Genomic DNA, 105,198 nt, shown 5'->3' on the forward strand with positions numbered 1-105,198 from the left:
ATCTAACTAAATGGTGGTGCATGGCCAGTCATGTAACACCTGACCAAGGGACAGTTCCTGGGACAAGAATGATCTCTAATGCCAAGGGCTAAAGGCTGGCACCAAATTTAAGTTCTAGATGTGCATCACCTGGCAGTCAATCCAGGACTACAAAAAGTCCTCAAAAGAGCACTTTCATTTTGAGTGCCTCCATGGCAAAGCAAGGATCATGGCCCACTAGGACCTTTGGACCAGCCATTGCTACAAAATGTTCATGGCTGTGTTGTGTGAATTCCGCATACCAGAAGAGGCCTCTTTCTTTTTATACACTTTCCTCATTGGGAGTAGATTTTGGATCAAACCTTCACATCATATGATAAAAATAAAATGCAGAAGTTTTCCCCTGAAAACCTGTGATCTGCAAACAGAGAAGTTAACAGGACTTGCAGACTGAAACAGGACAGTAAACATGTAATGAGGTAAGAGGTCGCTTAAACTGACTTCTAGTGCCCCAGAGAGCTAGATTGTTGCATGTCTCTGGACAGGGACTTTCTACAAGGGTGTGCAGTGATAGGAAAACGGGGAATGGCTTTAAACTGACAGAGGGGAGATTGAGGTCAGATACTAGGAAGAAGTTCTTCCCTGTGAGGGTGGTGAGGCGCTGGCACAGGGTGCCCAGAGAAGCTGTGGCTGCCCCATCCCTGGCAGTGTTCAAGGCCAGGTTGGACAGGGCTTGGAGCAAGCTGCTCTAGTGGAAGATGTCCCTGCCTGTGGCAGGGAGTTGGAACTGGATGAGCTTTAGAGTCCCTTCCAACCCAAATCCTTCTGTGATTGTGTCTTCAGAATAAGGTCAAATTTCCCTGTCCAGCTCATGGGGGCTGGAGTAGGTGAGATAATGGAATAATTCTAGTAACATAGGGACCACTGTGGGGATCCACGTGGACTCCATGAGGAACTACACAGAAATATCTGTTTTCTGTTACAGGAGCAGGGTCCCCCCAGCCAAGCACCCAGAGCAGACAGTTCGAGGCTGAATGTCATATGAGCCTGGCTGCGCAAGCTGGAAGCCATGTGGGCACTGGTGGAAGAGTAGCCAGGGATGTGTGGCAATGCCATAGGCACCTCTGTGCCAGAGGGTTGGTCACACCCTGATCAAACCAGGTGCACCAAACTTTCTGGAGTGAGCCCCGATTATTACTTCTCACTGGCTCAACCAGACAGCTCAGTGTTTGTGCAGGACTGATGCAAGGTTCCTGTAACCTCCTTTGCATCTCACACTGGCCTACCTTCTTAGCTCAATCTGCTTCATTGATCATCAGATTGATCATCAGATCAGATGAAATGCATCAGATGATCATGCATCATTGATCATCATTGATCATCAGTGGATCATCAGATCAGATGAAAGCATATTTCATGTACTTTGGGGATAAGGATCACCAGTAAGAAGGGATGCTAGCTGCCAGGTAAGCAAGGTTTATAGCAGGAATGATTAAAAAAAACCCTCATAACAACTCCAGTGAATTTGGCTTCAGGAAAATACCTAAAGGTATAAGTTTCGAAAACATCAAGTACCAGCAAAAAGATTTGGCAAGGCAGTTCTACCCTTTGGTTCTTTGTCCTGCCATTGGTCTTGGCCATGAGTTCTCGTTGTCTCCTGGTAATTCCTAACCACTACCACAACTCCAGCAATATCTGAGCTGCCCTTCTGCAAAGCTGATGTGCTGGTGAGCTGTAACATGTGGGTACACATCTCATCAGCACATGTTTGGCTTTGGGCATCTTGACTTCTGAGCTTAAAAAAATTGGCACTCACATGGGGAAGAGGGAAAATCTGCCTTTTCCCATTCTCTGTCTGGATTTGGTGTGAAGGTTTAATCAAGTTCAGTCCTCTTGTGTTGTTTTCAAAGTCAATGCCAAGTCTAGGCACAGGCTGGCTAAGTAGTTGCTTTTCTGTGTGTTTCGAGCCGTTGTGCAATGGATCTGATGTTTTTCAGCAACAATGGCAGGGAACCTCCTCCTTTCTCAGGGCAAAATAGGCTTTACTAACACATTAGCCAAGATTTTATTGTAAAATCATGGAAGAATGAGCCATGTGATCAGTGCTGTATGAATGAAATTCCATTCTGTAAATACTCGGGCTGCAGACTCCCCACCCTGGTTTACAAGCTTTTCTACACCATGACCCTGATGTTGGCTCGTGCTGGCAAACAGCAAGACTGGGGACACAGTCAGTTTACTACACCAGGTTTTGGTATGCAAACCCTGTTCTTTCCAAAGGGTTTTTACAGCAAGCTTGGTCTTGCCAGGTGCCATACACTCCCAGTTCCCATGAATTTCAGAGGAAGCACTTGGCAGTGTGCGGGGCTTGGCTCATAACATATGAAGGAATGTCTCAGCATCTGTGGCACTTGGATTAGTTGGCTTCATGCTGCCAAGGAGAGCAGAAGCTGATCCTCACATCTTTGATTAGATCAGCCTCAATCTGATTAGCATTGCCTAATAAGAAAATTTCTATCTACGGTCACTGACCTCCAATAAATTCTGTATGATACAATTTTTGTACTGCAAATAAACTACATGCTCTTTGCAGAGCAACGATTTGAGCAAAGTTCCAATTCCTCAAGGCTACTATGCATTTCTCATTATTATATGCTGCTGATGATGTCTTTAGGACATTGATTATTGTAGGAAGAAAACACCCACAAAAAAAAGAAGGGTTCTAATTGCTTGTGTATGTCTATACATATATATATTTGTCATAAAACCATAGGATGTTTTGGGTTGGAAAGGACCTTAAAGCTCATCCAGTTCCAACCCCCCTAACATGGGTAGGGACACCTTCCACTAGACCAGGTTGCTTCAAGCCCCGTCCAACCTGGCCTTGAACACTGCCAGGGATGGGGCAGCCACAGGTTCTCTGGGCAACCTGTGCCAGTGCCTCATCTCCTTTCAATAGCCATTGCAGAGATGAAAGGTACATCTGTAAAGCCTCTGCTTTACAGCAGAGTAAGTCCTGTGTGCGAGTCATTTAAGTGCCAATTTGTTGTAATTAGACATTTACTAAAGCTTCTATATGGATTTCTAAAGGCACTGGCTGTATTATTTCCTGGTGGTGTTTCACAGAAGCTACACAACATGAAAGAACCAGCATTTTGCCAGCAGTGATGGAGGACTGTCTTTCCATGAGTGGTTCTCTCTGTTGGTGGGCAAACCTGGATATGCAAGTGTGGAGATGGGATGGGAAAAAAGCAGCACCTCATCATCACATGATAAGTTTGAAAAGCCTGCTTTTAATGATGCTTGTAAAGAACCACAGGGCGCAAGAAGTTTAAATCTCTGATCACTCCATCACTTCTTTTTGGACAACACTGGGTGCATGGTCACTGCAGAGGGATTCCAAATGCTTAGGATGTTCTTGCTGCAGAAAAACTAGCAAACCTAAGGAAAAAAAAAAAAAACCAACAAAAACAACAACAACAACAAAAAAACCAACACTCCTAAACCAGTTATTTAAACACTTGGCAGCTTTTTATCAATCAGTATTTATCTAACACAGAAATGCAGCCAGCTTAGCTGTTCTTACACATGCCTGAACTTGCCTTTTTTACAGCATGGACACATCTGTGCCTTTTCTGAACTAGTTGAAAGTTCTGTGCAGTATCTCCTCTCTCCCCAACATTAATATTCTCCTCCTGCCAAGAGGGGAGAAGGATGGGTCAGAAGCAGGGCTGCAGGAGACATGAACCTTTTCCCTCAGCCCTTTCTTGTAGTGCTGCTTTCATCACAGTGATTTTTCCACACTCCTTCTTTAAGAGGGGCCATAAAGACAGATGTGTGAGAGGGAATAGCTGTTATTTGAGCAAAGTTCGCACTGCCAGAAGGTTTGGAGAGCAGCTAGGTGTCTTCTGGCCTGGACTGACATCCAGCCTCTGCAAGAGCCCCTTTTGCCCTCCCACAGACCATCCAATCATTCAAAGCCTCACTTTACTCTTGCCAATGTGTTAAAACACTTCCTTTCACTTCATTTTTCAGTTTCTCCTTAGAGCTTGCACATTTTGGAGAGCAAACATAGTTGCACCTCTCTGTTTGGAACCACAACCAGCACTGTGGTGCTCTGTCTTGGGGATGGCCTTTAAAATATTCATAATCATATTTATTACAAGCTCTTAAGGACTCCTGGACATGTTAGATATGTTCCAACTTGACCAGGCGTTTCTGGATCACCAGCTATGCCATTGCCAAAAGGGAAGAAAGCATGATCTGAAAACAATCAGCATCATCATGTGCAAATCAAATTGTGATATGAAAACCATTTCAGATCTCAAAGAACAATTAACCATGGAACACTTCACCTGCCAGGCTGAAATAAACCCAGAAGGAAGCTCGAACTCCCAGATTTTGCTGCCTAGAGCAATCTTTCTACATACAATAGTCTCTGATGGGTTGCTGTGGGATTAAGGAATAAGTATGGACATGCTTGTCATGATCTGTGCTGCTCTACAGCATAAAGAAGTTTGTTTTCATGGTGGCGGCACTTGCTCTTTGCCTTGCCCTGTTCTGCTGTACCCTGTCTCTGAGGACCAGCTTGGTGCCTGCCAGCTCCCAGGGGAGCTCTCCCTCCTCCTGGGCTCCTTCATATCATCTCACAGGAGCAGAGGCAGTGAGAGGGCTGGGTTCTCTGCGTGGCGCAACCCTTCCACCCCCAGTTTCATGCCTCCAGGGCACTGGATAGGGACGGCTGCAAATGGCCCGCTCTGTCTTTTGCAGTGCAGCTGGAGGAAAAGCCTCATCAAAGTCAGGCAAGAGAGGGAGAAAAGACCCCTGTCATCTTCAGGGTGGAGAGGGCAGCTCCTAGAGGTGCCTCAGGTACCAACAGCTGAATAAAATAGATCAAAAAGGGTTGGTCCTGCAGCACATAAAAACTCCTGGAAAGGCTCCTTCTGCCTTGACTGAATCAAACCCTTAGAGAAGATAACTAATGAATTTACATCAAGTACAAGAATCCTTCCACTCAAGCGCTATTGTCTGATTTATAACAGGTACCAGCATCTGGAGGTAAAAACAAGAAGCTTTTCCTGGCTGCTCTGAGCAAAGCATTTTCAAGCTGACCTGATGAAGTGAGCTCACGAAGGGGGTGAGCTTCTTATCATTAAAGAAAATTCCTTGTCCTAGGTTTCCCACAGCAAAGCCTCAGATGTCAGATTCTTAGAAAAATAATTCAATAGTTGAGTGGTACAGGAATGGGAGCAGCTTGATCTGGGTGCCTCCAGGGAGACAACCGGAACACAGAAATTCCTGTTGGTTTATACCCTTGCGTTCTATGCACACAACCATCACACTCTGTACATGGGCCTTGCATGCTCCTCTTGTTCCAATGGTGAATGTTGGTCTGGGGTGTAGTGGTCTATCACTGGGTTCCTTCATGGCCTTGAGGCAGGCCATAAATTAATTCTTATCTCTCTGGTAAGGATGCATCTCCTCTATCTTCCAATTTGCACTGACCTCAAGACTTTTATTTACATACCTAAGCGCAGGTTGTGGCAGCCTAAGCCTGCAGTAACTTCAGGTACTCATGCTAAGCAACTCCTCAGGCTAAGCAATACCACCCAGTCAAAAGAACTCAGCTGAAGGATTCACTTAACTAAGCTTTGTTCACAACATTGTCAGAGGAAGAGAGCACTGCCAAAACTGTGAGCAGCAGCCTATGCCAGTGGGAGCTGAGCTGTGTGTGGGGAGTACTTTGTTCATGCTGAGCACAGACACAGAGACAGGTATTGTTCGCCCACACATCTATAAGCTAAAGCATCTTTAAGCCACATGAAAAAAGCTGGCCTCAAGAGAAAAGGAGGCAGTGCGGTCCTCAAAGTCACAAGGCAGAAGGTTGTTTTTACTAAGCACATTGCTGCCGCTAGCTTAAAAGGAATAAATGAACTTGAACAAACCACAAAATGAGGAACAAGTACCTGGTAAAGGTCTGATTGCCATGATTGCCATGAAGTTGCCAATAAAAGCAGAGGGGTAGCGTGTTTGTCCTACCTGTATTTGCTTGTGTACTTGTACCCAACACTACGGCCATGAGTCCCCTGCTGAGGCAACATTGCTCAGAGCTTTCCTCTATCCTTGACCTAAAAGCACATGGCAAAGGTGCTTAGACTTTTACTAAAGCATGGATGTTTAATGATCAAAGCCACAAGGGAAAAAAACCAATATTTTGATCCAGGTGAAGTGATTGTACGAGACTTAGCCAAATCCTACAAAAATGAGATGATCAGAGTTAGCCTGTGTTGTACACATTTAATGTGCCATGTAGTCTGTAGAGGAGGCTGATGTCTTTGCTTCTGTTCTTGGTCTCACAAACAGAGGCTCTGCGAAAGAAGCCCAGATCCCTGGCTTTACCCAGGCAGTACAAGCAATAGACTCTTTCCTTCTTTCTACAATGATGCATGCAAGATAAAGTAGAGCAAAAAGATGAATAAAAAGATAAATCAGTACTTGATTTCAACTGCCATTTGTGATTTGGCTTCTAGAAAGCAGACACTTGCGCCATTTTATCAGCAGCCCAGAAACTTGACACATTTTTGCTAGCTTTGGCCTCTTTCCTTGGATATTGCTTTTGCAGCATCAGAAGTTGCAACAACAGTTGCAAAATGTGGATTCTTGGCTGGCTCTCCTAGGCTTTAGAAAAGGAAAGAAGGAAAGCATATGCAATTTACAGAGAAAAGAAATAAACCTCGCAATAATAGCAAGAGTGGAAGTTGTACCTCCTATTTTGAGCAGTGTTCAGGTCATAGCAAAGTGCAGCAGAAAGGACAGTCACTTTTTCTGGGCTACTCTTACTGTCTCATATAAAGCAACGAAAGAACCAATACTGGCACATTTATACTTGTTAGGACCCCAAGACTTCATTGATCATAGCGTCATAGAATCACAGAATGGTTTGGGTTGGAAAGGACCTTAAAGATCATTCAGTTCCAACCCCACTGCCATGGGAAGGGACACCTTCCACTAGACCAGGATGCTCAAAGCCCCATCTAGTCTGGCCTTGAACACTGCCAGGATGTGGAAGCCATGAAGATAAAGCCATCCAGATACCTCCCCCCAGAAATATTCTTCTCTCCAATTTTTTAAGGACCTGAAAAGAAAGTGATGGACTCAGAGTTTTACGTGCATGGAGAGGTCTAATTGCAGCATACCCACTGATTGTGCTTTGCCTTCCCAAGTCTTGATCTACAATGCTGACCACCCACTCAGGCAGGAGAGGTGAGAATACCCAATATGGTATTATAATACCCTGATTTTACCACCCCTCCTTCCTCAGGAACTACTGACTAAAAACCACTGTAAAAAGAGAATGAGGCATGGGACATTAACTGAATACAGATGTTGACATCATTAAACCTGTCATTACTTGCACTGCTCAGCAAACCAATTTCAGTGCTGACACCCACTTTGGATAGGTGACTCTGTTACCAGAATCCCCCTTATAAAGTACAAATCCCATGGAATATCCAGCAGATAAAGTCTTGTAGGGAAAACAAACTCAGATCAGGGCGTGAAATCAGACACAGTGAGAGTGACACAAAGTATTTGCTCATCCCTCACCCACCTAAAATGCCATACCTGTACTGAGCCAATTTGGGAGGGCAGGTGCCTGTTTTCCAGTGCAAGTACCTGATGGGGATCAGGGAAATGATCATTAAAGATGTCCTAGTTTTGCAGATCTACCCGTTGCAGCTTGCTTTACCAACATGGTGTACATGACTGTAAGCTTCTCACTCACACAGTTCAGCTGGGGTGAGAGGGCTACAGTGACCTGGGACTTAAATAACCAATAAGCCTTTCCCTAGGAAGGCTTTGGACAGCCAGAGTGCTCTGGAAAGGTCTATGATTCAACCTACTGAAGAAAGGAAAAGATTCGGAAAGGTTTCAGTTACTGCATTTATGCCAGCCCTGGGACAGATCCACAGGTCAGAAGCAGGAGGAATCCAGTCCCCTAAGCAACCTCACAGTGTCCCCATCACCGCTCAGGCAGGAGGTGATTGATAGAAATATTCTTACATATGTCACTATGTGTCATATAAATGGGAAGTCTGGGGACAGTATGTCGATGTAAAGAAAGCAAATTGTTGGGAAGCAAAAGGTATGTTTCACAGTTAGGTAGTCATTTACCTCTGAAAAGAAAACAGTTCTTTATGTGGCCTTTTCAATAGTCTGAGTCCTTGGAAGTTTTCCACCACAGTCAGATTTCCTAGCAGAGTCAGATTTACTACCACGGGAAGATTTTCCACATCAGATGCTTGCTCTTTCTATTTTTTTCTGATCTGCGTGTTCCATGGAAGTACAGACTGTCTCATTTCAGCCCATAAAACAGCAGCAATCTTGGATAATGTGGCTAAATAAGTTTATTTGGAAAGAGCTCACATTTTGAGGCACCTCTCCTGACTTTCCTTGCCAGGACCTTTACTACTTGCTAAAACAGTACTTCCACCATAAATAGAAAGGCAATCACCTGCTTGCATCATTGGCCCGGGCTGTAGGAACAGTTGGCCTTCAGTTTCTCTCAGACTTGCAGAACTACATTTCAATCCATCTGCCAGACACGACATAAAAGAGGAGACCTTTTAACGGTACATTAGCAGAGAAATGAATAAACCTGGCAGTGGAGGCAAAACAAAGTAGCTGGAATATTCAGCAAAGAGCAAAACCGGAGTGTCCCAGGGCCCATGGGAATTGGAGGCTTTTGATGAAAGTGCTTCCACGTAATGAATAAAATGTGGTGTATTTATAGCTGTAATCTGGTCCTAGCTGTCACCTGACCACCAGACAGCTCCAGTCAGATGACAGCGCAAGCGTCTTTGACTGCATGCTACCATAGCAGCATTCCATACCCGTCCTGCACATTTTCATGCAAGCTACCCCCACAGGCAGCAAAGATCCCACTTTACCTACTAAAACACAAGTCATAAGGACATTTCCTTGGGGCAACAGGACAGCATTGGATGATTCAAGGTCACTCACCTACTATCACGTGTCATCAAGATGTGGTGTTTGCACCTCTGCAGATATGTGCAGGCTTATAGGTCTTCACAATCAGACCCTATTTCAGTATGATACTTAAGACAGAACCTGACTTTACATGGGTATATCATTACTCCTCTTGAAGTATGCCCCTTAGTACTTCCATGAAGGGTGCAATGACAAGCATTGTTACTATGCTTTCCTAGAATAGCATGTACTACAAGGGCTAGGTAATATATTTTGCGTCTCTTAAGATTCATCATGCATAACAGTTATCTCAAGTTTGAGCCAGAAATACATCCAGTGAATTGTAATCAGTGATATTAAACGCCTGGGGAGGGAAAGGATGAACCACAGAGAGTGAAATTTTAACCCTGCTGAAATCAATGGTGATACTCACACTGGTCTCTGTAAAGCCAATATTTCACATATGATCACACTGACAGCAACCTCAGAGTCATTTTTAGTGCCAAGTGTTTCCAAGGTCCTGCAACTCCAGCAATGCTTTTGGGTGTTATCATGTGATAAAACATTTGTGTGTAACTGTTCAGGTCTTGTGACTCTGGCACAGAGGGATTTAAAATGTCTTCATTCCCCGTGTGACCCTGCTCTCTAGATGCTTAGCTGTGAACTCTAGCACAGCCCCACACCCCTACAAAACCCTCCTTACCCTGACCCTGTGTACAACAGCCCTCTCCCAAATGAATGAGGGAGTACTTTTTGTTTGTTCCCTTATAATCCCTGTGTGCAAGAGTTTTTGACAACTTGTAACCACCTCTTTTGGCTTTTCAGCCACTCACCAGACAGAGGTTTTCATGCAAGATAAAGGGTTTTTTTCTTTTCCTTGTGGTGCATCCAGCTTGAGTGGTGTGTGTTGCATGCTTTCAGATAGCCAACTGCAAGCTGTGCAGGAGAGATAGTGGTCTCCTCCTCTTTACTTCAGCATCTAGAGAAAGAAATCAGCATTCCATTTTCCCAAAGGTATGTGAAGGTTTTCTCTGGAAAGTCTTTGCGCTTTGCTTTTTGGCTTCGTGGTTGGCACAGTAAGAATACAGAGCCAGGGTTTTCACCCTTGATCTGGTCAAGGCCACAGTCAACACTTACCAGAAGATTACACAACACCCCTTTTCCTGTCCCTCTCCCCCCACTAAAAATTATCTGCGTCAACTTTGTTGTTCTTGGATCACAAAACTCATTTGCCTGCTGTGTGCTCAAGCTCTCAGTATCTCATCAGGAAGAAAATAAAACCCCAAAGCCCCAACAACAAAGCAAACAAACAAACCCGAACAAAAAACTCAAACCCCAACAAACAACATGGGAAAAATATGTTTATTCTCATATTATATTTTAATGCTTTGACTAAATGAAAAGCCTAACTTATTGACTAAAATAGAAAATAGAACTTCACACACTTTCTGCATTGTTACAACCGGTTGAAAACACCAGAAAAACTACCTTTTCCACATTATTTTCATGCATCTGGTCAGCATGTCTAGCAAAGAAATAAAAAAATAGAAACAATGACAGTGATACCTCTAATACTCAGAGCTAATACCCCAATACCTAGAGCCAAGAGACACCTGACAGATTTCTCTTGGAAGAGTATTCTGGAAGGAAGGGACATACTTTAGAGATGAGATGGCATAATTTATACGATAGTGTGTACACAGAGCAGCTGTTGGCATCCTTGGAGATGGACTATGTCAGTGCTCTGTGAGGAAAAGTACCTGGGTTGGAAGAACTGTCTCTGGTGAAGGACATGCATTTGGACTGCAGTCATGTTTGCGGGAGCATGTTGTTATGCACCTCTATCACACACATTTACAGAGGCAGAAAATATTATTTTAGTAAGTGACCTTGCAAATAACTTCATTTAACACTCAGAAGAACATTGAAAGGGTCTTGGCTAGACAACTGAGTGCAGCCCGTCTGTTTGATGTTTTTATACCTTTCACTTCTTTGCCCCCTTCTTTACCAGGGGGACAAGTACAAGGCTGGGACTATTTTTGGAGAAAAAGTGAGCAATAATTCATGTCCAACATCTCTATGCCAATGTTAGTAATAAGACAGACTCACCACCAGAAACTCTTCCCTCAGTTCCACCAACCCCACTATATCTTGTTGAACAAGCTGCCCCATCCTCATTCCCTCCTGCAAGAAGGGAAAAATCCATACCCCTGGAGACTGAGAAGAAATAAAGGGGAGCCACAAGATGTGGTGGCTGAGGGCTGAGCCCACACCAGCAGCACAGCTGTAGTTCAGCCTGTTCTTTGCAAGTGTTTACAGCAATATGCCTGTGCATGGCTTTCTGCAAGTCTCACCAACACCTAGTTGTCCTGGTTTCAGCCTGGATAGTGTTAATTTTCTTCCCAAGAGCTGGTACAGTGCTGTGGTTTGGCTTTAGTCTGAGAATTACATTGATAACACACCAATATTTTAGTTGTTGCTAGGCAGTGTTTATCCTAACCAAAGACTTTTCAGTCTCTCATACTCTGCCAGTGAGGAGGGGCATGGGAAGCTGGGAGGAAGCAGAGACAGGACACCTGACCCAGACTAGCCAAAGGTATATTCCATACCATAGCACATCATGCCCAGTATATAAACTGGGGGGAGTCACCCAGACAGGACTGATCGTTGCTCAGATCGGGCCAGGTATCAGTCAGTGGGTGGTGAGAAATTGTATTGTGCATCACTGTTGTTTACTGGGGGGGGGAGTTTGTTTTCTCTCTCTCTTTTTTGTTATTTCCTTTTCCATTAATAATATTATTACTACTAGTAATAGTAAGTCACACCTTATCTTAATCATTAAACTGTTCTTATCTTAACCCATGGGTTTCACCTCTTTCTGATTCTCCTCCCCATCCCACTGGGGGGAGATGGGGTGAGTGAGCAAGTGGCTGTGTGGTACTGAGATTAAACCACGACGACAGGTGAACACTTAACACTAGGACTTCATCAGATCAAAGTCTGGAAAGTAAATATTTCCGTCAGGGATCATTACTTTGCTTTCTTCCTTTGTTTGCCCTGGAACAATAGTGGGGGTGGAGAGAAAAAGCCAGTATAATTTAACAACGATGCATTAAGTGAGACAGTATCTAGTATCACAGAAATTCCCCTTTCCTTGCCCCATAATTCTTGTCTTTTAGAGCTAGGGGGATATTCTTGTGCTGCTTGCAGCAGGGGTAAAGGAACATGGAGCTGTGGTTTTGGAAGAACATTTCAGATCTAGTGAAATATACTTTTGACCTTGGCACAAGAGCTGTACCAATATCTTGGTGTTCGAGGAGAAGAAAAGCATAAACAGAGAAGCCTCCCATGTCTGACACTAGGATAGAATGCTCTCAAGGGGAATTTTTAACCTAATTGTCCACCATCCCTTCTGAAAGAGCCAGACAGTTACTGTTCCCTGGGCAGAAAACAGCATGCTGTAAGCAAAGATTGATTGGAACCGTGCTTAATTTGATGAATAATATTTTAGTGGAGCCCAGTTACTCTCAGTGTATCCAAATATATTTGGATAGCTGTGAAATTGAAAAAGCAGAAGTGTTTGATAAATATTTCCTGCCTATATCTGGGACAAAGTTGAATGCCATTTCCACATTATGTAATGAAGATGAAACGCTTCCTGTTCAAGCACCTTTGAAAACAACATCAAAGAGCAAAACTAACTTTTTAAAAGCAGCGAGTCTAGAGGACTTGCATGTTGGCATTTTAAAAGCTGGTTCTTCAGAGAACTGTTCTCACATAAGGTGGGAATGCAACAGTTTAGAAACCACCCAGGAGACCATTTCTAAGAAGAAAAACAGTGTTGTGTCAATATTTGAAGAGTGTGACTGAGGTAAGCCTACGTAATTTCAGGCTGGTTAGTCCAACATCGCCCCTCATCTAGGTATGATGAAGGGGTTTGTACCAATTAATAAGGAGGTGGACAGTGGGGACGTAATGAAAGAGTAATCAGCAGTTTTCATGGGAAATGGTTCCTGTCAAAGAACAAAATCCATCTTGTTATTTAATAAAATCATGGGTACAGCTGATAGCAGTAACTGTGCTGAATCAGTGTTGCACAGATCTGAGAAAATAAAAAAATTTACAAAATCACCAGGAGTGCAAAATAAATGATTTAAAAATAGCTATTGCAAATATCTTCAAATGGCTTTGTTATAAAGGATTCATCAGTGAATAAAGACTGTTTTTAATGGACTCTTACAAGCACTTGCACTTGTGCTATTCATTGTATTTTATTTAGGATCTACAAGAAAACAGAAAATAATTGCCTCATTTGTGAACTCTGGTAGTTTTAAAACTTGACTATACTATTTAAAATTGCACTAATAGGAGTAGCTTGTCTTGCAAACAAAGACTGCTGGGATGAGGATAATTAGGAGAACTGGGTAAAATGAGTTTACTTAAAGGAAATCTCAGGACAGGCAAGTGCAAAGTGCACTTAGGAACAAGTACTCAGCACTGCTCAGGATCACACACACAGTATCTCTAAAGGCAGAAGTGCCTCTTAGTCCATATCCTGGAAAGCAGCAGACTGTCCTGTAGAAAACTGCACTTGACATTTGTAGTGAGCTAACTCCAGTGCAATGCTTTGGCCACTGGAGCTAACAACAACCATGGGCTATCCAGATGAGTGGGATAAATAGGAGGCATTGCTGGCATTCATTTATGGTGAAGTTGCTGTAGAAATTCAGAGTCCATTTCTTGTGTGCACATTTTTACTTTTTTTTTTTTTTTAAGTAATTTTAAAAACTGGAGGATATTCAGACATTATTTGCAGTGCATTATCATAGACTCATATAATACCAGGTTGGAAGGGGCCTCAAGGATCATCTTGTCTGACCTTTCTAGGCAAAGCACAGATGTCCCAGCACCCTGTTCACCCTAATCTTAGAAGAGTTCAGTGTTGGGGAATCCACCACTTCCCTGGGGAGATTACTCCAATGGCTGATTGTTCTCACTGTGAAAAATTTTCCTCGTGTCCAGTCGGAATCTCCACAGAAGTAACTCCTGGCCATTATCCTCATCTTTTCCATGGGACTCCTTTGTCAAAAGGCAGTCTCTGTCTTCTTTGTAGCAACCCTTTAAATACTGGAATGTAGTGATCAGGTCTCCCCTGGGCCTTCTTTCCCTAGGCTGAACAAGCCCAGCTCTCTCAGCCTTTCCTCACACATCTTCCTGGTCCTTGGATCATCTTTGCGGTCTTCCTCTGGACCCTCTCCAGCCTGTCCACATCTTTTTTGTATAGTGGGGACAAAAACTGAACACAGTATTCCAGGTGTGTCCTGACAAGAGCTAAGTAGAGTGGGATGATAGCATCCACTGATCTGTTTGCACAGAAATTCACAGTGCTATATAAATGACATTTCAAAATAATGATAATTTTGCTGTTAAACTTCCATATAGACACTTACATTCTTCTACATTTATTCCACTCTAAGGAAACTTTCCTCCTGTGGTGGCAAATGAGGTTTATACAATTGGCCTTCCTTTTCATTCATGTAAGTATGGAACTTGAGTCCTGTGTCATGCCAGAAACTTCCAAGCTATTCCACACCTATGAGCCCAGAGCTGCTAACAGTAAAAAGGGCTCTCATTTGAGCTGAAATGAGAGAGGTCTGGACTCTCAATTTATATCAGCCTACCCCAGCAAAGATCTTCTTCACAAAACTAAAGTAAAAGCTACTGGGACTCTTTCAGGAGGGGACACAGGCTCTGGAGTTCGCTTTGCCTTTAATAAACCGGTTTTCAGGCCATATAGGTCTCCAAGACACCTGTAATGAAGAACATTCACATTGCAACTCTCAGTTGCTCAGCTTAATGATGATGAATCACCAGGGCTGTCTATTGTCTACAGAGACACTGGGCACCAGAATGTAGCATCTGCACTTGAAGAGCAGATATATACTCCCAGAAATGTACATAATAACAAATCAAATAATCTGACAGAATATATGAAAAAGGTAAAGAACATTTAAGTGCCCCTTGTTCATGTGGACAGTCTTTCCTTGATCTCAGACAAGGAACTAAAGGAGGGAGAATTCGGGGAGGATGACATGAAGAAGGGTGAAACACTTGTTGAATGATAAAAGAAGGTGAAATACCCCTGGTGTTGATGGAAGTAGGATAAAAAGTGAGATTCTTAACAATCTTTGTCTTCAAAGATTCTTTGTCTTCTTGCCTACAAGGTAAGTAACATTCCTTTTTGATTCCCCACTGTGGATAAAAATCTGAGATAAAAATGCCCTCTTTCTCCACCTGAAAAGGTAGAACAAGCACGCCTCAAGCTCCTGTGGTAGGGACTCATGAATGCTAGCAAATTCTTGGAGCTTTTAGCATTAAAAAGTGTTGCTGGTGCATTCAAGGATCCATGTGCAGACCGTCAGCATGAGTTTAATGACTCAGGGAAATCACACACCAGCAGTGAATGTTTTTAAAAGCCTCACCTACCTTTCCAGCCTGAACTTAATCTGGCCTCTCTGCATTTTTAACACACTCCATTAGCAGGATTCCCCAGCTGAAAGCAGAGGCAAGAGGTAGGGCGCAAACCTATTTTTGGACACACAGTACTGTGCAATACACAGAAGTCCCCTTGTTGCTGGAAATTGTAGGATGGAGACAAGCAGAATGTGTAGGAGACAGGAAAATCAAGGAGCACAGTTTTTTCCCCACAACTGACAGTGGGGCTGTGAGAGAGACTGATGTAAATCAAGGAGAATGACAGACATTTAGGGGTGGAGGCACACAAAATTGTATGACATTAAACCAATTACTTTTCTTCCTGCATTCTGACTCTATACACACCCAGTAGCTGCCTCTTCTTAGTGAGGTAAAACCCAGTCATCCACCACAGGCCTCCTTCCCCTATTATTACCTTAGGAAAAAGTGTGTGTATGTGTGCATTCATGAAGGTTGGGGTTGGTGATACAGTCTACACACAGCCACATTCCCCCGTCAGGCTGCAGGGTGTATGGCTAAAGGTTTGAGACCAGCGCCCTGACCTGCTATAACGTGGCTATGAGTAAGGCAGCGGGCATGTTGTACACACAGGTGAGCAAAGGTGTGGGTATCAGCTCCCTTGCCCTTCAAGGTGTAACTGAGATAGCAGTATCACTCACATATCCTCTCACCGCCTCATTCCTCCTGGGAATGTTGTGAAATGGGGGGGGGGGGGTGTCTCGTAAACAGGTGACCCCACCCCAGTAAGCCAGGGTGTGTTTCTGGGAGTCTCTCTCTTTCCCACAGACACAACAACCCACAACCCATGAGAAAGGATGGGGGGGGGGGTGAACTGGCATCACAGAAGTGATCCATCACTGCCCCTCACTCAGCTGTGGGTGTGTGTTGGGACGAGGAGTTATCTCACACAGGTGTAAAACCCAGGCACCCTCCCTCACCTTTTTTCCTGCTTCAGGCTGCCAGGTGTTTAATCACACAAATACACACCTCAGCACTCCCTCCTGTTGATTATGGAGGCAATGGAAGCGGCTGTTTCTCGCTCACAAACAAAAACAAGCAACCCAAATCCCTCCAATCTGGGGGGGCATTTGGAGGAGTGAGGCTCTCACACAAAGGTGATGCCAGGTTGCTGATTCCCTGTTGGTCTGCAGAGTGTGGATTTGGGATATGCCTGTCTCACCCCTACACAACTGAGAAATTCTTAGCTGAAGGAAAAAAGGGGTGTCACACCAACAAGTAGAGTTCAAACCTGACCATCTCTTCCTGCTCAGCTACTGGGGTGCTGATCTGAGGCAGGACATCTCACATAGTGTGACACTGTGTGTGACTGTCTGCCTGGAGGGTTTCCTTGGAGTGGAGAGTAGGGTTGCATGCACACAGGAGGGATCCCTGTTGCACTCTGGTAGCTGCAGGGTGTGACACCCCCGGTGCACATGGAGATGAACAAGTTACATTCCTGTTGGGTGTGAGGGTCTGCTTTCCTGCCCGCACCTGAACCCCAGTACTTCCCTGCACGCTGCAGTGTTGGCTAGGGATGTCTCTCTTGCATACATGTGTACCCTACTCGTCCTGCTGAGTTACCAGGAGTGTGTGGGGCCTGACACCCACACTTACAGGGTCAAAACTCAGTTACCCCCTAGCATCCTGTAGGGAGCAGCGCACACGTACCCACAGACCAACACCAACGATCCCATCAGGTAGCAGGAAAAGTGATGGGGGATTCAGATGGCTCACACAAGGCAAGATGAATGAGTGCTAGAGGTGTGACATAGAGATACCAATCCTCCACGGGGCTGCAGGATGTGCGTTCTCTCACACACGCGTACATCAGGGTGCAAGATGTGCTTTAAGATCTTCTGTCACCCATATGGGGCCACAGTTTGTGTCTTGCGAGTGCTGGCCACAGCCACAGAGGGTTGTTTCAGGAGTGCCTGCCATAAACACACCAAGCTGTGATTTGTGTTTTGGGGTGCCCATCACTCACACCCTGGGCTGCAGGCTATGTTTCAGTGTGTCTGAAACAGCTGAGGGACACCTCACACACGCAGACGTGGCTGCAGGCTGTGTCCGAGGGTGCCCCACAGCCGGACACGGTTATGGGATGGACACGGTTATGGGATGTCACCCACCGCGTCCCTCGCACACACACGGACACGACGCTCACGGCGTCTGAGGGCACCCTTCACGCCCCGCCCCTCTCCTCCCTCCCGCGAGCCCGCACGCCTCGGGCCGACGCCCCGCCCCCGGTAGCGGCGCTGCGCGCGTGACGGTGCGGCGCCGCCCCCGGGCGGACGGAGCCGGCGGCGATTGCGGGGCGCCCTGCGGCATGGATTACCCCGATCCCGCCTCGCAGCATGGCGCTTGGGACCTGCCCGGCGAGCCCAGCGCCCACGGCGCCGCTTCCTGCGAACAGCCGGTCGGCAGCGAGGAGGAGGCGGCGCCGAGCTGCGGCTTGCAGCGTCCCCTCACCCGGCGGTCCCGCCGCCCCCAGCAGCTCTCCGCACCGCCGCTCGCCACGTTCTCTACCTCCTCCTCCGAGGGGGAGCTGGATGCGGCGGCCACTCTGCAGCGGGAGCCGAGCCTGAGTGACGAGGCCGGCGGCGGCGGCGGTTTCGATTCGGCCGAGTCCGGCGCCTCGCTGCGCTACTCCACGGGAACGGGCGGCGAGTACAGCGAGGGCGAGGGAGCGGGGCTCGCAAGCAGCGAGAGCGGCGGCAGCGGCTTCTACCTGGCGGCGGCAGCGCTGCCCGAGAGGAGGCGGCCGGGCGGCGGCCGGCCCCGCTATGAGATGGTGCGGGAGCTGAGCGCCGAGGAGGTGCGCTGGTTCTACCGAGAGGACCGGAAGCCCTGGAAGCCCTTCATCGGTTACGACTCGCTGCGGATCGAGCTGGCCTACCGCGCCCTCGGACCCGAGCCGCGGGAGGGCGAGGCGGCGGCAGTGGAGCCGGTGTGCGTGAGGAGCGGGCTCTATGAGGTGGACGTAGCCAACGCGGAGTGCTACCCTGTCTACTGGAACCGTGAGTGCAGCCGTGCCCCCCGCGGGGACCTGGGGATACCGGTGTTCCCGTACCGAGACCGGCGGGGGGGCGGCAAGGCAGCCTCTCTCCTCCCCGACAAGGGACACCGGGCATCCCCCATCCTCACAGAGACCCTGCGCTGGGGTCACCCGATCAACCCTTCATGCCCCTCCAGCACACCCACATGGGTAATGAGGAACCAGCCACCCCTTGCTGCCCGTGTGCACTTCAGGATGAGGGATACGGGCACCCTGTGTGCCCATCTCCAGCACACACCTCAGAGAGAAGGCACTGAGAATTTCCCTTCCAAGTCTCAGGGATCCTTTGTGTTTGGGGGGAATGGTGGCACTGAGCATCCAGCCCTCTCAGGCACACTCATAAGGGAAGTGGCGTGGGCATCCCTCTGTATGTGCTTGAGGGAGGGGGCACTGGGCACCCCACCACACACAGGGAGGACGAGGCACTGGGTACCCCCCACTCCCCCACGTAGGGTCATGGGGGAAGGATGTACTGGGCACCTTTTCAGCCACTTCCAGCTTGCAAAAGGAACTGGGCACCTTTCCTTCTCTTGACCTCTTGTGCACATGCACCTGAAGGAGACAGGGATCTGTGCGCTCACACCTGGCATACAGAGACATGGGAAAGGGCATCTTATTTCTTGACATGTGCAGAAGCAAGTGGGAAGGCACATGACTGAGAAACTTACTGCTTATGCTTCCCTTTTCCTAAACAAAGGGTGAATGAAGCTTGGTACTTGCTTTAAGCATTCCCTCTGCTTCCCTCAAGGGGGAATGGTTAAGGCAAATACACCCTTCCTTCAGAAGCAGCAGGGTAGAAACAGCAGTGTGTCCGCTGCCTCCCCGCCACACACACACTTCTGATCTCTCTTTAGTGAGGAGTGATGGAAGAGGTGGCTGATACCTTGTTTCCCCTCTGCTACCTTTTTCCTCTCTGCTAGGAAAGTGATGATACTTCCGTATCATCAGCAAGTGCTTCATCTTCCCTGCCCCACTGAGAGGGGGCATGAAGTGGAGCTTCCTCTCACCACTGGAGGGGATGCAACAGGTGTCTCGGGTACACACACAGTCCTTACTTCTTACCCTTCCAACAAAAGGAGTTTGCTTCACTCCCTCAACTTCAAAATGAGGTGGTGATGTACCCCCTCTGCCATCCTTCCTCTTGCATTCATGTGTGGGGGAGAGGGGACCTTGAGGAATAGAGATGAAGGAAAAGCAGGCACCTCAACTCTTCTTCCTTTGGAGAGAATGTCTCCCAGGGTCTTGCTGGACAAGTGACATCTACTCTCTTGGAGCAGACAAGCCCTGCTGCTCTTGCTCGCACTCTGTCCTTGAGGACTTGCTTTCCAACTGCATTCCTTCAAGGACAAGGAAAATGTAATGGGGTAGAGTGACAGATGCAGAGTAGCCAAGCAATAGACACTGTCCTGGCATGAACTTGGGAGACAGACAGGCAGCTCTCTCTTGTCTCCTCTGCATATTTCTGAAATGCAGGTGTGAGTCATGAAGGAATACCAAAACTACTTTAGATATTAAACCTGAGGGTTTTGGTTGTTTCCCTTCTTCTTTATCAGTGTCTTTATAGGAGGAATATCCATAAATTACAGTACCATATGGAACAATTCACTTGTGGTGCAACAATTTGTCTTTCAGATCACTGTCCCAGCAGGCAGATGCTGAGCTCAAGGAGCAAGCACAGGTCTTGGTCTACATGTGTTTTGAGCTAGAAGAGGTTACTTCTTGAGCAGAAAGTGGAAGTGGTTATCCCTGTCACCACCTTGGAGCCCCTGTGGTTGGTACTTGATGCATCTGCCACATAGTTACTGGAAAGAGATGGTGCAGGTTTTCCAGGGGATGAGGCAGCTGCTGCCATCCTTCCTGTGATTGTGCTATAGGGAGAGGGGGACAAGTCAGCAGAGCTGTCAGGTGAGGCAGGATTGCTGCCAGTAATGGGAGCAAGAGGCTGTAGTTGTCAGCAGCTTAAAGGTTTAATTTCTTGACCCTGTGCCTTGTCCATTTTGGAAGCTGATTCAGTCTTATTAAGCCTGAGGAGCAGATGTTTCAAATGACAGCCTACACTGTGCAGAGATGATTTCTGATGCTTGGAAGGAGAGATTCCCAGAGGTTAGCACCAGAAGCAGTGCTAGGCAGGGGAGAAATAAACTCATGGTCCTGAGAAGACTAATGACAGGGATGTTTTCTAGTCCTCGAAAGCTGCTTAAGGGGAGTGCTAAAGTCTCTTCTTATTAGCAAGTCTACTCCCTTGCAAGACTAAGATAACTTTTGGTGTTTCAAAGGTCTGTCAGTGTTTTCTGGTTTAAACTCCCTTCATTTGCACATTCCCTTGCTTCTGTTCCCTGTGTACTTTTGTCTTTCTCCCGTTCTTTCCCAACCTCTTTGTTCAGACGTGAGAAAACAGCAAGGTCAGATCCCAAGGCTTCACTCTGATCTGTGCTTTTGAAGGCCTTAGAGTAGCGTTTATTGTAGTCCAAAATTATTTCCACTTGATACTAATGTATAATTTTGGATCCAAAGGGTAGCTGCTGCATTGGTCTGCTGTAGCATGGAAGGGAGCTGGTGGTGGCAAACCAGATCTCACCCTAGCAAAGCCCATGGTAGGGGAGAAAAACCTTGCTCTCCATCCCACAAGCATGAAGGTATAATGAGTGTACCTGACTTAAAATATTCTGAAGTACACATTAAAGAGTACAGAAACTGCTCTCCAGTTCTGATTCACGTTTTCAGTTTGGAGCAAAGGTCAAAAGCTTTTGTCTTTGTTGTTCTTGCCTGTTTTGTTGTTCTTTTTCACATACATGCTGTACTTTAGGGAAGGCTGCTATCTCACTGCTACAATACTGAACATGCTGACAGTTCTTCAGCTATTGTGGCATCTTAATGACAGGCAAATGTTGATTATAGCTTGGCATGTACTGAAATATTTTTTCGCTCCACATCTTCAGACATCTTAAGCACATCGCAGGATTTGTTTGTAACATCAGGAATATCAGACTGAGCTACAATTGGAGCAGATTAATTACTGGGAATTTTATCCTTACCTTGTGACCTTTGGGATTTATTTAATTAGTATTCTAGAGCTAATAGCATGTCACAAAGAATTGAATGTAGCAAAGGCGGCGCAAGAGGACTAAAATTGTTATCATAAGCTTCCAGATAAGTGAGTAAGTTGGAGTTGGGCTCCTTCTCGTCTTCTGTGGATGTAACAACGGGTGATAATTTATACAAGGGTCTTATGTTGGCGTTTTCTTAGATTGCCCAGCTGTTTTCTGCCCTCCCAGTTGAAGAGGGCTGCTTTGCAACCATTTTTCTTACAGAGTTACTCAGCCTAGTTGTCAAAGTCATGAGTAATTCTGTTAAGCCCATAGCCTGTAGACTTCTGGGTGACTCTGTCCTGTTCCTTGGCTTGTGACTTTGTTCCATGCAACTATTGCCCTGTCTGGTATTTGCTTTTTTCCCTTGCGTTTGCATGGTTACATTGTCAAGTTACAGAAGTCTATTAAGTAAAATACCTCTTGTTGCATTACAAAACAAACAAAAAAAACCAATCAGTAGGACTATCCCTGAGTAAAGATGTGAGATCTGATACAACAGATATTTTATTGATCTTAGCATGGAAATACCTCTGAACACAGAGTGGACCACTGCGTCTTCGCTTTAAAATTTGTATGCTCAGGCTGAAATTGGGCAGCTTCTAAAAACTGTTTCAGGTGCCTTTAAGCTGGGACTGAAGTAAATATCCAAGACCTTACATTTTCTTTTGTAAGCTCTCTGTGAGATGCTTTGTAAACTGGAAGAAGAGGCAGTTGTTGGCACCTTGTGAAAAGCTTCTGCAGGTTGAGTGTGTGCAGAATGAGACGAGAATGCCAGGGCACTGTTACCTGCCCTCTGAACTTAGAGTTGGTCAAGATTACTGAGAGGTCTTGGAGTATAGTAGCTGATACGTGGCATCAGATGATTACAATAGGCTATTTTCTCAGTGGCTTTGTTTTATTGTGGGCTTGTTTTGATGTAGGATACAGACATTAACAGTAGGATACTGAGCCTTTTTTTCCTCAGCCACTGGGGTTGGTTCTTTGGGCTGCACTGTCAAGGCTAAAAATAACCATTTTGGACCTGTAAGGTGCTTCTCAGTTGTCTGCCTTGTGCAGGAGAGTTGGGTGCTTGTGCCTTCCCTGGAGGTGACAGCATAAATTTGTATGTTGACACTCTACAGGCTGGCAACCCCAAACCCATCTTGAGGCCCCACTAAAATTCTTGCCTGGCTCTTTTAATCAATGTCTGATATTGCTTCTGAGTCTGTGTTTAGTTTATGGGGTTTGGTTTGTATTCTGCAACAGAAATAGTATTAAAACAGATACATGTGGAAAGTGATAAAGCATGCTTGTAGCCTTGCATTTGTTTGTTCTTAGCAACAGAACACATTCTGAGTGACTTTACATGTGCTTAGAACATTGCTTTTGGTATTGTTGGACAGTCTTTGAAGTTGGCTGGCACAATTTTATGTAAAGGAGCTTTGATTGAAGGCTGAATTCCTGCATACTATTATCTTGCTTTTCTCTCCAGGTATGTTGTTATTTTGCAGATAAAATACTTCTAATTTACTTGGCAAGATGAAGTGTTGCTTTTGCTATTCAAAATATCTCCTGGGTTTTACTTTTTTGCTTCTGTTCTTGCCATATGACCCTTCCAGAAGTATCTTGTAGCTTAGTTTTGGTCAACTCCTTCCTCACCAGAAAGCCTAATGCATATACATGGAAAAACTTTTAGGTTTGCAGTACTCCGTTGTATTAAGTCATAAATTACATTTGTTCATATGTATGTTCTGGTTCTGCTTATGGTCTCTTGTACATTTTCTTTCAGTAGAAAGAACTCGGGACATTTAGGATGCTTTTACTAGACCATGTAGGGGAGGTGTCAGCACTCTGATGTATCTGTGAGGGAGGGTTTCTTCTGTGTCCTCAGCTTTTACGTTTGGTTTACAAGCATTTCTTAAGCAAAATGAATTTGTTGTCTTACTCCTGTAAATGGTACCAGAATTACAGAATCACTCTCCAGTGGATGGTGTCAGCTACAGCAGAGTAGCTAAGGATGGACTTAGCTTAGAAAGCAAGTTGTGCTTGCCCTTCAGTGTGATACAAGACATTTCCTGCTGGATGTGGTCAACACAAAGGCAGAGATGCAGGGAATACTTGGTTTACAAGCTGCAGGTGACAGGATGTTACCCACTGTAACTGAGAAAGCAGAAAAAGTTTGTAGGATGAGAGGGATCGGGATTTCTGTTCTGACTTAATTCATGTTGGTCTGGCAATGTCAAAGAAATAGAATGGGATGTAATTTGGAGGTGACAGCTAGATTGAAGGTAGATGACAGGTGAATTTATGCATGTATGTGTATGAAGGGCAGATGCTGTCTAGGGAAAAATATATGACAGCAAAGAGAGACCTGTGCAAAACTCCTTTTTTCTCTTAGGAGTTAAACAAGATCTGTAAGAGCTGACATTGTGAGTTAGTAAGCAGAAGGACTAAACAAAAGAAAAGTGCAAGAAATTAAAATAAGGATGGTAAGTTCTCTCAGTGGTATCTCTAAGGTTGAAAAAAAGTGAAAATGAAGTAGTAGATTTGAATGTTGGCCAGAGAAAAGGTCACTGGCGTGGTATGAACTGTTTGGGTGGGTTTGCTAGTAGCTGAAGCCATTCTGGAGTGTGCCTTGTGTGGAGCTGGAGAGGAGAAGCTTCAGAGACTGTGTTGTAGATAGCATGTTTAGTAAGTGGTGGGATGAACGGAATATGAGGTGCAACTGGAATCCGAGGCAGTGATATTTAAGATGAAAGAAACTAAAATAATGAATTAAATCTCTTTTCATCTCAGAATGAGGGAAAGCCATATCGGGTAAAAAAACTTGGAACGAAAAAGTGAAATCTGGGAATGAAAGAGTAGGGGAATCAGGAGTTGGGGTGAAGTAGATGGAATAAGAAAGTGAGGTTAGGAGAGTGCAGAAAAAAAGTCCCTGCAGAGGAGAAGGGAGAAAAGGTTATTGTGTCCTTGCATATTTTCATCTTGGTCGTCTGTGGTAGGTCTGAGGCATGCACAGGAACTCTTGCTGTTTATTATAGAAGAGATACTCCTGTGTAGGTACCTACTTGCTTAAGCAATATGTGCATGACCGTTGCTGCTCAGTGCTGGTGAGAGCTTGCTAACAAAGACCCATTGATGAGCACCTACCAGGAGAGCACCCGCACCGAGCAGAGGGTGTGATTGTGCAAATGTCCTGTGACTTTCAATGGGATTTGAGCACATGCTTACCTTTTAGGAGGTACTCACATGTTTGTCATGTGGCATGGCTGCTCTTTTGTGGGTTGGTTTAGTTTTCACATAATGCAGTTTCAAAAAACACAAGTTTCTCCCCATGAGAAAATAGCTGATAAGGGACTGGCTTCTATAGCTTACTGACCCCAGCAGCCAATGCCAGGTGATAGAAGTGCTTCACTTTAGTGTACTAGTACTGAAATTCGGCAAGCAATTTTAAGAATTCAATAAAAATGAAGCTGTAAACGTAAAACTGCAGCCCTGTTTCATGTTTCCACAGTCTGAGGTTTTTTGGTGAGCATTTCCTGCTCATCATTGGCATAGCTAATAAGGTAAGCTTTAGGATTTTGACTTGAATCATCAAGTTCAGGTCTCTGTAAAGAGCAATTGTAGAGGCGTTAATTGAACTACTATTTTAAGCCAGCAAAATCCTACTTGAAAAACAGTATACGCTATCTTTTGGGGTAATATGTAGCAATTGAGATGAGAGATGACTTTGAGGGTGTTCATCTCTTTCTGGGGGGTTCCTTCTGTTTCAGGGATTCTGTTTGACATCTGAACCAGCCCCAAAGATCAATGTTTCATTAGCCTTTTTGATTGCTCAGTTCATAATGTAAACAAATTAAAAATGGTTCAGGGAAAAACGTTCAAGTTCTTGCTTGAATACTTCAGGCAGTCTTGGGAAACAGGCAGTTTCACATTTGCAGTGGAGCAAAGCATGTGGTCCTCCATTGGTGTGTCTAACATTGAAGCAAACGCAGAGGCTTGAGTGCATAGCTGCTCCTGTAGATCAGAGTCTGTAAAGGATGTGCTTAGTGTCTGTGAAATTCAAAAGTAGCATCCACCTGTATTTTTTTTAATTGCTTCAGTTATGCAATTTAGAATTACTTGATGCAGCATAATATCCTTTACTGCTCAGTGAATTAAATCTCCTTTCATCTCAGAATTAAAAATAAAGGCCGGCTCTGTAATTTCATGTAGCTCTGTTAAGTTTTCTGAGGCCAGGATTTCACCCTTGAACTCCTTTTCAGGTTATGTTGTTCCTTTTGAAAGAGCAGAATGAGATTTCATATGTTTGTGTTAGTTAAACAAAGGAAAGTCATCCAGGCTGTGCTTAAATGAGTGTCTTCATTTATTGAAGTGTTAGTAATTTGCTCTATTTTGAAATAATATGTTGAGTAATAGCTAGAAAGCTGTGTAACATGAAGCTATTAAAGAAAATATCAAAAAGTCTGTTATGTTACTGAGCAAACATGAAATAATCATACTGTAGAATGGTTTGGGTTGGAAGGGACTTTAAAGCTCATCCAGTTCCAACTCCCTGCCATAGGCAGGGACACCTTCCACTGGACCAGGTTGCTCCAAGCCCTGTCCAACCTGGCCTTGAACACTGCCAGGGATGGGGCAGCCACAGCTTCCCTGGGCACCCTGTGCCAGTGTTAGTTGGGGGTTATTTTATTATAACATCTGTTCACCCAGTAGGCATGATCACTGACAGTTATAGGAATATTCGACCTCATGATAGGTTTCTGTAACCACCTAGTTTCATAATAAAGCTTCCTGACCTCATGAGTTTTTCTTTCCTGTTTTTCCTTTACAAACCCAGCCATGAGGGAACTAAGTAAGAGGAACAGATCTTGTCCTGCAAACTGCATGCTGTGCATTTGCATTGGCAAAAATAGAATCTGCAAATCATTACTGCTGTAGAGCCCTTTGTAGCCATAGCTGCGGGGTGGGTAGAAGGAACACTGATGCAAAGGTTGAGTAATACCCATCCTTATACTTAGTGGTGTTTGCACTAGTGCAAAGTCTTAAAGGCCGTGCAGTAGTTAATATACCCAAAATATAATCTTAGGCCTGGTACAACAGGAATGGATAGCAAATTTTTCAAAGCCTCTAGCAGTACCCTTGTTGTTGTTGTGGAATACATTTATTTCAGTGGCGTGTTGACAACACGCAAGTTCTTGTATATACTGCGGTTGGTAGGAATGCTGTGCTCCAAGACATATGATACTCATCATTTTTTAGCATGCCTTTGGCGTGTGCCAGGGGAAGACTGGTTTTGCCCTGGATTTTTTTTGCTTGGTAAATGTGTGGGCACTTCATTATTTGAGTAACTTTCAGCTTTCAGTAACTTTCCCATATGGTAAGCTTCATGGTTACCTTCAGCTTGTTCAGATGTTATCTTCACACACTGAACATTGTTTGCAACTGTAGTAATAAGGAAGTGAAATTTAAGGAACAGAAGTTATCTCACTGAAAAGCAGGAATCTGAAATTACTACCCTGAAAAGCATCTTGAGCCAATGGCATTTTAGGAGCTTGTGTTTCTTGTCCAGCCTCTTGGCTTTGGTCTTGGAGAGCTAGGAAATTGGGGTCGTCAATCTCAACAAAATACCAGCTTCAATTTGTATTTCTCAGCTTGTGAATATAATATTAAACTTTTAGATCTCATTTGTGGGTGAATTGTTAAAGCTGTCTTGAGACGGATGAGTGAATAGTGCCAGAAATGCCTTAACTTTGCCATCAAGCCTGTTGAACAGGACCTCAGCTTTGAAGCAATGAGGCAGTTTATTGAATCTCGCTTCCTTACGATTTTATTCTGTCTTCAAGTTGCATGGTAGCTCGTGTTGGTATGTCTGAAGCAGACCTCCTTTTGGCTGCTTGTTTAAGCTCTGTTTGCTAATCTTTAGTTATTATCTCTGTTCCATCTTAGTTTTGCAGCAGTTTCCTGATTTTGAATCAAGTAAGGTGAAAGAGGGCTATGTGAGCCACACTTTGAGCTATACGATATTTACATTTAGGTATACACCATTTGAACCAGTGTTGTGGCAGGAAACAAATGATAGCATTGCTGTAGTAGCACAAGAAGAAATATTAAGGCAAATTCTGCTCACTTACTACTTTTCATACTGTGTTCTGATGGATTAGTTTGCTGTTTGTGCAGTTTATATTGGATGTGATCACACAGTTTAAAGATCCTCACAAAAATGGAATATAGATATGTAAAATACCATACATGTGTATACTACATGTTGCATGCAGTTTTTATTTTAACATAATTTTTGTTATTCAGAGGATTTATGTAATTATCATGATACTAATCACTCATGTTCTTGTCTCATCACATTAATTATAGCACTTGTTTTCTTATGTGGATTTTCAGGGAAAAAAAGACCTTTTTCTGTGTAAAAATAAATCCTTTGTTGCAGCCTAGATCTCTTAAGCTAATTTTCTCCAAAAGTGGTAAAATATGTATAACTGATTAAAATAAAGTGCCTTTCATTAGCTTCTAATTCCTGCCATTCAAATTTATTTAGGAATTCCTACTGCATAAATAAACCATGCAAGTGTACAACTGGCCTGATATGCTGGTATCTTTTGGTCTGAAGCACTGCCGATTGCAGATTATATGGTGTAAGACTTAAGGCAGTGAAAAAATAAAGGGAAATCCTTTCCTGGGGAACAAGATTATAGGGACAAAGATAAATAATACTTTGTGTTTATAGATTTGGAAGAAAAAATAAAGTTAACTTACAACATGATCTAGGTATCAGTGTATTTAACTCTCCCGTAAAACAAAAATAACTGAGAGAATGTAGTTTAAGCTTTCTAAAATCAACTGAATATCCAGGAGATACATGAATTTTTTGAAGGTGTATGGGAGTGAGAGAAATTGGGTCCTAAAATGGCAATTTGGGTTCATCACTTTTTAATGGTGATTACTGTAATAATTTGCATCAAGTTCTCTTGATGAATCTCATATTTTTGATGAATACCAGCATGTATCCAAGATTAAGCAGAGAAATTGTGTTTAGGAAGGTGTAAGTAAGAGTAACGCATTAATCTTTCCCATAATCAAGAGATTATACTGAAAAATCTTTGCTTACTTTGCAGTTGCCTCATTTCCCCACCAGTCCAGGGTATTCGCTGTAATATACTTCTCTTTCTTCATAACTGAAGTGGCAGTTGCTTTTGGAACTCGTGACTTTTAACATCAGTAGGTTGTCATCATTGTTGTGATTGGAGTTCAACTTTGACTTCGACTGAAATCTACCATTACATGTTTCTAATAAAATAGAATTATAGAATAGTTAGGGTTGGAAAGGACCTTAAGATCATCAAGTTCCAACCCCCCTGCCATGGGCAGGGGCACCAAACACTAAACCATGTCACCCAAGACTCCGTCTAGCCTGGCCTTGAACACCACCAGGGATGAAGCATTCACAGCTTCCCTGGGTAACCTGTGCCAGTGCCTCACCACACTTGTAGTAAAGAACTTCTTCCTTATGTCTAACCTAAACTTCCCCTGTTTAAGTTTGAACCTGTTACTCCCTGCCTATTGCTGCAGTCCCTAATGAAGAGTCCATTCAGAGCTAGCATTGCTCAGTTTTGAAAATACAGATGTTAATTGTAAAGTATTCTTTCCAACTTTACCAAGCCTCTTCTCTCATGAGAAAGATAAAATGGTTCTTTGTGAGCTGTGATCAGAAATTTGTTTCAGTTCTGAAAGACACTCTTCAGATTTCTTAAAACCAAACTGATGGAAGGAAATGTAATTTAGTTGTTTCCTTTATCAGGTGCTTTTCAATTGAGGTTTCCCAGCAGCACAGTGATCAAACCTGCCATCCAGCTGTCAATGTGAAATAAGACAGGCTTGTAGACCAGCATGCTGTGACTGCACACATAGTGTACAAGGGAGGGGACAAAAAAACCCCAGCTTTTGGATCCCCCTAAAATCCCACTGAGCTTTGGAAAATAGAATTCCCTCACTCAAGTTTTAAATCCCTGGTTTGGAAACAGAGTTCCATAATAATCTGTCTTTTGATCTGGATGTGATGTATTTCCATATAAATGCCCTTTCCAGACCCAGAGACAGATATGAGTTTATTCGCAACTAAATTATCCTGTAAAGTCTTTACAATCATTTTATTTCAAACATGCTAATTTGTCCTGGCTGAACCTTTGTGGAAAAGGCAGTGCCCATTTAATGTTTGAGTGCTACAGTCTACCCTTGTAAAGAGCCACTATGGGAAAGTTTCTCTCAGGCAAAAAGAGCCTGAAAATACTTATTTTAATGCTTTATATTTAGAATTTTAGAAATCTGTAGGTGGAAATTCCAATGTGAAAGTCTTAAAGGCCTTCAAAACTGAAAAAGAGGTGTCTTGTGTTCATTTAGTTTGGAGTACAAAATAGTATTCATATTATTTGAAAAATATATCTTTTATGGATTCAATGAATGGAGTCTCATCAGAACGCCTAGTCAAGAATTAAGGAACTGCCTACAGATTTTCCCAGTGAGGATTAACATCTGACGTAGTTGTGCCATTGCTTCAACCACAATGGGATCCTTTATCTAGGCTCACATATTTGTGCATTTCATTTTTTCCTGCAGACAGTGCTTTGTTTGTAAGGACAGCCTAACTGGATCTGTGTGTATCAGCTCTGCTGAAAAATGCAGCTATCTGACAGGTGTGAAACGTAAGGGTGTACAACAAAGCTTAAGAGAAGTGCGTGATGAGAGGGTACTGTATATGGTGACAACTAGCATTGCTGTGGTTAACTTCCATTTCATGAAAACTGAATACATGTGTTTCATGCTTCATTGATGGGTTGTAGACTTCAAAGTTAGCTTAAATTTTCATAGACAGTTGAATCTATGTGTGACTATTAATTTCTGCATTTTAAAGCCATTCAGGCCTTTTGTTCTTCTGATACGTTTGGGATTAATTTTCATTAAATAACCATGCCCATTGAATACTCCAACCTCTTTATTCATCTGGTGGATCATCAACAGACAAAGCATTAGAAATTCAATGCCTAACAGTTGGCTCTTATCTGGACTGGCTATTTTACCATCACAAACAGAAATGGAATGGCAGAACTGCATTTTGCACATCTGTCTGCATTTTGGACAGACCATCAAGACCCAAATTGTGTTCTGCACAGGCAGAGCTGAGGATCGAGAAGTTTGAATGGGGCTTTGGGTGACTTGGAAGGTATGAGCCGGCATGCCAGATGCCTGCCAAAGAAATCCAGAATCTGCATGAAGTTGGGATGAGAGAGGCTGGCGGTGCTTGTAGCCACTGTTTTAGGAAGTTCACTCTCTGCCTTGTGCCCCCTGTGCACACAGAGGCACTGTTTTAGAAGGTTGCGTGCAGGATTCACAGTCACAAGAACGCTTGGGTAACTGGGCAAGCATGTGTGCCAGCACCAAATGAGGGAAGTTCAGTGGTAATCTGGGCTCTTTGCTCCACATCATCTGCTTCCGGCCTCTTTGTCCCTCCCCACTGAGAGCTTCACTGCTGTTGACCTTTCCTCACCGATTGCTTCAAGCTGTTTCAGGCACAGCTTGAGGATGCCATCACCTGCAAGTGCGCCCTACTTCTGTTACAAACGTGGGGTGCTAAAAGCTTATCATCATTTCTAGTACTGTGTACACAGTGTTTTTCTGTAAACCTGTTATGGGAAAGGTTTTAAAATAGGCTTTGGATCACTTTGAGTGTTACATGCCCAGTAGGGAGATTATTGCAAGGAGATCTTCCTTTTACTTTCATAGCTTGTACGTGAAATGACCTGAGGGATGAAGAATTCGGAGTAGTTCAGAGGTTCCAAGTAAATTATGGAGGTACTTGCAATTCTCTGTTACATTCTTATCTGCAAACAGTATGAAAAACACTTCTGGTGTATACTAGTGTCCACAAGAGCAATGAGCAGTAGTATCATGCCTGTACTGGAGAGCAGTGCAAAGACTTCTGATCTGCTGTCAAGCTTAGTGGGACATGCCCAGTCCTGGTGTGGTGCTTGGTGCTCTGTGAAGCAGATGATTCCATAACCTGAGCTAGTGGCTGTGCTAACATTGGTGTGCCCGGGCTAAAAACCACTGCCCTTGGCTGGGTCACCTTGACCAGCTGAACTTCGTACTGGTCTGGGGATAGATCAGTAACTCTGTAAAATGTCCATGTTCTCTATTGTTTCTCTGTTGTTTCTTGTTTGCTTTTTTTACCTAATTTTAGTTTACTGTTCCTTTGCATCTATTGTTTCTTTCCCAAGCTCTCCTTACCAGCTTTTTTCTCTTTTCCAGGGAGGGAAAATACAAATATTTGAGTAGCAAAATTTATTTCCCAACCTCCCCCCCCCATCTCCTTTCTGAGCCTCTTCTTTTGTGGTTGAATTCTTAGCTGCTTTGGAGAGCTAAACTTCTGCAGAATCTGCACACATGCAGCAGTTGCATTTGGATGAGTCTCTATACATTTGCAATGTACAGCAGCACATATTAGTGGGCACTTGGAGCTCCATGGTTCAACTGCTCTGGGTCTCAGCAGACCTATATCTGTGCTGTTCCCATGAGGCTGGAGGTTGGGGTCTCGAAGTTACAGGCTTGTGGAGCACAGGCACACATGGTATTTCTCCTTTCCTTTCCAGATGTAGGAGAGATTCTGAGCTGAGCTACAATGGATATTATTGTCTCAGTTTGCCTGCAGGGATGGGTACAAGAGGAGAATTCTTGCACCCTGCAGCCCCAGTAGTTAGTGTGGGCATCAAGCACAATTTGATGAAGAATAAACACCAGGATACATTTTTCATAGGCTTGTCTTTTGTCACGTGGACAGCAAGAACTGGGCACCCAAGTCCCTCATTTGGCGTGCCGAAACTGAAACTAGAATGACAGTGACTGAAAACAGCCCTCAGTGAAAGACTGATTTTAGTAGAAAAAACCTTTTCATCTTTAAATTAGCCCTTTGTGCTAATTGATGTATAATTTGGGTTATTGTAAGTGCAGTTCCCAAAAGAAACAAGGCCCTGTGCAGTCAGGGTGAGCTTGAGGGGTTTTGTATCTCCTCCTCATTCTGCATTCTCTTGATAACAGCTGTTGGTTTCAGGTTACTAGTCAAATTTTATAGAGCAGCATGAATCTCACAAAGTTCTTAATTTTTTTGAAAACTCAAGGCAACAAGGAAGAGATTATTTCCTACTAAAGCTGTGGACTTTGAACTTAATCCTTAATAAATTTTACAGAATCTGCATCTTTCTGTCCATCGCTCACATCCGCACACACACTCTGCAGATTTGTCCCCGTTAGCTCAGGTGTTAACAAATTAACACCTCTTTCACTACTCATTTCAGCCCAATGGAAAAGGTGGTGGTGCCTTGTCAAGGCATTTGTGGTTACATTGTTATAGGTCCCAGCACGAGGGGTGTATCTTTCTCATCAAAACACCAAACAGAATTCCCTTTTCCTCTTAATTCCCTTTCCCTTTTATCTGCTGTCAATTTGGTTTTGTTGCATTGAAGAAAAAATAAATTTAAAAATATCTCTTTTGCTTTTTAGAATCAGAAAAGATCCCTGTGATGCGTGGACAGTGGTTTATTGATGGCACATGGCAACCTCTGGAAGAGGAGGAAGGTAACTTAATAGAACAGGAGCATCTCAACTGCTTCAAAGGCCAGCAACTGCAGGAGAGCTTTGATATAGAAGAACAGGCAAAACCTGTTGACAGGAAGGAGGGTAAGATTGTTTAGATTACTACTTTTATAGTATGCTCCCTGGACAGTTGTGGTCTGGTTTTCTTAATGTGATCTGTTTTCCATCCTACGTGGTGGAGAACATTGTTATAGGCATCAGTTTGCTCTCCCATTATTCAGCCTATCTTGATGTTGTAGGTTTTCCTGCTGCAGCACGTTTGATGAACACTGTAAAAACTATATTAATGGCTGAAGAACTTCTTGTTCCCATTTTGCTTCCTACCTTTTGTCTGTGTTTGAAATCTCACTTCAAACTGAAATCTCTTGATGGTGTAAGAAGAGTCAATGTCCAAATGGAAACTGGGTGTTAGCTGGCTGGCCAGCATTCCTAATGCTGCCCTAAAGGGAGTAGCAGTTTTACAGATCACATTTCATTTTCTGTTCTTGTTCAGTCTGTGAATTTATTAAAGTAGTTTTCAACTATGACAAATCTTGGGGCATTTTCATTCTGTTATGGGAGTCCTTATATTTTAATGACTAGGCTGAGGACATTCAGTTAGTGTTCCTGGAAATCTCAGTCAAATACATTTAAGGTTTTTAAGAACAGCCTTCTGAGATTACTGATGTATTATTTAATATACACAGTTGTATTGGTTGCTCAGGATAAGCATAGCACAGCAGAAGTTCAGTATTTTTTACTTTCACACTTCCCTTTTGTTTGATTTTCACTTGGTGAACAATCTACAAATCAAGAGCTGCAAGTACAAAGCCTCACAATTGTTCTGGTTGTGTTATTCTTTATAAAGCAACTTTAAACTCTTGGAACTGCAGCTTTGTACAAAGCAGTTACAGAGTGTAGGAGTGGCTGGGATTTGGCCACAAGTATGGTGAGTGAACTATATGACCACACAAATAAAAGCTTGTTAATAGATTGGGAGCAAGGCAGCATTCAAGATACTTCTGTAATTACTGTAAAGAAAACCAGAATATGATTTTCTGACTTAGATAGATTTTTCAACAGTACAGACAGTAGTTAAGCTTCTAACTCCCCTCAAAGCTAGAAAAAATCTGTGAATGTTTATTTTCTATTTCTGCTACTTTAAAAGAACTTTTCTCCTGGCCAAGCCTGCAGTGCAGTCTTCTGCTTTAACAGCTCCGTCAGGTAGGTGGATAAAATGTTGTGACAGTACAACTGACTTTTTGAAAGGCACTTTCACCTGTATTTCTGTCTGTTTGTACTGATTTCTTGTTTCAGTGCACTGGTGCAAAGCTCAGCTTTGGTAGTACAGCTGCACACTCACTGAGAGCAGTGCTGTTTGTGGTAGTGTATATGGCAAGCACATCTTTATGGCTGCTGGGTGCTTCCAGCCTTTGATAACTTAATTTCTGAAGGAGGGAAGGATGGCTTCAGTTGTACTTGGATTCTCCTTACCAAGTAAGGAAGAGAATTCAGGGTTTGTTCTAGAAAACGTCTGATCTGTGGAGCAAAAGTTTTCAGATTTGAGGTGGAGAGAGTGGAGCGAGAGATGAAAAAGAGACAATCCTGGTATTTGTAAAAACATAAAAGATGAGAGAAAGATACTCCAAATTCAGACACCAGTGCCTTTTCTAAAACTAAAGGTTTATTTTTAAAAATGCAAAACTAACAAACCCAAGCTATGCCTGCAGTCACTTCAAAATGGAATACATGTCAAGTCACCAATAACTTTCAGTAGGTTTTTTTGGTAGTAATAGGAGTTGCAGGAAAATTCTAGCTAACAGTAAGTACGAAAAGTGGTTTTGGCATTGTAACATGGCTCTCAATGCGTCTCTGATAGGCTGGCATCTGTGATTGCCATCTGCATGTGGCACTGGGATAGGCTTTACAACTTGCATTATTGCTGGTGAAGTAAACATAATTAGTTGGGGAAGTGCTGAATTCCATTTATGAATTTCCTAAATGCTGTAATTTGTTGCTACAATTGGTTGTAATTGCATGCTTCATGAAGCATATTTTGGTCCCATCAAGGTCTACAGTTAGCTGTTATTTAAGACTACTGAAAGTTAGAATAGATATTTACAAATACCACTGGGAAAAGAAGTGACTATTCAATGCTGTGATAAAGCATTGTAAATGCTTTACACCTTATCTCAGCAAAATTAATACAGTCTGCTGTAATACTCGGGCATAATTGCTTTTATGTGAACATGCCAGTTTGCATCATGAATAACAAAAACTTAGCTTGTCAACAAGCATCTTGTTGATGCAGTAGACAAACCTGTCAGCTCTTGATTTGACCTCAGCCATGCTCTAAGGGGTGGCAGTAGGCTCCTTAGTTAGGAGCATGTTCAACTTTGCTGCTCCCGTTCTGGATTATTTTCTCTTACCCAGCCTGCTAACTCAGAGCAACATATGATAGCCTGAAGCTTAGTCTCTAAGACTCTGCTCAGAATTTATTTGCAATTTAATTTGATTTATTTATTTATTGTATTGTTTTTTGGAATCTTTTCGTGCAGGAAACAGAATTGTTTCCTTCGACTAGCGACTTTACTAGGTGTTTAGCACCCTTAGCTTTTGAGCAGCCTGCCTAGTGCATTGCCGGCAATGGAATTGACCTCTCTCTGAACAGGGCAAGTGGTGCTTCTTCCCATCTGTGTGTGGAGCAATCCGCACAGGTGAGTCGATCCCTGCAAAAAATTACAGCAAGCACTACGTGCATTACCTGTGAAGCTGCTCAGCATGCAATGTCCATTTCTTCTTTCCTTGTATCTTTAATTTTGGGATACAGGTTAGGAGAGCACGCTTGCATCTAGAATAAACATTTCCCACTCCAGTGATCTGCTTTATTAGTTCTGCTTCTGGGTTGCAGTATGGTAACAGGATATCATAGAATCATTGAATACCAGGTTGGAAGGGACCTCAACAGTCAACTGGTCCAACCTTTCTAAGCAAAACATGGCCTAGACTAGATATCCCAGCACCCTGTCCAGCCAAATCTTTAAAGTGTTCAGTGTTGGGGAATTCGCCACTTCCCTGGAGAGGTAATTACAGTGGCTGATTGTTCTTTACTGGGACGTAATTACAGTGGCTGATTGTTCTTTACTGGGAGGTGAAGGGGAATAAAATGTGAAAAAAATGTGACATCACTAAGCCTCATTCGGGGCTTTTGTTGGTGATAGGATACTGATGAATAAATGCCCCATTATTAAGCAAAGCCCCAAGCAAACCTTCTCTTGAAAATGCAGAATCTGTCAGAATAGGATCTCCAGCCCGTGGCCTGTAAGGAACATATCTTTCAGTGCTATTTGGGAGAGTGTGAAGCTGTAAATGCTGAATGTAACAGGACGCATATGACAGTTTTTAAGTGAATGATGTCTCAAGTTCTGTTCTCCGTGGGGTAGCCTGGAGACCACTATTTCAGTGGGTGATCCCTCTGCTGAGAGATCCTATTTCTTAGGTTAATGTGACTTTTAGGTTGGCCATATCCAGTTGACCTTGATTTGTCTCTGGGAAGGTTATGCCCTGTAGGAGTTCACAGACATGGTTCCCAACTGTATGTACTGTTTATGAAAATTAGTCAAATTTCTGAGATTTCTGGAGGGATACTTGGTTCTGAATGTGTTGGCATATGCAACATTTAAAAGGTCAGCTATCCTGACTGGCAGTCGTTGAAGTGCAGCATGCACAGGAGGTACTGGCTGAAGTGCAGCACGCACAGGAGGATAGCTGATGCCTCCAGACAACCACAGACCAGGCAGAATGCATGCGTGTCAGGGAGAGATGCTATGCCCATGAGCCTCACTTTCTCTTCATTGACTCTGCAGAGAGCCCTGGTTCGCGAGGTCTCTAAAACCAGGCCAGAGGAATTCTGCTGAAGTTCTGATGCCAGCAAACGTTGCAGGCACATAACCCATCTCCTGAATAACTTAACCACACTCTATTTCACGTCTCATAGCCCAGAGTCTGCTTTGATCCTGGCCAAATTCCACATACTTTTTTCAGGTTAAGTACTTCATTTTATTGTTGATAGATACAGGAAAGGACATTGCTATTTTGTCTTTTGAGACAGAGCAATTGATACAGCTCCAGGAGGAAACCACAGTTAGGATGAGGAATTAGGGGTTTGCCTGCCATTTTGACTGCTTTATTGTGAAACCAGATATCTGCAGCCTGCATTTGAGCAAATCAGAAATTTGCACAAGTGCAAACCTGTATATCAGCATGTTCTGGCTTGTCATTGCATATAGTATTTTACATAATTTTTCAGGGCAAAATGAGAGTTATCATGGCAGGTGTCCCTGCCTGTGGCAGGGGTTTAGAACTGGATGCTCTTTAAGGTTTAATGCAAACCACTCTATGATATATAGTTGTATAGAGGAATAGAGCTTGGCGTTTGCCACTCAGGTCCATGCTAAAAACAGTCAGCTCTGATGACACCATAACCCCTAAATGAGATGCTGTGCTAGTGTAACAGTGTATGTGGGCTTCAAAGTCTTATTTGTTGTTCTGCCACTCTGTTGACAGCTAGACAATACTGGGAGGTTTCTGGGCCCTTACATTCATTTGTTGAGTACAATTTTTTTTTCCTTCATCCAGGTAGCACTGTGCCTTTTTTGCATATTGGCTTTGCTTGTCCTTTTTGAGAACAATTCTTTCTTCAGACTTAATGTACATAAATTAATGTAAGGTGACATTCTGATCTAATTTCATAGGTTCAAAATTTTAACTATTTGATACAAACGTCAGCCAAAATATGGAAATATCTGTGGTGTTTATTTTATCACACTGAGAATGGGTTTTATCTCTGTGTCTTCATGACTTTTCTTGTATTGCATATACCCAGTGATTGCACTTAAATATATTGCTACTGTAAAATAGTTCTATAAATATTTCTGAGAAAAACTTAGGTTATAACACTTATGAAGCATATTTGAGCTTCATATTACAGGAAGAAATATTTCAGCTGAAACCATTTTTAAAGAGATATAAAAAGGGTATCAGAAGACCTTTTTAGCAGTCAATAAACTTAAAACTTACAGAATAACATAAGATTTAGTAACTGCTTTTTATGCCTACTTAGTCAGACAGTGGACCCATCTGAAGTAGTCTATCAAAGGAGCAGCATTCTGAAGAGATTTCAGTAATATCAAGGCCATTGTAAGATAAAACAAAACCATGAACTCAGATCATAGCAGATGCTTAAAGGTTCTCAGACTAGATATTTTGCTAGCAGCGTTTAACCAGTGATGTTCAGACCACAAGCTGCTTGATGGAGGCTCAAAGTTTCAGTGTTGATTTTTCTCTTGCACTCTGTGGGCAGAGTGTGCATGCCGTGGCACTTCGCTATGGAAGGCAGCTTCTTGAGGACTTGCAGAACAGGGTAATAGTAAGATATTTTGTTGAATCTAACTTTCAGTGATTCTCTTATACTCCTTGGGGAAAATAATAGAGCTGTGCTTAAAACTGAATTGTTTGCTTTTGTTTCCGAAATGTTTAGTGTACACTTAAGAAGCATTACTCTGTTCTACCTTACACCAAGTAGAGTGATTATGCTTTTGTATGTGTAAATGCAGAGACACTTGGTGAACCTGATGGTGCTGCATCCCAGGTGCCTTTTACTGACACCTTCAGCTTTGTTGTGATGTCATAACAGTTTATGAAGAGTGAAGAAGATCAATTTGGCTAATGTGACCTGACACTTTTGCTACAAAACCCGTGTTTTAAGTGTATATGCTTTTTCAGAAAGAGTGCTTTTTTTTTTTTTTAATAATAATGAAAAAATGACAACCCTTTTAAAAATTTTACTTTGAAACTCAGTGTTTTTACTTTTAGTTCTCTACTACCTACCTTCTTCCTCCCTCCCTTCTTTGTTCAAATGGAGAGGATATAAGAATTCAGATGCTGCATGTCTTAAGCGAAAGCATCCCGAAGGTACAGTAATTGTAGATTTCTTTCTTTGTAGTACTCCTGGCTTACAAAGCTTTACATTCTAGTTTGCTTATATCAGTTAAGTGCATTAGATTTACAAGCTTCAATTTCTTGAGCTGTATTAATGCCACTTCTTCAAAAAGGAAGGAAAAGCATCATAAATACTTAAAAGTACAAGTGTTGTGAATCTTAGGGGAAAGTAGATGCCAACAGTATCATGCAGTAAACCTTATTATGATTGTTTGTGACTGTGATGAAAACTGTAAACATTTGTTTCTTATATTCTCTAGATGTGGTTTGGCTATGTCAATAAACTGAAAGCAGATTTTTAGAACAGCAGCAGGCCTGGTATAAGATAAATTATGCCAAAGAAGGAATGGAGGGTTTATACTAAGTAATGTTTTATTTGCCACTTTTTTTTTTAATAATGCATGCATCTTTAATTATATGTTGTAAATTCTATTTTACTGCAGCTTTTGTGTGAGTACTGGGATGAAATGAGACTTTGGACATCCGATATAACCAGGGGAAGCTGTACAGAATGCATGATAAGGCTGCTGTGTTGCAAAAAACAATTCTGAACTTTGCAGCAGCTGATGTTGTATAAATTTGTTTCAGAAAGTGGGAGTAGATCTTACAGGAGCCATTAATGATTGCAGAAGGCTCAGAAGTCACTGGTCTTTCTCTGCCACCATTAAAGCCAGTAGAGATTAAATTTTTACTGACTTTGTGGAACTAAACTACTGAAAACTGCACCCTTGATTAAAAATGTGAATGCATGTGATAGGTTTAGAGTTATTCTTGTCATACTATACATTATTTTAGCTCCTAGGGATATTGTAAAGTATGAGAATTTATTTTGACATGCGTATATGTTTGCCTTTTGACTTCTTTTAACTACATTTTTCTATAATTGGCTCCAAATGAAAATGCCTGAAATCATGATGTTGTAATAGTAAATAGTAAACTTCTTCCTGCCTCTTCTCAGACACTGAACTCAAATCTGTTATAGGTGAATAAGTGTAACTACTCTTTTGATCAGTAAGAAAAAACTTCTGCCTTTTATTTTGTGATGGTAATTTTGAATTTATTTTGCATAGTTTTGGGTTGTTTTTTTCTCCAAATCTTGTTCAGTTGTGGTAATGAATATGCTTGAATTAAAACATTAAAAGTAGATGCTTATGTAACAAATAGTGACATTGATGAATTGAGAGGTAGTGAAGTGCAATACAAAATTACAGCAGTGTTAAACAGCCCTTTTTAAGAGCAATAGCCTTTTTAGTGGCTTTGCATTTGATTTTTGAACAAATTAGAAAAGGTTTTCAAATCCACAGCTGTACATACCAACTGTAAATTTATGTACCAGGTTTACATACCAAAACTTCAGAGTCGTTTAAGAAAGAACAATAGCAGCCAAATTATGCTCTCAGCTACCTGCATGATATGGCAGGCTTTAGCGCAGAAGCTACTGCTTACTGATTGCAGAGAAGACTAATTTAAAAATACCTGAAAAAAAAGAAGGCAGAAAAGGTTTTTGTATGGTATGTATCCCTTCTGTGGTCTTTAGTCTGACTGGAATGGCAGAGATGGAGGTAATATCAGCAATTAGGAGTTCAAAGATGCTTTCCTCTAAATTTATTTTAGCTTGAGCATAGTCAAACTCAGGTAGAAAAGAATCACCCCATGCCTTGGTCTAGGCAGATAGATGAAAGAATGACCTGCTTTTGGCTGGGATAGAGTTAATTTTCTTCCTAGTAGCTGGTACAATGCTGTGTTTTGGCTTTAGTCTGAGAACAATGCTGATAACACACTGATGTGTTAGGCTGACAACAACTAAAGTTGTTGCTCAGTAGCTCTTACCCTGATCAAGGACTTTTCAGTCTCATGCTCTGACAATCTGGGTCACAAGAATCCAGGAGGGAGCAGGGACAGGACACCTGACCCAAACTAGCCAAAGGGGTGTTCCATACCACAGCACCTCATGCCCAGTATATAAACAGGGGGGAGTTACCCAGAAGGCCCAGATTGCTGCTCAGGTCAGGCTGGGTATCGGTCAGCTGGTGGTGAGCAGTTGTATTGTGCCTCACTTGTATTTACTGGGGGGGGGGTGGGGGGGGGGGGAGTTGGTTTGTGGTTTGGTTGGGGGGTTTTTTGCCTTTTAGTCTTGTATTCTCTCCCCTTGATATTTCCATTATTCTTACTATTATTACTAGTAGTATTATACTCTACTTTAGTTATTAAACTGTTCTTATCACAATCCGTGGGGTTTACACTCTTTCAGTTCTCTTCCCCGTCCTGCCCAGGCAGGGGGGAAGGAAGCATGAGGGAGCAGCTGTGTGGTGCAGGCTAGGTTTAAACCATGAGAAAGTATCAGGTAAAAACCCAGGTGCTTACCTTAAAAGGTATTTAATTTTAAACTACTGGCCCCATGAAATGCAGTGTTCAGGTGTCTGTCTGCACTTGGTGCTGGAGGCGTTTGGCTCCTCAAGCACTTCAGCTGGGAAGATGTTTGCACTAGCAGTGCACATGCAGTGTGTACATCCCGGCTTCTCCATGGGTTTTGTGCTATAAGGATAAAAAATAGTGCAGGTTTTCTACTCCTTGGTTATTCTCTAGTTATTTTGTCTTCAGATGAATTTCTACAGTCTAACTGAGATTGGGTTCTTCAAGGCTGTAGGAATATATATTCTATATTTTATGTTTACCTTTCCAGTTTTCATATTTAAACTTTTTAGATGGCTTTTCCCTCTGTCTTCATCTCTCTTGGTGGAACTGGAGGTTTGTGTGATGGTAACCATTGATTTCTGCAGCTGAAAGAAGTTATTTCTTGATCCCTCTCACTTCCCCTATGCTTCTCTCCTTGGTTTTGCATGGCTTGCTTGCTACTGTCTAGTGTCAGGCTGTTTTCCATCTACAGTGGGGTTATGCCTTCCACATACTCATACTGTAGGTGTCTGTCTCTGTTGGTATTTCTGAAAAACATTTAATTTCTACTTTCTGGATCAAAAGGAAACCGAAATTTGATTTCATTTGCATGGGCTTGGCCTTCAATCCCAAACTAGAAAACTAAGCAGTGTACAAAATACCTACAGTTTTCTGCAGGTAGGGAAGATGCACTTACAAAGGTGCCTTCTAAGAAAGCTGTGCATGGTGTCAGAGAAGTAGTTCATGTGAAAACAAAGCTGAAGGAAGTTGGGTCCAGAGGGAGATTCCTTTCCAGTGGTTTCATGGGAGACCCTTCATCTTCTATGCCTGATGTTCAGAGATGCCATAGTCACAGTCACGTATCAGCGAAGCTCAGCAACACCTTAGCCTAGTGCCCTGAAGAGAATCTGCAAACACAGAAAGTGTGGTTCTGAAGGACCCAGAAGGCAGAGGAATGAACATGAGTTTTCCCCTGTGGCATACCTACTGCCTAATCTGAATTCTACAACTTGGCTTCGTCACTCACTCTACATCACTTGGTGACTTCCTGACACTCTGTGACATCTCTTGGTATGAAAAGCTCCTGTGTTGTCATTTTTACCACGTCTGCAGCATGAATGAATCTTATAGGACAGTCACCATTTGTTCTGCAAGGAGAACGTAAATCACATTATCTTATCATTTCTAGGAAAACTTATCTTTGTTTCCTATGTTCAGTTTCAAAACAGCAGTGGCAGCCCTTGTTATCCCATACCTGGAAAGCACAGTTTGCATATATTGATTTTCTCATTTATTTCTTTTTAGGATGCTTATTTTCAGATTGCTGTCAAGTCCTCTCCAAAGACATTTCTTCCCACTCTGGGACTGTCAGCAGCAGAAGCTCCTTTTGGTTGGGCTCTTGAAAGTCTTGAGAATCTCTTTACAGTCCTTGGTTCAGTGTTGGCCCTCATGAAGGGGTACCTTATTGCAGGGTTCTTTTGTTTTTACCAAAAGAGTATCTCCAGTGTGTAGTGACAGGGAACCACTGTCTGCCTAGCTGTTCATGCACACATGGCTTATGGATCATTTATCTTTGTGACTGATACCAGCTGTGCAGTTCTTCTCTCCGCTGGGTTTCTGCCATGCAAATCTGCAAGAGTGTACCATTTTTCTCTCCCCAGATCTTACGTAAGGATGGAGAAAGCACAACAATATTCATCAAGTGGGGTGTCTCTGTTATTTTGAAGGGATATTTTTGCTCACCAAGAAGGCCTGGAGCTTAGGGTGATAGCTTTTTCTTTATTAGGAGGTTTCTGGTCCCCTGGTGGACATTACATCCAGGGGTCTGCAGATGAACAGACATCTCGGATATACTTTATTTACATATATATAAAGGGGAGGCAAAATCTCACCCCGCTTCAGTAAGAGGGTGGTCAGCTTGTGGAATGGATGCATTGATCCCCAGGCAGACTTTTTAAAACATGCATCCCCTGGGATTTCAAAGCAGAATGCCAACATGGAACACCCAGCTTTGTTTTGACCCAGGTGACTCTTGTTAACTTTTAAAGGAATATGCCTCCTCCTGGTTGGTGAGATAGACACCCTGGAAGCATTATCCAGACTTCTGCAAAATACTGCACTGGAGTGCATTGTGCCTTTGCAAGGCACTGTTTTTCAGTGCTTAAGTGTCTCTGCTGCTGGTTTGGACTTTGCTCTGGAGTGTACACATGGATAGGAGCTCAAAAGCAAAGCAGCAAGTGTGTTGGTAAACAAAATTTACTAAGAGTTGCAAATCAAAACTATGTCAAAATTGCGAAGTTTATAGTCTTACTGGCAAATCGGTAGGTTGAAAAGCTAGAACACGTTTTTAATTCTGAGTGCCGAGTAGAAAGGAAGCGTGTATAGTCCCAAGTGCTGTAAAAGTACATATCAGAGCTTGACTGCAACATGTTTGTCAGCAACACATCTCAAGTAAGTTTCAAGAGACAAGATTCCACTGAAGATTACTGGCCCTGTCATGTGGTGCTTGTGTTAACAGTAAACCAAAATTTTCAAGTTCCCTTTTGATGGCATTGCTAAATATGCAGAGAAGTAGTGTTAGATATTTCTTTTGCAGTTCCTTAGTGCTTGAATGGCTTGTAGTTGATTTTGATGTGCCCTTCAACATACGTGTTTTTGATGAACACCGTAGAAGTTAGTAATTTGTTCTTCCCAAGTGAGAATAGCTCATGCAGGGTAGGCAAAACCTACTTTTTTCTATATATACTTTCCAGTAGAGAAGCTAGACCTGATTCCAGAAGAGTTTGAGGATCGCTTCTCCCCAAACTGCTGTTCTTCCAGTAGTAATAAACAACTCAGCCACAGGCCTCTCCATCTCTTCCTCCACATGCTTTGGACATCGAGCACAAGACTCTCCAACCTCCCGCCCTCTTCTGTCAGCTTCTCCAAGAACATACCGCAAGAGGGGTTTTACAGAATGCAGGTGGAACAGCTCTTAAAGACCTGCCAGACAATGCATAAAAAGTCTTACATTGATCATGGAGTTGAGGATGGAGGAGATTTCAGGAACATGTGCAAGGAGTTCCCCTTGCCTTTGCCACTCAACTGTGTGCCTCTCTCAGGACATCGCGGTCTCTGTTGCATTGTCTCCAGGTCTGAAAGAGGAAGTTTTGCTGGTAGTTTACTTTCCTTCTCCAGTTCTAAATTGAGATTTCTGGTCATGGACTCACGTCTGCACCTGCAGGGATGAGTTCCTAGCTTCTTATTCTAGCCTGTTGCTACCCTAAGCTGACATGCACTCTTCAAAGAGTGACTTACTTCCTTCTCTTTTCTTGCTCTGTCAATGTAAACCAGCAATACAGTTCTAGTTATTTTCTGTGAATCAGTTACTTACTAGAGCAGAAGAGGTAATCCTTTTCTAATTCTCTTGTTTCTTACAGACTTCATTTAGTTTTTCATCAGACTATGCCAGTGCTGTCTGCCTTGGCAGAGAAACAAAAAATACAGGAGAAAGGTTACAACTTTTACCTTAATGTGTCTGGTTTGTGCTGTGGCAGAGTTAAAATATGATACAGTCATGGCTTAGGCTTTCTGAGAACGTTTTCAGATGAGTATAAAACATTCCTTTGAGTGGCTTCAGGTAGGGGACAGGTTGGAACTGTTACTGGGGGTGGTGACAAACACCCACACAAAAAAAATCCCCACAAACCAAAACAGCCCCTGTGGGTGTTTTCCGTGACTTTGGACTTTTAGCAAGACCAGTGACAGTTAAATGACATTTTTTCTTTGGTTACGGGGCTGTTGCTGCTGTCAGCTCTCCAAACGTTGCATATCCCACATTAGATGAGACCTAAGCAACAGATTTTCAAACGTAGGTGAAATCTGAATTACTTTGCTCTGCTCATTCAGGCTCCAAGCCTTAGATGAGAGATTCTGATTTGCATTATAACATGGCCATTGTGCTTAGTTCCGACAATCAGGCAGTGTCATGAGGTTGGTCCCAGAGTTCAATCAGTTCCAAATCTGGAAAACACAATAACTGCACAAAAAAACAGTAGAGCTCTTAGTGCTTTTTGAAAGAGCTAGATTCTGTTCTGTGCTAGAAATTATTCATTCAGAAGCTTTCTTGTTGAACCGCATTTCCAGCTTCTGGATATTTCTGAAAGGAAAGAGATGCAATGAAGCCTTCTAGTAATGGAGCCTTGAAAGCCTCTGTGTTACAGCAGAGTATACTCACAACCAGGGATCTTACTGTACAGACAGAGGAGAGACAAGATAGGAGGGGAATTGCTCTTTCTCTAGTGATGAGAGTACATGTGGCAGCCACCTGGTCATCTCACCTGGCTGCAGTATTTCAGGATGTGTTGTCCTGCACCCCTTGACTTTTATTTTCAGCTAATGGAATACTTTGGAAACCTACCATCCCAAGATGAGGGTGGGAGGAGAACTGATGTGAAATGTCCTCAGAGGTGGTCTCCAAACTGCTGCTTCTCCTGGTCAGATTAATCCTAAATGTAAAAACTTTTCAAGGTAAGAAGTAGTACAGATTTAGGTATAATGGAGTGCCAGATTGTAACCTGTATGTCATTTACACTGTTCTCTCTTTCTCTGAGGAGGCATTTTTCCCCTCTTACCCATCTAAATTAACTGTTGTTCCTTTTTGCTGCAGCTATTCACAGTCTGAAGTTGAGTCGCAACCATGTGGACTGGCACAGTGTGGATGAAGTGTATCTTTACAGTGATGCAACAACATCTAAAATTGCAAGAAGTGTTACACAAAAGCTGGGGATTTCCAAAGGTAATGTTTTTCAGAGTTTGTAAAGAATACTGTAAATACCAATATTTTAAATTTGTTACTGGAACAGTAGAGGGAGATTTCAGGTTTGAAGTTTTAATATGTCACTTAGCCCATTTTGGCCATTTCATTTTATACAGTAGAGTATATTAAAGTCCTTAGGTTGTTGTACATAATTGTAACTAGATGTGAATCAGCTGTGACTTATTTTTATTACGTATTTTATTATTATTTTGGATGCAGCAGTTAGCACTGCATAATAAATGTATGCAAATATTAGAGTGGCAGAGTCTAGCAGCTGCAATGTAAGAATTACAGATTCCTTTGCAACCTTAACTTTACAACCTGTGTACTTGGCATAACACAATGCATTCCTCAAATACACGATCATACTCTCCCCTCACCACCTCTTGTGATTTTTTTCCATTCATTAAACAGACATGAACTTAGAGGAGGGGTGAAGCATTTAGACAGAATTGTTTCAAGCAGGGATCCAGGCTCATTTAAGGTCAAAACCAGGAGTCATAAATCCAGCAAGGCTGAAATGGTTGGAAGAGAGGATGGTCTCTCTCAAGCAAAAGTTAGTTTATTGCCAACCTTGAAAATTGGAACTTGTTCTCTCAGTTGTGGTGCTTCTGTGCACTGCTGGACAACTACAAAAACAAGAACCATACTCATTTGTCTTGTTCCTTAGTCTCTGAAGAAACAAGATCAGGTAATAGGTTTGCCTTTAATCTCCATGTCTCTGTCCTGTAATTAATGCCCTCTTACCCCACAGGGCTCTTGGGTGGATAATTAATTAAATGTTTGCCAGAGCTTAATATAATTCCATTGCAAAAGTAGTCTGTGTCCAAAACACAATTTAGATATTGTGTAATAAATAATAAGTAAGATCTGACCTAAACGATTTGAAGGGAAAAATATCAAATAAAAGCCCACTTGGTGAACAAAACCTGTCCTGTGTAAAAACTGCCCTGAGCATTTCTGTAGTGTTTTCTTCCTTTTTAAAACCAAAAGAAGTTGGTTTACATTTTTGTGTGGAGGGGAATAATGCTGCCTTCTCTGTGACCATCTGAAGGCGTTGCTGGCCCCTTGTTCAGGTTATGCAAGGCTGTGATCCTCTATATGGGTCTGTCACTAGAGGGGGATGAAGCCACACTGTGCCAGTGGGTTTCTCAAGCCATTGGTGTAATAGTGAGAGAAAACCCATGTTTGCCCTGGGTAATTGATTTTTGGTTTGGCCACTGGACTGGAGAATGAGTGGGGAAATTTGAGGTTGGATCAGCTTGAAATAAAACATAGCTTTTCCCCATAAAAATGAAAAATTGTAAAGCTTTTCAACCAGCTCTCTTAAGTGGGTCAGAGAGAATGGCAGTGTTCACCAGGTTTTTGGGCAGTTCATTTCCATGATTCCTTCCATGCTGTGGGAGTAAGGTAGAGACACAAGGAAGTTTAATGATTGAGACACAAAGAAGAAGGGTATGGTGTTGTAAAAGTGGATGGACAGCTGTTTTCTAAAAAGTGGGTTTTGAGAATACTTCTGGAATTAGTTATCTTTACAGCAGAAATGTCCTAGTAATACACTGACTGATACAATCTAGTTGCAGATATTTATAAATACATGCTATTCCTTTATGTATGAACTTGTTTTCAAAATACTATAATATGTTGGTCTGAGAAAAGTCAAGCTTTTGTCAACTTCATAGAATGTAACTGATCTAGGATAATGTTTTTTCTACAGCTTTAAGTAGTGGGACAAGGCTACATAGAGGCTATGTAGAAGAAGCTACATTAGAAGACAAGCCACCACAAATTAGTCACATTGTGTTTGTTGTGCATGGTATTGGGCAGAAAATGGACCAAGGAAGGATCATCAAAAATACAGCTATGTGAGTGCTTTGTAGTATTTGCAATACCCATCTAGCCTGGTTATAAGGCTGACATTAACAAATGACAGCAGACCCTTTGGTTTAAGCTGTATCTTTTCCTGTTTCCTTCTGCTTCTCTTCCCCTGAGTCTTTATATTGTGGGTATACTACTTTCTATGTGAATTTGGATGAATGGACTTAGTGAGAGTAGCTGCAAGCAAGAGGACCAAAGATATATTCTGTTTACAACCAACGCTTGCAACTTTACAAAGGCATGTAATGACAGGACAAGGGGGAATGTCTTTAAAGTGACAGAGGGAAGATTTACATTAGGTATTAGGAAGAAGTTCTTCCTTGTGAGGGTGATGAGGCACTGGCACAGGTTGCCCAGAGAAGCTGTGGTTGCCCCATCCCTGGCAGTGTTCAAGGCCAGGTTGAACGGGGCTTAGGGCAACCTGGTCTAGTGGAAGGTGTCCCTGCTTGTGGCATGGGGTTGGAACTGGATGATTTTGAAGGTCGCTTCCAACCCAAACCATTCTGTATTTCAAGATTCTGTGTCTTGTAGGGGACTGACCTGTGAAGTTCTAGCACCATTGACTTCGCAGACAGAGCAGGGAGCAATTTTTCATTTGATCCAAATCAGGGGGAATCTCTGTTGTTCTGGCTAGTTGTCAGAATAGCAGGCAAGAGAAGTGTATACTGGCAGGAGAAGGGAAACAGGGAGCTAGCAGGAATGTTGGCTGTCAAATGGACAGTTCCTTCATGCAGTTGGAAGCTATTGCTGAGACTGTTCATGGAGTTCTGTGCATAGATACCAGTTGAAAACTAAAGTGTGATTGAAAGCTTACTGGATCTTCTTATTGAATGTGTACTTTGAAGACTAGCTTGCAAATGGCTTGTGATTTGACATCTGAGGTAATTCCAAAGGCCAGTTAGGAACTAGATGATCTTCAGGTCCTTTCCAACCCTAACTATTGTATGAATGGGGAGAGAAACTCCTGAGCTACCGAGACTGCTGTACCTGAAAAGATTTTTTGAATATTAGACAAAGTTGTAAAGTCATGATGACAGTGTTAATTACAGATCTGTATTGTGCAGATGTTTTAGTATTTGTTTTCCAAATAGTTCTATGTTCCATGAAAATTGACAGAAATAGGGACATACCAGTGACTCCTGTGAACATGTATGTAGAACTGGGATTGCTGATTTCGTGGTAAGAGCTTTGTGAACCTCCCTTTAAATCCAGAATGGCAATGTATGTCAGTGCTAATGTGTCATCGCTGTTGTGTGTACCATCATGTCAGCAGGCTCTTGTGTTCTTTCAGCTCGTTCTTCTGCTCTAGTGTCCTCTGGTGTGGTAGAGCATAACTTGATTTCACTGCTGTGTCATTTGTCATCTCAAAGCAACGACCTGCTACTCCTCGCTCCCCTTGTTCTGGCACTTACCTGCTCTTTTATTTGTGTTGTTTAAGAGCAAGCAATCAAACCAAAGAGAAGAGGATCCACAGCCCTTGATAAAAAGCTGGTTAGTCACCAAAATAAATGTAAAAACTTAATTTATTTCTTTTAGGATGCAATTACTTTGGAAAGGCAGAGACCCTAAGTATAAGTTGCTGGTTTAACAGCGAAAACAAATAAACCTCACATCTTGGAACTGTTAAGGTTTTCTATTTTTTCTTTTTCCCTACATCATTTTCTGTTGAACATATGTACAGGGGTTGTACGGGTGGTCTAACTTCAGCTCAGGGGACAGTGCATAGGTGTTCATGCCATAAGAAGTCCTGCTTTAACTGGCACCCCATTATGTGAAATCTTTTATCTACAAAGGAAGCAAGACTTTTTGTGCTTCAGTAGATCTTGCTCATATTCTCAGGAAATATTAGGCAGTATTTCATAGCCTTTTTAAATGCTAATTGTTGGTATAAATTGTGTATTCTTGTACAAAATCTGCAAATTAAAAAATGTTGGGGTTTGTGTTTGGGTTGGATATTTATTTCCTTTTAATAGCTTTAAACTTACCAGTAAGGAACATCCCATATGTTGTAGGAAGAGATTTTAGAAGAAATGGTTGCCAAGCTAGCACAATGGCAGCTCTCACAAGCCATACTAGAACTTTTTCTTAGTACCTTCATCCGTGATATATGTGTGTATTTTTACTTTTTTTTTTTATTCTCTCTTTTTTTCTCTCTTTTTTTTTCCCTCTTCTTTTGCATTAGGGAGACAGGAAGTCAGAAAAACCATAAGATCAATAAGGACAAGTATTTTTTGACTGCTCACATGTTAAAGCAGCAGCTAAAGATTTCAGTGGTTTTTTTTCCTTTTAAATGCACATTCTTTAATTTGAAACATGTAGTTGCAGCCATGCGAAATCTGTTAACTTAAGCCATATGTCTGCCCATCAGTGTCACCACTCCTTCCCTCATCAATATACGGATACCACCGGGTGGCAGATGTAGCAGGCATTATCATCCCTCAGAGCTCATCCTTGCCTTGGGTTGCATGCAGCTGTGAAGGACGAGGCTGTCACTTGTGATGCACAGTTATAATGTGTCCTGGTGTGGGAATCTTACGGTAGGTGTGTTCCTTAGAAATTGCTTCTGGTTTAGGCCCCAGGACATCTGGCAAGAAACATTCCTTGCAGAGAGCCTCCAGTCCTCTCAGTGGATGCTGAGACATGGATTTATATGACACTTTTCATCCAAGGCTTTTAAACTGCAGTCCGTTATAATTTGGTTGAAAGCAAGCAAACCTAAGAAACATGTCCTGAAAGCAGGTAGTAGTGAGGTGGGGATTGGTCTCTTCACTAAAGTAATAAGTGACTGGACAAGAGGATACGGCCTTAAGTTGTGCCAGGAATGGTTTAGGCTAGATATTAGGAAAAATGTCTTCACCGAAAGAGTTGTAAAGCATTGGAAGAGGCTGCCATGGGAAGTGGTGGAATCACCGTCCCTGGAGGTATTCAAAACACCTATAGACATGGTGCTTAGGGACATGGTTTAGTGGTGTGCTTGGCAGTGCTGGGTTAATGGTTGGACTCAATCTGAAAGTTCTTTTCCAACCTAAATGATTCTATGATCCTGTTTTGAGTACAACTTGCTTGAGTTTCATATGGTTGAGAGAGACAGCCAGATGCCTGGGTGAAATGCAAGATCTGATGAAGAATGGTGGAGAAAAGGAAAGGATGGCAACAGATTAAAAAGGAAGAAGAAAAAAAAGAGTGTGATTCTCTGGGGAGAGAACAGAGATGGGGTGGACTGGGCAAGGCAAACTCTGTGACATGTTGCATTTTTTGGTATGGTGCTTGGAGGGGCTCGGGTGTGGAGAAGAGAATGGTTCAGGTGCCTTCCCCTTCTACCATCCACACACAAAAAAAAAAAAAAAATCTCTTGTGCATTTTGTCTTTGTCACATATATTTATTGATGCTTCTTTATGGGTTCATCCTACCCAGGAATAAAACTTCTGTATTTAGCTCAACCTGTGTGAGTGCAACACTTTAGTTCATAGCACAAAAATGTAGCCTCACTTGAACAAGTGGTCCCAAAAGAAATAAAAGGAAAAAAAGTGCAAAAATACAGTTTATGAGCCAGATGTGGAATACTCTGCCTGCTACCCAGGCCAGTGAGAGACCCTGCCAGAGCTCATTTGATAAGCTCTGTCCTCATGTTACCAGGTGGAGAAGAAATTGGTTCAGCTCATGTGATGCATCTGTATCACTAGGCAGATCCTGGTGGTTATAGAGGTGAAAACAGAACTCTTGTTCTAGGGTGATTTAAAATTATATGTGCTAATTCAATTAAGTAATGGAGTTCAATCTAATCGTTAATGTGGCTAGATGCTATGGTTGCAGGGTGTCCTGTAAGTAAATAAATGGAAAAGAAGCATTTTATCGATGCTTGCATGAACAGGTCTTTCGTAGATGTGATATAATTCTGTTTTTCCACAGTGTAGTTAAACACATTTATTATCTAAATGTAGACCAGCAGCTGGTACAGCAAGCTGCTCCTGTCAGTGCTGATATTAACTGCAGAACTTGTCTGGGAAGAGACAGTACCTCCTCCAGGCTGGAACAGTGACTCAGCCAACCTAACGTGAACAGAATAATGCACTGTGAGCTGCTCTGGTAGCATAGGGGTGATTATTTAAGGATGAGAATAGCATGTTCTCTATTTCTGTTAATATAAACTAAGGTATTATGGCATAATATGCTTAATTGGAGAAGGGGGTTGTTTGCTGTCATGTGCAATATTCTGGCAGTAGGTTTCAGATAAGGTACAATGTTAACTTTAAAAAAAAATAATTTTGGGGTATCCTTTTACTGTACACACTTTAATATTGTTATTCGGAATATTTTTTCGCTGAAACACAATGTTTGATTTTGTTGCACTTGCGCTTCTGGATTGAGAGGGTAGGGATTGTCCTTATACATTTAAAATAGAATTTAGGAATGTTACTATCCATATCTCAAATCTCCTTTAAAAAATCCTGTTGTTTTACCTGGCTTATGTAAAGACCAGACCCTCTAAATTTCATCAGCTCCTGTGCTTGGAAAATTGAGTGGAGTAGCTGCTCTGTGTATTTCTATAGAAGCTGTAATGTTGTGACATTTCTTGGCTGCTCTTACCCTAAAATTGGCATCTGTCTGCCTCTGTCCAAATTTTCTGGTTTGATTCAAAAATTGTATTTGCCTGTGCTGCTGCTCATAGCACAGAACTTGCTGTGTGCAAGAGCAATGTCATTTTGGCATTCCATAATCACCAGTTACATTTTTATTGCAAGTCCTATTAGAAAGCATTTTAATTATGGATTACCATTACAATAATTACCTCAGAATAGCTATTTTGGTAAATCTCCAGCGGTGTACAAGCCCTTACAGAATGCAGAGCCTCTCAGAGGCCTTTCACTGCATTAAATATGTGCTGCTGGAATCAAGATTCTCTGTAAATTTTTTCCTGTAATTTTTAGCTTTTCAGATACTTTGTAGCATTGCCTATTTTCCATTTAAATGCTTGCATTGCATTAAATACATATTACATGCTCGCTTTCCATTCTTAAGTGCTGGTAATATTTCTGAAATAAAGTATGCAAATGGTAAAAATTGTCTTACAGGTTTCAACTTGAGCTTGCTGTGCAAGCTAAATGAAAAGTTCAGCCCAAGAGGTAAAAGGTGATGGTCCGGTCATTAAATGCTTTCATAAGAGCTTGTTTTGTATAGATTTATTAATTATCTAACACATGACTGCACATTGGGGGAAAACTTTAACAGCCTGTGTAGAACTTAGATGTATCTATAGATCTGTTCTTGTTCCCATCCTTCCCCCAGCCCTCATTTCTGCCCAGTGCTGCCCTTTTACTGCCCACACCAGCACAATTGTCTGTATGGTCCCGTTGTAAACTGAATCACTGCAGTTTGTCTGAAAAACTGGAACCCCATCTGGAAGATGCAAGTGAGTGGTGAGGAGGCAGGGGATGACAGCAGTGACAGGGAATGCCTGATCTGCTTTATGGCAAAGACAGCATCTACGTGAAGGGCAAGTTTGCCTGTTGTTTGGAAAGCAGTGCTGAGGAGCGAGGCACTCACACTGGAAGCACCTGGATTTCCACAGGGATCTTGTAATCAACTAACCAAGCAGCTTGAGTTCTTTTGATCCTGCTGAATCCGATTATTCTTGAAAACAAAGTGTGAATCACCATCATGCTTACTTTGTTTGCATCCTAGAATTTCCATCTTTCTTCCAAAATAAAATGAGTCTGCATATATCATAGAGCATCAATCTTAATGTGTCTGGTCTGAGAGCAGATGAATCCTTGAAGAACAGTGGCAGGAGATGACTGTGTCTTGCAGCTGCTCTTTGAAATCCACCTTGGATAAGACTTGAGTTGGAATTTCTTCAATGTAGCTAAGCTTTTGGAAACAGCCCCCTTCCATTTCCTCTGGCTTGAGCAGATCTCCATTTTTATTACTCATGTCTGCTACTCTCACTTTGACTTACTAAATTTAGCTCAAGTCAGCCCCGAGTTTCCTCAATAACTGCTGGTATTACTTCCTCAAAGAGACAGTGAGTGCTGCCCTCCATATGAGGGAACCCCAGAGTAGTGAAAGCAGTTGAGGAATGCTTTAGTGCATAATTTATCAGTTTTGTGAGTAAATCCAGGAATGGATCTACACAGTTTTGCAGGCAGTAGTGAGGGTTGAGGGTTATTTTTCCTGTGGGGACATCCCATTGCCCTATCTCTTAACTTGAGAGTTCAGAGTAAGAAGTTGGCTGGTTTAACGCTTTTAAAATTAAAGACCATTCCCTTTTGTTTAGCTATGGATGGTCTGACTGAAAAGAGTCTGTAAAGGTAACTTGGAAATAAAATGAGTGCCTTTTTGAGCCTTCAGGCATTTTGCTTTGTTACCAGCTATCAGGGTCATTTTACAACATTTGTGAACTAGCTGAAGCTAGCTTGGTTTTGTAGCTCCCCAGTTTTTAATGTAATATTTGTGAGTGCTACACAAGAGTAAAATTAGTAGCATAAGATCAAAAAACTCCAAAGCGATAATCCTAAATACGTTAACTTATCTCCAGAATGTATTTCCTTAAGCAAGGATGTATACCTGTGAATATAGGGTTTATTATTTATTATTTTCATCAGAGAAAGACAAGCACATTTTATTTATGGTGAGTCTCAAAGCATCTATTTTCAGGCCTTTGCTTCTTTCATGGAAAATAGCAGTATGTCAAAATGCTTTCTAAGTTATGTGTCGCATCTGTGCCTCGGTGGGTTGTTTTTTTTCCTTAGAAAAATCATAAGTTATAGTTGTTGCCTTGTGTATAGATTGAAGTAATTGTTGCTTTGGGGTCAGTATTTCAACATCCATTTGTATTGGAAAGGAGAAAAATTCTCTGCCTGCTCAGATGAGGATTTATTACTTCAGTTGGTAATAAGTAGAGGGACTTACCATCTGATAAAATAACTCAAAATATTTAAAAGCCAGAAGAAGGAAAATAAAAAACAAAACAAAAAAAAAACCACACCTGGCCAAAAAAAACCCCAAACAAACAAAAAAAACCCCACAAAAACCACAACTACAACACCTTTATAGCAGAACAGATAAGCATATTTATAGCTTATATATAGCATGTATGTATGCTGGGGTTTTGATGTTAGCATAGCCACATTGCTTGGCAATTACACTAGGTTTCATTAGAATTTATAATACCAAACTGTTGATCAGAATCTGCGGGAGTCATTGTATAGTGCCATTCGCTGTAAATGAGATGTGTTGCACTGGGAATTGTTCTGGTGTATTTCAGTGCCTTCACAGTTCTTGTGATGAGGACATTGCTGCTGTAAAATAACAAAAGAGGATAATCATACCTCTGACAGTATTTGGCTAGTAGCCGTGAACTGGATTGCCTCAGGAAGTTTAATGAAAAGTGTAACACTTAAATGTTTTAGTAACTGTGTAGTTCATAATTAGCAAAACCTTCAGTCAGTAATTTGTCTTCTTAAGGTCAGCATGCAATGCAGTGTATCATAGCGGAGGAGCATGCTCAAAACACTGAGAAATGCATTTGTTGCATATTTGATCTGACATCAGTGAGGTGGCAGTTAATAAAAATCTGACAAAACAGAGCTTTTGTGCACTTCTAACAGAATGCATTTTGCAAGGCATAAATGAACATGCAGGGTTAGGTTTTGGTTTTGTGTGCTTTTGAATGTTTGTCCATAATTGGACATAGAATCACGGATTCATAGAATAGTTAGGGTTGGAAACACTAAACCATGTCACCCAAGGCTCTGTCCATCCTGGCCTTGAACACCACCAGGGACAGAGCATTCACAACTTCCCTGGGCAACCCATTCCAGTGCCTCATGAAGTCCAATCTTTACTCCAGGACTGCCAAGTCCACCGCTAAACCATATCACGAAGAGCCTTGCCTACGCGTTTTTGGAACACATCCAGGGCTGGTGATTCCACCGCTTTCCTGGGCAGCCTGTTCCAATACCTGATCACCCTTCTGATGAAGAAATTTCCCATAATATCCAATATAAACATCTCCTGGCACAGCTTGAGGCTGTTTCCTCTTGTCCAGTCACTTGTTACTTGGGAAAACAGACCAGAAATTTTTCCTGCAGAAGTTCCATGGCAATGTTCAAGGCCAGGTCAGACGGGGTTTTAAGCAACCCGGTCTAGTGGAAGGTATCCCTGCCAATGGCAGAAGGGTTGGAACTTGGATGATCTTGAAGGTCCCTTCCAACCCAAACTGTTCCGTGATTCTAAATTTGGGACCTGCTGGAGGCTGGACCATGTCTGGATAATCTCAGCTGACATGAATGGGAACCTTCCAGATCCAAGTGCATTTCACAAAATTTTGAATAAGAGCTTGGCACTGCTTTTAGGAGGGGAGACTTGAAGTTTTTTCCAAAAGCTCTGGCAGAATTGCTAGGCTGCACTGTTTTTTCCAAACTCTTATATCTCGCATTAGAATGGAAACTTTTAGTTAAAAAAAATCCTCTGTCAGATTGCCTCTTAATAGGGTTGGATCCTTTAGAACAGGAAGAAAACCTGTAGCTATTTGAAGATGGGGATGTCAGGAGCTCTAGTGTAGGTATTTGTAAAGTTTACAGCTGCTAATGATGTGTAAATAGTTCAGACGTTCTTTCACACTCCGTTAGAACTGGGTTATTTACTAGTTCCTTCACTTAAAGTAATTGTTGCTGTGTGGAAGTCTATGCTTTATTCATAAAACCTTTATAAACTTTTAGTGCTTTTAAGCCTAGAAGCTTTAGAATTGGATTTTGGATTGCTGCTTGCCTGGTTTCCTTCTAAATTTAACTGTTTCTGAATTCACCTAGCTAGCCACCATACTTCTTCATGCAGAGAAAGTTAAGGTGTCTTGGCAATACCAAAGAGCTGTTCCAAAGAATATGCGTTTAGATTTTAGGTCCCTACATTTCCTGGTGCTAGTAACCATATGATTTTGTTCAGATGAGCATGTTTCCCGTTTGTTTTGGTTACCCAGGGACTCTAGGAATGTTAATGTATTTGCTGAATTTTTAGCTTCTTGATAATCTAGAAATTCCTTGTGGCTGAAGTTCCGCTCTCACACAAGCATCCTGAGAGGCATGTTGTGTGGGGTGGTAGTGCAGAGGGTTGCTTTGTGCTATGCATAGCTAGGTCAGTTCTGGCCTTAAATCAACTCTGATTTAAGCAGATACTCTTGCTGAAATATTCCCCCTACCTCCCCACCATCATGGGAAGGGCATTCTGCCATCTCTTTAAATTAGAGACTAAGAGATTAGGACTGCAAGCAAACCAGGCTTTAAAAATAGAGATGCTGATGATTTGCATTTCCTGGCTGTTTGGTCAGGCCATCGATAATGGCTTTGGAAGAAAGGATGTTCCCTCTTCACCCTCTTTTCTTCTTTCTTCTTTTTTTTTCCCTTCTTAGAAAGTAGGTTTCGGTTATGGAAAAGTGTGTTTTGACTGCCAGCTTCAAAAATCTGGTACACTGGTGAGCTGCTTTTTTAGTATCATAGTGGGCCTTTCCTGGGGAAAAAAAAAGCCATGACAGAGTAGGAGTATTCATTATCTTTGTAGAAAATGTTTTTGCAAGACACTGGCTTTCATACTCTTTCCTCAATGAAGTGTGTTCCTCTTGCTGTGCAGCTGATAAGGCTGAAGTAAAAACGTTGAAGGCATTTTGCCCAAAGCCACCGTCTTTCTGCAGAACTCGGGAGCTGCTTGCGATGGCTGAAATTCATTTCTATGCTTGTTCCAACAGACATATCTGCCATCAGCTCTTCTGCGCAGTCCAAATCCTGCTAGCGACCTGTGTCCAAAAGAGCAACAGCTACCCTGGGAGATTAAGAACAAGTTTGGTCAATACTTCTAACTTTTTATCTGTATTTTCACCTCCAGTGGAACCTCATGTGGGGAGCCTTGGGCAGGTCCTGACTTCGTCTTGCAGCTATCTGCTCTGTACTCTTGACTTAGTTTTAAAGGGGCCTGAAACTCAGGACAGGAGCTTGGGAGAGTTGTTTATATACAGGTGCTGTGTTGATGCAGAAAGTGCTCATCAAGTGGAGCAGCTTAAGTGGTTACTGCCTCAGGTACTGCTAGTGATTCAGGTTAACTGTCTCTACTAAAGGAGAGCAGAGGAGTGTTAATATATTCAAGGAAGGTATCTCAGCTACAAGGTTAAACTTACTAAATTGTATTTGGACTGATGGAAGTACAGATGGGAGATTAATGTGATCATGCCTTTGGTTGTAGCAATCATTAAAAGGGTTTGCTTTGAAAATGGGAAAAGAAATACTGAAACTCTGGGCTTTGCCTCAAATAAAAATCCCTCTGCTTCCTGGAATTGGGAACCAACTCCTCAAAACCCAGCACTGTGGCCCCTTGGTCAGGTTTAGTTTGCTGTGCTCATCTTCAAAAATGCTAATAGCATTGGGAGTCAAGATTCATGTAAAGGAAAAAAAGGAAAATATAACACTGTCACAGTTTGGTTGCTTAATGATTTTCATAGAATGCACAGATATTTTACTATCTTGTATAACTTCATGCTGGGTTTAATTCTTTACTGATGGGTCATGCACACGACGAGTAAAGTAGTTTGTTTTTTTAATATGCCACTATTCCCCTTTTCCTCCAAACAGAGAGGGCCAGATGTACTTTGGGGATTAGGTATTTTAAGTTTCTCGTATCCCTTGAGGGAGGTGCATCAATGCGCATGTTCAGATACACTTTAAAAGTTAAAATTGTCTTTTAAAAAGACAGCCTTTTCATCTGCTGCTGCACATTGAAACACTAATAAATGATACTATTTCTCACTCTGAGATCCCTCAAGCTTTCCAATTTGGTATGTAAAACTAAAATAAAATTCTGACTTTTCAAGCAATATTTTTAATATTTTTCTGTATGTTGAAAAGTACCTAACGGCTGATTTCAGTGATTCAGGATTTTCAAGTTGGTGGTCGAATTCTTAATTTTCAGTCACATTTTACCCCAAACCCACCAGAGCAAACAGATATCTTTCAGATTAATCTACATGGTTTTTTTAAGCCGATAGTGTAATATATTTAAAGTTTTTTAGGCTCTTTTCAGCATGTAGTGCACAGAATTTTTTCATTAGGAGAGTTTAAGTGCTTCAGAACAAACGCATGAGGTTGAGGTAATTAGCTATGTTAGTAAGCATTGAAAAGGAGTAATGCAAGAAATGTGTTGTTGCTGAATGCATTTGCTGTATTTGATAAAGAGCACCAACAGTAGCCTTTACAGGAACATGTTCTTTTTTTTCCTTTTTTTTTGTAGGATGCGAGATGCTGCAAGAAAAATAGAAGAAAAGTATTTTTCTGATATCTCAACACTTGCTGAATTTCTTCCAGTTGAATGGAGATCAAAACTTACCCTCGATGAAGGTACATTGCTTGGTTCTTCTGCTGCAGTCTGCAGAATTGTACCCAGAAGCTCATGCTGCATTCTATGCCCATGCCTTGTTTGGATTTTATCGTCCTCCTGCATGTAACTCAAGTCTCTATTTTTGTTTTCCCTCAGACACTGTGGACTCCATTACTCCAGATAAAGTACGAGGTTTAAGGGATATGTTGAACAGCAGTGCAATGGATATCATGTATTATACCAGTCCCCTTTACAGAGATGAAGTAAGTGTGGTTTTATGTTGTTTTTACTAGAGCAGGGCATAGAGGCTGAAACAAATTGGACTTAGGAGTGTAAGAAACGTTTCCTTCTGAGAGACCCTGCATGAAGAATACAAACACTTTGCAAGTATGTAGTGGTCATCCATAGTAATCAAAATACAGAATTTTAAGAGTGAGAGGAGTAGAGAAACAGCAAAAAGTACAATCAGTGTAATTTATTTAGAGCAGAAATAACTAGCTAAAATGGGAGTTTGGAAATGTGAAGCGTTTTTCACAGGATTTTCTTGCAACTGCATATTCAGAACAATGAGAGGCCATAGAGCTGAGATTATTCTTACCTCTTGCAAAATCCGTAGACATTTGTCACTTAATTTTTGTCAGTTCTGAGCTCGGATGTGATGGCAGCATGTGCAAACATTCCTGAACCAGTTTTAATGCACTTGTGTATTTCCCTTGCAGGAAAAAACAAGATGACCCTCAGTTACCTGTTTGTTAGGGGACTGTTTGTATACTGGATGCTCCCATCTTACCTTGCCACATCTGTGTAGGCCCATGTGTGCTTTTGTGTAGGTGTAGAGTGACCCCATTAATCAGAGGGGAAAAGCCTTGAACAAATCGTAAAGTAGCCTGTAAAATATAGAATGGTTTGGGTTGGAAGGGACCTTTAAAATACATCTAGTCAAAGTCCCCTGCAATGAGCAGGGACATCTTCATCTAAACCAGACTCAAGAGCCCCATCCAGACCTTGCATGTACAGTGCTTCACCTCAGTAGCATCCTTTGTGTATCACACTTAACTGCAAAACCCCTGTGGGAATGTTTTAGGATTAGTTTCTACAGGAATCCCAGTTTTTTCTGTATTGACTACATTATGTATGATAATCTTTTTGCAGACTTGGTTCTCTGTGAATTATGAGACTGGGGTGGGGGGGAGAGAGACTTTCAAAGTTTATATGGGGATTTGATGCTAGTGTTCATTAAAATGAAGTATGTTTAAGTGCTTCAGACTCACAACGTAATTCTTAAACCTAAACTACCTAAGAATATTTCTTTTCCTGATAGCAGCAATGGTGGTGAAATCATTACAAGCCTGTTAACACTGCCAGTAGGTATGCAAAAGCTGTGCTTCTCCTGTCAGTCAGTAATGCGAAGTTCAGGACTCCTTGGTTCTCTGCTGTGTATAGGGTTTCTCTGGCTGGTGTGGAACTGAGCAACAACTATCATGGCAAGTGATGAATACTCTTGGCAGCTTCAAAATTGATTTTTTTTTTATTTTTTTTTTTAAGCTGCATTAGAGGCTTGGCATAGTATGGACCTCTTATGGGAAGCAGCCTAGTGAATAAAGTTCAAGTATGCTGTCCAGCAATGCATGAAAAATTTAATTCATTGCTCAGTAGGACAGTAGTTTTGCAGGTTTATCACCATTGAATTGGCAAATAGCATGAATGCTGTAGCTGTGCTTAGATCGGATTGCAAAAGACCAAGTTGGGTTTTTTTCACCAAATTAAGTGAATTTTCTTGAAATGCTTGCAGCAGTCAACGCACAAGTTGATCATACTTTCAGACTGCACTGATAAACGTAACTCTCAAAGCAAAGTTGTACAATTTGAATTTCAAGTCTTTGTCAAAAAAAACCAAAGTGCTATTTAAGATAAGATGTTAAAACCCTGAAGAACAGGTTTCTGAAATGCATCTTTGTTATTGCAGTCAAAATGTTTGGGATGAAGGTTTTCTTGTTCATTCAGCTACAGGGTTTGTGTTCTGCCAGTGAATTGTCAGGGATGCGACTTCTTGTTTGATTCTGCTCTCTTGGTTAGAAGTTGTGTGAAGCTCATAGTCATTAAATAGGTTTTGTATGTTTTTTTCACCTTTAATTTTGCCTTTAGTTGCAGAAAGGAGACTTGTTTTGGTTTGGGGTTTGTTTTTGGGGGTTGGGGGTGTTACTCTTCCTTATCCCATTTTATATTCTGTGACATAACTTTGCAGAGTTTAAATGCAGCTGTATCAAACTGAGCATTCTTCTGGAAAAGGTTGGTGGTTTTTCACACGTTCATTGTAGCACTTTGTTCTGAGTGCTCATTCCAGCATGGAAATGAACCTTGTAACCTTGTCTTCAAGTACTCACATAATCACATGTCCTTGGAATTAGTATTCCTGCCTGCCACTTCATCGTGCCAACATGATTCTTTGTATGCTGTGGGCACTCCTAACACTTTCCATCCAGAAATTCTGAAAGTATCTCAAAAAGAGCTAATTAAACTTTGCTGTGCCTTTGTGAAATAGATTGAGCAATGTGGTGAGTTCAACCTAGAGAAGAGTAAAGCTGCTATTCATCTGAGAGCTCTCAACAGTACTTTGATACGAATTTTCTTTCTACTTCCAAGGATTTTCCCCACATCTGGAAGTAACATAACTGCTGCTTGAAAGCATTTGACCACTCTTAAACAACTATCTTCTTTCAGGGGGGAAGAAAACTTGTCACAGTGGCTTTCACATGAGAGGACAAAGAGCTGTTTCAGGTGCAGCTGAGTTGCTCTGCTAAATGTTACAGGAGCATGGGGGATGACCTCTTCTGATTTCAAGCACTGTTTCTTCTGCAGCATGGTAGAATATCCAAAAGGTGCTTCTGACTTCTGATATGTAATGTGATAGCAGGAAGGTATTAATAATTCAGTGCAGCCCTATGAACATATCAGTCTGGTCTCAAAGTTCACTCTCAAGGATGTCTGCAGCTAATAGATTCAGCTGTGGTGTTTGTGTGTGGCTGCAGGTCCTCATCTGTACAGTGGTCCACAGACTGTCCTGAATCCCTCTTTAAACATTATACAGATAATAAGGAAGAGCAATTAATTGGTATTTTAATGCACACATGCCTGTTTCTACATAAACAATCATTTCACATTTTAATTCTGACCTTGCTAGTGCCGTCTATGGTAACTTAATCTTGGTTCTTAGTGTCTTCAGTGGGTGACTTTGTTTCATATCTCTTGTCACTGAAGCTTCCTATTTCTTTAATAATAAATAGCTGGAACAGATTTGAAAGACTAATACATACATAGAAAATTTATTGTTGTCACTGTCATTATATCCAGTGCTATATCCAAGTGCTTATTTTACTGATCTTCACTGTATTTACTTGCAGGCTGATTATAATTCTGTAAATTATTGATATGTCTTGGCAGGAAATGCCTTTAGTACAGGATAAATATTATTTACATCCATCATCCCAAGATCACTACAGATTTAGTGCCACTTCTAAAGAGCAGGAAAATGTGGTGCGTATTGAAGGTTTCTCACCAGTTGAGGAAAGGAAACGAAGAAGCCAGGGTCTGGGATGTGGTGGCTGTGGGCTTGGTGTTGGAGTGACATTACAGGCTGTAGGAGGACATGGGAATGCAGTGTGATGCAACCAACATATTATTGCTCCCTTGGACAGACTTCACTTGAAATGGCTTGATGGTTTGCTACTACACTCTTATTAAAAAAGGAGAATTAATGACTGTACTCTTGAAATTCAGACAAATGTTAACTTTTCCTAGAGCTTTCATCATCTGTCTTTGATAGGAGGTTTTGCAGTGGAAATGTCCTGCTCTTACGCACTTCTTTCAGCAATAAAAGGCAATTGTTTTATGTGTGTTTGAAAATGAGATGGATGTAAGGCAGGAATTTTTTACCTGAAGACTATTTTAACAATGGTTTTGCGTGTTCTGTTGAGCCTCATAGTCAAGGAGCTGCTTGGCCGCACTTTCATGGCTGGTTTAGTTCATTTGACTGTCCTTGAATGTATTTTCAGTTAGAAAGTGATGGGTTACTGTTCTATCTGAACCTGAACTTAGTCTTGAATGCAGTGACTTGGTTGAAAATGGGTTAGTCTCAGCTTTTCAACAGCAAAAGGAGTACTGAGAGAGACTCTCAGTTTGGGACATGTTGGTAGTTCCTTTTCTGTAATGTCACTAAGACACGCAATCATTCCTGTCTGTTCATACAGCTGAGTTCTGGCCTCTCAGTCTCTTGTTCTGACACTTCTTTTATCCATCAGTGATGCCACCAGGGAACACAATGACTGTTGTATTCTGGAGGGTCAGCAGTCTTACCATCTCTGCATTGTGTGCTAGCATGTTCTGGTTCACGTAAGGAAACGCTCCTTATCTTTGCTTTCATGGTCCTTTACAATCCATCCTTGAGCTGCAGTGCTTTCGTTGGTTTCAAGGACCTTCTACTACCTCAGATTGGCTCACACACCTTCTTATTGCCTGCTTGCTGAATTTCAAGTGAGTTTGTGCTTTCTCCTGAAGTTCTCTTGACATTTGGAGGGAGCCGCTTGCAAAACTGAGAGCTCCTTAGATCTCCTTAAAATTCTTTTCCCATGAAGCCTACCAAAACAGTCACACTATTCAAGCTGGAGGGATCGCAGAGGTCAAGTTTCCTCCACTTCCTTTTCGTATGTAGCTGCCTGTTATTTTATTCCCTCTTGGGCTTCAAGCTGTCCAGTGGGTGAGGGTTCTATGGATACAGCAGAGAGAAAGGACCTCTGAAAGTTACAGGAAGGGCATGATCAGAGCTGAGAGCAGTCAGAGCTCAGAAGAGGACAATCAGCATAGCCCAAGAGGAGAGTAAGTGTGTTTTTGTTGGCTTTGACAGATCAAAGAAGTTGGGATGGCAGTGCTCTCTCCAAGTTTTGGCAGCAAGCAGGTCATTGAGGATTTGAGCAAAAGCAGTGCAAGCTCTGCATTACTTCTGTGCTTAAGGTGCCAGCAGAGGCTTTGTTTCCTTCTTTTCTTGAAAAAAAAAATAATTATTTCCTGGCTATTGAGGGGACAATGTCATCTTCTACCCTGGTACTTTTGGCATGCACTGAAAAGCCCCTTCAAGCCCAATGATCTGCCCACTAGAACAAGGGGGGTGTGAAGTTCTTCCTCCTGCCCGTGCTGTGGTTTAGATCCATCAGCACCATGCAACCATTCACTCGCTCCCTCTTCCCCACTTCCAGGCAGAATGGGGAGGAGAATCAAAAGAATTTAAACCTCAGGGGTTGAGATAAAAACAGTTTAATAACTAAAATAAAGTAAAATATAGTGATAATAGAAATAATACCAACAATAGTGATAGTAGGAAACAGCAAGAGAAGAAATCACAAGTGATGCACAATACAATTGCCCATCACCCACTAACCAATGCCCACCCCAACCCGAGCAATGATCTGTCCCTTCTGGGTAACTCGCCCCGGTTTATATCCTGGGTACGACATGCTGTGGTTTGGAATACCCCTTTGGCTAGTTTGGGTCAAGTGTCCTATCTCTGATTCCTCCTGGCTTCTTGTGCCCCTCCTCAGTGGCAGAGCATGAGACTGAGAAGTCCTTGATCAGGCTACTTGGCAACAACTGAAACATCAGTGTGTTGTCAGCATTGTTCTCAAATTGAAGCCAAAACACAGCACTGCACCAGCTACTAGGAAGAAAATTAACTGTTACAGCTGAAACCAGAACAACCTGGAACTCCTTGGTGTGGGTCCAGGAAGTGTCTGTCCACCATGCGCAACGCCAACTTCCCTTCTGCTTTGCAAGAAACAGATATGCTTGTTTATGACCGTGTCTTTCAAGGCTGCTTTTGCATCAGAGGAGGAATGAACATCTGTTTTGTATGCTGGTGCCAGGGATTTAAAGGTTTGCTTTCCCAGCTCAGCACAGAATGCTGTTAATGTTCTGCACTAAAGGGTTTCAGCAGCTCTTCATGTTTCACTGCTTACACAATTACTTGCTCCCCATTACGATCCAGCAGTTCAGGCTTACCCACCACCAAAGAGATAGTTAGAGACATGATCTTCCTGCTCTCATTATCAGCCTTGCCGCAGCTCCTGCCTCAGATGACAGTGGCATGTCTCAGCAGATTCAGACTCCCATCTTGTCTTTATAAGACACATGACCTTGCCACCAGGATTCCTGAATGGGTGGAATAGGTGGGCTGTTATTCTCTGCCTTCTTGGAAGGTATGCCAAGCAGGCATTCAGCTAGAAAGTGCAGAGGATTTTAGTGTGATCAAGTCCAGCAGCCTGTTTCTTGGTCAGCAGTCTGGTTTTTGGCTTCCCCTCAAACTGCACAGCTGTCATGATGGCTCTCCATGAATGTGCAGAAAGACTGTTCCTTACTTTGCATTTAATTTGGTTTGTGAAGGGCATAGAGCGTTTAACCTCAGTTTGTCAGAGTATGAACTGACGACTTCCGAGCAACTTGATCCTGTGGTCTTGAGTTTCCTGCATGGAAGATCTATCAGCGAAACTTCAGCTGATAAAGGGAGCTTCAGGAAACTAGTAATGTAGTAATCAATCTCCTTTTCATGAAGCAGAAATGAAACACAATCCCAGAAGAGCTTCACAGGAGAACAGCTTCATACACATCTGCTGAGTTGTCTGGTGGCATTTTTAATCCATTCCCCCCATATTTGCAGAGGTCGTTGATTGCTGGAAATCAAGTCTCTCCCTTACCCTTTGGGACCAGTGTAGAACATGCAAGGAGCATGTTCAGTTCTTGGATGCTGCTCTGTCGGTCTGTATCACAGCCTATCTGGAGTGTCTGTGGCTTGGGCAGGTCTGAAAATTTAATCGTTCATAAGGGCTCTCTCCCTAGCTCGAGTGTTGTGAGGTGCTTCATGTGCCTGATTATGACTTGCCATAAAATCAGCCTCAGAAATGTGGTGGCATTAAAGGCTCCAGTAAAGTCCTGCTTTATTTGTATTTCATTTTCTCTGGGTATCTGTGACTGTTTGCAGTCGTACATCTACAAGGCTTGTAGCATTTTAATCCTCCACAAAACTTTTTGTACTGAAACAGTTGGTCTGCAAAAGGTGCTTAGGGAATTTTTCCCTAAAAATCAGAACAGGGGAAAGGGACATTTCTAGGAAAGAGCAGAAGAACGCTGGAAGATACTCTAAGGCAAAGATTTTGCCTTTCTTTGAAATATTGCTGTTTCCTCAGGCTGATGGTAAACTAACGCTGGGTAGAAAGATCGGCTGCGATACAGGGATTTGATGTGGCTGTTTTTTGAAGAAATAGGAAGCCTTCCCTTTACTGCAGTGGTTTGGTTTGGTCTGTTCAGTAACAGACGTGTAAGCTTGCTGGGTTTCATGGTCCTTCTGGAAGAGCTGAGGGTAGTGAAGCAGAGCAGAGCAGCCAGCAGGTTAGCAGTCGAAGCAGCAAGCAGGGTTTGTGGGAGCAGCTGTGCAGGTCAAAAACAGTCTCTTGGGTCTCCTGCTGCCACATTTATTCCTTCATGAGATATTTGAGCTTGTTTAGTCTGGGGGAGAAGCCTTAGGAGATGGTAATATGGGTTGGTAAGAAACTCAAGGAAACTCTAGCCCTTTTGTGTGGAAAGCCCTGCTTGGGGGGCTGCCAAAGACCTCCAGCTGTGACGTCTGGACACATGGCTCTGGATGTTCAGCACTACTGGCCCCCAAAATACGGTGACAGCCTGGAGGGAGGAGGCAAGAGGGAAGATGGCGAGAGTGAGATGGGTCTGGTCATGCTGCATTCCACTGTTCCACTTTTCTGTTTTCCTGGATAATTCCTGCTTTCCTGTTTTCTGGCAGAAACAGAGGGTGCTTCCTAAGGATGATAATAGACCCCATGGACCTGCAGGTGGTTGTATGCTGTTTTACCAAAAAATTTTCTAGCTGGGACTTAAAATGAATATGCTTTGCTTTTTCATTTTTTTTTCCCCCTTACTATAAACCAAAGTGTTCAGTTTCTAATCTTAGTGCTGCTACAGAACTGCTGGCAAGACAGAAACATCCATAGGTGCTCACTGCAGATGGAGGGCTTCTCTTTCTCTCTTAGCAGTAAACCAGACCATTCATGGTGCTTGAAAATCTGGAGGCTTTACTACTGCAGACCTTCTACTCTACAATTAAGTTAGGTAACAAGTGATTCAGAGTTTAAAACCAATCTGGATCAGATGATCTAGTTGAATTAAATGCTTGGACTCTGGTTTGCAGCCTTCCAAATATGTGGCTATTTGAAAATTTATGCACAGTTTCTGAGTCGCGGTCTCAGTTACAGCATGTTTCTAAGGAGCAGGACAGTTGAAAAATAGGGTTGGGCTATCCTGAATATTCTGTCCTATGCCCTCTGATTGCAAGAGAACAAGACCTTTGTCATGAAATGCCAGGATGCCAGAAGATTACATAACCTGCACTGTGTCAATGGGCTGTGGGGAAGACTGATATATCATTCTTCCTGGAAGATACCTGCTTTTCCAGGGAAATAGGCTTGTTGAGCAAGTTGTGAAGGACATTGGGAGTGGTATTTTTTACACAAGAAGAAGCAGAGGGAGGTAGATGAGTAGTTGTGTGTCTTTTCCCACCAGAGAAAATATTTGGGGCACTGAAATATATTACTAGAGGATTTTTTCAAACCAGATGGTATTACTCATCTCCCTGATGTACTGATGGATGCTGGAGGCCGTGATGAGTCCAGCAGTAGTTTGCTTGGCTTTTTTTACACTGCCAACTCTGAAGCCAGTCCGTCCAGAGTATCCACTGTATGGCTGCAGTCCCGTGCTCCGTGCTGGGTATCAGCATTCCCTCACTTCACTAAGCTCCTGTCAGGAATCCCAAAATCCTTTGATTTCAACAGATCCCTGCTATTTTGTTCAAGGTTTTAATCAAGACATTTTTAAATGGAGCAAATGCCAGCCGGCCAAAGCTAGTCCTGATTTCTGTTTTCAGTTCTAAATCTTGCTATAACCTCTCTGTGTGTGTTCATGTTTGAAAGTAGTGCCCAGAGTCTCTATAGAGCCAAATGCAAGAATAGGCAGCATCACAGTCAATAATACTTGGAAATGGTTATTCTGATACTTGTTTTGCTAAGCTGTTGCAAGGCTTTGTTAATCATTTCACAGTGCTTTAGGCACAGGGTTTGATGTGTGGATTCTCACTCAGTAAAATGTGTATCAAACACTGACAGCCCTAGTGCCATTCATATTTATATTCAGTAATGATTCAGGGTCTTGAAAAATCATGTTCAAATTACATGTTCTAGGGCTTTAATTTCCTGTTTCTAACAAGGGAATGATTTGCAATTTCTTGTTTGGCCTTCTGTGCCATAGCCTGGAAGTATTGCGCAGTTACTATGCAGAGTTTCACAAGCAAAGCAGCCTTTTTTACATTGTCTGTTTCCTAGATCTCATGGCTTCCAACATTCCTCTCTAAAATATACTTTCTATGAATCTGAATATTTTCATGCGTATGTACCCTAGATGCAGGATTTGAAGCAGGTAAGCTTCTCAGAGACTCAATCAACATAGAACCAGTATATTTTTGTTGCAGTAGTACTATAGGATTAGTCTATGATGTTTGAGAACCATGTTGCATTCCTGTTTTTCACCCCAAACCTCTCCTAGAAACCTATAGCCAGAAAATTGTTTTCGAATCATAGAATAGTTAGGGTTGGAAAGGACCTTAAGATCATCAAGTTCCAACCCCCCTGCCATGGGCAGGGACACTTCGCTCTAAACCATATTACCCAAGGCTCTGTCCAACCTGGCCTTGAACACTGCCAGGGATGAAGCATTCACAACCTCCCTGGGCAACCTATTCCAGTGCCTCACCACCCTAACAGGAAAGAATTTCCTCCTTATATCCAGTCTAAACTTCCCCTGTTTAAGTTTTAACCCATTACCCCTTGTCCTGTCACTACAGTCCCTAATGAAGAGTCCCTCCCCAGCATCCAGTTTTCTTAGCATTGTTTATATAAAATGTTTAAATTATGGCTCTACATGTCTCATTTGTGTCTTTTCTCCTCCTCTGTTTTCCTTTTGCCTGAAATGAGGCTCTTTAATCTTCAGCACCATAATTTCATTGTAATTCTTTTGGAAGAAATTGCAATAGGTTCAGTATGGTAGGAGGGAAAGTAGGATAGAAAGCTGCATCTCTTTGTAGACAAGCAGTGGGAAGAATAATGAGACTTGATGCGCTTGAGTATGCTTCACAGAGATCTAAAAGCAATTTGAGGATATTTTCCCAGAGCCCATTTAGGCTGTCAGTGTAGTATCTGAACATATTCATTTTAGTGGATTTATCTTCCCAGTCCCTTACACTGATGTAGTAATTCTATTGCTCACATTGATAAATGGAGAAGAGCTAGTATGTCTTGTCTAGGGTTATGTACGAAGCCTGTGGCAGAGATGTGAGCTGATTTCAGATCATGTGTGACTCAGGCTTCTTCCAGCCTCCTTAGGTTAAAAAAGGAGATGAATCTCTGAAACAGGAGAAACATTCAGTGCTCTGAAAAGGTAGGGAAACTGAGGGAGAAACAAGCAAGAAGGGAAATACACCTGTGTTAATAATCACTGTTGTGCTAGTTGAATGCTACTGAAAAGCAAGTACCTTGCTATTGCTCACCTTAGAGGATACTGTTAAGTACTTTAAGCACAGATGTAATTTGTTTAAGGGTTTATTTCAGTTCAATGCTTTGGACTGTGTAGTGTAGCAATTCTAAGGTCACTAATTGTCCGTGGTTGCTACTGAATCTGTAGGGGGAGAGTTGAACCAAAGGAGTCAGTGACAGCCATCCAAGCTGTTGCTACTCGCCATAGGATTTTCCTCATCTCCCCAGCCTAAGTGAACTGACTGTGATCCTTATCCTACATGCATGCTCAAGAAGCTGGTTGCTGTACCACAGTGACCTGAATATATATCCTGAACATATATGAACAGGAGTAACAAAATATTGATATTAAACTTTTTTTATCTTCTTGAAACAGCTAGTGAAAGGGTTGCAGCAAGAGCTGAACCGGCTATACACACTCTTCTGTGCCCGGAATCCAGAGTTTGAGGAGAAAGGAGGGAAAGTCTCAATTGTGTCCCACTCACTGGGCTGCGTCATTACCTATGACATCATGACGGGCTGGAACCCGGTCAGGTTTTATGAACACTTGCTGCAGAAGGAAGAGGAGGAACTTCAAGACAGCTGGATGAGCTATGAAGAGCAACGTTTACTTGAAGAACTTCACATAACTAAAAACCGGTAATGCATTCACTTCTGATTGTTAAAGGAGAAAACCACATCCCCAGATGATGCCCTTTGAGTGTTTGTAAGATCCCACCATGCTCGTTACCTTTTGTGGCTGATGTTCTGCCGGTGCTGAATGGCAATGCTAAATGCTAAACAGAGGATCGAGCAGGCACAGGGAGCTGGTACTATAGGAGCTCTGAAGCCACATGGGGCTGTATCAGAACCAAGCAACCAGCTACTGCCCACTGACCAGAGGCACTGGGAGCAGATCATAGGCCAGAAGAAAAGAGCAAGTCAGGCCATTAGCCCTTCAGATACTTAAGGGGAAGCACAACAAAGTAGCTTGCAGGTGAGCAGTGAGATGTAATACTGAGCTGAACCTGAGCAGTGAATTCCCAAGTTTCTAGAGGAAAATGAGAAGTTTTCTCCTAGCCTCAGCTTGGAAATTGGGCTCCACCAGCTAGATACAGATATTGTAATTGCTGTAATTGGGCCTGCAGGGTTGCTACTTCACTGTGGTTCATTTACTAGCTGCTTCCTGCTGCTATATAGAAATGTTTGTGCTGTTTGGAGCTTGAAGCAGCACTGTCCACTGTGAGAAACAGGATCTCAGTTTCAGTGCCTTTGCAAGTCTTAGTAGGAATTCTCAGTGTTAGAGGACCTTGCAGATCGTCATGGTATCTCCACAGTGTTCACATGGCTTCCCTGTCCTAACCTGGGTATTGTGCTAGTGAGACACCCATAGATAGAGAATCTAAGAGTAATAGCTACTTGAGCTTCAATCTTTTAAGTAGGAGGTGAGGATAACTCATGATCACAGTTCTTTTTGATTCCTTCTTGAAAACTATCTTAGTATTGGTGGTATTTTGGAAGCATTAATATAGCATCAAATCTACTGCTGTGCTGGAAAGCACTATGTGATAATTAGGGATTGGTACAGGACATCTGCATCAGCTGCAAGGCTGGATAAAGTGCAGTATTTCTGGGAGAAGTGAAGTAAGAAACCTAATGAACTTGTCTAGTGGTAAGATGACCCTTCAGGCATATCACTAGCATATGATCAGGGGAAAATTACTGTTTTCACGTGCACGCTCCAGCTCCTTAGGGGAGTGCTTGAGGTTGCATCTGCAGTAATACAAGTATTATTTGATACTGGCACTTCTGTATATATAGTCACTCTCCATTTTGTGAGCCATCTTAGTGCAGTTCAGTCTGAAGGGATAGAAGATATACCATTTAGTTTCTGTAACTTCTGAATTTCTAGTGTTGTGTGGTTGGCAAACACATAGTGGATTTCTGGATATGCTTATGTCTAAGTAGAGCATGTCACAGCATGTATAAATATTCCACACTGTAGAATAACATACAGCATGTGAGATGTATTGTGAACCTTTGAAAACAGTTCACAGGAGTGACGAATTCTGCATGTCTTCTATTTTTAAAGACTGATTCATGTTTGTTAAAGCATTACAAATGTTTTTGAAAGTACTGGGATGTCTTTGGGAAGTTTTAGCTCCAGATTTGCTTCTTTCTAATCAGATCACAGAGGTTAAGTTGTTTACATAACACTTTTGTGGAACTTGAGGAAATGGTGTTCTCCTGCCCTGAAGAGGGCATAATGTTCTAGTGTTGGGACTGGGGACAGTTTTTCAGTCCATTGTGAGTGTTTAATATTGTAGCTGCCTTTTTAAGTTCAGGCGAAGCAGAAGAAAGATTAACAACCTTTTTTAATGACAGTAGAAAGGGTGGGACACTGCCCTCCAGATATTCCACCACAGTACAGAACTTCATTGCTTGGGCCATGGAGTTTCCTGGGGCTTTGTTTTGGGGAAACTAAAAAAAAACCCCACAGAAAAAGGAAAAAAGGAGGTGAGTCACCTACTCCTTAGGAAGGAAGGTGGGCAGATGCTTGGGGTGGTCAACAAGGAAATGGTCAGGTCTTGTTTGATTCCTTCTGTGGTCAGAGAAACAAGATTTCACATACATTGGATTTTAATCAATTGGACTGCCTCCAAGAAATACTGATGCCATCACTCTCTCTTCCCAGCAAACAAAACTGCTGGACCCCACAGGAATGCCTGTTTGGATCAGAGAAGTTAAAGCTACATTTTTTATTGGATCTCAGAAAGATCTCTATTTTCTAGGTTGAAAGAGATAAGAGAGAGATTACGTGGGTTAAAGGCATCCACCATATCAGAACCACCTGTCTTAAAATTTAAGGTACGTATGTTTGAGAGGTTTTCCCTGAATGTGCTACTTGCTGTAAAAATATACCTGTAGTAAGAGTTATTCTACTTACTCCTTTTTCTGTGTCCCTAGACATAATGTTGGTAGAATAATTTTAATGTATTGTTTGAAGCGTTGTAGGTGTGTGTAAACATGTATATGTATTCATATGGTACTATTTATTACAAATACATGTTTATATGTAAATATATAAATGTGAATACAGATTGATAATATATTATGCATGCACATACAACTGTGTGGGAAGGTAAAAGCCATTTGGCAAATTACATTAATCTCATCCCTTGAACAATTTCACTTCTACTTTGTTGACTAACCCGTTTTCCTTGGGGATTCCTTCTAACATGTCGCATCTCTGAGCAAATCTGATTGAATTTCCTCCAGCAGTGGATTTTCCTTCCAAGTTATTCTGATCTGACAGCACAAGTTACTTTAAGCCTCATGAAACAGATTGCTTGCTAATCAGCTGCACAAATTGCTAAAATATCTCATCACTGAGAAAAGGCATTTTCTAGCTTGTCTCTATATTGGAGAGACATCAATTTGATAAATGGACCACTCAGTGGATAAAGAACTGGCTGTATGGCCGCACACAAAAGAGTTGTGGTCAATGGCTCAATGTCCGGCTGGAGACCAGCAACAAGTGGTGTCCCTCAGGGATGGGTGTTGGGACCGGCCTTGTTCAACATCTTTGTCGCTGACATGGACAGTGGGATTGAGTGCACCCTCAGCAAGTTTGCCGATGACACCAAGCTGTGTGGTTCGGTTGATACGCTGGAGGGAAGGAATGCCATCCAGAGGGACCTTGACACGCTTGTGAGGTGGGCTGATGCCAACCTCGTGAAGTTTAACCATGCCAAGTGCAAGGTCCTACACCTGGGTCGGAGCAATCCCAGGCACAGCTACAGGCTGGGCAGAGAAGAGATTCAGAGCAGCCCTGTGGGGAAGGACTTGGGGGTGCTGGTCGATGAGAAAATGAACATGAGCCAGCTTCAGTGTGTGCTTGCAGCCCAGAAAGCCAACCGTATCCTGGGCTGCATCAAAAGGAGCGTGACCAGCAGGTTGAAGGAAGTGATCCTGCCCCTCTACTCTGCTCTTGTGAGACCTCACTTGGAGTACTGTGTGCAGTTCTGGTGTCCTCAACATAAAAAGGACATGGATCTGTTGGAACAAGTCCAGAGGAGGGCCACGAGGATGATCAGGGGACTGGGGCACCTCCTGTATGAAGACAGGCTGAGAAAGTTGGGGCTGTTCAGCCTGGAGAAGAGAAGGCTGCATGGAGACCTCATAGCAGCCTTCCAGTATCTGAAGGGGGCCTACAAGCATGCTGGAGAGGGATTCTTCACTAGGGGCTGTAGTGATAGGACAAGGGGTAATGGGTTAAAACTGAAACAGGGTAAGTTTAGATTGGTTATAAGGAAGAAGTTCTTTACTGTAAGGGTGGTGAGGCACTGGAATGGCTTGCTCAGGGAGGTTGTGAATGCTCCGTCCCTGGAAGTGTTCAAGGCCAGGTTGGACAAGGCCTTGGGTGAGATGGTTTAGTGTGAGGTGTCCCTGCCCATGGCAGGGGGGTTGGAACTTGATGATCTTAAGGTCCTTTCCAACCCTAACTGTTCTATGATTCTGTGCTTCTATGTGCAGTACTTTCTACTTGCTTGACTATATCCTGAAATATTAAGCCATTAAAATGTGACATGATAGATGAGAACAATTCTTTCTTAACTTACCACTTTTATTTCATTCTGAGTTCAGAAGGACTTCTAGAAGCCAAGGTCAATCTTGAGCCATAAAAAAAAGAAAACTATCCATAATTCAATTTGTCATATCCTTTTTCTTTTCATCACTGCTTTAAAAGCATGTATTGCACCATTATTTCTACCATCAAGGAAGCTGGAGTCAGGCTGATACACCTCCAGCTCTGTGGGTGATTATTTTTCACTCAGTTGTGTTTAAACTGAGATTTTTTTATTTTTTTTTTAACAGATCCTTTTTAGAAGGAGCAGGAAAGGAGGGGAAAAGAAAGGGGGAAGAAATCTATCTAAATTACTGCTAGGTAATTTCTGTTGTAGTACATCCTTTTTCTTACCCTTACTGCAAGGAGTATGTTCTGTTTCTGTGAAGCTTTACACTAGGGAGTGTATCATACCTGAGGCAGCACCATAAGAGCACTCTCTGAAAAGAGTGAGGCTTTCCATGAACATGAGGGCAAAGTGCTTCTGCCAAGGGAGGATTTCAACAGGATGACTGAAAGATGACAGCTCGTCAGCAAGCCAGTCCAGCTTACTGAGTGTGACTAGCTTGTTGAAAGAGAACTTAACTGCTTTGTGCACTACCAGCACCTTCGCTCTTCATGGCAGAACAGAGCCTCTGGTTTGATCATGAGTTGCTATTCACCACAAATGCTTGATCCAGAGATTTACTTTGGTCTGTGCAATACAGAGACTGGAGTCTTTGGTCACTGATCTCCTTAGGTGGTATTACTCAATGAAACAGGCATGTACATCTGTAATGAAAAAGGCTAGCTGCTGTCGCTGTGTTGCCTCTTTTATGGACTGAAACAAATTAAGTTTCCCTGGATGACTGTCCTGGGTTCAGCTGTAGCAGTTATTTTTCTCCTTCTTAGTAGCTGGTGCAGTGCTATGGTTTTGACGGTAGTTTGAGAACAATGCTCATAACACATCAACGTTTTAGTTGTTGCTAAGTAATGTTTACTCCAATCAATTCAGTTTCATGCTCTGCCATTGAGGAGGGGCACGGGAAGCTGGGAAGAAGCAGAGACAGGACACCTGGCCCAAAATAGTTAAAGGAGTATTTCATACCACAGCATGTCATGCCCAGTATAGAAACTGGGGGGAGTTACTCAGAAGGCCCAGATCACTGCTCAGGTCAGGCTGGGTGTCTGTCTGTGAGTCGTAGGGTGAATTTTCCACCACACTAGAGAAAAGAAGGGCAGGAGGTACCTCAGTTGCTTCATAGTACTGGGATAAAAAATCAGTTAAATCTGGACTTGTCAATATGTTGACCCAAAGTGCTTGAAGATTCCTTAGCACTTCTTATTCACCCAGTGTTACAGAAACATTTCTGGGAGAAGCTCCAGGTTGTACATGACCTTGTGGTCTCTATGGAGCATCATCAAACAGTGATGTCAATGTTGATAACTATCACAAATTATTTACAAGATCCTAGTGATTTACCACATGTACAAGAATTATGAGAGCTTAATGGGATGCTGACATGCAGCCTTACCTGGGAGGAGGAAGCCTTTAAATTGAATGCAGAAATGTGCCACTGTAGTTCAACACGCAAGCACCCAGTTAAATTCCCCATGTAATACTGGTGTAAGTCTCTGTTCCCTTTGTCTGCTAAGGCTGCAGAAGGTTCCTGGGTGCAGGAATAGGTAGAGGCTGCTGCAGAGGTCTGTATTTCCTCACTCTGGGAGGATGTTTGGGATCCTCCGTGTTGAAAGGCAACACAGCACTTCTACGTCTTCTGTTTTAACATCACCACTAAACACTTTCATTTGTCCCACATGCTTACCTCTGCACAAAAGAGCTTTGCTGCCTCACTCCTGTTGGCTCATTCAGGTTTGGTTTTGTGTTATTAATTCTGAACATACTGCAGTCTTAAGTTGAATGGATGACTGTTTGGCTCAGCTGCTGCTTAAAATACAAATAAATTCATTAAGCCTGCTGTTTATGAATCATAACCAGCAGAAAAGTGCTATCCTGAAAGGTCATGTTCTTTGACATGTCTTCTCTGTTGTTAAGCATTTAGAGGAATATAAGTGAGGTGCCCCACTCCTGCTTATAGGAGAAACACCAAAATTAATAAATGTTTTCTAGTTATTTTAGTCCTCTATTCCCAGTAGCTTCCAGCACATGGCAGTCTTCTCTTCAGCCACTTTGCAACAGTGATGAAAATCATCTAATGGCTGCAATTCCCATTGCTCCATCCCTGGCAGTCTTCAGGGCCAGGCTGGACAGGGCCTTGGGCAACACAATCTAGTGGGAGGTGTCCCTGCCCAAGGCCAAGGGGGTTGGAACTAGATGATCTTGAGGTTCTTTCCAACCCAAACCATTCTGTGATTCTGTAATTTAAAGGACTTTATTTTTGGAAGGCTTACTTTGGATTCTTAGTGTTAACTGCTTTGGTATTGGTCTGGTACCACCCGTTAAGGTACCCATCAGTTGGTACTTTGTATTTTCAGAGCTGCGCATGTAAGAAAATACATAATAGCGTATGTAGAACAGTGGCCTCCTAGCAGAAAGCATCTGTCTGTGGCCACCGTTAATCTTTTGTTCATCAATAGAAACGATGGAACAAAAGCCATGTGCTATGTAACCACTGAAACCACTTCCTTTTTGAGATCTTTGCCTAGTCTGTACTTGCCTAAGGTGAATTCCTGAAAACTTTTGTGCCTCTGCTAGCAAGTGAAAGCTGGCAGTCACTTTCTGAACGCTTTCTGAAGCAGAAGCCCCCTAATTGTGTACTTCAGGTCCTCAATACTAGCATATCAGATGGACAGGGTTAAAGATTACTTAGTTTAAAGGACTGCACTGTGAATATCTGTTTCTATTGTATTTGAAGATGAGAAAGCTTTTTGTCCAAACTGCAAAAATGTAAGGGTCTGTGTAAAGCTCGATTATAAGAAAGGAAAGCAGCTCTGAACTGGACTAGGGTGACAGTGCAGATGACAGAGAAGTGCTTTGTGCATATGACACTGGATAGCTTTGCTGAAGACCTAGTTTTTCTTTTCCATTGAGCTGGGACTTGTGCATTCTTTTGGAAGGAAGAGGAGGGGTACTGGTGCCAAGTCAGAGGAGGAGGAATGTTTTGTGCAGTGCTGGAATCTGATAGATGAAATGGACCATTATTTCTACACCCTCACTCCATGTGCTGACATATAGGGAAGGCACATGGGAATCTAAGCTTCCTTCACGTGCACTTAGCAAGAACACATCAATTTTCCTTGATGGTTAAGTAGTGCATTAGGAGTTGCTCAGCTGCAATGCTCTGTAAACTGGGCACTACTATGGGAAAAGTTGCATTGAAGGTCTGGTAATGGTAGAATTAATTTTTCATGTAAGGAGGTACCCTAAAGGTGTCCTGGTTCTGGTGTTTAAACCACAATAAAAGGTTAAAAAGTAATTTTGACTTATGAAAATGTTTTTTACTAGAGTTTTACATTAAATGCTTCTAGGAGACAATGTCTGAGGATTTGTAATGGGATACAAAGCCATTCACCTCTAGGAATCCTGGCCCAAGTTTGGTCGTGACCAAAACTCATTACCACTGATGCATCTTCAGCATCCTCTGCCAGACAGGTTAGCAGTCGCAGTTCAGGTTTACTCAGTTGCTTCTCAGTGTTAGAGGCAGTCCTTTTACAGCAAAGTCATAGTAGCTTTGGATGACATGAGAGTAGCCTGCAGAGTTGCTCAGTGTGCCGTACCCATTCCTGGGTAGTGGCTCCCAGTGTTTGATGATGTGCCACTTTTGACAGGTACTATCCTGTTCACTTAACATTAGGTGGGGGGAGGAGGGTTTAAGAGGTTGTACATAGCACCAGCCTGTACGTGTGTGACTAAGTATTCTCTAGGTTGTCTTTAATACCCATCTCTATCTCCTCAGTGGGTTTATATAGCAAAGCAAATCATGGAGTACTCAGGGTAAAATTAAGGAGGTGAGGTAAGCCTTGGGAATTTTCATGAGAAATCAGACTTCAGTCTTGTGAAACTCACCACATTTCCTTAGTGTCTTCCAAATTCTTTATGCTCCAGCCTTTCCAGTGCTGGTAGACCTCTTTCAGCTCAAATATCCAGTTTGTTTTTCAGTTTTCCAGCTATTTAGCACCACAGCATGTAATTCTCTTCTCACATCAGAGGGAAATGAGAAGTGTAACCTCTGTGTTATAGTATGTATGTTGCAGGTATGTTATAATGGTCTTCCTCATTTTCACTTACTAATACTGTAGGAGTCCTCAGCTGAAACTGAGAAATCAGTCAAAAGATGCAAATCAAAACCAGTTATGTTAGAAAGAAAGCGTAAGTTCCATCCTTATTAATGTGTATGAAATCTCTCCTTAGGTAGAGAATTTCTTCTGTATGGGATCTCCATTAGCAGTGTTTTTGGCATTGCGTGGCATCCGTCCAGGAAACTCTGGTAGTCAAGACCATATTCTGCCCAGGACAATTTGTAACCGCTTACTAAATATTTTTCACCCAACAGATCCAGTGGTGAGTTTTAATCTCAGTTGCAATATTTTACCTTGACTATTTTTAAGCATCCGCTGTGTGATAATGTGTGGTTTTCAAATGTGCTTGCTTTTTTTTTTTTCCCCAGAGACATGAGAAATAATCCTTCTTGGTCAAGGTCCCACTTGTGTTTAACTTACTGACTTCCATTAAGCATCATCTGTTTTAAGATACTCTGCTTGTTAATACAGGTTTCACAAGCAGTTCATAAGATCCTATGGGAAAAACAAAGACACCATTTTTTGACCAAAGGGTCCTGAGTAACAGATTGTTAGAGGGTTGGATAGTACTTGGGAGAGTAGTGTTGGTATAGCTTTGCCCTATCCTTACACGCTTCCATAGGCAGCCAGTGTTTGCCCTTATCAAAAGGCAGGATGCTGGAACTTTGATCTGCATTGTGTTGGTAACTTCTCTGATGCAAGCTTGATTTGCAATTTCGTTCTGACTGTAGAATAGTAATTTGGGAATACTTTTGTATATATAAACTCTACCTGAATCTGGGTATATTCCAAATCCAAACGTGTTGGTTCTGCTCAACTCAAGATCTTGTTCAGCTCAAGCTACTCCTAAACCAGAATTTTTCTGGGACATCTGGGGCAGTTGGTGAAGCTGCAGTCTGTGGTCCCACTCTGCAAATAGTAATTTTCCTTAGTTTTAAGATAAAGAAGTGCAGAATGTTTTTTTTATAACTATGTAAACAAAGAAAAATAAAGAATGGATAGAATTATTGTTTTTAAATAAGCACACCAATTCATGGTTTGCACAGAGATCAATGAAGAGTCATCAAAGTGTTTACATAGCCAGTTCCTCCTTCTCTGCTGTGTTGTGCAGAATCAGCTTCACTGTAATTAAATTAAATTTGCTCTGTCGATGCATAATAACAAACATCTGTTAACAGTAATGTGTGCATTCATAACATGTAGTCGAAGTGTGGCAGAAAAATGTGCAGAACTGAATGCACAAGCAACTGGGCAGCTAATACATCTTCTAAGCTGTGAAAATAAAAGGGAACCAGAATATAACCCCACCATATTGTCACTTTCTAGGCTTTACTCATTACAGATATTTTGGATTTGGGGCTCGAGAGGACTTTGTATGGAAGGAAATATGCTTCTTCAGTTTTGATACTCAGGATTTTCTTTTCTGTATTATTCTTGCAGGCCTATAGATTAGAACCTTTAATTCTGAAACACTACAGCAACATTTCGCCTGTCCAGATCCACTGGTACACCACTGTAAACCCTCTACCTTATGAGTGTATGAAGCCAAGTTTTCTCAACCCGACAAAAGAACCTACCTCAGTTACCGATAGTGAAAGTGTGTCAACTGTACCAAGCCCAACTACTTCACCAGTCATGGCTCGACGCCCCTATGGGGAGTCTATAACAAACATAGGCAAAGCAGGTATATTAGGTAATTGTTCTTTATTTCTTTTGGTTTATATATAGGACTTTCTTATTGAGCTTCACCGCTCTGCAGTGTGATGTTTGAGGTACAACCATAAGTAAACTATTCCTGGCTGTTTCTGTTTGTTCTTGTTTTAATCTCAAGTGACATTTACTTTGAAGAAAACATAGTTTACATATGCCAGAGTCAAGGCTTGCAGGGAGAGGTTGTGGGTCTGGGAGTTTATGCTATTGCTGTCTCATTGTTGTCTGCCTTATTGAAGTAACATCCTAGTGATTTAATAGTTTCCACTCCATGGAAAAAAAAATCAATTAAAGCTTGGTTTGTGACCCTGTTTTCTGGTATTGGCAAATAGGAGAAAGATCACTCTGTGTAAACTATTACAGTTACATTGAACTCATGAGTTCAAAGTAGGAAATTCAGGCTGTTCTATTATGAAGTCTGTCTCCTAGCTTTCTGATTCAAACTAAGCCCTGGTTTAAGTGAGCTTAAATTCACTTTCACTGGAGTTTATATTTGAATATGTACTTGCAGTTTTTGTTGTCTCAAGGCTTATCTTGGCTCTCTCTGTGGGATTTGGAAGAAGACTAATGCCAGGAATCCTCCCAGTCAACTAAGTATATAAAAGCAGTTTAGTCCTTAAGTAGAAATACCTGGTATTTCAAAGCAGGGTTGCTTGTTGCTGTTTCTATAGTAACTTTAAATGTCTTGTCCATAAGGTGGCAGCAGAGTCGAGAGAAAACATCACGTATCTGTTCTTAACTTCTACAGCCCTCTTCCTGAGCAACCAAAAGAGTCCTTTTAAAGGATCATACAGCATTTCTAAATGTCTATAAGGGTGATGCCAACATACGGACCCTTAATGAGAGGACTGTCTTAAATGTCCTGATGGGATTGTTGCATGCAAAAGATATTAACATTGTTACAAAGCATTTTTGTCCTAGTCTTAGACTTTTTGTGAAAGGGGAATCATGACATATCCTTAGAAGTACCAGATTTCTTGCTGCAGAAATGTTCTTATGTATTTTTCCCATAACTGCAATTTCCAAATTATAGTTTTTGCTTGTACGCCAGTCTCATGATAAACAGCATGCACTTAAGTCAGATAAGCTGTTCCCACCCTAGAAGAGCATGAATAGTGTTTTCCTTCATCTGTCACTCAACTCTAATTGATGGGTGCTGCAGTGACTTTAATTTGTGGTTTGATTTAGCTGCCCTGGTTTATGTTGTTTTCCTCTTGAATGCAGGAGCTGCAAGCATTGGGAAGGGCCTCGGCGGGATGCTTTTTTCAAGATTTGGTCGATCTAGTACAGCCACCCCGCAGACACTCGAGGCAGGAAAAGATGGAGCCGAGGAGGATGACAAGAAGGCCACAGTGGCTGGGGAGCCCCTTTTACTGCACAGCAACAGCTCGAGCTTCCTTGAACCCGCAGGTTAGTGGCGAGTCTGCTTTCCAAACCCTGTGGAAACAAGACCCTCAGTGGGCTACATCTGTGTGTTGTGGGAAGCTGGAAATACTATAACAACATGTGCCACTATTTACTTTTGTTGGTTTGCTCTAAAGTGTTAAATACAGAGGCTTGGCTGATATGGTTTTGTCTGAGGTATCCCTGCCCATGGCAGGGGGGTTGGTACTAGATGATCTTAAGGTCCTTTCCAACCCTAACTATCCTATGATTCTATGATTCTGTACTGAATCTGTTCTTGCTTTTTGAGTATCTTAAGACTGTCCAAGGACTGACTTTTTGTTCTCCCTTTAATCTTTTTTCTTCTTAAAGAAGGTTTATCTGTATATACGTTTGTACATACATGTACACTATATGTAGTCATGTATGAATTTTGGCTAATGATACATGCATATCAGTAGTTCCTAGGAAAAGCAATATGACTGCTGCAGAGAATCCCCTCACCATTTATTGTAAAATGATTTAAATTTCCCCATACATTTGTAATTCTGAAGCAATCTGTACTTAAAGGCACATATGACTGAAAGCAGAAGCTGCCCTTGCCCTGATCTGAACTGCCCAGAACAGAAAGTGAAATTTTAGCAGCTGGAAGATTTTTTTATTTTTTATTTTTTTAAGTATAGGTACTTCCTTTACAGAAATTCATACTTGATTCTATTTCTAAACTTATAAGTTTCCCATTGACACTCTTGCAAGATGGGGTTTTTTTGCAATCTAAGGAGTCCCAAGTATGTTGCATCTTGTGATAGCGTTCATATGATACACTGCTGTCTGTTCATCACTGCTCATTTCAACAGATAGCCTGTCCAAGTCAGTATCTGAGGACAGAGCCTTTGTTTTAAACTTGAGGAAAACAGTGGCACAAGAGAGAACATTGTGCAGCTTCCCCTTTTCAGGGAAGGGGGTTGGTATGTCCAGGGCTTTCTGCATGCTTCCGGCATCCCTCTTTGCTGAAAGCCTGTCCCTGCTCCATAGAAGGCAAACATGGAGCAGAGGCCAGCGAGGCAGCAAACTGAGTGATGCAATCCACAGCAAAAGCATTTGCTTCTGAGAGGGCAGACGCTCAGCTTGTGGGGTTTGGCTGCCTCCCAAGCTCCTGTAACGGCCTCTCGTTAGAGGGAGACGGAACCATTCGGGGTGTCCTTCCTGCAGAGCAACTGGGTTTTTGAATATGTGCATCCTAGTGGAAATGACTGTGGTCATCTCCTGGTATTGGAAGGCTCTGACTCCCTCTCCTCGCTGTGCTTGCAACACTCCTGTGAAAACACAAAGGGATGTCATTCCCTGAGCACTGCTGTGCTGGGGCAGCGCTTGTGCGCTTTATGTGCTCTTTGAGCCAAGAATTAAAATTCCTTGGAAAACTGGCTTTGGTAAATGGCTGCGTTTTTTTACTCAATATGGGGTTTTGGCTTTTGTAGCTAAGCAGGCTTTTAGTTTTGTCCTTTTTATTCTATTGCTCCTCATTGAGATTTTCTAACTGCTAAAATGCCTTAACAATAGGTTAGGCAATGGCCCAGTTAAATATGCAGTGAAAATTGCTTTAAATGTGGTATTAATCAAAGCAGCCATTGAAATGAAAGGATAACTGCTGAAATACATGTGGTATAATCTGGAAATTAAAAGGGCTAGTGTGCCATAGGGATGGCTGGTTTTCAGAAAGGGCTTGTAATATTTGTGTAGTCCCCTTGTAGAGCCTCTAAAGATGCAAGAAGTCCATTTATTTCAAAATGTTTTGAGCATCTGCCTTCTGAAATTCGGTGTTTCCTAATGGGGCCTCAACATTTGCTGGATACTTCTGCATAGTGGACATAGACTGTATAGTATAAATAAACGTATTTATATGTATTTATATAAGGAAAAGAGCTGCTTTAAAAAACTCCAGGGTTTTCCAAGCTTTAGATTTAATTATCTCCCCGCTTTTTTTCCCCTCTGAACTAAGCACTCTTAAGTCAGGTTTGTGCTAAATGCGTGTGCATCAAAGAGTATATGCACATTTAAATCAACTGTAATTTTTAATAATGAATGTACTGTTAAATGTAAACAGAGGTATTTTGTGTATTTGTCACAGAACAAATAAATTGAGTCTAAATGAAACTTAATGTTCAAACTCAATTAAAGCTCTTCCTGTAAGTACCAACTACAAATTTGGGATGTCACATGGATTTGTTACTATACCGCTGATTCATAAACATTACGGCCAGTGATCCAAGATGCACAATCACTCACCTAATGAAGGGAGGGCACTCAACCTTGAGTTGTTCCCTTGGACAGTGTCTAAGGGGCTCCATTTCTGCCCTGGTTAAATCTGAGCTGTGGTTAGACATGGTCACGTAGCCCTCCCTTGGCTCAGGACCCAGCTTTCTCGTCTTTGTATCTGCTGACCACCACAATGAGGGTGGGACAAGAGCAGTGCACATAGGAGCTCTCCCAGGCTCTTGTCTGTGGTGGGGAGCTTTCATGGGCTTTGGTTAGGTCTTTGTCAGGGCAGGTGTATCTGCCACAGTACTTTATATGCAAGTAGAATCAGAACCCAGAGCTTATGAGAAACTCACTGGTGTTTTTAATTCTGCTGACATACAATTCTAACATGATTTTTGTTTCTTGTTCAATTTCTAGTGGAACTGGAGCACAGGATTGATTTCGAGCTCAGGGAAGGTCTTGTGGAGAGCAGATACTGGTCCGCAGTCACATCACACACTGCCTATTGGTCATCTCTGGATATTGCTTTTTTCCTTCTAACCTTCATGTACAAACAAGACCAAGAAGATACAGACAAATCCAGTATGGACGCTGTTTGAATTTTTGACTGGGGATGGGGCGGGATGGGAAAGGAAATTTTAAAACCAGTGGCACAAAACTGATGTTTTACTGTTAAACTTTAGTAAATAGGGCATGGAGGTTTCAGGTTTAAGTGCATGTTTGGATTTTTTCCTATTTCTAAGGAGCAAAAATTATTTGTATTTAAAAGCACTTTATGGTTTTAAACATTTTGCAGTGCTTAATTAGACCTGACATGATTCCAAACTCTTGTCAACTTTGACTGTATAAAAAGCCAATACAATGTGTAGCATCCTGTAAGCACAGTTGTGCAGTGTGCTTGGGTGACATACTTAATGACCATAATTGCTGTTCAATTCATTAAAGTATAAAAGTTCAGTTGATTAAAAAAAATATTAATTTCCATTAACAACAATATATGTTAGATACAAACCTAAAACTGCCATGTTCTGATGTCTTATGTATCAGTTAATAACAAACGGTGGTATCATTTCTAGGACTTTATTCAGCTCCACATCCTGTTATCCACAGTACCATTGAAAGGCCATTCTGACTGCTGGTTTCTGAGGGAATATTATACGTGACACATTTAGAAACTAATGCTGAAAAAGCATGAAGCAAATATTTGAAATACTGTACTTATAATTTATTATTATCGCTAATTGTTTCATTTTATTCCAGTGTATAAAACATGACTTTTTTACAGGTTTCTTTTGACATAATTTAAGAACCACATTTATTTTCTACAGTGTGAAGATTTTTCCTCAGAAATACATATCTTTGTACGACTATTCAAATGAAAATATGGCACTGTGGCACACTTTAAGTATTTTTTCATTAAAAATAAATGTTTGTGGTTTCACACAAATGGCCTCAGTCACATTCTTCTCACAGGTAAGTAACTGCCTTTGCTTTTTTAGGTCCCAGATGTTTCTCAGGCACATGAAGGTTTTTACTTCACATTAGGCTTGGTTTGACGAGGATCCAGTTGTCTTTTGCCTACTATTATTAAACATATGTATGCGTGTGCATAAAATGTGTATAATAATGTGTGTATATATATATTATATACATGTGCAAGGATCCTATCAAAGGAAAGAGAGCAGCATAAAATAAATTTGGTGAGGCCTGAAAATACCGGAGCTTAGATTAGGTTTGGACCTGAAACTAATTCAAGAGAAGTCAAGAGAGAAGTGTTGTGATGACAGGAAATAATCTCCAAATGAAACACTAAAAGGTCATTGCTGAGATTTTAAAACAATGTGGAAGACTGGAGTGGAAGTGTCAGATACATGGCCTCAGAGCTGCAGCTGGCTGAGGTATTTATGATCTGTAGGGCATATGGAGAAGCTGCTGAATCTAAAGTTTTACTAAAAACTAGATCAGGCTGTGGTGTTGGTGAATAGCAGTGTTCTCAGTGTAACAGATGTGGCACCCTTTGCCCACACTGGCAGATGGACTCAACCAGTGGCTTGGAGATGTGGAAACCACCCAGATGCCCCTTTCTGAAATTCGGGGGGAAGAGGGTGGCTCGGATGGTGTAAAGGACCTTGCTTGAGTGTGGATCTTGAAAAAATCCATTTATTCTTGGTGAATTGTAACTCTTGCCTGACGTGCTTAGCTTGGTTGGTGAACAATCATAAAAGATTAAAATAACCCTCTAATAGAAGGAAGCTTGACACCTCTGCTCCAGAAAGCAGGCTTGTTTACATTACTGGCTTTCCAGATAAGTTGTTTAATCAGCTCCTCCTAAGTAGGAGAACTTAAACATAAAAAGAGACTCTTCTTTTATATTTAGAATGTGTGAAACATTTCCAAATGTGCGTAGTTTGTATTTCAGTCCTTTGAGTTTGATCATGTCACTGCTGTGTTATCCCCTTACGCTGCTGGTTCTACACTAGCTCTCTTTTTAAATGTTGTAAACAAAAGAGGAGTTAATTCCTATAATTCTTGTGGTCCGTGTAAACTCTGCTGTTGTCCAGAACATGTTTCAGATTTATGGAATAGCTGTTCCCCTCACATCAGAACATGCTGGTACTTGCTGACTGCTCTCCATATAAGGGATGAGATCCTACTTTTATGTACGTGCCCCATGGTAAATCAGGGAGAAGATATAGCTGAGAAGTAAACCATATTGCTAGTAGGAGAAGGCATAATAAGGACCAAAGTCTGCTCATCGCTTTGCATTTTTTTCTGAGTTAATGGACACATGTATTTATGATTCTGTTCTATTTTATAACTTCATGGAGAATCTCCTAAGCTCCAAAGTTAATTATGAACATGAAGCATACCTCAGAAGAATAAATGGAGATTATTTTCTAAAGTGTATGCAAAGATGTTACAAGTGCTGTGGGCAGACCTTCGTCTTTTTAATCCTCAGAAAAGTTTTCTTATCCTTCTGCAAAGATTAAATACTACTTGAAAAGTAAATTTTGAAGTTGGAAAAAGGGTTGCCCTATTTCTATTGTGCAGCATAACATGGATTCAAGTAGGGTCACGTCTCTGCATGCTACAGTCTAAATTTCATGCTTAAAACTTTCTGGTCAGATGGTCTGTGGCATAATATAGAGCTGGAATGTCCTGGCTTCCAATTACTGACTTGTTTTCTTGTGCAAGAATGATGTTTAGCTTTACAAGCTGTGTTGAGTGGTGGTTTTTCTTGAGAAACCAAGATAAGGGAAATGTACTGCGCTGCTGTCAGTCTTCTGACTGATACTGGGCTGTTCAGTGAAACTTGGCCAGGAGTGCTTTGTCCAAATTTGACATACTCGGTTTTTCTGCTACGAGGTCATTTTTGCAGATAATCTGCCTTTAAAAAAAAAAAAAATCCATCCCTTTGTTCATAATTATTCTGTCATGGCTTTGCTACAGCCTTCCTTCCTCTTCCATATTCTGTCTCTCTGCTTTATTTCACCAGTGTTACTGGAGTTAGAGGCCATTTGCTTTATTTCACCATAATAGTCTAGCTGGCCAGGTTCAATTGCTTAATCTCCTTTACTAATTAGCAGTATTAGGCTTACCTGAAATATGTTTCGCATTTTCATATCTGTATTACACGTGGTTGCCACCTCTTCATCCTCCATGATTTTCTGTTATCCTAGTACTCGTTTCCTGTGCTGCTTGTCAGTTGAGCTGACTCTGCCTGTAGCTGAATCAGTGGGGATTGATTTATTTCTCACTTTGAGTTCAACTGTTTGCAGTTAGATAGTTAATGTCTATTTGTGTGCCCTCTGCCCAGCAAGTTTATTTGAAATCTGTATTTCCCCATTTTCCATTATTGGCTTGGAGATTAGGTTTCTGCCTCCACATACTGAAAACTGTGTGAGGTAGATCCCATGACGGGAGTGCGGCTGTCAATGGCTACAGGCTGTTCAGAAGAGAAGAGATAGGCAAAGACAGAAGGGTGCGGGGGTTGCCCTCTACATCAAGAGAGGTATAGAGTGTGAAGAGTTGTTTCTGAAGAATAGCCACGAGCAGGTCAAAAGCTTGTGGGTAAGAATCGGGGACTGAGGAAACAAGGGAGACCTTGTGATTGGTGCCTACTACAGACTGTCGATGAATCCTTCTTACTCCAGCTACAAGACACATCACGCTTGCAGGCTCTTGTCCTGCCAGGGGACTTCAACCACCCTGACATCTGCTGGAAACGTAGCATGGCAAGCTGTAGGCAATCCAAGAGGTGGGAACAGGTTGCTCAGGGAGGTGGTGGATGCACTACACCTGGAGACATTCAAGGCCAGGCTGGATGTGGTTCTTCACAGCCTGCTGTGGTTGAAGATATCCCTGCTCATTGCAGTGGGGTTGGACTAGATGACCTTCGAAGGTCCTTCCAACCCAAACTGTTCTGTGTGATTCTATGATTAGATTCTGTATTATTTTTCTTCTAAACTTGGACTGCAGGTGATGGACCCACGGTGTTTTACAAGATCATCTCAGTGTCTCCCATGCATCTTCAATGACCATCAGTAAGCTTCTACACACAACACCCGGTAATAACCTGCCACATGTACTGAGTTATTTTCTGTTTTCTAACCATTATCTTACTGGTTGCCCTCCATCTGCAATTGCAGTGACCACTTTTCATTGCCCCCCTCCCGCCCAAGAGTCTGTGCCTGTTGTCTTTGCTGATCTTGTGAAAAGCTTTAAAATCTTTTCTTAAACAGCACCCATATGACAATCCCATTTTCTGGTTTCTCAGATGGGGCTTCAGCCTGACCTTTTGCTTGCATTCCACGTTTGATCTGCATTTAATAATTTTCCACAAAAAAATACCTTTCTGTTTAGTTTTTCCTTCTCTCTTCCATAGGTATTTTTTAGTACAGCTCTCTCTTACCCATTGCATTCAGGGCCTCTTCTGAAGCATTTGGTTTTCATTCCTGCTTTGATTTTTGTCCACTAGAGTTGAAGCTTGCTCTATACTTGTTTGAGCATGGCCTGTGCATCCTCAAGAGTTTAAGGGAAACTTTTGAAACCCACTTGAAACCCAAGAGGCACGTATTACCATTGTGATCCTGGAGAACTGAAAGCTCAGCATCAGCAAAGCCAAGCTGGATGTGTTTAGCTTTCAGGATGGCTTTGCATGTTCTCTCTCACTGCATTTGTCTTCTCTGGTTGCTGCCATCAGTCAGCTTAACTCTAGGACTGACAAAGCATTTTCTGGCATTGTCAATTAATTTTGTTAGCGGGCAGTAGATCTGGGCTGGCCTCTCCCAAGACTGGTAATTGCCCTTTGGGTTTCTCCTGCATTCCCTGGAAGCCCATTTGACGCACAGTTTGCTACAGAAACACAGTGTTTTGCGCTTCTCTGTGTGCTATTGCAGAAGCACCTAAAACTGCACATAAAGTTCACAGTGTATTGAGACAGTCTCCTCTTCCAAGGAATAACAGGAGAAGTCCTAATCCACAGAGAGAAATGCCTGGCTGTTGACGTTTCAGTTCACCCCGGGGGTTGGTGCTCTCTAGTCCCATTGGAAAGCAAATTAGAACATCAGCCTTTTGCCCTAAAAATGTCCTGTGTCCCCCCCTGCAGTTGCAGCAGCTTTTGACTAGCAGACCTTGGCCAAGCCTTTCCCTTGAGTGAAAAGTCAGTGAGTTCCCTTGCAAACATGAGATGACCCGAGAGCAATCTCTTTACAGTTTTGAAATCCTCAATGATTTATCTGAAGAGAGGGATTTCTCCAGGCATCTGCCACACATTAACTTCTCTCATTGTTTCTTAAATAAAATACCATTTCTTGCAGCTATTCTGCCCATTCCCTTGAGCATGGGCATGGGAGAAGTGAAGTGTGAACTTCTCTACAGACTGCAGCTCTGACCGGATGCTCGAGGCCCAAGGACCCCACATCCAATTTGTTGCTATTGCTGGGTTTACGGCTTTTCCAATATCTGCTTGAAAATCAGTATCTCATCTCAAGAGTGGTCCCATGCTTTGTACTTGAAGCTATTCAAAGGGTCTTACCATTTCACAATACCCCTTGATAAAGAAAATCCTTGACTTCCATTTTAAAAAAGAATTTTCAACAGATTGGTTTTCCTCTCTGATAGGATATCACAGGTAACATGACAAAGCACCTCGAGCTACCAACGTAGTGCTGCTTATGCTATTTCTTTAACAGCCAGATCCCTACCTGGCTGAAACAAAGGTCCTTCCCTTGACATTGGTGAGTGTTGGAGCGTGTTCAAAGTAGCACTTGTTGCTCTTCCCACCTCTTCCTGGGTGAAAAATGTATAATATGGATTAGGTGGGGGAAATGAAAGGCTTTGGTGTTGAGTTGCCAGTTGGCCAGTACTGAACCCTGGAATCTTTCAAGCAGATACCACTCTGTGTGATCTCTGTTGGCCTCCATGTACTGCCACATGCTCCGGACTGTGCCCAACAGCCTCTCAGCAATCTGAGGATTGAATTCTGGTTTTCTGTTCATATTCCTCTGTCTGCAAAGCCCAGACTGGTTGGAAACCAAAGCCATAGGAAGGGGGAAAGGAGAGTAGCTCTGATGATTTTAAATTTGTGATCTCTTTCCATCTACTGCTGCCTATCACACCTACCCAAAACTGGTAATGGATGTGTGCTACCAGCAGAAAGAGGCTGATGAACTGCGTAGTCTCTCATGCATCTTCACAGCTTGTGTTTTCAGAACTGAGTCACTAACATGCACTGGGTGCTTTGGATGCCAAATATTCAGGTTTTGCAGAGTAAGGACCCAGCAGGTGGAGGATGAAGACAATTTTGATTATCATCAATAGTAAATAAGGCAGTTGTGAATCATAGAATGGTTTGGGTTGGAAGGGACCTTAAAGCTCATCCAGTTCCACCCCCCTGCCATGTGCAGGGACACCTTCCACCAGACCAGGCTGCTCCAAGCCCCGTCCAACCTGGCCTTGAACACTGCTAGGGATGGTGCAGCCACAGCTTCTCTGGGCAGCCTGTGCCAGTGCCTCACCACCCTCACAGGGAAGAACTTCTTCCTGATACCTGATCTCAATCTCCCCTCTGTCAGTTTAAAGCCATTCCCCCTTGTCCTGTCCCTACACTCCCTTGTAAAAAGCCCCTCACCAGTTGTCTTGTAGCCCCTTTTAGGTATCGGAAGGCTCCAAGGTCTCCCTGGAATGACTGAGCTGGCATACATGGGCATGGTCTCAGGGCAGTGGTGCTCGTGAGACCTGGGTGCTGAGTAGGCCAGTGTCACAAAAGCCGTCCCAGGAGGAGGGACGGGGCTTCCCCTTGCCGCTGCCGCAAGCCCTGCAGTTTGTCCCTGGGTGTCCAGCTGGGCAGGAACAGACTCCCCCACCGGCTCCCGGGGTAGGTGCTTCCTGTTGTAAATTGACGTGGAAATGTAAATAGCAAAACTTTCTGCAAGGTGGGAAGAGCCCTCTAAACATACACAAGTGTTTTATCTGCCCACTTTTTCATCCCGATCCCATTCTGTCAAGCTGAAAGGGGAGCATGGTTTTGAAATCCTCGATGATTTATCTGACGAGATGGTTTTCGTTTGGCAATTCTCTGGGCATCTGCCCCACATTAGCTTCTCTCTTTGTTTCTTAAATACCATTTCTTGCAGCTGCTCTGCCAGTTTCAATCTAAAACCACCAATGTCCCGCTCAGATAATTTTCCACAATATTTAATAGTGCAGGTTTTGTCAGAAAATTTCACATTCAGAATTACTTTTAAATAACCAATACTTGAGTTATTTTTAAACTTAACATACTTTCAGCATTGCTAGGTGTGCTTTCAGTACGGAAATGGTTAGTCTTATTTGCAAAGAAGTTCAGACCACTTCCAAAACCATTTATCCCCCAGCTGGTATCTTACAGGAGCAGTGCCACTGGGACGCTTCACTGGTATTTCCCCAGCTAGTTTTAAGCTCCCGGATTATGAAGGGTCCTTCAGTTAATCCCTGTGCTTTGTATGAGATGTGATACTGTTGGAAAAGGGATCTTTAAACAGCTTGGATGTGACACTTGTGTTTAGGCTTTGCAGGAAGGGCTTAGACTAAAACAGCAGCTGAATATTTGGTGTTTACAAAGCATGGTGTTTGGATGGGACAGTTGTCTCTTGGCAAACTCAGTTTCTCCTTTATGGCTACCAGACTGGTCCTTGCATGCAATCGAGTGTGAGGGTTTTAATTTTTCATATGAAGCTGGAGTATTAAAAATCAGCAGGGAAAAGGGAGGGAGGTGAAGCTGCTTTGTGGTGCTTGCAGGAAAAGGGAAGAGGATAGAAACGTTCCTTCCAATGATGCCTGCTCTGCTGTCACGAAAGAAACCTGCAATCTCCTCTGTGTTGGAGAGGCCTCATCTGCATTTGGGGGAGTGGGGGGAGAGAAAACAGGCAGAAGTGCTGATTAAATCAAGGCAAAGCTTGCCAGGATTGTGGAACAGACTGATGCGTATCAGCCAGCACGTGTTCACCACATGTTGTAGCTTGATGCTCCCATCAGGAGATGTGGGTGCAAGGCAGATGGCAGCAAGCAGGGCGAGAGCTACGGACCTCTCCTCCTGTGAGGGGCTCTGTCCTGTGCCTGCCCCCGACACCCTCTTATTCTTTGGGGTTGCGTGATCCCTTCCTACACACTGTGAGCACACCTGAACCAAGGCACTGCTGTTCACCCAAAGCATTGCTATTGCAAGGCTTGTCCCAGTGATATTTAATTGCTCCAGTGACCACACTCAGCCCAGGGATGGTCCTGCGAGGCAGACTGCGTCCTGTTCTGCTTAGGTGGACCTCCCAGAACTGGAGCAGGGAGCCCACAGCATACATGTGTGTCTCTGGGGAACCTGTCCCAGTCATGGGGTTCCCTGACGCATGGTCCCCAGCCCATTTTTAGTGGGCAGCCTTTAAGGAGCAGCTGGGCTACAGTTCCATGCTAGGGCAACACGAGCCTCCACTTCCCTATCCAGAGCTGCCTAAACTTGGACACTGTCAGATAGCTGAAGTCAGAAGGGACTGATACGTCTTGTCTGAGCTCCTGCAGGCAATAGCTTCCCACCCAGCATCGCCAGGCTGCTTTCTAGGGATTATCGACGTTCTTTCCCAAGTCACAGGGCTGACCAAACACTGCAGCTTCTGACATCTGCAACCACAAAGCCTTGAGGAAAAAAATGTTGAGGACTTGCTGCCCCAGACTGCCTCATTCTGCAGTGAGTTCTGATTCTGATCAGCCTTAGCAGGTGACGGTGCCTGAAAACGCCTGCAGACCATGTTGGTCCCGCATTCTGCGATGCATCCTATTCTTTTATCGTAGCTACCCAAAGGAAATCAGAGTTGTACAAATCTTGCAGTAAGTATTTTGCCAGCTCCTAGTTAGATCCCGTAATCGCGATGGCATTCTTGGCCTCCTTGGATTTACGATTTATGGTGGCATATTCACAGCTTTCTGGGGGAAGTGGGAGCTCTGGATGCAAAGTGTTTCTGTCTAAGTGTTAAGGTCCTCCTGAGTTTATTTTGTGATATCAGGAGAAACCATGTGTGTACACGAGCTTAAATGAATATATTTTGTGCGTTACATACGGTTATGGAGTGCACTTGTTTCTCCAGAGTCTAAGCTGTGTTTAAATCAGGGCTTTAAAATGAACCTAAAAGCTTGTGCAAAATAATGTTAACCTCTCCAAACAACACAGTTAAGCAGCTAACTCAGTTCTTGCTGACTCTCCCTGAAGATACCCCTCCTGAACGAGATTTTTTCTTCAGATTTGGATGAAATGCAATGGTTGAGTCATGAGTTTTCTTTCTGGCTCAGTTGCTGGAATGGGGAATATTGTTCACAATATTGGCTGTTGCCATATGCTTTTTTCATCAAGTAAAAGGGTGCAACTTTCTTTTTGCTTCCCCCTCCACTGACTCACTCCCCAAATATGCTTCTGGTTAGGATGCCTTGTGACTTTTTCCTGACATAAGGTTTTCTAGTTTGCAGTTAGCTTTGTGAATTGCCTCTGTGAGCTCTAAAACATCCCAGCTCTTGGGAGGAGAGGGTGGGTGTCCACAAGAACAGAGGGAGCACCAAGCTTACCTGGTTCTTGGGTGCTTGGTGGTTCTGTAGCATTTTTGCCCCACAGATAGTTTTCCAGAAGCCAGGCAGTCCTGGTCCAATGCTGCTGGTGCTGTTTGCATCCTGCATGCGGATTTGCTGTGCCTCAGCAGCCTGGGAAATGCCCAGGGGAGTCTCAAAGAGTCTCTCTTCTGGATTAGGTGAACTTGGCATTTTACCTGTTTGCAACATGATGCTTTTAGAATCACTGCAAGTTAAGGAGGGGAAATGCTGGCTGCAAAATAGCTTAGAGGGACAAACAGACAGACATGTCCCTTCCTGAATTCTTTTAAGGCACTTTATTCTGACCTATTTTTGCTGCCCCCAGAGCTCTCAGTGCAGTGACCTCTGGTGCTGATGCCAAATTTCCTTGGAGAGGGCGAGTTAGGGGCAAAAGGCTTTTGTCAGAGGCAACCCAGTACTCCCAGCATCCTGTCCTTAGCAGGGGGCAGCTTCCAGCACCTGGTCAAAAGCAGTCCATAAATCATTCAAATGATGCTTCCTGAACCTGACCTTGCAGAAAACATGCTTGCACCTGCGAGCATGGGACTAGCTTCCTGAAAACCAGTGTCCATCACACCCCAATAGTGACAGCTTGCTGCAGCAGGGCTGTAGGGGTACACCCCATCCTCACCTTCCAGAGTCTGAACTGCCCAGGAGATGCCAGAGAAGCCTGGAAGAACAGCTTTTCAGCTAAAGGAACCGAGATGCTAAGAGTTAAGCGGCTGGCCCAAAGCCAGAGTGCTTGGAAACAAGCCTGTATCTTCCTTGTATTAGCTGATACATGAATATGTAGCATGCCTTGCCCTGCTGGAAACGTCACCCATGATCTCTGGAGCAGCAACCCTGCAAAGAACCATCTCCTTTTCCCTCATCCCCCAGTCTGCTTTGCCTCGCAGGACAATCCCCATCTGCTTGATCTTCTGGGGTGCAGGGGAGCAGAAATGCACCAGCCTTTGTGCTTTCCCTTGCAGCACTTCTTATTTCCTACAGCTTTGCCTAGAAAGTTAACTCTGGGCTTACGCACACTGGGAGTTTTCCCAGTGGCTGCTCCGGTGGTGCAATGAACAGAGGAAGTTATTCCAGCTGAGTGGCTCGCCAGTGGTGCATCCCCAGATGTTGGGCTGATGGCAGCAGACACGTATGGGCATCATGAGTCAGCACCACAGGGTGGCCCTGCCTGATCCTGGCACCTCTCCCACGGAGGGGAAATCGGGAGGCAGATCCTCCTGCCCCTCCACAAAGCCTGAGTGCTGCTTTTCCCTGTGCCACTGTGGACGTCACACTGAGATGACTTCCTGTGACCACAAACTTTGGGTACAGAAGGTGACGTGTGCTAAGGTGATCTGAGATGCCAGGCCTGCTCCCACAGCTCAGGCTCTTGTAAGAAGGGGCTTGTTCCATTGGACAGCAGGTCCCATCTTTATACTGGGGCCCTTAAAGGAAGTACACCTCATTTACAACCAATCCTCCATATGCTGGTTATCCACATGGCCTTGATAACCTCTCCTTTGAGATCCAGGAGTGACTCCTGCAGGACAGCGCCAAATTTCCATGCGATTTGACAGAATTTTGGGTTCTTTGGCTGTCCAGTTCTCGTTCTTGTTCTTTCCAGTGCTGCTGTCGCTGGTTTTTCCTGGCCTGGCACTGTCAGTATCCAATGTCATCACTTGAGAGATGGAGGAGGAGGCAGAGGTGTTTCATTGCACAGAACAAATGTTGGAATAACCACTCTTCACTCAGCTGGCAGCATCTCCAATGCCCAGAACACAGTGGAAAGACGTCAGCAATGCCTGGCCGCTGCACAGCCCTGCAGGGAAGGACAGGGGACTTAATACTTGGAAATAATATTCTGGCAGCTCAGTCTCATGGACTTTGCCTTTAAAAAAAAAAAAGACAAAACAAATTCCCAAAGGACCTGATGGAGCCCAACATTCACGTTATTTAAAGCTGAGCAAAATAAAGAGCTGGAGTCTGCAAGCTCAGTGTAAGCGGCAGTGGCTTCTCAGGACCTCAGTTAAAGCACCCTGGGGAGTAAAACCACACTGGACAGCCAAAATAGGTCTCCATTACCATGTTTCCACGTAGTTGGGAAAATGAGTGAGGTCTTGGGAATATCTTTTTGCTGGCTGTGTGCTCAAACATGCAATTGAGATACTTTCCTGTATCACCTCCCCTCTCTCCAGTCCCCTGACAAGTAGAAGCATTAGGGACTTGCCCTTGCCCATCTGCATGGGGGACAGTGCTGATGTAGGGTGCCATGGACCTCCAAGGGTCTGTCCAGTGCCAGGCAGATGGGTCAAGATTTGGGCTGTCTGGTGGAGATGGGATTTCCCCAAAGCAGATGGTGCTTGGTGTAGAGAGCTTTGGGGAGCCAAGCAAAACAATAAATGCTCTCCAGTGCTGGGTCAGCAGGTGAGCACAGCACCTCTGCATAGGGAGGCTCATGGTGAACCCTGAGTCTGCACGTCCTGGCCCTGTTCATCACAACAGGGCAAAATGGGAGGGCAGCAGGGGCCCAGTGCCCCCATCCATCCCCTAGAAGGTGACACTAAACCTCCCTCCTGCTAGTTGCTTCAGTTCATGCTCCCCATTGTTCTCGCTGCATGTATTTCTGCCTTTGGAGCAGCACAGGCAGCATGGTGCCTTGGGGAATAACCACTATCATGGGCAATAATCAACCCCCCATCTCAATCGGAGAATGGTTTTAAAGTAAAATAGGGCAGATTCAGACTAGATGTAGGGAAGAAACTTTTTATGGTGAGGGTGGTGAAACACTGGCAGAGAGAGGTGGTAAATGCACCATCCCTGGAAACATTCCAGGTCAGGTTGGACGGGGCTCTGAGCAGCTTGACCTAGTTGAAGGTGTCCCTGCCCATTCAGGGGGGTTGGATTAGATGACCTTTAAAGGTCCCTTCCATGAGTCTACAATTCTATGATCTCTGTGCCATGGAGACCTCATCCAATGCATCTCCCCCTGTGCTGGTCTCCTTCCTGAGAGCTGCCCAATGGCCAGTTAAGCCACTTCAGAGCGTTGACCTGATTTTCTCCTCTTCCCCATGTGTCTCCAGGCTGTTTCCTATCATACTGCCATGGGTCTTGGCTTCTCCTCCCACCCTCCCACGGCTGTATGCAGCAGTGGCTCACAGTGCATTCCTTTGCTTCGTAATCCTCTGGCTTGCTATCTAAGGAGTTGAAGGATATTTCCAACCCAACACTGCCAGAAAATACTGGCATCCACCTCTTGCTACCTTCCTCTCGTACATGCATCCAGCCCCTCAAGCGCTCTGAAACTGCCGCAGTGTTTAAACGACCATCGCTTACAGTCAGCTCTCAGTGCGACATGTTGTTTTCTTTTCTGGCTGGTTTGGTTTTCCCCTTTCCCAAGCCCCAGATGGTTTCTGTAGGTTCTTGACCTAGTGGCTGGGCTTGGCTCTGCACTGAGCACCCACACTGTGCCTGCTACAGGTTTACCTGGGCTGCAAAACATGCAACACAACCTCATCTTGTCCTCTATTCCCCAGGGAGCAGCAGGTCCAAGATGTGACCAACCTTCTGCCGTTGTTGCCGATGCCATTGATATCATCCTGCTGCGCCTCAGGAGCAATCCCAGACCTGCTGCTAGCTGACAGCAGCGATTGCCACCTCTCTGTTCCCACCTGTGCTGTGTCACTGGTATTTTTGGTGGCCATGGGATGGTCTTGCAGAGATGTGCTCTTCATCCCAAGCTCTTAGCCACATAGAGCTGCAAGGACATGAGCAGAGAGCCATCCTTCCAGCATGTGGTGGGGTTGGGGCATCCTCAGTGCTGGATTCAGCACACAGTGATTTACCTGTAAGCGGGGACTGTACCAAATCTGTGCATGGCACTAATTTCAAGCCCACCTTTGGAGAGAATGACGATGCAGTTCTTTAGATCAGGCAGCAGCTCCAGCATCCTCCAGTTTAAGCAATGGGCCAGCAGGAGCTTTGACTGATCAGGCAAGGTGGGAGAGCCCCACTGACACAGAGCAGGCACATAGACCATCCATCATGCCTGTTTTCCAGCTTAGCTTTCAAACCCTCTGACAGTGGTGATTCCCCTTCCTCTGCAGTCCTTCACCCCTTTACACCTTAACAGTCTCCCTGAAGAGCTAACCTGAATCTTTCTCAGGTGATTTGTTTATTAGTTTTAGTCTGACCATCGTGGAAACAGAGAACAGAGCATTTCCTCCCTCTCCCATCCCTCCCTCTTCACATAAACCCTCTTTTATGTACCTGAAGATGTTATCAGCTGTCTTTCTTTCTGTAGCATAAACAACCTGAAGTCTTTTAACCTTTCCTTGCGGGTCACCCTCCCTCTCACCACCAACCAGTGATGAACCAGCAGCGAGGGTCCCCAGTGTGGACCTCACTGAGGCTGCCTGTCCTCCATTCACAGGGGATGTGGGGCTGTGCCAGAAGCTGTAGGTGCACAACAGCACCTCTACCTGTAGACCACTGTGTGTCTTCTAGGACCTCACAAGACACCACACTTTCATGCTCCAGTGGGGCTTGGGGGATTCCCAACACCTCCCCACATTGCCCATTCCTGAGGAAAGAGAGGGAGCCCACCTCTCTTTCCTACAGGAGCTGCCGATCACTTCAGACAGCTCTGCTCGGGGGTGAAGTTCATCCAGCCCAGCAGACTCAATAGCATCTACTTTATTAAACCACTCCGATCCGCTCTGTCTCTATTTTTCCAGCACTAACTGCATTACCATCCTGCTTCTATCTGACCTTTCCAGTGAAGACTGAAGCCAAGAACACACAGAACCCCCCAGCTGCCTGGGCATCATCCACCTCCAGCTTTCCTCAGTGCAACAGGCTCCCAAGTATGCTCAGCCACTACATCTTCAACAGGGCATTTCAGGTGTCCTGACAGGCAATATCAACCACCTCCCCTTTAACGGATGCATTTGTTTTCTGCTTGATGTTCCCCAAATGCTTTTATTCAGCTTAGAAAACTTCAGTGCACTGAAAGACAAAGCAATCTGCAGTGGAGGGGCATGCATGTGGCTGGGAAATCTGAGCACTGACCCTCTGCAGCCTCCCAGTGTTATTTTCCCTGTGAAAGGAAGAAGTTTGGGGTTATTTCTGACCCAAACCTGTGCACAGGGGTTCTTGCAGTTCTCCACACCCTAGGTAGCACAATCCCAGCTCCCACAGGGAGTTGTGTCCTCGGTGGTTGTAAGTCACTGCTCTGTGTCTGGCCTCAGCATCTCCATCTGTGCAACGGGGAGAAAATTGCTGCAGTTTCCTTGGCTGCAGCCACTGGTACCCAGATTTGGCTGGGAAGTTGATGACCTGTGTCCACGGAGGCTGCTCACAAACACCCCAAACCCAGTGAGAGGAGCCAGAATATGCTTGAGTTTGGTTAAAAACATGACAGTAGAGCAGTCTGGAGGGCTGTGAGGATGCCCAAGGGAAGCGGTTGTAGAGGGTGATGCTGGGGTGCTCCCCATGAACCCATGACCTGAGGTCTGGGGCAAGCCTGGGTGATTAACACAGTGCAAAATGGCTCCATCAGGACTGCACCACTCAACATCCCACTGTGACACAGGTGCCCCTGGTGCCTGTGTGGTGGTGGTGCCTGTGCTCAGGTGCCTGTTACCAGCCCCGTTTCCACAGAGCTCTGACATGTGCATCAGTAAAAACACTGGTTCGGACCTTTCTGTCCTCTGGCAGCACACGAGCAAGGCGGCCAAATCCCAGCAGCTCCATCCTCAGTGCCCTCCGCCGGCTCCAGCCTTTGCAGCTCCCCACAGCAGGGGTGGGATTTATCAGGAGTGTGTGATTTATAGAAGGGGTGTGATTTATGAGGCTGCTGCTGTACCTGTTTGGCCTTTGGAGCTTTGCAGCCTTGGAGAGCTCCCTGCTCCCTGCACCAGCGTGGCTTGCTTCAAGTCCCTTATTCCCAAGGATTTGGATGCTTCTGGGATCAAACAATGGGAACAAAGTAGTGGTTTTTCTGAGGAGCCGTTGCTGCTGGCCTCTCCTTCCTTCTGGCTGGGCTTGGGTGCAGCAGGCGGGTCCTCCCTGTGGAGCCTGTGGGGCCGTGTGGCTCCTTCTCAGGATGCCACATCAAGGGAGGTGTGGGGTTTTGGGGCTAATTGGTTCACAAGTGTGTCCCAGCTGCCCATTGGTATTTGCTCCCCACATTGTGGGAAAATCTCTAGGCTTCCCCATTCACCCCCCCAGCTGCTGCTGTTGTACCCCTGCTCATGGGAGATGAAGAATAAACCCATCTCAGAGCATCTTTTTGGTGCTGCGGCGTGGAGACCACGACATCGGCATCAAGCGGTTGCAGCCAGCACGGAGCATCCCAGTACCAGCCAGAGGGGATGGGTGGCCCAGGCTGGGGTTTCTGGGGCTTTTAGAGTGGGAAAATCATCCCAGTGCCCCCCCATCCTCATGTCCCTTGAGCACCACTGAACAGCCAGTCCCCAGGGCTGGATTTGCTGCTCCATTTCACGATTTGGTGGCTTTGCAATGCCATGGGGTCAAAGAGCACCCTGCAGAGCTCATCTTATGCTGAGCAAAGTTTGCACAGGGTGAGGGGATTCAAGCAATGCTTGCAAAGAAAAACCGGTGTGCTGAAACCCCAGGCTGGGTACGACATGGGTCTGCTCTTGCTGCGCTTTTTCTCTGACCCCGGCACGCATTACATTGATTTTGGTCCCACTATGGAGTGCATCCATAGGGATGGGAATGGTCCAGCATGTCCTAGGGATGCCCTCTGCCTCTGCAGCCCTCGGGCCCCCTAACAAAGCATGACGGACGAGCTTCGCCTCTGCTCCCTGTACAGATAGAGGGAAAACCCACGGGCTGGGAGCCAGTTTCCCCAGACCGTTGGGGAGGGGAGAGCTGGGGCTGGAGAGATAACAGGAAGAGTCAGTGTCAGGGCTCGGCATGGGGGTTTGATGGTGGAGCACTTGGTGATGCCAGCTGTGGGGCTGCTGCTTTGCAATACAGGGCTACACAGGATGCTGGAGGCAGTTTTCCTTCCTTCTCCTGTGGAGATCTGCAGGGTGCTGGGTACCAGCACAGGGTGCTTTCCTGCAGCTCCACCTCCCATCAAGTGGGTGCCCTGAAAGGGCCTGAATAGCAGCTGTGAGTAATTGATGATGTGATTTGGGGAATTTTTTTCCTCCCCACTGCTTCCCAGTAAATCACTTGCAAATAGACGCTTTCCACTATCCAACCAGCTCTGCAGATGATGGTGTTGGAGCCATCAGATTAATTATTTGGGAGTTTTGGTTTTTCTTCTTGCTGACTACAGTGGATAATGATGCTGGGTGTTTCTTCTAACACCCCAGAGTCACCAGCTCCAGGGATGATGATTGAGCGTTGTGTGACATTTGGGTTTTCTTTGAGCCCTAGCTCCATGGGGGAAATTCAGCCTTCCAGCATGTACTTCATATTTGTAAAGGCAAATGAATAGGAGGCCTTCTGGAGGTGGAGGAAAGCCAGAATAAAGGGAGTGGCAGAGGCTCAAAAAATCTGATGGACAATAGAAAGTGGTTTAATATGCTGCATATTACAGGAGAAGAGGCAGGGTGTGAGATATGTGAATCTTTGGGCTGGAGCTACCCCCTTTCTCTTGGGCAAGTGTGAATCAGTAGTGAAGTACCCTTAAAAGCCACTTTTGGCCAAAAAACTCTACAGACTGATCATGTTTTGGGACTACCTCATCAAAACACAGCATTTTCCATCCTAGGATTCTAGAAAATGAGTTACACTGGCTGCTTGCTGACAGCACCATGCAAAGCATCCACAGAAGATGGATCCCCTCTGAGAGCCAGTGCGAGCAGCCAGTGCAAGCTACATTTGGGACCAGTTTGCCAAAAGATTTTGGAGAGGATGGGGGCAATGCTCCAGCATCCCTGGGGGTCCTGGGGCTGTTTGAAAGACTGATGGGGGTGGCAGCAGCTAAGAGGAACATGTTCCTGCACCTCTGTGCAATGTATCTGCCCTGTCCTTTACTAAACATGATCTATGCAGAGCAGCGTGATTTGTTGCTGCAAGGTGACATTAAGACTCCAAAGTGAGAATGAGGCTTCAAACCCATAAGCCAGACACACGTGATGCAGAGGAAGATCAGCAACAGGAGCAGGCTCCTGGGCATAGCTGTTGTGAGGCACTAAAGCACCAGGCAGGGAGCTGAAAAGACATTTTCAGCCCTGGAAATGAATCAACCTTCAGGAGAGTTTACCTGGGATTTTTCCAAATTGTCCATTAGATGGATTCAAGTATTCAGCTAACAACTCCCTCTGGCTAAAACAGGTGCCAAGACAGTGCTCTAGGACCCACCAGCCCTTTCAGGGAGGCACAGAGTTCAAGGACCTTTCTGGCCCTGGGAATGACTGCAGGGTGACATGGGGCACGTTGCCTCCTTTCTGGGCCAAGCCAGGAGTCAGACTCAGTGGACGTCACTCCCGGCAGCTAACATCAGAAGGACATAACCGCATGATAGAAAAAGGATAAAGGATAAACAATGACACAGGGATTAATGTCAACAGGAAACTAATGCCTGACACACGCCGAGTCAGGAGAGTCAGCGGTGTTATTTGTTATGAAGAGTGGATAGCAGAGGCAGAGGCTGGGAAACAAACCCTCAGCCTGAGGCTTCAAGAGCTTAATTGACCCCAGTTCCTGGAAAGAAGGTGAAGAGGGGACAGAGAAGAGCCCTGCAGCAGGGTTTGTATTGCAGCACAAGCTGAGCAGGCTCCAGTGCACCACGGCTGATGTTGGCCACATGCAGCATGGAAATGGGATGTAATTTTGTAGCTGTACAGCAATGAAACCTTGGTTTGACTTAGGTAGCTCGCTCTGGCTTCATGTCTCTGAGTGTAGCTCTCTCTTGCAAATTAGGGCTTATTCTAGCTGCAGCGATGTATTCTGTAACCTTTGGGCATGAAGGACCAAGCTGGATGATTGTCAGTCTCGAATTTTGGTCCCTGGCTTCATCACATGTGTACTTGGAGGAGAGAGCTGGAGGCCACCATGGGCCTCCTAAGGTTGATGGCCCCTGCATTTGTTCAGGATAGCTATCTTGGCACCAGCATTGCTTGCTGAGAGCACCCAGCTGCATTTCCACATAAAATCGCCTAAACTTCCCTTGGGGTAACTAGGAAGTTACCTCACATCACATCCTGAAGGTGTGAGGTCTTGAATCTATAGGCCTACAAATCCAAAGACACCACTCCAGCTACAAACCCACCCAGAAAAGGTGCTGAGGCTCCATTATGGATGGGCCCAAAGATGAGAAAAAACCTTGGGAATTCTTCTGACCTCATTCATCATTGTGTCCTGCTTAGATGATGGGCCTGGTGGAAGGCTACACATGAGCGAAGCAGCAGGATAGCATCAGCGGAGTTGTGTCCTAAGGGACACAAGCAAGTATTATTTTACTGCTGGGCAATGAGGTATCAGAGATACTAAATCATCTCTGCAAGATCACAAGAGGGAATTATTACAATCTAGAAAGACTAAACCTCCACATCTCAAGTGCCTCTTCAAGATCTTAATCACAAATACTATTCATTGTTTCATTACAATGACACTGAATAACTCTATTCATTTACCAGGTGATTGCCCATTTGTACAGCACAAATCAAGCCATGGTAGCTTCATTACTCTGCATATACATTCAGAAAAATAAAAAAGCAGGTCACATGGAGATTTCCAAAATGACAAAATCAGGGAAAAATGAATGTGGCCAGGAATAAACAAGTAAGCGGAATTTCCCAGCACATTTCCTTTGCCCGGGGCACAGCCTTCTTCTCTACTAGGAGGAAATGGTCATTTGTGAAAAGTGAAACTTGGCTATGTCCAAAAGACACTTAGAGGTGGAAGGGAATGGAGACACATAAGGAAAACTACCCAGGTGGTTTGAACCTCTCTCACCTGCTGTTATGTGGTGCTGGAGATGAGGGAGCAGGCAATAGGAGGTTTGTGCTGCTGTTCCATCGCTGCCCAAGTTTATTTCTAGTGGTGCATTTTTCCAAAGGGATCACATAATGCTCCAACTCCCTGGTCACTAAAGGGATGCAGGAGCTCAGAGTAAAACTCAGGGAGAAGTAAAGAGTTTGTAAACCCCATGTGAAGAGGAGCAGTACTGGTGGCAGTGGGCTGTAAGGGAGCACCCAGGCTGGGGGGTGTCAGAGAAACAAAAAGCACTGGGGGAAAAACAGGAGTCTGCATTTCTCCTTTTGGGGGGTTTCTTTTGAAACATCACCCTTGTTAAGGAAGAAGCTGCAGACAGGGAATATCAAGAACCAGAGGGGTGTTGGGGGCCGAGCAGGGGCTGCTCACCACCAGGTCGGGAGCACACTGCGCTCTCAACACTGGAGCACTTGAGGAAACTGAGCTTTTGTTTACACTGAGGCTTGGGGAATCTCTCTGTCTCTGTATATGGAGACAGGCTGGGTGCTCAGTCATGCTGCTTTTCCTGCTCCAGTCACCCAGACGCACAGGGCACATTTCCATGGATGGTCACCCTGGAAAGAGCCAGTCTGACCAGCTTGCCCGCAGCCCCAGAGCAGCCAAGCAGGGAAGCCAGCTGGTTCCAACAACTGCACACAACAGT

General features: G+C 43.2%; 1 protein-coding gene across 3 annotated transcripts; it reads left to right on the plus strand.

Annotated features, from left to right (window-relative positions):
• Positions 1-17,776: 17,776 nt before the first annotated feature.
• DDHD1 (DDHD domain containing 1) lies at positions 17,777-86,201 on the plus strand. 3 transcript variants are annotated; one of them, XM_061369156.1, is made up of 13 exons: positions 17,777-18,479; positions 33,151-33,327; positions 39,097-39,195; positions 46,265-46,393; positions 48,132-48,279; positions 59,565-59,671; positions 59,808-59,914; positions 70,665-70,927; positions 73,060-73,135; positions 79,246-79,395; positions 80,574-80,826; positions 82,068-82,253; positions 84,903-86,201. In XM_061369156.1, the coding sequence occupies exons 1-13, from the start codon at positions 17,789-17,791 to the stop codon at positions 85,082-85,084; spliced, it is 2,568 nt and encodes an 855-aa protein (XP_061225140.1). In that variant the 5' UTR covers positions 17,777-17,788; the 3' UTR covers positions 85,085-86,201. The 3 variants fall into 3 exon arrangements, with proteins under 3 accessions (XP_061225140.1, XP_061225141.1, XP_061225142.1); XM_061369157.1 differs by having other exon boundaries at positions 80,574-80,817; XM_061369158.1 differs by lacking the exon at positions 39,097-39,195.
• Positions 86,202-105,198: the final 18,997 nt, after the last annotated feature.

The sequence above is a fragment of the Neopsephotus bourkii genome, unplaced genomic scaffold (genome assembly GCF_033783945.1).
Source record: "Neopsephotus bourkii isolate Nb327-2 ecotype Australia unplaced genomic scaffold, CSIRO-AGI_Nbou_v1 NB_1477, whole genome shotgun sequence".
In the NCBI taxonomy this organism is placed as follows: Eukaryota; Metazoa; Chordata; class Aves; order Psittaciformes; family Psittacidae; genus Neopsephotus; species Neopsephotus bourkii.

Coding starts and splice junctions, on each gene's coding strand:
- DDHD1 (XM_061369156.1), top strand. CDS start 17,789: ATGGATTACCCCGATCCCGCCTCGCAGCATGGCGCTTGGGACCTGCCC. Junction 39,196..46,264: donor TAAGCGAAAGCATCCCGAAG/GTACAGTAATTG, acceptor TTTTTGCTGCAG/CTATTCACAGTCTGAAGTTG. Junction 70,928..73,059: donor CTTCACATAACTAAAAACCG/GTAATGCATTCA, acceptor TCTATTTTCTAG/GTTGAAAGAGATAAGAGAGA.